This window comes from Asterias rubens, chromosome 15, assembly GCF_902459465.1.
Source record: "Asterias rubens chromosome 15, eAstRub1.3, whole genome shotgun sequence".
Taxonomy (NCBI): Eukaryota; Metazoa; Echinodermata; class Asteroidea; order Forcipulatida; family Asteriidae; genus Asterias; species Asterias rubens.
The window spans coordinates 13,499,802-13,630,722 of record NC_047076.1 but is presented as its reverse complement, the minus strand read 5'-3'; the positions used below and the strand labels follow the sequence as shown (position 1 = coordinate 13,630,722).

At 39.9% G+C, this 130,921-nt stretch overlaps 3 protein-coding genes across 3 annotated transcripts; 1 reads left to right on the top strand and 2 right to left on the bottom strand.

Moving 5' to 3' along the window:
- Positions 1-17,977: 17,977 nt before the first annotated feature.
- Positions 17,978-75,985, bottom strand: LOC117300293 (dynein heavy chain domain-containing protein 1-like). The gene is made up of 47 exons (XM_033784028.1): positions 75,729-75,985; positions 75,211-75,376; positions 73,787-73,858; positions 71,359-71,591; positions 70,213-70,357; positions 69,432-69,621; positions 69,216-69,314; positions 67,795-68,005; positions 66,693-67,003; positions 66,059-66,257; positions 52,432-52,575; positions 51,675-51,784; positions 50,237-50,320; positions 48,296-48,386; positions 47,506-47,589; positions 45,968-46,021; positions 45,181-45,431; positions 44,633-44,711; positions 44,071-44,213; positions 43,223-43,490; positions 42,418-42,588; positions 41,493-41,653; positions 40,490-40,693; positions 39,585-39,755; positions 38,500-38,595; positions 37,314-37,459; positions 36,276-36,549; positions 35,946-36,068; positions 34,725-35,006; positions 34,332-34,406; positions 33,481-33,640; positions 32,360-32,590; positions 31,303-31,465; positions 30,303-30,709; positions 29,748-29,932; positions 28,482-29,045; positions 27,566-27,667; positions 27,006-27,104; positions 26,467-26,638; positions 25,261-25,478; positions 23,967-24,159; positions 23,403-23,539; positions 22,699-22,796; positions 21,953-22,145; positions 20,747-20,949; positions 19,660-20,200; positions 17,978-19,182 (listed from the first exon to the last, which is right to left on the bottom strand). Exons 1-47 carry the CDS (start codon positions 75,790-75,792, stop codon positions 18,820-18,822), a joined length of 8,730 nt encoding a protein of 2,909 aa, XP_033639919.1. The 5' UTR covers positions 75,793-75,985; the 3' UTR covers positions 17,978-18,819.
- LOC117299808 (E3 ubiquitin-protein ligase TRIM71-like) lies at positions 53,536-62,519 on the top strand. The gene is made up of 2 exons (XM_033783331.1): positions 53,536-54,006; positions 58,510-62,519. Exon 2 carries the CDS (start codon positions 58,572-58,574, stop codon positions 61,077-61,079), a length of 2,508 nt encoding a protein of 835 aa, XP_033639222.1. The 5' UTR covers positions 53,536-54,006; positions 58,510-58,571; the 3' UTR covers positions 61,080-62,519.
- A 558-nt stretch (positions 75,986-76,543) lies between the features above and the next one.
- LOC117300292 (dynein heavy chain domain-containing protein 1-like) lies at positions 76,544-114,197 on the bottom strand. The gene is made up of 44 exons (XM_033784027.1): positions 114,154-114,197; positions 113,672-113,750; positions 112,576-112,677; positions 111,331-111,480; positions 110,742-110,897; positions 110,132-110,248; positions 109,506-109,655; positions 108,444-108,616; positions 107,603-107,761; positions 107,431-107,514; positions 106,569-106,661; positions 105,565-105,645; positions 104,526-104,689; positions 103,537-103,741; positions 102,855-103,132; positions 101,427-101,583; positions 100,070-100,244; positions 99,317-99,535; positions 98,436-98,558; positions 97,294-97,455; positions 96,499-96,600; positions 95,712-95,909; positions 94,815-94,985; positions 92,571-92,811; positions 91,886-92,043; positions 90,702-90,836; positions 90,484-90,579; positions 89,376-89,507; positions 88,484-88,724; positions 87,991-88,164; positions 86,925-87,153; positions 85,171-85,319; positions 84,832-84,960; positions 84,369-84,631; positions 83,319-83,451; positions 82,220-82,431; positions 81,630-81,810; positions 80,369-80,547; positions 80,008-80,145; positions 79,390-79,549; positions 78,581-78,858; positions 77,572-77,748; positions 76,923-77,102; positions 76,544-76,585 (listed from the first exon to the last, which is right to left on the bottom strand). Exons 1-44 carry the CDS (start codon positions 114,195-114,197, stop codon positions 76,544-76,546), a joined length of 6,969 nt encoding a protein of 2,322 aa, XP_033639918.1.
- Between the last annotated feature and the right edge of the window lie 16,724 nt (positions 114,198-130,921).

Genomic DNA, 130,921 nt, shown 5'->3' with positions numbered 1-130,921 from the left:
GTGGTTCGACTGCAGGACTTGCAGTTACAAGGTTGTTGGTTCGAATCCTACCAAGCTTACTGTGGTTCAGTGGTTAGACTGCACCACTTGCAATCAAAAGGTTGTGGGTTTGAATCCTACCCAGCTAACTGTGGTACAGTGGTTCGACTGCAGGACTTGCAGTTACAAGGTTGTTGGTTCGAATCCTACCAAGCTTACTGTGGTTCAGTGGTTAGACTGCACCACTTGCAATCAAAAGGTTGTGGGTTCGAATCCTACCCAGCTAACTGTGGTACAGTGGTTGGACTGCAGGACTTGCAATCACAAGGTTCTGGGTTTGAATCCTACCAATCAAACTGTGATCAAGTGGTTAGACTGCAGGACTTGCATCCACAAGGTTGTGGGTTCAAATCCTACCAAGCTAACTGGTTCAGTGGTTAGGCTGTAGGACTTGCAATCACAAGGTTCTGGGTTCGAATCCTATAAAGCTAACTGTGGTCCAGTGGTAAGACTGCAGGACTTACAATCACAAGGTTGTGGGTTCGAATCCTACCAAGCTAATGGTGGTCCAGTGGTTAGACTGCAGGACTTGCAATCAGAATGTTGTTGGTTCGAAATCTAGCAGCTAACTGCTAATTTTACAATGACAATTTTGTGATGGTTCAGTGGTTAGACTACAGGACTTGCAGTGACAAGGTTGTGAGTTCAAATGCTACCAAGCTAACCGCTATTTTAAAAATGACAAGCGTCTAGTTACTGAACCACAAGTTCTTGATTTACAATTCATAATCGTGGGCGTCCGGGCTGGAATTTTAGGAGGGGTCATGGAGATCACTGGGCTGACTACCCATGTCATATTAACTGCTCATCCATTAAGTTGTATGAGCCAAGTAATTCAAAGGCCACACTTGGAAATTCTTTTAAAGAGCTTTCCTAATGTTCAATACAAATTATGCAAAACGTAAAAGACTATTTTACTTAAAACTTCAATATGGGCAACGGTGTCAAAGCAAATTTAATGTCAAAATTCCAAGACAAAAACAACACAGAATCCTGGGTCATTATTCCTTGAATATAAAACCTTATACAATTGCAATATAACTGTATATACAATTACGATATTACCTTTATACGATTGCGATATAACCTTTTACATTTGCGATATAACCTTATATGATTGTGATATAATCTTGAACTATTGCAATATTTCCCTGATACAATTGCGATATAAATTTATACAATTTGCGATATAACCTTATAGAACCGTGGTTCAGCATTATACAATTCCTTTGAAGGCACTGGACACAATTGGTAATTACTCAAAACAATTGTTATCATTAAAAACTTACTTGGTAACGAGCAATGGAGAGCTGGAGATAGTATAAAACTGGAGAGCTGGAGATTTCTCACTAAAATATTTGAATTTGATTTCGAGACCTCAGAATTAGAATTTGAGGTCTCGAAATCAAGCATCTGAAAGCACACAACTTGTGCAACAAGGGCGTTTTTGCTTTCATTGTTCTCTAATTGCAAATTTGACGACCAACTGAGCTCAAATTTTTACAAGTTTGTTATGTTATGCATATTTTGAGATACATCAAGAGTGAATACTGGTCTTTGACAATTACCAAACATGTCCAGTGTCTTTAAATCAACATCATACAATTGCAGGTTTAATTGCAGAGGACACTATTGGTAATTGTCAAGGACTAGCCTTCATTCACAGTTGGTGTATCTCAACATATGCATAAAATAACAAACCTGTGAAAATTTGAGCTCAAACGGTCATCGAAGAAAAAAAAAACACCCTTGTCACACGAAGTTGTGTGCGTTCAGATGGTTGATTTCGAGACCTCAAGTTCTAAATCTGAGGTCTCGAAATCAAATTTGTGGAAAATTACTTCTTTCTCGAAAACTATGGCACTTCAGAGGGAGTCGTTTCTCACAATGTTTTATACTATCAACCTAAATATAATTATTTTGAGTAATTACCAATAGTGTCCACTGCCTTTAACTATTGTGATTTAACCTTATACATTTCTGATCAAGCCAAATGTGTTATATTGTACTATTCCAATAAACAAAATTACAAAACATTGATAAAAAATGCTTGACTTATGCCTTGTGATTTTATTTATTTGTATTATTTGACCACATTTTTGAAGTTCGATTTGTATGCATTAAAATGAAGCTGGTTTCTTCAGTGATGGCATGTACCTTTCATTTCTTTCTAAGATTGAGATTTGATGTTGACCAATCTATATCTAAAACCATTCCTCAAGTTGAAAATATTATTTATAAAAGTTATTCCTCAAGTTAAAAACACATCAGAGTGAGAGGTACCTATCGCATTATTTTAGAGAATAAAAACAACTCTTTGTGTTTTCTTAAATTTATGGCCCAAAATTTGATAAACTGTAGGACATCTACCCCTTGTTTTGTTTGTATTTTTTTAGTTTTTTTTTATTGATGTATTTATTTTGAGGCACAAGGCTCATCTCTTTAAACTTTTTCAGTTAACAAAAACGGTTTACCCTACAAAAAATGGATGTTCAAAGCCTTGCATTTTTTGTTACAAAAATTCAAATGGTAAGCCTTGCGTTTTAGTAAAATTCTTGCAATTTTCTAACACAACAACGTGCATAAGATGGCCATATTTTTTTAATTTTTTTTTGGGGGGGGGGTGGTTGAAGTGTACCGAAGGCTTCTAAAGTTAGATTATTTGGTGGCGCAAATTTGAGTGAGATATTTTCAACAACGAAATAAGGTCACTTTTTAATAATCTACCTACAAGTTATTTATTCCTACATTAATAATAAGCTGAGAAACGAACAAAAAATAGACCTCATATAGGCCTATTACCTTTAGTTCTTTCAACTTTGCGCTAAATCATTTCAAGTTAAACAAACGTAAGGCTACTTGGTTTAATAACCACAATTAGTTATAGTGTAAGCGTTTATTCATCACTTTTAATATGATTCAAGCCTTCGATTCTCGCATTTCGAATCATTCCGCGAGATCTTGCGGGAGCCAGTTTGCCCCCTTTGTTCTTGGACAGGCACCGGTGATTGGAACCAGCTAAAGCAACCGACAGGTACCCGATTTCCACGGTACGCGAAATAAACATCAACAGAGTAGTAGAGGTCTGGGTACTTGACGGCTTGATGCCGTGACGCGATATTCAAAATGGCCACCAGCCATGCTTTATTTTATCAACACCATGGGATATACTTAGGATGATTTGATGTGATTTAATGTCTATATGGGTAAGCTTTATCATGTAGTTTATTCAAGTTCATAATGTAGAATAGGATGAAGGCCTCGTGGAAGGCGTGTAACCACCTAGTTTGTCATAAAACGGGCAATTCTTGTCGCAATTTTATTCCACCTTCATGCTCAATATAAACAACGGCAATCCGGAAGTAGCTGTAACGTTAGAGCATAGGTCATTGCATTGTCATTGCCAATTTGCCGTCAATCAGATACTGGATGAAGAATTCCTCCATGATCTGATGAAACAATCGACTTTTCTGTGTGGTTCTTATAGATTATCTACTTCAATTCGTGTCGGCCACTCCTACGTGTTTCTATGTCAGTTTTTGTTTTCCTTTACATGTTATGTATCACTGAGCTGTCGTAAACTGTTTACCAACCAAAATGACCGGTGCTCTGACATTCGGAGTTGTAGGCCTACCATCCAAAAGAATTGATACATCATGTTTAAGCCTTTGCAGAGTGCCTTTCTGATATCAAGTTGTAAATCTAAAACTGGTTTGCCACCTATACTGCCAAATGATAATGTAAATTTTTAAAGTCTGAACATGGTCTGAATAAAACTGGCGGGTTTTTTATTTTTATTTTTTTAATCGTCTGAAATTTCATCCAGATGTGAAATGAAGGACGAGGTGCACAGAAAAACCTTGGTCTGAGTCGTAGGCAACTTTTTGAGATATTGTCTAGTTTTCGATGCCCCCAAATCAAGATTAAAATTAATATTAATTTGAGGCCCTTCCAATTGTTCCAGCAATCTGTAATCTGTAGAGCGTCTTTTGCACATAAAGAACTTTCTTTGGTTAAATTTTGAGGCAAATCTGAGAGAAATTTTTTTGAGGGTGAAAAAACGTCAAGTTTTACCCCATGCCGTTTTCTCAAAAATCGGCCGTTTTTCAAAATCGCCTGAAAACTTGGGTTTAGTCGTCTACCGTAGTAACTTTTTGATGTAATTGTTTTTATTGCCTGATTTTCGATATAACAATGTCTGAAATAATTATTGTATCAAACTCAATAAAACCAATTGTACCATCACGGCGAGTACCCACCAAGAACACTGGTGGAAATTCAAAGAAGTTATATTCCCGCCGTCATGTTGATCCCAGCTAGCTTACTAAAGACTCAGCCACCCAACCCCAGTGTACCCCGCTACCCTTTCCACAGCGACCGACAATCCCCAATTCCCATCGAAATGCCAGACCAACTTCCCCTGTGAACTAATTTTCTATACCTACATCGTGTGCCTTCGACTCAAATAATTATTTTGTAAGGCCCCTATTATGCCTATGTTTCCTTGTAAACCAATGCGCCATACTTACAGCGTGTGCCTTCCATCTACTCACCAATTTTTTAAATCACAACCAAAGAGTCCCCTGTCTACCCGTCAGTAAAGCGTATGCCTTCCACTCTCAAATTATTTACCTAGTCCAAAGCAAGGATTTCCCTATGCCATTGTACCATGCGTACCATTTCCCCATTAATTAAACTATTGTCTATCTTTATGCCTACAGCGTGTGCCTTCAACTCGTCGAATACTTTTTAAGTCCGAACACAAGAGTCCCCTATCTACTACCAATACCCGTCAGTAAAAGCGTATTATGCCTTCCACTCGCAAATTATTTACCAAGTCCAAAGCAAGGATTTCCCTATGCCATAGTACCATGCGTACCCCTTTTCCCATTTTAAACTATACAGTGTGTAGATTTTAACTCAAATATGTTTTAAGTCCGAACCAATGAGTTTCCCATGCCTATGTAACCAGCCCACAACTTGTGCATTTCACTCGAAATTACTAAGTATAAAGCACTGATTTTACTATGCCATAGCATCATGTGGAAAGTGTTCCCCTCGCAAATTATATACCAAGTATAAAGTATAATATACTAAGTATAAAGCATTGATATTCCCATACCATAGTATCCTATGAAAAGTATTCAACTCGCAAATTATACACTAAGTATAAAGCATTGATATTCCCATACCATAGTATCCTATGATGAGTATTCAATTATATACTAAGTATAAAGCACTGAAATCCCATGCCATAGCTTTCTGTGTAAAGTATGAACCGAAGGTTTATCAGGTCTAAAATGCGAATGATTTTTGGGGGGACCCAAGTGGGTGTCGTAGGTGGGTGTCGGCTTCCGTAGCGAAGGGTCCCCGGTTCGAACCCCGGTGGTGGCAGCGCGGTTGCCGTCCGAGAAGCCTCGACCCACCAGACAGTGGCACACACCGCGCAGTGGCACTCACCGCTAGCACTCGCTTAGAAAAGAAACTTAAAACTTAAAACTTAAAACGAACCTATGCTCTTTTTTATATAAGTTTAAAAAAAATTAAAAATAAAACATTTTTAAAACGTCTCCAACTTTTCAGAAGCTGGCTTCGATCCCGGGACCCTCCGGTCCAGAGACCAGAGCCCTTCCACTGGGCCACTGCTCCTTCTTACTATTATGCGTTCGAGTTTTATTTTAAACCTTCGTATGACAAACTTTTAATTAAAACGTAGTAAAAGAACACCCGGGAATCGAACTCCGCACCATTGGGTGTAGAGTCCGGAGCCCTTCCATTGAGCCACGTCTCCTCTTACTTTTATGGCGTTCGAGTTTAATTTTAAACCTTGGTATGAACAACTTTAAATCAAAACGTAGTAAAAGAACACCCGGGAATCGAACTCCGTACCATTGGGTGTAGAGCCCGGAGCCCTTCCATTAGGCCACTACTACTCTTACTTCATTTGCGTTCGAGTTTAATGTTATACCCTAGAATGAACAACTTTAAATCAAAACGTAGTAAAAGAACACACGGGAATCGAACCCCGTACGATTGGGTGTAGAGCCCGGAGCCCTTCCATTAGGCCACTACTACTCTTACTTCATTTGCGTTCGAGTTTAATGTTATACCCTAGAATGAACAACTTTAAATCAAAACGTAGTAAAAGAACACACGGGAATCGAACCCCGTACCATTGGGTATAGAGCCCGGAGCCCTTCCATTGGGCCACTACTCATCTTACTTCATTTGCGTTCGAGTTTAATGTTATACCTTAGAATGAACAACTTTAAATCAAAACGTATTATAGCTTATGCCTTCCACTCACAAATTATTTATTAAGTGTAAAGCAAGGATTTCCCTATGCCATAGGATACCGCGCAAACCAATGTTCTCAAGCATACTAAAAGAACACAGATCGGGAATCGAACCCCGTACCATTGGGTGTAGAGCCCGGAGCCCTTCCATTAGGCCACTACTACTCTTACTTCATTTGCGTTCGAGTTTAATGTTATACCCTAGAATGAACAATTTTTATTTTAAATCAAAACGTATTATAGCTTATGCCTTCCACTCACAAATTATTTATTAAGTGTAAAGCAAGGATTTCCCTATGCCATAGGGTACCGCGCTAACCAATGTTCTCAAGCATACTAAAAGAACACAGATCGGGAATCGAACTCCGTACCATTGGGTGTAGAGCCCGGAGCCCTTCCATTGGGCCACTACTACTCTTACTTCATTTGCGTTCGAGTTTAATGTTATACCCTAGAATGAACAATTTTAAATCAAAACGTATTATAGCTTATGCCTTCCACTCGCAAATTATTTATTAAGTGTAAAGCAAGGTTTTCTCTATGCCATAGGGTACCGCGCAAACCAATGTTCTCAAGCGTAGAAAAAGAACACAGATCGGGAATCGAACCCCGTACCATCGGGTGTAGAGCCCGGAACCCTTCCATTAGGCCACTACTATTCTAACTTCATTTGCGTTCGAGTTAAATGTTATACCCTAGAATGAACAATTTTAAATCAAAACGTATTATAGCTTATGCCTTCCACTCGCAAATTATTTATTAAGTGTAAAGCAAGGATTTCCCTATGCCATAGGGTACCGCGCTAACCAATGTTCTCAAGCATACTAAAAGAACACAGATCGGGAATCGAACTCCGTACCATTGGGTGTAGAGCCCGGAGCCCTTCCATTGGGCCACTACTACTCTTACTTCATTTGCGTTCGAGTTTAATGTTATACCCTAGAATGAACAATTTTAAATCAAAACGTATTATAGCTTATGCCTTCCACTCGCAAATTATTTATTAAGTGTAAAGCAAGGTTTTCTCTATGCCATAGGGTACCGCGCAAACCAATGTTCTCAAGCGTAGAAAAAGAACACAGATCGGGAATCGAACCCCGTACCATCGGGTGTAGAGCCCGGAGCCCTTCCATTAGGCCACTACTATTCTTACTTCATTTGCGTTCGAGTTAAATGTTATACCCTAGAATGAACAATTTTAAATCAAAACGTATTATAGCTTATGCCTTCCACTCGCAAATTATTTATTAAGTGTAAAGCAAGGATTTCCCTATGCCATAGGGTACCGCGCTAACCAATGTTCTCAAGCATACTAAAAGAACACAGATCGGGAATCGAACTCCGTACCATTGGGTGTAGAGCCCGGAGCCCTTCCATTGGGCCACTACTACTCTTACTTCATTTGCGTTCGAGTTTAATGTTATACCCTAGAATGAACAATTTTAAATCAAAACGTATTATAGCTTATGCCTTCCACTCGCAAATTATTTAATAAGTGTAAAGCAAGGTTTTCTCTATGCCATAGGGTACCGCGCAAACCAATGTTCTCAAGCGTAGAAAAAGAACACAGATCGGGAATCGAACCCCGTACCATCGGGTGTAGAGCCCGGAGCCCTTCCATTAGGCCACTACTATTCTTACTTCATTTGCGTTCGAGTTAAATGTTATACCCTAGAATGAACAATTTTAAATCAAAACGTATTATAGCTTATGCCTTCCACTCGCAAATTATTTATTAAGTGTAAAGCAAGGTTTTCTCTATGCCATAGGGTACCGCGCAAACCAATGTTCTCAAGCGTAGAAAAAGAACACAGATCGGGAATCGAACCCCGTACCATCGGGTGTAGAGCCCGGAGCCCTTCCATTAGGCCACTACTATTCTTACTTCATTTGCGTTCGAGTTAAATGTTATACCCTAGAATGAACAATTTTAAATCAAAACGTATTATAGCTTATGCCTTCCACTCGCAAATTATTTATTAAGTGTAAAGCAAGGATTTCCCTATGCCATAGGGTACCGCGCAAACCAATGTTCTCAAGCGTAGAAAAAGAACACAGACCGGGGTTCGAACCCTGTACCATTGGGTGTAGAGCCCGGAGCCCTTCCATTGGGCCACTACTACTCTTACTTCATTTGCGTTCGAGTTTAATTTTATACCCTAGAGTGAACAACTTTCTATCAAAACATATTGTAACTTATGCCTTCCACTCGCATTCATTATTGATTAGGGGTTGAGCAAGGATTTCCCTATGCCGTAGGGTACCGCGTAAACCAATGTTCTTCAACGCAGAAAAAGAACACACACCGGGGTTCGAACCCAGCACCTTTGGCTTCAGAGTCCAGAGCCCTACCACTGTGCCACTGTCCTTCTTTATAACAAAAGGTTCGAGTTTAAAGATAAACCTTAGAATGAATTCAACTTTAAATCAAAACGTAATAGCGGGTGCCTTCCACTCGCATGTTATTTATTAGGTATAAAGCAAGGATTTCCCTATGCCATAGGGTTCCGCTTAAACCAATGTTCTTACGCGTAGAAAAAGACACACGCCGTGGCTCGAACTCAGTACCTTTGCGCTCAGAATCCGGAGCTCTACCACTGGGCCACCGCTCTTCTTATGAACAATGGGTTCGAGTTTAATTATAAACCTTAGAGTGGACAACTTTAAATCAAAACGTATATAGCGAGTGCCTTCAACTCGCGTGTTTTACAAGGATTTCCCGATGCCATAGTACCCCAGGTAATGTAAAGATTGGGACTGGGTACAACAGAGTTGATGCATGCACAAATTCGACGGTGTTTGAGATAAATAAAATGCACGGGACTAAAACGGGTCTATCTAACTGAGAAAATATCAGCGATTGAAAAAGTCTCTAGAAGCCGGGCAAATCGGGCGAATGGGGGGGGGGGGGCATATTCAAACAGGGGGCGTAACAATGTGACCAACAAAACCATTTATTATTATATGTAATAAATATTTGATAGTCTAAGGAAATTGAACTCTAAATAAGACACGGGACGGAGTATTCTTTATGTTTTAATTCAATATTTGTTTAATGTTTGAGTTTCTACATTTCACATTATGACTGCTCTTTAAATCAATATAAAAATAATTCAGACAATAATTGACATACACATTCAAATTTATTTTAAGCAGCAATTTTTTATTTATTTTTATTTATTTAAATAATTAAAATCATTAAACTTAAAATTTAAACGTCAAGTGTTTGTGCATCGTAAAAGAATTTTGTTTTTCTCCAAAGGCGATCAGAGAATACTGACCGAAACGTCAATTGAAACCAACGGTTATTTTCAGAACCACCCCAGAGATGATAGTCATTGCATGGTGTTACCGCAAATCTGTCCATATCGTATTTCCACCATGCAAAGTTTTAAATCCATGGTACAACATCAAAGCATTGCCATAGATAGGCTGTACAATTGTATGCAGTGAATAATTAGATTGGAACAATTTTACGACCTCACCACCAATTTCTGGCCGTTTTGTTTTAATCTCCGAATAATCAACGGGAAAACAGCAACCTACAGGCCTACTAATTATAACAGAGAATTATATTGAGCAATAACACACCATACCCATACCAGCTAACGTAGTGTAGACCTATAGCTAATAGAAACAAACAAATCACAAACATTGCTTTTACCATGGGTTTGAACGACTTTATATTGAATCAGAATAAACGAGTACACATTAGTCTTGCCTGAACAGTTCCCTGAAGATTAAAACTACATCAAAAAGGCTCTAAATATCGTCCACGGAGACAGCCAGAGTCAACTGCATGGTTGGAGATCATTTTGAATACATGTGTACGCGGTAAATTACTGGGTACGAAGCATGGGTTATAAGACCAAATATAGGGTACCCGACTATTCGTGTTCTTGTCGCAATGTCGCTTACTTGTTGATATAGCAGTGCCTCCAAAAAGAGAGGTTAAAATGAATATTTGAGATCCATCCTATTGTTCCAGCAACCTGTAACTTGGAGACTGTCTTTTACACATGACGAACTTCCTTTGGTTAAATTTTGAGGCAATTCGGAGAGAAAATTTGTCCGAGGCTGAAAAAACGTCAAGCTTACCCCCTTGTCGTTTTTTCAAAAATCGGCCGAAATTTGTGTCTTCCAAATCGCCTGAAATTTCATACCTAGATGTAATAGAGGGCGAGGAGCAGGAAAATCTTGGTTTTAGTCGTCTACGATGGCTACTTTTTGAGATAATGCCTCATTTTGGATAGTACGACGGTTTAAAATCCAGATTAAAATGAATATTTGAGACCCATCCTATTGTTCCAGCAACCTGTAACTTGGAGACTGTCTTTTACACATGACGAACTTCCTTTGGTTAAATTTTGAGGCAATTCGGAGAGAAAATTTTTCCGAGGCTGAAAAAACGTCAAGCTTACCCCCTTGTCGTTTTTTCAAAAATCGGCCGAAATTTGTGTCTTCCAAATCGCCTGAAATTTCATACCTAGGTGTAATAGAGGGCGAGGAGCAAGAAAATCTTGGTTTTAGTCGTCTACGATGGCTACTTTTTGAGATAATGCCTCATTTCGGATAGTACGACGGTTTAAAATCCAGATTAAAATGAATATTTGAGACCCATCCTATTGTTCCAGCAACCTGTAACTTGGAGACTGTCTTTTACACATGACGAACTTCCTTTGGTTAAATTTTGAGGCAATTCGGAGAGAAAATTTTTCCGAGGCTGAAAAAACGTCAAGCTTACCCCCTTGTCGTTTTTTCAAAAATCGGCCGAAATTTGTGTCTTCCAAATCGCCCGAAATTTCATACCTAGGTGTAATAGAGGGCGAGGAGCAGGAAAATCTTGGTTTTAGTCGTCTACGATGGCTACTTTTTGAGATAATGCCTCATTTCGGATAGTACGACGGTTTAAAATCCAGATTAAAATGAATATTTGAGACCCATCCTATTGTTCCAGCAACCTGTAACTTGGAGACTGTCTTTTACACATGACGAACTTCCTTTGGTTAAATTTTGAGGCAATTCGGAGAGAAAATTTTTCCGAGGCTGAAAAAACGTCAAGCTTACCCCCTTGTCGTTTTTTCAAAAATCGGCCGAAATTTGTGTCTTCCAAATCGCCTGAAATTTCATACCTAGGTGTAATAGAGGGCGAGGAGCAGGAAAATCTTGGTTTTAGTCGTCTACGATGGCTACTTTTTGAGATAATGCCTCATTTCGGATAGTACGACGGTTTAAAATCCAGATTAAAATGAATATTTGAGACCCATCCTATTGTTCCAGCAACCTGTAACTTGGAGACTGTCTTTTACACATGACGAACTTCCTTTGGTTAAATTTTGAGGCAATTCGGAGAGAAAATTTTTCCGAGGCTGAAAAAACGTCAAGCTTACCCCCTTGTCGTTTTTTCAAAAATCGGCCGAAATTTGTGTCTTCCAAATCGCCTGAAATTTCATACCTAGGTGTAATAGAGGGCGAGGAGCAGGAAAATCTTGGTTTTAGTCGTCTACGATGGCTACTTTTTGAGATAATGCCTCATTTCGGATAGTACGACGGTTTAAAATCCAGATTAAAATGAATATTTGAGACCCATCCTATTGTTCCAGCAACCTGTAACTTGGAGACTGTCTTTTACACATGACGAACTTCCTTTGGTTAAATTTTGAGGCAATTCGGAGAGAAAATTTTTCCGAGGCTGAAAAAACGTCAAGCTTACCCCCTTGTCGTTTTTTCAAAAATCGGCCGAAATTTGTGTCTTCCAAATCGCCTGAAATTTCATACCTAGATGTAATAGAGGGCGAGGAGCAGGAAAATCTTGGTTTTAGTCGTCTACGATGGCTACTTTTTGAGATAATGCCTCATTTCGGATAGTACGACGGTTTAAAATCCAGATTAAAATGAATATTTGAGACCCATCCTATTGTTCCAGCAACCTGTAACTTGGAGACTGTCTTTTACACATGACGAACTTCCTTTGGTTAAATTTTGAGGCAATTCGGAGAGAAAATTTTTCCGAGGCTGAAAAAACGTCAAGCTTACCCCCTTGTCGTTTTTTCAAAAATCGGCCGAAATTTGTGTCTTCCAAATCGCCTGAAATTTCATACCTAGATGTAATAGAGGGCGAGGAGCAGGAAAATCTTGGTTTTAGTCGTCTACGATGGCTACTTTTTGAGATAATGCCTCATTTCGGATAGTACGACGGTTTAAAATCCAGATTAAAATGAATATTTGAGACCCATCCTATTGTTCCAGCAACCTGTAACTTGGAGACTGTCTTTTACACATGACGAACTTCCTTTGGTTAAATTTTGAGGCAATTCGGAGAGAAAATTTTTCCGAGGCTGAAAAAACGTCAAGCTTACCCCCTTGTCGTTTTTTCAAAAATCGGCCGAAATTTGTGTCTTCCAAATCGCCTGAAATTTCATACCTAGATGTAATAGAGGGCGAGGAGCAGGAAAATCTTGGTTTTAGTCGTCTACGATGGCTACTTTTTGAGATAATGCCTCATTTCGGATAGTACGACGGTTTAAAATCCAGATTAAAATGAATATTTGAGACCCATCCTATTGTTCCAGCAACCTGTAACTTGGAGACTGTCTTTTACACATGACGAACTTCCTTTGGTTAAATTTTGAGGCAATTCGGAGAGAAAATTTTTCCGAGGCTGAAAAAACGTCAAGCTTACCCCCTTGTCGTTTTTTCAAAAATCGGCCGAAATTTGTGTCTTCCAAATCGTCTGAAATTTCATACCTAGATGTAATAGAGGGCGAGGAGCAGGAAAATCTTGGTTTTAGTCGTCTACGATGGCTACTTTTTGAGATAATGCCTCATTTCGGATAGTACGACGGTTTAAAATCAAGGTTAAAATGAATATTTGAGACCCATCCTATTGTTCCAGCAACCTGTAACTTGGAGACTGTCTTTTACACATGACGAACTTCCTTTGGTTAAATTTTGAGGCAATTCGGAGAGAAAATTTTTCCGAGGCTGAAAAAACGTCAAGCTTACCCCTTGTCGTTTTTTCAAAAATCGGCCGAAATTTGTGTCTTCCAAATCGCCTGAAATTTCATACCTAGGTGTAATAGAGGGCGAGGAGCAGGAAAATCTTGGTTTTAGTCGTCTACGATGGCTACTTTTTGAGATAATGCCTCATTTCGGATAGTACGACGGTTTAAAATCCAGATTAAAATGAATATTTGAGACCCATCCTATTGTTCCAGCAACCTGTAACTTGGAGACTGTCTTTTACACATGACGAACTTCCTTTGGTTAAATTTTGAGGCAATTCGGAGAGAAAATTTTTCCGAGGCTGAAAAAACGTCAAGCTTACCCCCTTGTCGTTTTTTCAAAAATCGGCCGAAATTTGTGTCTTCCAAATCGCCTGAAATTTCATACCTAGATGTAATAGAGGGCGAGGAGCAGGAAAATCTTGGTTTTAGTCGTCTACGATGGCTACTTTTTGAGATAATGCCTCATTTCGGATAGTACGACGGTTTAAAATCAAGGTTAAAATGAATATTTGAGACCCATCCTATTGTTCCAGCAACCTGTAACTTGGAGACTGTCTTTTACACATGACGAACTTCCTTTGGTTAAATTTTGAGGCAATTCGGAGAGAAAATTTTTCCGAGGCTGAAAAAACGTCAAGCTTACCACCCCCTTGTCGTTTTTTTCAAAAATCGGCCGAAATTTGTGTCTTCCAAATCGCCTGAAATTTCATACCTAGGTGTAATAGAGGGCGAGGAGCAGGAAAATCTTGGTTTTAGTCGTCTTCGATGGCTACTTTTTGAGATAATGCCTCATTTCGGATAGTACGACGGTTTAAAATCCAGATTAAAATGAATATTTGAGACCCATCCTATTGTTCCAGCAACCTATAACTTGGAGACTGTCTTTTACACATGACGAACTTCCTTTGGTTAAATTTTGAGGCAATTCGGAGAGAAAATTTTTCCGAGGCTGAAAAAACGTCAAGCTATACCCCTTGTAGTTTTTTCAAAAATCGGCCGAAATTTGTGTCTTCCAAATCGTCTGAAATTTCATACCTAGATGTAATAGAGGGCGAGGAGCAGGAAAATCTTGGTTTTAGTCGTCTACGATGGCTACTTTTTGAGATAATGCCTCATTTCGGATAGTACGACGGTTTAAAATCAAGGTTAAAATGAGTGTTTGAAACCCATCCTATTGTTCCAGCAACCTGTAACTTGGAGACTGTCTTTTACTCTACCACCTGGCCAAATAATCCAACCTAGTTTGGGTATGACCTACCCCAAATTCATTCCCGTGACAAGCAGTAAAATCAAGTCTATATAATGTACGGGTACAAGATTCGAACCGGGTGTATCAGCTCTCGGTAGAACACGCATTGGAACTATCCTGTGCACCTAGGTGCCTGTTGGTGTGTCTGGGGGGGGGGGGGGATTTTTATACTACTTATAATAATTCACTGCGTCCACTCAAGCAAAAAAGAAAAGAAACATACACCCAGTAGAGTTGAACCAGGGTCTCGTGGCTCCCAGTCCCATACGTAGTTAGTGTAGCTACGGCGCCACCTATCATGCTATGAGATTTAGTACAATTAATTAAATGAACCCAATTAACCACACCATTAAAGACGTAATTTTTGCTTTATTTATTTGACCTCGGAAGTTTTTTCTTCTGGACAATTATGTGTATGCAAATTATCTTTCTTTTTATAAACTGAAAAAAAAGACGTCCAGCTGCATTCTCATAAAAAATTTGCTTAAAATTGAAGAAAGGCAAGGGGTAAGTCCAGCATTTTCATCACTGAAATCATTTTAAAAAACGACTAAAATGCTTGACTTCTGATGATGAAAAATGTTTGTTCCTTAAATTTTACACTTGGGTCTTTTTTGATGAAAATGCTGGAATCACGACCTGTTTTGTTTTGTTTTTAATGTGATTTTGTTTAATTTCGGGCCCGAAATGGATAAAAATCCTGGACTTACTACCCCTTGTGATGTTTTCCAATATTGAGGGTGCACAGTTTTGAAGTTTGATTTTACGTTAAAGGCTTTGCACAACAATAATGAAAGAGAAAACACGAAACACAGATTCAACCTTATTCCATTGCAACTTAATTTCGTACAGTTGCTATTAAAACTACGAGGCATTTAAATAACTACACGCAATATTTTGCAAATATTGGATGCATTAATAATAATAATAATAATTGTATTGTATTGTATCAAATTGTGTTCCTTAAACGGAACAAACCTCATTCCCTACGGGAAGGGTTACAACAATAACAAAACTTAAACTTATTATACAACACAGAAGAAGAGCTCTCGAGAGGTCAGCAAGAACAAATTTTAAATTATGTTTGGGTTTCGAAACACAATTAATAATGGTTTTCTTTTGAGAACTCACAAGGAATTTTTTTTTCTTGTCAGATAAGATACTAAAACCTGTGTAACTTTGACCCATGGTATCATACAATATCTTTCCGAATACAGTAAACATTTGGCAAAACAAATGAAATGAATTTGGATTTCAACATCCTCCAAGCAGTGAATACATACGATCCTTAAATTCTACACCTGTATATCTCCCAACCTCAACTTGTAATTTATGTGCTTAGCACCTAAACCTTGCTAAGCAGTGACGATATTGAGGATTGTGTACAAATAACTTAGGTATGGCTATATGTCGACGTTCTTTTTAAACGTCCTATATGTATATATATTTGGTTTGCGGTAACACCATGTGTGTATCTACTGCCAGGTAGAGTTTGTTCTTAGAGAACTGTCTTGCTTTATTCTACTACCGCAGAGTAGATGTTCGGGTATTCGGGAGACTTCTAAGTTCTGAAAAGAACTGTCCTGCTTATTAACTATTACCTGGGCGGATGGTGAAGAAATAGGCTGGGACTACTACTTTAGCTTAGGCCTATTCGATCGTAATTAACTATACTACCGCGGAGTAAGTTCTTGGGTTGGTCTCAACGTTTCGACTAGCTTGCTCTAATCATTGTCAGGAGTCTGAACAAACTCTACCTGGCAAGTAGATACACACATGGTGTTACCGCAAACCAAATATACATGTACATTGATACCTCACCATGCAATGCCTCAAATCCTATGACCTTTATGTACTAAGTTTATTTCTTTTGGTAATCTCTAAAAGCAGTTGCAAATAAATACATAACATAATTCTTTGGGTACTTTTTGTAACACTAAACACAATGTTTACAGATTTGCATTAAACTTACACCGTTTGAAGATAATGATAGTAGAAAGCTTACCTTTAAAAGTTACTTGCTGAGGTTTGTGAGAAATGAGTAAAACAATGTCCTGAACAAACGTTTTTACATGCTAAAATAATTTTCGAAGAGTCAAAGATTATTTCCATGACATTGTTTTACTCATTTCTCAAAAAGTACAGCTTCACAGCAAGTCATGTTTTCAGGGAAGCTTTCTACCATCATTATCTTCAATTTGAGTAAGTTTAATGTAAATCTGTGGACATTGTGTTTTTTGTCCTACAAAAGTACCCAGACCCTTTAAATTCATCAACATAATAATAATACTTGGTTCTTATATAGCGCTTTGTATCACACCCTTAAGGGTCGAAACAAAGCGCTCAGTATTTTCCCTGCAAGGTATGTGGGGCCAGGTTTTTGAAGTATGGTATTGTTATCTTATAGCACCATGTAAATTGTTTTACAAGGTGCTGTGGTGCAATATGCTTCCGATTAAACCAGGAACACCGCGGCGTACCCCTACTCTTCTGATATACGCACTTAGTTCTTTACTGTGCATTACACAACACACAGGAGCACACTCCGGTTCGAGCATCGATTAGAGGATCAGCGCAGAAGATAAGTACACATGGCATAGTCTTTAATAGACATTCAAGTCTGTTTGTGAGAAAACAAAATCATCAAATGAATACTTTAGAAAATGACTGTTTCTTTTTGTCGAACCATGGAGGAAGAAAATGGTCGAACAAATGCTTTAAAGACCACTCTCGATCAGTAAACTCTTTTACCAGGTGCTCCAAATTATGCAAAAGCAATTTTATGAATCCCATACATATTACAGTAATGACCTAATAGTTCTCAGCAGATTACACAAGTTTTTTTGGGGGTGAAATATCATTGTTAGTAACAAAAACACATCTTGCAAAGTCCTTGAAAACTTAGACTGGTGACAATGAGCAGAGAGTGTGAGCAAATATTTCATATAAGAAAACAATGCCCTACAGCAATGTCTTGTTGGCTAGATGCCAAAATCTGGATTAAGGACGAGACTTCCAAAACTCCTGTTTTGTAGCAGAGGCTTAAAGACACTGGACACTATTGGTAACTGTCAAAGACCAGTCTTCTCAATGGGTGTATCTCAACATATGCATGAAATAACAAACTTGTGACAATTTGAGCTCAATTGGTCGTTGCGAGAGAACTATGAAAGTTGCGAGATAACTATGAAAGAAAAAAACACTCGTGTAACAGGAAGTTGTGTGCTTTCAGATGCTTGATTTCGAGACTTCAAAATCTAATTCCGAGGTCTTGAAATTCTTGGAAAAATTACTTCTTTCTCGAAAACAACGTCAATTCAGAGGGAGCCGTTTCTCACAATGTTAAGTTATACTATCAACCTCTCCCCATTACTCGTTACCAAGTAAGATTTTGTGCTAATAATTTTTTTGGAGTAATTACCAAGTGTCCACTGCCTTTCAAGAAACAAAAACAATGAATTTAGGAGTTTAGGTTTGAGAGTAAAGCAAACAATAAATCATCTGCACAGTGTCTTACCTTACTTCTTGAAATTTTTTGATAAAAAATTGTACATTTCAAATTGAATAATATATAAAGGTAACTGAAACATAAGCTTTTATGGCATAGAATTAGTGGATGAAATATTACTACATCAAAATGGACGGATTTTAAGCAATTAATTTTATCTTTATCACACGCAAAGTTATAACATGTCATTTATACAGATCGGTAAATATCTCAGCTAAAAAAGATCAATTATTAAATCACACAAAATGAAAAAAATATCAACCATTAACATCAACAAACCAATTCTCAATCATTTCACAAACTTCAATCTAACTCGATATTTTCAAACAAAACCATGACAAAAAGTGTTATAAAATCTTGTATTATTTACAAACCCTTGGAAATGTCACATTATACATAAAATATACATACATTTAAACGCTGGTGAATATATTAAACATGTAGAAAATGCACACCCAAATTTTTTTTCCCATGTTCTTTTTCTAAGAACTTCAAAGAGAACAAATTTGCAAATTTTCAATGAACCAAATCACTTCAAAGAAAATTGCAGTTTAGGCATAATATCGGTGGATGGAATACAAGTGCCCCAAAATGGACGGAAGTTTAAACAATTCATTTAATCTTATCAAAAGCAATGTTATAAAAGAAAATTCATTTATACAGAAATTCACTTCACAGGAAAGTCACTTTGGAATGTTATTGCAGAAAATATTTACAGTTTCATGGGGGTGTAACAAACACCCTCTTTTGAGCCCAGACACTGGACTCTAGCTTCGAAGGCAAATCTACAAAGGTCAATAGGTCACTACCTCTCAACGTCGTGACCTTTGACCCTTGCATATACATTGGACATCTATAACAACTCTGTGGTTTATCTTGACTGAGGATCGAGTCCACGACTGGTTTGAACCAGGTTAAGGGCAGAGGTGAAGGGTCATCGATGATCGTTTGGGAGGGGTCAGGTATATGAGGGAGGGATAGGAGCTGACGTGTAGGATCCCACGCTGCGTTATGAAGAAGGAGACCGTTGATGTAAACACCAATATCTGGGGGCGTTGTTGGTGGGCCTGGCAGATCCATAACCTATTACAAGTAAACAAAAAAATAATAATAAACAATAATAGTAAATAACAGGAGAAAACAGTAGTAACATTAGAAATACACAATAAAAGTAAACACAACCAAAACAGACATACATGTAAACAATATAAGTAAACAATAAAAGTACACAATAAAAGTATACAATAAAGGAAATCTAAAAAGTAAACATGAAAAGTAAACAATAAAGTTAACAATAGAAGAAAACAAAGAAAAGTACAAAAATGAAAGTCAACAACAAAAGAACATAATACAAGTACACAACAAAGTACACAATAAAAGTCAACAGTAAAAGACCACAATCAAAGTATCAAAATAATACTACACATTTTGCACAATTATGTGCAGAGTATCGTTCAGCATTAAGGCCTTCTTAAAATCAACCTAAATTAAAATGTTACAATTATTTTAAATATACATCTAAGGTAGCAAATTTTTTGAAAGGAGTAATTGCTAACTTACATGTGTCTCCATTTGTAGTCGATGTACTTCAACATATTCCTTCCGAGCATGCTCCTGTAACACACTCCTTAAAAACATCTTAGGATTTGAAAACACAGCTAGATCAAATCCAACGACACTGTCCCCCTCTCGGACGTATCTCTGTAACAAATCACCTCTTGCTTTTAATCTCTCGATCCACGACAACACCCCGGTGCATTCTGGGTGTCCAGAAGGCAACCATGACTGGGGTAAGATATCTTGACTAATAGCCAATAAGGCGTCTTCTATTAGAGGTGGTAGGGAGATGCTGCCTTGGGCCGACTGCAGGAGTAAGCCAACATCTGATTGGACGGATTGGATTGTCTGATTTAAAATGGATATCTCAGAGCTAAGGAATGTTTCTAAGTAGCTGAGGCTTTCGGATGAGGGTTGCTCAAAATGTTGGATGGCTTCAAGCCTGTGCTGGACAGAGTACAGAAGAGGGACCGTCCATTGCATCGGAGATACAACGTTTACTGTGTAGCCTTTCTCGAGCTTCTGAAGGGCAGTTGATAAATATCTGCAGAGAGTTTTGAAAAAAGGAGGTTAAAGAAAAATGAATACAGCAGGAATTGGAACAATGAATTGTAAAACCAAAAAGTAGGGAAGTCTGAGTAAAACATGACAGACATAAAACTTTGTAATAATGAAACAAAAGGTAAAGCAGTCCTGAAATTTCATCTTTGAGAGGGCAAGGCCATTTAAACAAAGCAGACATTATTGGTAATTACTCAAAATAGTTATTAGCATAATACCTGACTTGGTAATAAGTAATGGGGAGAGGTTGATATTCAAAAATATTGTGAGAAACAGCTCCCTCTGAAGTGAGGTAGTTTTCGATTAGCTTTTGCTGTGGTGCCCTGTGCAAAGTTCCAGTACCAAAAGAAATGTTCCTCATTACCTGAAGGAAAAGTTGCTGTGCCCTTTCATTAGCGAAGTTCAAAGCCTGATTCCGTATGCTCCGATTGTTGTTTCATGCTCCGATTGTTGTTTCATAGCCCCTCATCGAACCCCCACCCCAACCCTCCCCCCCCCCAAAAAAAAAATACCCAAAACTCAAACCAACCTTCCCTCTCTTGTCTCCATTAGTCTAGGGGTACCACTCATCAATCCCAGCTGGGTAGGTTGTACTTCATCTTTCATTGTATCAAACACACGTTGTAGTCTCCTAGTGTACCCGCTACTAACTCTACTGCGTCTCCCCTGGCTCTGACTAACTGGTTGTAGAGAGGCTAGCAGCGAAGACACACCCATGGAGGAGGGCATTTGCTACATGACAAAAAAATTATTCTGTTAGAATTGTAGTTAAAACGATTTCATGGGACTGTTAAACAAAGTAAGAGACACTGGGTAAAACAACTTCCATGCATGAATAACGCCCCTGTGGGCTTGACTTCAGCCCTTTTCACATTGTATTACAAATTCCCGTGGAATACAGCCGTGTGGAGGCCCAGTGCCTTTTTTTACTCCAATTTCCCCAGCGCACTTTTACACTGTGTCCCTATTTCACGAAGCTCCGGTTGCACGCTTGAAGAATACCCCATAATTATAATAATAAGGGCGTCCCAAAGCGCTTCACATTATTACCCCTGGTCACTGGGCCTTAAATCACTCCTTAAACCATCTCAGCTCCCTGGTGGGGAGTATGCAACCTGTGCAACATTAATAAGCACTACCCGGCTAGATCAATCCCAAGAACCATCTCTGCCCTCACAGGTACCTACATGCTTTGACTGCATACCTCTACTCCAGAGCAGGGGTGGCTATTCCATGGGGTAAGTACATTTGCCGAGGCAGGCAGAGGCCAGACTTGGGGTAAAGCGATCATAGCATGAATTGGCTGGCCGTTATTCCCTGGTGGCAACCGCAGGAAATTGTATTTTTTTACTGCTCTTTTCACGCTCGAAGGGCATCTCAAAGCGGTTCCAACAATATTACCTCTGGTCACTGGGCCATTTAATTCATTCCTAAACATCTCAGCTCCCTGGGGAGAATACAGCCTGTGCAACAAATGCGCTACTCAGTTAATTCAATCACAAGAACCATCTCTGCCCTCACAGGTACCCATTTACCCCTGGGCGGAGAGAAGCAATTATAGTTAAGTGTCTTGCTCAGGGACACAAGTCTTATGACCGGGATTCGAACCCACAAACTGCTGAACAGAAACACAAGAGCTTGAGTTTGGTGCTATTATCCACTCGGCCATGACACCCCACGCTTAACAAAAGGGCTTTACAATTAAAAATTACTAAATCTAGATCAAGGTTTATACCTGAACATCTTGCCAGTTGACGATTAGACTATCGACGATTGCTTGGACGACCTCTAGATCCTCCATGTCCAAAACACATCCTCCATATACCACACTACCTAAGACGTCTTGAAGATTATTCAAACCACTGTAGATATCTAGAGGTTGAAGCGCCCTCAACATGTCTAAAGATGTGATCAGCTCGTTGTGTGACCTAAACAGAAATGGAAGACACAATAGGGTTACTTATGTAAAGCTGATTTGAACATTACAATTTATCACACATGCGCGACTGGAATACGGAAAAAAATATAGCCCTTCGGCGAGTTGGATATGGGACGCAGATGTGTTTTAACGAATTTATCTTCCAGTCTCACGTGCAACGCGCAAAGTTTAAGATTTCAGAACGTTATTTCGCGACGAACAGCTTGCACGCGCAAAATTTAGAATGCGATTTTTGCACTGACCATATGCGGACCGTGACGCATTGACACTCACAATACGCAGTGCAATAAAAACAAAACTGGGAGTAGGTTATAGGTTTTTATACCACCCTCCAGTGAGAGCTTCTAATTGGTGGATTAGCAACTACTCGAACCCACACTCGGTGCTTTTTTCCCCCTCAGCCATGACATAAAGTTGATGCTTTATAGAAGAAGGTGGTTACTGGTCAAAAGTATGTGTGATGTTTGCTGTTAGTGGCTGGTTCTCTGCTTACAAATGTGATGTTTGTTTGTTGTTTTTTATGAGGTTAACTATTTACTTACCAAAAATAATTTTGACTGAATCCAATACGTGTGAATCTTCGTCTCTGAGACAACACGGTGTGTAGCAACGAGATGCAGAACACCATCTCATTGGTCATCTATCAACCAATCAGAATCAACAACAAAAATAAATCATAATTTATTAAGAATGACATACCGAATACAAAATACATCAAGGTTGATTTGAATCAACAAGTAAAAGAGAAAATTCAATCACATAGATTTCAAAAGGATTTTTTTTAAAGAGAAGTAAATTATAGGACTTGAGGCATTGCATGGTGAGGTATCAATGTATATTTGGTATTTACTTGCCAGGTAGAGTTTGTTCTTAGAGAACTGTCTTGGGTTATTCTACTGCCGCGGAGTAGATAATCGGGGGTTCGGGAGACTTCTCAGTTCTGAAAAGAACTGTCCTGCTTTTAACTATTACCAGGGCGGATGGTTAATTTCTTTACTTCATTGGATAAATAGATTTAATAGATTAACTAAAAAGTTACGAGAACTCTATTTAGCCTTCGAGAAAAACTTTGCTAAGGTTGAAAACGTCAGGCCAAAGACTTTTTTTTTTCTCCCTTTATACCATAGGTCCTTTTTTTTGTTGATAAGCAGTTTGCAACAACTAATTATATTTTCTCAGAACTCCAATATAGGAAGAGTTATCAAGGAAAGTATTCAGTAAACTTTTACGAGTCTGTTGAGCATACCTTTGCAGTTGCAGATGAGACAAGATGCTTGCTTGACTCCATGGCTTTCATTCCATCATTGAAGGAATGGCGGAGGGACTCTTTGAAGTTTACTGTTGCTTCGCAAGATACCTTGATGCCATATTGTAAAAGTAAACCTAGATACACCAAAACATTACAAGATTAGTCTATATGGGATTTGAGGAATTGCATGGTTAGGTATTAAAAAGAGAACAGAAGAGTAGTGACTTGTTCGTAAACTGCCGTTTAAAACTGGCACGGTCGTGGCCGTGCGATAAAGGCCTGAGCCGAAGGAAACAATTCTTTTATTCAATAGATGTTAAGTTTGCATCGGGATAAAGAACATTACTTTTCTTTTTACCCCTATACACCGATGTGTGTTTTTACTGTAGACTCAGTACTTGTCCTGAGTCCTGTCCAAAAACCACAGGACTATTACTCAGGTGGGATTCGAACCCACAACCTTTGCAACTCTATAGAGCAGTGTCTTACCAACTAGACCACCGAGATTGCCCGGTAGATAGTGTTTTGTACCTCTATTGTTTTGGAGAAGCTTAAACTGACCTGGTATTCTGTTTGGACTGTCCGCCCTCGTGATTAGGAACAGCCTGAAGTCTTCATGTATTTCACCCACTGGATTGGGAACAGCCTGAGATTCACTTTCTTCTCTGGATGATTGCCTGCTGGTCTTACTAGACAGTTTGGTCTGGGGTCTTGACTCCGAAGGCCTTATCTGCTTATTAGCCAAAACCATTTTCTGTAAAAAAAAAGTGAAGTGAGAAAATTAGAGCTTTGACAAATGTTTATTATCTTCAATTTTGTTTTAGTGTAAGTTTGCTCCAAACACAGCTTAAAGCCATTCTTGGCGGGCTACAAGGAGAGAAATTCTTACATGTTAAAATAACTCAGGGGAGCTGACGGTAAGAGTTGATATTCCTCTTAAAACAGTCTAGATTGTAGGATGGAGGGAAACATGCACCAGGCAAGAAGTTCTAAAGAGATGCAGTATAGACCAATCCGACAAAACAAAATTGGTAGCGCCCTCTATTGAAAAAATTAACAACTGCGGTGTATTTTTGTGCAAAATCAAGGCATTGAAGACACCGCAGCAAATGGCGCGCGCATTCAACACTTGCGCACCCGGTGCACGCCCGGATTGGTGTATAATAATAATGGAATAAAGCTGTTGGAATGGCTCTTTGTTCCAGCAAAGCAAGAGTGTATGGGTGAAAACAAGAGAGCCTAGTTTCACGCTCAACCAGAAATGAAGTTTACAGCAAGATCAAAATAAGTTATTTCCTTTCTTGATGCAAATGAAGAAGTGAAATGAGTCGCGGTGTCGTGGCTGAGCGGATAAGAGCATCAGACTCAAGTTCTGGTGGTTAAGTCATCGGGAGGTGTATTCGAATCCCGGTCGTGACACTTGTGTCCTTGAGCAAGACACTTAACCATAAGCTTCTCTCCATCCAGGGGTAAATGGGTACCTGCGAGGGCAGAGATTGTGTGAATGATTAGATTGGAGCGCAGTAACTCGCAGCATCGGCTGTATACTCCCCAGGAACTGAGATGGTTTTTAAGGAATGAAATAATATGGCCCAGTGACCAACCGTCGATTTCACCAAACTCTTCCTAACTTAGGATTAATCTTAGGACTTAGGACGGGTTCAGTTCCGTATCCAAATACGTAGGACGCATTGAACTCATCCTAAGTTAGGACGGGTTACTCGTCCTAACTCGAGATAGGATTGATGCGAGCATTTCGTGAAATCGGCAAAAGGGGTAATAATGTCAGAAGCACTTTGATACCCCCTTCAGGCTATGATAAAGCACAATATAAAAATATATTATTGTTAAATACCTGGATAAACTGTAGCATATCTTTTGCCTTAAGATCCTCCAGTAGATGTACATTATCAATGATAAGCCAGTGGCCATTCCTTGAGCATTCTTCCATAGCATGTAGTACCCTAGCTAGCTGATCATCCGTCCCCATCGATACGATGTGGAGGGACGCTTCTTTACCTTGATGCTGGAGGTATTGGGTCACAATGGTTGTTGGATGCTGGAAGGCATGACCTAGACGGGGTGAAAGATGAAACAGTAACTAGGACTTTTATTAGAATAAAATTTAATGGACTTAAATCAATTTCAATTTCAACTCAACACTTATTTCCATAATGCAAACTGTAAATGTGAGCAAGTGCAATTAAAGGATTTGGGTACCTATTCAAAATGTCCATAGATTTACATTGAACTTACACAGGGTTTGAAGATAATGATAGTGGAAAGCTTCCCTTGAAATATTACTTACAGAGGTGCTGTAGTTTTTGAGAAATGAGTAAAACAATGTCATGAAAATACGTTTGTAAATGCTTAAAATAGTTTTCGTCTCATAACACAAAAATTATTTTTATGACATTGTCTTACTCTTTTCCCCAAAACTACAGCACCTCAGCATGTAATATTTTCAGGGAAGCTTTCTACTATCATTATCTTCAAACTGTGTAAGTTTAGTGTAAATCTGTGGACATTGTGTTTTTTGTCCTATAAAGTTACATAGACCTGTTAAAGAACAAAGATATAGAACGAACTCTTACAATATCAGACACAATGAAATAGAGGCAAATATTGGGTGGGATTGATAAGCTTTCCTGGGTCGACCCCGATCTGTCCCCGGTCTGTTCAAACAGCTTTGACGTCATCCCAGGGGCTCACCCGGGCCAGCCCCCAGTGCCCTGCTTGTGGAGTGGGTCACTTGGGGGCTGGCAATTGCTGTGGGTGCCAAGGGTAACTTTGAGGACTGTCCTTAGACACAAGCCTCATATCACTCCACAGATATTCAAACCAAGATGGCAAACTATTTTTGATTTGATTTAAATTTACCTATCAGGACACATTCCATCCAGGCCAAGGGCCAAATTGCAAAATCTATAATTTTTGATGAAAAACAGAATATCAACAAAGACCAAACACAAAATCATATACAGGAAAGCAAACAACAGTTTGGCACACAAAAAGATTTAAAAAGAGGAGAAATCGTTTTCAACAAATGCCCTAATTTTACCTTCACAACCTCCGTGAATGGATCCATCTTGAGTGTATGCAGCCGGGAGGATGAATACAACAGGGGTGTGATTATCACAACGAGCTAAGACAGTCTCCATACTATAGGGTGTAGGATGACTCACTTGAGACCCTAGCTGGTAGATTGTCAGATCATGGCAGATACTCGACAGCTGAGGATCCAAACAAAAACTCATCAAAGTTAATCAATAATTTCCTAATTTACTCAAGTCAGGTTTGAGTTCAGGAGTATGAGTAAGAACAGAAGTGCTGTCGTGGCCGAGCGGTTCAAAAGAGCACCGAACTCAAGCTTTGGGGTTTCTGTTCAGCAGAGTGTGGTTTGAATTCCAGTCGTGACACCTGTGCAAGACACTTAACCATAAGCTTCTCTCCACCCAGGGGTAAATGGGTACCTGCGAGGGCAGAGATGGTTCTTGTGGTTGGTTTAGCTTAGTGTGCTACATATTTGGCGGCACAGCCTGTATACTCCCCAGGGAGCTGAGATGGGGAAAGCTGATTGAATAATGATTGAATACCAACCTTGTCTGGTCTCATGATCCTCCATAGTAATGCCTTCTGCATGAATGTGAGATGAGCCAGGCTAGCTCCTGGGACTGGTGCTAATAGAACCGGGTCATGCTATTGAGAAACATATTAAGATTAATTATCAGTAAAAACCTCAAGAAATGATTATTTGGTTTGCCTAAACAACATGTGTATATCCACTTGTTAGGTAGATTATGTTCCTTTTTGGGAACTTGTCTTGCTTTATATTCTACTACCACGGAGTAGATTTTCTGAATTACAAATGTTTGAATATGCATTAGAATTGTACAGTCTATTGACCCAATTCACCTGACGTCATCATCAGAATAATCTTAGATGCGCCATTTTGGGTGGTCAATGCCACTGTGCGTTATTAAAAAAAGTGCGCATTTTAGGCAATGCGGCGTAAACCTATTGACTACCAACATGGTGAGCGTGTTATCAGTCGCCAAGTGTGACGCGCGTGCAAGGGGTCAACAGATGTGTTGACCAGAGCTCTGTCTGTAATGCAAGATTCTGATCGGAACTTTATGATTCAAGACTTGATGTCTAACCTGAAAATACTCTCTCCATTGGTTGCTGAATTTGACTAAAGATTCCTTCAGTCCTCGGAAGATTTCAAACTCCTTCTCAAGATGGCTGCATCCAATCCACATCTTTAAAAATCAAGATAAAGGAAGTTAATATTATAGAAATTTTGAATTGCCTATGGCCACCAGACTAGCTCACTGGTCTAGTGATAAGACATCTGCTTTAGCAATGAAAGGTTGTGGGTTCAATTCCCACCCGAGTGGTTTGCCTTTTTATTCACAGAAATTGGGAAAGTGTACAGTGTTGAAAGGCACTGGACACATTTGGTAATTGTCAAAGACCAGTCTTCTCACTTGGTGTATCTCAACATATGCATAAAATATAAACCTGTGAAAATTTGGGCTCATTAAAGTTGCTAAAAAAATAATTAAAGAAAAGAAAAAAAGAAAAAACACCCTTGTTGCATGGAATTCTGTGTTTTCATATGCCTGAAAAGGCTTCAGGCCTGAAGTCTTTCTCAGATTCAAATATTTTAGTGTGAAATTACATTTCTCAAAAACTCATTACTTCAGTGGGAGCCGTTTCTCACAATGTTTTATACTATCAACAGCTCTCCATTGCTTGTTGCCAAGTAAGTTTTTATGCTAACAATTATTTTGAGTAATTACCAAACAAGTCCAGTGCCTTTGTTTTGGGATTTAATTGGGGAATTTAGGCCTATAAGTTTTTGTTTTCTTGTAATGCTTTTCATTTTGCTGTTAAGCGCTTTGAGGAATGCCAATTCATATTGCGCTATATAAATACTGTTTTATTATTGTTATTATTATTATTATTATTTAAGAGGTTGTTTTCCAGCTTTTACTAATTAACTCTTCTTGTGACTTTCACATATTAAATGTATCAATCAAGATTAAGATTTCAAATCAATTTAGATCTTACCAGTGGAGTGATCCAATCAGGAATACTGACGCTTTCAGACATCATCTGATTGGTTCCCGCAGCTCCACTAGCTCCGCCTACAAAGCAAAACCACTCCTCCTCTGTCAGCTCATTGGCCGCTTTCATCTTCTCCATAGCAACCAGGAATGAGAACAGCTGTGAATGAACATGGAACATCCCAAGCGATACTTTGGAGTGGGTGTCTAACATGATAGCGTTTGTCAACTCAACGGCACGTGCTTCCGGTGATCCGATATCGGCACGGTTTTTCTTGTGGGCTATGATCGTTGCCTTAAACCACTCTATGAAGGTACGCATCGGGATGTAGTACAAAGGATGTAGGATCGGCATGCTCTTGATTACCAGGTAAAGCAGAGTACCATGCTGAGCGACGGTGTCGTACGGAGCTTGACGTTGTAGTAGCTGTTCAGCTAGTGTGTGTGTTTCGTGGAGGCTAGCTTCTGTTGTCAAGGTAACTTGTTGGTGGTGAGTGAGAGCGTCGGCCATTGTGGGCTCTTCCAAAAGACTGTGGGGGAGGTTTAGAGTCTTATGAAGGATTTCCTCCTGTGTGGACGAATAAAGATTAAAATAGTTTAGAAAAATAAGAAACAATTGATTACGATAATAATGGTCTTGGAGAATTGATTAAAATTAGAAGATCAACACTGAATTAAAGTACCTTTGAAGAATTATTTTTCAAACAAGAAAACTCAGTATTATAACCAATTTAAACATTCAATCTATTGTTGGAACAGGATTAGCTGTTGCAAACTGCTTACAACCTAACTCATAAACTAAAACAATATTTAATGGACGGGGCGCAAATTCATAGAGCTGCTAAGCACAGCAATTTGCTTAGCATGAAATTTCTTCCTTGTTAAAAACAGAATTACTAACCAAATTTCCATTAATTGCATATTGCTTGTTACTGGTAATCAGCTGTTGTTTACTGATCCTGAAAATCACATGGAAATATTTGGTTGGTAATTCTGTTTTATCAAGGAAGAATTTTCATGCTCAGCAAATTGTAGTGCTTAGCAGCTCTATTAAATTGATCGCTGTGGTTTCGACCCTAGCAGAGTCTTTCTCTTTAGCCTTCCAGAAAGACTCGGCATGGGTTGAAAAATCAGGCCATAATTATGTTTGTATTCTATTGTTTAATGCTTATGTTCATAGAACAAACTAAGGTCTCTGTAATTTCATCAAAACCCCAAAACAAAAAGTAGGGAATTAGATTCAAGATTCAATTTAATCTCCCTGACTCACGTCTGCTTGTTGCAGCATGGCTTCTTGATTGTGAATATCACCCTCTATTGACCGCCATTGTCCTTCGTACTCGCGTCGTTCTACGGCCATGATGTGCTGAAGGAGTTGGGATTTGAGTCCATCTGAGCTGATGGAGAGGTCAATGACTGATGTCGTCTCGATCAAGACTGGTACAAAACCAGAATCTGGGGACAAAAACATTTAGTTCAAACCAGTTTTATTGTTACAAAATGCATTTCAAGAATGAACAGATTGCTTTAATCAAAGATTTATCTGCCAAATTCTGCGCTAACGATCATCATTCTCTGCTTACTATGCAAGCACCGTATTTCTGTCCCAGCTGTGTATGCGAAGAATGCTACATGTAAGTAAGGCGGAGTACACACACACAGAAGCAAAAATTCTCTGCTAACCCATGGAATAAACTTGAAGTAAGTACAGAATTACCTGTTGCCGAAAGCCCTGATTCTTTGTTTACGGTAAGCATAGCCATGAAATTGGGCCTTTTTGATGCGTATAGCATGCATTTTTAAGACAAAAATGCATACAGCTTACCAGTTAGCTCCAGTGGTACCGATGTGCACAGATACAGACAGAAGCTTGGTTGGTACCCAAACTCTCGCCCACCAATCATAACCCTCCGCTCTCCTTCCGGACCAATCATCACATTCCGTTTCAGCAGCTCAGAAAACCTCTGATCAAGAGCTTTCCTCTCTATGTGTGTTATGACGATGGTCGCCCCTAGCAACATCCCCTGGATTAATCTAATCTCCAAGGAGGGATTATCCGCCGGGATGATCCAGAGGTTCTCCGCTGGTTTGAGGATGTCGGAATCATCAGGGAGCGTCTCAAGGAGGAAGGAGTCATCTTGGAATGTGTTGGAGATGCTGAGATCATCTTCTACGTCTAAGTCACGGAAGTTGAAGGAATTCTTGAGAGTGTACTGGGTGTCTCCGCCGAAGCTAGGGTAAAGAAGAAAATGAGAGGATAAACAATGGGTAATAACACTTGGCACCGATGGGTGAACATCTCGCTGACGAAAAGCAGCAGTGGATAAAAGTGAAGAAAGACTAATTTCTTTTTACACTTCCATTACTCAGTGGCGCTCAAGACACTTCAAAATCTAGTTTTTCCTGCAAGGTATGAGGACTAAGTTTTAAGTATGAGATCTGGGTGCAGTGAAGCAATATGCTGCAGATCAGACCAGCAACACCAGGGTGAACCCCTTCTCTTTTCGATAAGTGCACTGTTTTCTTTTTCATGCGTTACACAATACCTTGGACCAACAGCTTTACGTCCAATCCAAGGGACGAATCATCAAGGTTAAATGCCTTGCTTAAGGACACAGATGTCACCACTGGGATTCGAACCCACACTGTGCTGATCAGAAACACCAGAGTTTGAATCCGGTGCCATAACACAGTGGCAGAATGGATTATACAACATACAATAACAGGTTTGAAATCAAGACCGAAGGGGTGAGCATCTACCACAAGGTAGCAGTTGGGGAAAGATGGTTAGGGAAATGGTGGCAGAGGGGGGATGAGGAACCAACCTTGTGACTGTCCGAGGGGTTCCTGGGTAATCTGTTGCATTATCCCAATCATCTGTAGAGGTACCTCGACTTGTTGGTTTGGTTGTTGGTGTTTCTCTACTCAGACTGTCTTCAAACTCGTTCAGTTCGTTTATGTTGGCGATGGATAAAGCTGCTGGGGTATCTAGTCACACAAAATATAAAATCAAATCAGACAAAAATCTGGCATCAAATCAGACAAACCCAGTATGATATTAATAGTGGCCTCTTATAGAGTGCTCAGGTCCGTCAGACATGACGCTGATGGCGCCGAAATGTATACAAATACAAAAGCAAGTACAATATATCTATACAACATTGACATTAGAAATTGACTAACTTAGGCAGAGATAGTAATCAGTTAAATGAAACAGAATTACCAAGCGAACAGATTAGTTTTGAGTAATTGTTTGAAAGATCTAGCAGGGGAAGCTTGGCAAAGAAGAAGAGGTAGATTGTTCCAGAGAGATGGGCCTGCGTGGGAAAAGCTGTGGTCACCCCAAGTTTGCCTTGTTCGGGATACCTGAAGAAGCAAAGAGTGTGATGACCGTAGTCTGCGAGAGGGAGGTAGTTGGTTCAAGTCCCGCTCAAGTCAATTTTTCTTTGTTCAACCCCAAACCTTTTCAATTTTACCCAGTCAGTTTCCCCTTGTAGTTTTTATTACTGGATATTTAATATTAAAAAGTTGCATCCCTTCAAGGTGATCCCCTGGCTGCCGCTTCCCAGGTAGGATCATAAACTTGTGTGTGATCCCTGGCTACACGGCAGTTAACAGTTGTATGGCTTCTGACTGACACCCCCAAACAAAGATATTGACAAAATAGGGACACAGCCAACATAGGGCTGGATAGCTCATTGGTAGAGCACCGGTGCTTTAAGCCGGAGGTTGTTGGTTCAAGTCCTGCTCCAGTCAATTTTGTTGTTTAAACCCAAACTAATATTTTATTTACTTCAATGTTTGTAAAGATTTTCTTTAATAAATGGAAATTTGCAACGGGGATAAAGAATATTAATTTTGGTTTGGCCATGATTTTCTTACCGATTCCTTCGTCAAAAGCTAGCCCATCATGAAAGCTAATCACACCCCTATCATGTAATAGTTTGACCCAGGTCATGACCTGATCATCAGGGTCAATCAATAATGGCCATTGTCTCTGTCTACCGATGCAGCATGTACGCATGAAGAGAGCGTTATGGAAGGCTAGTCCGTCGTGTGGGATGGTGTTATTGGACTTCCAGGATGCGTGCTCTTCTGGTGAACTCAGGATCGCTGGATAAGGGAAACAAAGTAACACTGAGGTCAAACTTCCCTCATGGTTTTATAGACACCCCATAAGTCACTGTAAAATAATAATAATAACTAGTTCTTAACCAGCGCATTTTACAATAACAAATCAAAGCGCTTTACACATAGAGTTATATATAAGAACTAGAGGGCGCACGAGTGATGCTTCGTGCACAAACGCCACGGGACCGCAAGGATACACGCGCGTGCCATTCTGTACGCGCGTTGAATATGAAACACACGTTGGAGTTTGTGTTTAATAAACGCTTCGCGATACTGTTTTGTTCAACTAACAAAATGGCCGCACAAACACACGCTGTGGGATGCCATTTTTGTCAACTTAGAAAATGGTCGCCTGCGTGCATACCGGAGCGCGTATATAGGCCAGTGCACCCTCTAGTTCTTATATATAACTCTATGGCTATACACTAGTGCCCCGGGGTAAATATTCACAAAGATACATGTAGTTCTCCTAACTAATGACTAGTCCTAAGACTCTTGAGGAGTTATTACAAATTTAAGGCTACTCTTAAGTTAAGCAAGTAACATAAGACTAGTCTTAACTCTTTGTGAAATCCACTCACTCCGGGTCATTCGGCTAATAATATTCCTGTAATCTTTCGCAGCTCCCTGAGGAGTATACAACCTTGAGCTGCTGTGGCGCTAAGAAGGCTTCTTCATACACAATATCAACCTCTACCCTCGCAGGTACCCATTTATACCCCTGGGTGAAGAGAAGCAATCATAGTAAAGTATCTTGCTCGAGATTCGAACCCACACTACGATGACTTAATCACCAGAACTTAAATTCTAAACGACTGGACCATAACACCCTGCGATCGCATCAGATGAAGTCATAAAGAACAAATGAGTACCTTCATCAGTGAAGTTATCCCTGATAGCGATGGGGTAGATAGGAGATGGTTGGTCTGTATCTTGGGTCGCTCGACTTAAACGACTATTAGCCGGAGCGAAGAGAACATCGCTGGATAAGGATCCACTGCTAGCATCAAAACTTGTATCTAGTCCAGAAGTCTGTAAGAAGCAAGAATAAGAGTCACAAGTTATCCACGATGCAAATTTAAAGACACTGGACACTATTGGTACAAGTCTTCACAGTTGGTGTATCCCAACATAAGCGTTTTAATAATTATTTTGAGTAATTACCAACAGTGTCCACTGCCTTTAACATCTATTATATCGTTGCGGTACCCGCTGCCCTAACATAGGATTCAAACTGCCTCTAGCTACCGGGCAACCTCGGTAGTCTAGTTGATAAGACACTGCTCTAGAATTGCAAGGGTCGTGGGTTTGAATCCCACCCGAGTAAATATGCATGAATATAAACACACATCGGTGTATGGGTAAAAACCAAAATTAATAGTCAGAAGTTACAAAACCATAATAGAGTAGCAGAGTATACGATTTGAAATGAGACTACACCAGCTTTTTTCAGAGCCAACACTCGCACAAATGAAATTTATTACATAGTAGTGTCCCAACAAGTTTACAATTTATTTGAAAGTTAATTCTTAAAACCAAAACAATTATGAGACAATGTAGGATTGGTATAGCTTTGTAAAATGGAAATACAATTGAGTAACTTCGCATGTACATCTCAAAGTGGAGTTTGAAGCTTTGCATGTGGTGTAAAATATGATAAGAATTAACTGTAAATAGTAAACCATGTGTAATGTTTTGGTTCAATTGTCAGTATTTGACCTACCATGTCAATGTTCGTGAACTTATTGTCGTTTCCCTCTGGACTCTGACCAGGCTTGGATGATCTGGGTAACGGCGACTTTGGAAAAGGAGAAAAACAAACAAATAAAAAGGTTACTTGGGAAAAACAATAGGAAAATAATTCTCTCTGAAGGGCTTGATATAGCCCGCGGCACCCACAGCGATTGCCGCAGTGCCCTTTGCATTTGCTGTGGCGCCCTTTGCAAAGTTCCAATACAAATTACAATATTCCTTTAAGTGCTATACGGACTGCGTATTGTTATTATTATTGTTATTATTATTATTATTATTATCGCCACTACGCACAGCATACGACGGAAACACAGATTTCCGGTCAGCCTCTTACTGCTTAAGTTTAAAACCCTTCAAGCCTCACCTCTTCCATTCCATGATCCGTTGATGACGACGATCCCCTCGATCCTTCCACCTCTACAAACTTTCCACTTTCACATCTTGCCAACCAGTCTACAAGTAGCTTCTGCCTACCACTCTGACCCAGAGGGCCATGATAACAGGCACTAGCCGCGGCTAGCAGAGCATCACCAGGTGCCGTCTTAATGTTGCTGTTAGCGGTGTCTAGTTGACCCTTCCAGGTTGAGTGCTGAGTGGCCATGCTGGTCATTAAGGTGTTGGCTCGACTTATTTTACCCTCGATGGTCTGAAAATGCATGGTGGTAATGAATTATTCATCAGTTAGTGTTAGAATTTATTGGGCAATTCATGTAAATTGTAATTCTGGTAAATCAACTTTTTTTACTGGTGGTTAAGTTATCGAAGTGTGGGTTTGACTCCTGGTCTTGACACTTGTGTCCCTGAACAAAATGCAAGAAGTTATTGAATTATTCAGTTGTGGTTAGTGTTGGAATTAAATGGACAATTCTATTTAATTATGTAAACTTTAATAAGGGAATAAAAGGGTAGCTACGAGTTCTTACACGGCCGTTTAAAGCCGGCAATCAAATTGCAGTGTGTTCGGCTCGGGCCTTTAGCGCACGGCAACAACCCTGCAAGGTTTTAAACGGGCGTTTAAGAACGAGTCACTACTCTTTTATTCCCATTCATAATGCCCTTTTGTTAAAAAAAGTAAAATTAGGTTTTATTGTTTACATCTGCATTTATATAGGATTAAAACAATCAAACGGTTCCAAAAACCAAAGGTATACTTTGCCTTTAAGGCAATCTGTTTAAAGGCAGTGGACACTATTGGTAATTACTCAATATAATTATTAGCATAAAACCTTACTTGGTAACGTGTAATGGGGAGAGGTTGATAGTATAAAACATTGTGAGAAACAGCTCCCTCTGAAGTAGCGTAGTTTTCGAAAAAGAATTAATTTTCCACGAACTTGATTTTGAGACCCTCAGATTTAGAACTTGAGGTCTCGAAATCAACCATCTGAAAACACACAACTTCGTGTGACCAGGGTGTTTTTTCTTTCATTATTATCTCGCAACTTCGATGACCGATTGAGCTCAAATTTTCACAGGTTTGTTATTTTGTGCATATGTTGAGATACACCAAGTGAGAAGACTGGTCTTTGACAATTACCAATAGTGTCCACTGTCTTTAAGAATCACAAGTTGTATAGTTACTTACCCGAATGCCTTTATCCAGACTGCGCACCATACGCATTGCTTCCTTGTATTGTTTGACCCTCTCCTCAAGTTGACCTTTGACATCTTGAGCTTTGACCCTCTTATTACCAAGATGACCTTGTGCCTATGTAGAGTAAAAACAAAGCATATTAATAAGCAGGTTTGTGGTAACACCATTTTGCATACATGTACATCTACTGTGCACATTATTATTTCATCTGATCAAGGCATGCAAAAGAAAAATCACATTTTCCGTTGTGTCAGTTAGTCCTCGAGTCGGGCTACTCGAGATCTTTATTATAAATATAATATCTGATCCTGTCTGTCTCACCTCATGAAGTTTTCCCTCAGCCTCCTCCACCTGTTGTAACTTGGGTCTCATATTCCGATGGATCGTAGCGTAAGCATAGACGGCATGAACCCACAAACACAAAGATGAGGCAGCTTGGCTCGCCTTCTTTACTATCTCTGGCTTAAAGGACGGATCTTGAATGAAGAGGATGTTGAGTTTGTGATAGATGTCGTCTGCGATCGCCGTCTTGTTGTAGAACTCAAGGTCTTGGAAGAAGTTGTTGCGATTGATCAGGGATTTACCACTCGTCCAGCTTTAAGAAAAACAAAATTAAATTATTGATGTGTTATGGGAGAGCGGTTAAGAGCACCAGACTTCTGCTCAGCAGAGTCGTGACAATTGTGTCCTTAAGCAAGACCCTTTACCATTATTGCTGCATCTTTTGGATGGGACTTGAAGTGGGTGGCATGGTTGCCTCTCACCAAGGTGACCCCGGTTTCGATACCGGGCCAGGGCCATATGTGAGTTGAGTTGTGCGTTGGTTCTCTGCTGTGCCACAAGGGTTTTCCAGACCATTCGATTTCCTCCCTCGGGAACAATCAAACACTTTCGATCTTTGGCTGTGCTTCGTGGTCATATTATTAAGATGTGGCTGGCTGCCAAAGGCGCCCTTGCATGCCTGCTTCTCGAACACGTTGTAGTCGCATCCTTCGCTACCCAGCTCTTAGCTGCGAGTAGGATGATTAGCCTCCCAAATTATTATTATTATTATAAGCCAGTGGTCCTGTGTGTTGTGTAACGCATGTAAAGAACCCACTGCACTTAGCGAAAAGAGAAGGGGTTCGCCCCGGTGTTCCTGGTTTGATAAACCATTGTGGTATGGTGCTATGTAAATAAATTTGTCTCGAAAAAGAAGCCATTATTATTATTAAGCTGGTATAACTATCTCTGATTCAAATTGACAATGGGTGATATTAAATGTTCACATAGTAGGAGGGTTGACTGTGTACTGTGTAGATGAATTCACCACATGATAACATATTGCAGGCTGGAATAGTTTAATTATTTTTGACTTACTCATACGGTTCTCTGAACATCAAACAGAGAGCATTGACCACTTTAATAACAGCTTCGGGTGGTTTTTGGTAGGTTCGAATCTCATCCAAGTCAGAAGAATTCAGGCTCTTCAAGGCATGCCATGCTGCCTCATAGACTGGGTTCACCTGCATCAATTAAAGAACAGTCTCAAACAGTTACAGAAAATATTGCCAAATAATTTTCTGCTTAGCAGAAATGAGCAGGATACCAGTCACAAATTGTACATGTGACATGGTAAATTGGCTGGTAATCGTATTCTAGTAAGCAACATTTGATTGTGCTTAGCTACTTTTTGTCCTTAAGCAGTTCAATGAAATTGGGCCCCTGGATTTGTTTGCGAAGGAGAGGTATGGGACAGCCTAGATCGTTTTAAGAAGAGACAAATGTGCTTACTGTTTCCTACAGCAATAGTATACACATATTGACTGGCAATGAGGTCACTAGTGCACGTCTATTCCCCCGAGGGACTTTGAGTGACCAGAAGAGGGACCTATCTCCCGAGGCCGTTTTATAACACACCTCGGTCTTAAATGTGAAATAAGAAAAGAAAGGAAGTTTTGTATTTGATGTTCACGATTCACGTCAAGAGAGGGCACTGTAACCAGTCACTATTTTAAAAGACTAGTGCCCGGTCGAGCACTATCACTAGACTACATATTAGTTCATCCCACGTGACCGTGTTTCAGCCAACCAGAATACAGAACAAGCAAGAGGTGTGTTATAATATACAAATATTGACTATTTTGAGTGCGATGGATAAAACTATGACTCATGGGCCCACTTATATAGAGCTGCTAAGCAACACAATTTGCTTAGAATTGTTGTGCTTAGCATGAAATTTTTGCCTTCATAAAAACAGGATTACCAACCAAATTTCCATGTCCTTTTCAGAATAAGCAAACAACAGCTGAATACCTGTAACAAGCAATATGCAACAACTGGAAATTTGGTTGGTAATCCTGTTTTTATCAAGGAAGAAATTTCACGCTAAGCAAATTTTTATGCTAAGCAGCTCTATGAAATTGTGCCTTAACCTCATTTCTCGAGGTAAAGCCGAGGCGATCTGCTCCAGGGATCCGCTCAGGGAATCTAGGAATCATTGAGGGGATCGCAGTTGTAACCAAAGTACAAATAAAAGCAATGATTGTTTTATGACGCCTTATACCTTGTCTAATTCATCTTGAGTCTGCTTCTTGATGTCTTGAAGAGGTTCTTGCATCTTAGCTATTTCTTCCTCATCTTGGTTGCACATCCCTCTTGCCTGGAAGTAAAGTCATAAGAAAACCATTAAGATATATAATTTAATTTAAAAACAAAAATTTCATAAGAGATCTCCTAACATTACAAGGCCACTTCAAGGTGAGGACTACACTCAACTGATTTGGGCTAGCGACCAAAATCAACTGTCACCAGGGGCACATTGCTATCTACTCCGCCCCCTGGGGCTAAAACAGGGTTATCCCTTTACAGTCCACAAGGATGTAAGCATGTGTATCATCCACTAGGAGCCACCTACTCCTGGGGCTGAAACAGGGTTATCCCTTTACAGTCCACAAGGATGTAAGCATGTGTATCATCCACTAGGAGCCACCTACTCCTGGGGCTGAAACAGAGTTATCCCTTTACAGTCCACAAGGATGTAAGCATGTGTATCATCCACTAGGAGCCACCTACTCCTGGGGCTGAAACAGGGTTATCCCTTTACAGTCCACAAGGATGTAAGCATGTGTATCATCCACTGTATGAGCATGGCTAGTAGAGCAGAATGCACTACCTTCCCAACTTCTTACAAAGCAACTATGGTTCCTCACACTCTGCTGCTGACAACACCAGAGCCATGGGTCCGGTGAACTAGACCACTTGGCCACGACACGCCAAAAAATGACTTGAGGATTAAGGCCGAGTCACACTGCAGCGATACCGAAAACGATACAATCACGACTTAGAAAGAACACATTCTATTGGTTGAATGGGCGTGTGCGTATTCTGCGTGGAGCAATTCAACCAATAGAATGTGTTCCCGTTGCGTCGTGATCGTTATCGCTTTCGTTATCGCTGCAGTGTGACTCAGCCTTTACTGTGGACAACATTCATAACAACTGAATTTAAACAATTTTTTTTTCTTTTTTCTCTCTAAGCTACATGTAGCACTTTTGTTATTTCACACAATATGCACTCAAACAAACAAACAAACAAAAAGGGGACAAACTTACAAAAAGGGGACAAAAACAGGCCATTCTAACAACTTACTTCTGCAAAGATTGCTTTACATTCTTCAACTTCTTGTAGACGTAACTCGGCTGTTTCTTGAGCTTGTTGACGTAGTGGTGTAAGGCGTTCCAATTCTTGTGTGTATCCATTCATGGCTTCAAATGCCTCATTTAACGTGTCTAGGGCACGTTCATACCTTAACACAGTTGCCTAAATGAAAATAATAATCAAGTTCGAAAATCTGGTCAAAATGTAACAAGGGGACAAAAGTGGTTATTTTACTTTCAGTAATTGTTTAGTAATATTTTCTGCACAAAATCATGGCTCTGCTTACTGCATAATTTTGTGGTTAAGGCTAACAGTAAGCGCAGAATTCAGCGCCCAGCAGCACCTTGACATTGGACTTTGGGCCCAATTTCATAGAGCCGCTAAGCATAAAAATTTGCATAGCATGAAATTTTTGCTTTCATAAAAACAGGATTATCAACCAAATTTCCAAGTGATTTTTCAGGATAAGCAAACAACAGCTGAATACCTGTATCAAGCAATCAACAAAGGGACATTTTGTTCGTAGTCCTGTTTTTATCAAGGAATAAATTTCACGCTAAGCAAATTTTGGTGCTAAGCACTTCTTTAAATTGGGCCCTGTAGAGCACAAAAACTTGCTAAGCACAAACAAATCTTGCAGAGCAAAAATAGCTTACAAACTACAATACCATACATTTACCATTGCCACGAATGGTACCCCACTCATTTCTTGCTTAGCAAAGAAATTTGCTCAGCAGAATTGTCTGCTTAACAGCTTTATGAAACTGGGCCATGAGTACAATATTAAGGCTCTGCTTACTGCATAATTCTGCGCTTACCGCAAATAGAACTCTGCGCTTTACAAAACGATGTAAGCACAGAGTTCCGCGGTAAGCAGACCCTGTTTGCCTTCTTACCTTCTCTTCTTTAGCGATCTTGCTAGCTAGATTCTTGAAGAGGTCAATGAACTCTAGATAGGTCAGCGGGCTAAAGAACTTGAAGTGTTTGTTACCGGCTTGAGAGACTGCTTCCATTGCAGAGCGATGGACGTACGCCATGGCATGACTGATGGCAGTCACCTGGGCGGGCATGTTGTGACTCGACCAAGGAATTCTATACGTCTGTAAGAAATCCAATCAAGAAAATACATCATTTATAAGTCTTTCCAAGACGGAAATTGTGGCCAGCTCATGGCCGACCACAAGAGAGAAGCACAGCCAGCTTTAAGAGGGATGGAGCTTCCAATCTCTCTCAGGACAAATTGACAATACCCCCATCTTATAAGCCCAATCTTGACAGTACAAGCACAGAGCAAAAATGGATTTTGCAACCCACCCTCTCCAGGACAACAGCAATGCTTGTGTAGGAGAGTAAAACAATACAAGATGCAAGACGGCAGAAAGAAACAAATTAGTCAGACTACCTGCAGAGCTGCCAATATTTGCAATCGGGGGAGGTTTTGTCCAACAACCAGGGAGATATTTAGAATTACATTCAACATAAAAGGAAAAAACTTTCCATACTCGGGGAGATTTTCAAATTTGTTCATCACAACATGGAAAGATTGCTTTGAGTTACTGAGTAAACTGTTTGAAACCTCCAGACCAAAGCGGCTCTTTTCAGAGCCAACACAGAAGAGATTTACACATGTTGTACCCGCAAGTTTACTATTTGTTTATAGTTTCTTCCTTTGGAAAGATTGGTTTATTTTCAGGGAACTCTCTGCAGAATCAGGGAGAGTGGGCAGCTCTTTTTCATCTTGCAATCAGGGAAATTTTATATTTAGAATTACATTCAACATAATAGAGACAAAGTTTACATAATCAGGAAGATCTTCAAATTAGTTCATCAGAACATGGAAAGATTTGTTTGTTTTCAGGGAACTTTCTGCAGAATCAGGGAGAATTGATAACAACTTACCTTTCTAGTGTAAGTGTCCATCGTTGGTACTCTCAGCCATTGCTCTGCTACATTAACCAGTACCTCATGACTCCATGGCCGGTAGATATCCACACAGCAACAGTTAGTCAGCATTGCAGGGTACCGGCTAAGCCACTTATGAAGAGAACTCACGCTACCGCCTAAAAGGTCAAAGGTCAAATGAGGTCAAGATACAAAGGTCAAATGAAGTCAATCATTGGGTTTGTCGTTTAGCTTCCCTGTGTCGACCCCGCAGTGCTCACTCGGGTGAGCCCCTGACAAGAGCTAATTGAACGATCATACTCGCCCTCTCGTGGTGACAGCATGCACCTCAGATCACCCCCAAGTGACCCACTCCACAAACAGGGCACTGGGGGCTGACCTGGGTGAGCCCCGTTGAAGCTATTCGACTGAACCGGGGCAGACCGGGGTCGAACTAGGGAAGCTAAACGAACGCACCCTATATGATACATTGACTACGTTTCGATCCAGTGCAAGGAAAGGATTTGAACCTGACTATGATGAAGTCGTTGCTCAAATAATTTTAGCAAATGTTGCCTAACTATAGGTTTATATGACAGAAAGCGACTGTTTTGATGGTATACTGACAACGACAATAGACAGAGAAGTATACTCTGTCTTACTCTGTCTTTTGTTGAACTCTCCAGCTCTTTTCAGAACCACCGATAACTCAAAAGAGATTTATCTACATGGTGTCTTTTTTGCCTATTATCATTCCACCAAGTAAACCTTCAAACATTATCTATAACCAATTTTGAGATGTGCCTCTCTTTTTTTTGTTTAAAAAGTTTATAAAAGTTTCACGCTTGCAATCACCACTAGCCAATGACCGAAACAGTTATTTGTTACAGCCGCCAAAACGCACCCCTGGTTAAACATGTTAAATAGTTTATTGATACCTTACCTTGACAATCGATGCAGACGACAACATGAAGATTAAGCATGACCTTCCGATAGAATCTCTCTAACGCCATCTCAAGACGTTGATTCCTAAGACCTGTCGCCTTTGCTCCTGGTAACATCTGAGAGGAGATGTTGTCAAGTTCTTCTTGAGTGTACAGATCTGGGCAGGATCCTTGAGGAAGATTGTAAGATTGCAGAAAAGAAGGGGTTACTACAAAACACAATTTGATATAGTGTTAATCTGGAGGTCGTTGATTAAAATCCTGCTCCAGAAATGTTTTCTTTGTTCAAACCCAAACTATTGTTTAAGAGAGTCACTGCTGACAAAAAAGATAGGATTTAACTTTAAGAGGAGGTTCGCTAAAATAAAATAAAAAAATTGGTAACCCCTTCATTAAAAGCATCAGTATCTTCATTATAAGAGAAGAGAAGGAGTTTTTCATATCTTCAGAAAACAAAAGCCCTTTTGAACCAGGAAGATGTACAATTTCTAAACTTGGACTAAAGTGTGAAACTTCTCATCCCTGTGGATCCGGTTTAAATAACACACAGCAAAGAATGGGTGGAGCACCAGTCACAACAATGTAAACTTTAAGGAGTTTTGCCTGGTAACCAGTTTCTGCTTAACATTATTTTTCTGTGCTTAGCAAGATTTTGTGCTTATAGGTTTTAGGAAATTGGGACTTGGTCTCAGCCTTGTTGCGCTTTCAAATCTATAGACTTTAAGACTTTCCAGTGAAATTGCCCTTTACAAAATGACAACTGTGTTGCTCTCTCCAAGATGAAATTCCACACCTAAGCATTACCTTCAGACATAAGAGCACAAACGTCTTGCAGCGCTTGGTCTCCGTACTCTCCTCTAACCACTAGTACGACCGGCTTCCCCATCAAACCAGCCACCTGGCTAGCCTTCTTTATCTTCTCTCTTAGGGTAGCACGATTGGTCGCTGTGATATGAGAGGCTGTTGCATCGAAGAACTTACAGCGAGCGGTGAAGGCTGCGACACGAGCTAGAGGAGAGCGCGCCATACCGTAGGTTAGACCGATCAGAAGGGCGTTGGCACCAGGGATGGCCTGGAGGAGAAGGGTGTTGGAGGGATTAACAAATGAACAAACAAACAAGGGCCAATTTGCATAGGGCTGCTTTAGTAAGCAGAACATGTTGCTGAATGATTTTGTGCTGAGCATAAATCAGCGGGATACCAGTCAAAGAGCGATCATGAGGAATTACTTTTTGGCCGAGACAATATTTTGGTATTAGCTGGCCTCAAAACAACCAATGGCAACCACAGCAATTTCTGTGCTGCCCTGTGCTTTTGCTATGGTGCCCTTTATATTCCTGTACAAATTTACATTTTCCTCAATTGCCCCTTACCAGAGGGACATTTTATGCCCCTTCAAGAGGGAAAGTCAAGGCCTTGGTAAGCACGATTTTGTTGAGCTTAGCTACTATTGTGCTTAGCAGCTTTATAAAATTTGGCCATGGTTCAGGATTAGAAATGATTAGCACAATAATAATAATGCAGTTTCCCATTAGGCCTGCTGCTACTTTTTATAGAGTTCCCAAAGTCTCCCATCAGAAACAACTATAAGTCAAATGAAATATAATGTGGAAGTATCCATCGTAAGGGACAGAAGAGGAATGACTACTCACAAAGACTCTTGCTAGTCTAGTTATATGCCTCATAGCTTCCTTGAAGAAGACAAGCTCCATCTTTTCCGATGATCCATTGTTATATTGCATTAAACATCGCTGTAAACCTTCAAAGAGTTGGGTCTCGTTGCATTCAGCATAACCTAATACAGTCAACAAAATACAAAGGATAAATATATATACATTTGGTTTGCAGTAACACCATGTGTTTATCTACTAGGGAGATTATGTTCTTTTGAGAACTTGTCTTGCTGTATATTCTACTACTGCGGAGTAGATTTTCGGAGTTCTGGAGACTTCTCAGTTCTAAAAAGAACTGTCCTGCTTGATAACTATTCTCTTGGTGGAAGGTAGAAAATCGGCCGGGACTTCTTCTTTCACTTTCACTTTTCATTATTAACTTCTCCTTAATAATTTCTCCTTACTAACTTTTTAAACAAAAATGGTTGACAGATATTTGACTTGATCTGTTTAACTTCTCATTTTAGGTAATTAATTTGCAAAAGTCATGATTTTAAAAGTTTTGATTTTAAAAATGTTTTAAAAATAAGCCATAGATTACCTCGTTCATTTTCTTTGTTGCCAGATACAATGTACTTAGCAAAGACGATATCACTCAAGCTTTCTCCTAGCAGACGTACCTGTCCAATAGAAGCGGAAATCAATCAATTATCAAACATAACACCTGTCCTAGGAAAAGTAAACATAGCAATGCTCTGAAGAACAATGGGGTGTTGTTTTACCAGGTGCCCTGTGCCCAGTTTTTATGAAGTCCGACATGCAAGTAAAACAAAAATCTAAATACAGAATAGTATTGCTCAGTAGAATCGGGTCACCAGCTCAATTTACAATAAGTTTGCATTGTTGTGGCTGGTGCCCGACTCATTTCTTGCTTGCGAAGAAATTTGTCAAGCGGTATTAACAGCTTTATGAAATTTGGCCCAGTACTTTTGCTGTACACAAAGTGTACATTTTTCTCATAGAAGTGCCCCTTAATATATGAAAAATGCTGTGCCCCTTCAAGGGCAAAGTTCAAGACCTGCCCTTTCATATAATCTTAAATTTCTTTAATAATTTGATTCCTTTTAGACATACAGAAATTGAACAAACCTGGTCCATGTTAAGCAAAGGGCCACGATATCGTTCCACCTTGGATTCATTGACGGTCCCAAGCTGGAATGTCACCCCTCTCCTTCGTCCCTCTGTACCAAGCCTTGTCTCCCCCTCCCTACCACGTTTGGATTGTCCATCCTTCAATGCCGGTGTGAGTGTCTTTGGGATGCTAGATTTACGTGGAGGGTAGGGCTGGTGGGTTGTGATAGTCGGAGGGGTAGGCTGTCTCACTTTGGATTCATCGATGACTGAAATTTGAAGGTTAATAGAAAGTGTAATCTTCTGTCAAATTGAAGACAGTCATTCTCAGCATATACGGGGCGTGTAGTGGGTAAGTGCTAGTAAGAGCACCCGACTAAGCACATGGGTTTCTGATCAGCAGAGTGTGGGTTCAAGTCCCGGTCTTAGCACTTGTGTCCTTGAGGAAGACACTTCACCATAACTGCTCTGACCTTAAAATGTGACATTGCATCGTAAGTCCAGCGTTGGTAGTACACGTAAAAGAACCCATAACACTTATCGTAGAAGAGTAGTGGTCATTCCCAGTGTTTCGGGTTCACATTGCAAGCACCCTTGTGTTAACGATGCGCGTGTGTTAATGTATTTATCTTCAAGCAAACTTGACACGTGACATAGAACACACAAGACGCAGGTAGTGATATTAGCCATGCAATATAGGTTTATATCACCATTCCATTCTGCAAATCTGAAGCGCCTTGAGTACCTTTTTTGTAGATACGTGCACTATATAAGACTTTGATACTATTACTAACTATGTACACACCTGATGGTTGCTTCCCTGACTCCACTAGGATACTCTGCTCCGTCAATGTACTCCCTATGATGATAGCCAAAATTAAAGAATGTAAGTAAGACAGGATTGAGAAGTTAAACAGAACAGAAAACGTCAGATTTTGTCCATCAATCAGGAATTTTTTAGAATAAACCGATCCATTAAGCTCCGCCCCATTGCGTATTGACCAATCACAACCCATTGCACAACCAAAAGTCCAACACTATAAAGTCCGACATGTGTGCGCATATGGTTGGCGCGCGCGGCAGAGTTGTGCAGAATGGCATTGGAGAGGCTTACGTGTTCTTACTCACACGTGCGCCGTGGGCGGGGCCTAATGGATCGGTGTATTAGGCCGAATCTGAATTGGTGGCATCGGCTACGGCTACGGCTACGACTGTTGCTAAGGGTGTTGCTAAGGACGTCCTATACCTCATCACACGATGATGCGGAAATCTAGCCGTAGCCGTAGCTGTAGCCGCCAATGGGAGACGGCTTTACATTCAACATGCTAGGGAAAAAGTACCAATAAGGAAGACTTTAAAATTTGTTCATTTAGAACATGGAAGGACAATTTGAAGTAAGATTTGAAACTTTGCATGGAGGAAATACGATATGGAAAGGTTTACGATAACACCATGTAATGACTATCTCTAATGAGTAAGATTTGAAACTTTGCATGGAGGAAATACGATATGGAAAGGTTTACGATAACACCATGTAATGACTATCTCTAATGAGTAGGATTTGAAACTTTGCATGGAGGAAATACGATATGGAAAGGTTTACGATAACACCATGTAATGACTATCTCTAATGAGTAGGATTTGAAACTTTGCATGGAGGAAATACGATATGGAAAGGTTTACGATAACACCATGTAATGACTATCTCTAATGGGTTGGGGGGTGGTTATGAAAAGAACCAATGGTTTCAACTTTTAACTTGAAGGACAATTTGTTTTCAGGGAACTTTCTGTAGAATTAAAGAGAGTTGGCAGCCTTGGTATAAATGAGACCTCAGACACATGACAAACAGATAAACAAATATGCCAAGTATGAACAGACAAACAGAGCCCACATGCATGGCTCTGCTCACCGCCGAATTCTGCACTTACGACCACCAGTCTCTGTTTACTGTGCAAGCGCTGAATTTCTGCGCTAGCTCTGTACGCGAAGACTGCCTAGTAACTTGGATTATACACACGGGCACAAGCTAACCCTTGAAATACGCTTGATGTAAGCACCTGCTTCTATAACCACTGAGTCTTTGCTACAGTAAACAAAGCCTGTACGCACAAAAACCTGCTAAGCACAGACAAATATTGCTTAACAGAAACTGGTTACCATAAAAAAGTCCATAAAGTTTACATTGTTGTGACTGGTGCTCTACCCATTTTTTGCTTAGCATAGAAATTTGCTAAGCAGTTTTTTTCTGCTTAACAGCTATGAAAATGGGCCCAGGTTAGAAGATAAAGTCTGAGAGAGTAAACATGAAGGGATCACATCAACGTGCTGACCACACCCTACCTGCTGATGAATGGGTTGAGGGCGTCGGTGATGCCACGCCCATCTCGGACTGCTCATCCCCATCTTCAGTCAATGCTGTGCTGCCTAGTGGTGTATAGGTGTTGGTGAATGAAGAGTGCATTGAAAACAGTGAAAAGCAATCGAAATAACACATCAAACCTTTAAAGATTGCCAATAATCCCATGAAGAAACAATGGTATCGGAATCACACACAAGTCAAATCTATACAGCGGTCGATTTCACAAAGAGTTAGGACTAGTCCTAACTTGGGACTAGTCGTAGGAGATATTAAAATTTAAAGCTATTATACACTTTCGGAGCAGAAGAAAAAAACAAAAATTCACAGATTTACAAATAACTTACAGGGTTTACAGAAGGGTAATGGTAAAAGACTTATCTTGAAATATTGTTCTATGAAATGCTTTACTTTTTGAGAAAACATTGAAACAATGATCAATGATGATTGATGACATGGGAGACTTTGGAACGCTAGGTGGCAGCAGACTTACCAGGTAAATTTCCATTGTTTATGTGGCTCTGAGCATGCGCACATTGCCGAGAACAATGGCTTTACCTGGTAAGTCTGCTGCCACTTAGCGTCCAATAAGTCCCGAATGAAAAAGATCTATATCTTCAAACCCACACTCTAATCACATAAAATCAAAATGCACTAAAAATCAAAATGTACAAACAAAACAATTTGTACTAACAAAACAAAATATTCTAATAAAACAAAATGTACTAACAAAACTGTCACACTATAAACAAAAAAAAATTGCATTGACCTTACCTCTTTCTGCTGAAGATAGACCGGAGAATACTCCATTAGTGGGTGGAGTTTGGCCCGCCTCCTCCCCTTCATCAGAAACTAAACTTGAGGTCTGTCGAGGATAAAACAAACAAAATGGATCAATAAACAATAAACATGCTTGTAGGTCTCTGCAATAAATATAGCGTTCTTGAAATTTTTGATTGGAGAATTTTTTACATTAACTTTGGCACCTAAATATACCTTATTTTTTCAAAAATTGTTTTTGTTTATTTATTTATTAATTCTGGTTGATCAATACAATATCCAAGAACCCCATGGAGAGAAGACAGGGAAGGAAGTTTCAGTTTAAGATGTGGGAGGAAACCCCACAGAATTATTTGAGGGAAAACACACGCAGTCAGGTAGCGACTAGCAACCCAATCCACATAGTGCACCCGGTAGGATTCGAAACCGGGGTGCTAGAAGTGAAAGACGAGGAAAGATACCACTACGCAAACCTAACCTTACCTTCCATACTGTTCATCAATAAAAAATAAATATAAATGTTTCACAGAAGACCTTAACAATGCTTGAATAAAGCAAAAAGAGCCACACATGTATTAAAAGCAAGCATGGATGAACGAATAGCACAGCAAACATTTGAGTCGCAAGAAATTAAAGAAAAATTTGATATTTAGCGGCCTAGAAGAAAAACTACAAAGAATTCAACTGAAACCTAGATAAGAGAGAAAAGACAGACGGCGAAAAAGAAGAGCTTGAAATTCTACTACATTTCATCCAGAAAACACATCCAGAAAAAGCTTTGAAAAGAATGATTGTAAAGAAAATTTGATGTGAGCTTAAAACCAATGATATTAGTGAGTCAAATAATAATATGAGGATTTATCTACTGACAATTGCTAGACAACTATCGCCATTACAGCTTTGCTTTGCTGATGGAACAACTGCACAATGAAATTTGGGAATTGTGGATGGGTGGGACGATGGGTTTAGGGAAATCATTGCACAATGCAGTTACTTTATTTGCTTTAATGGTTGGGTAGGATGAAGGTTTTGTGGGAGGTGAGGGAAGGGGGGGGCATAGCACCAAACTCTAGCTTTTGATTAAAGGAACACCTTGCCTTGGATCGGTCGAGTTGGTCTATGAAAAGCGTTTGAAGCCGTTTGTTATGAAATGCAAATGAATAGATAGATCATTAAAAAGTAGAATATAATGATCCACACAAACATGCCTCGAAATTGCAAGGTTTTCCTTTTATGTCGGGAAGAATAATAAGATGGCCGACCAAGTTAGTTTGCGATGTAAAAGGAAAACCGTGCAAATTCAAGTGATACTTGTATGGATCATTGTATTCTACTTTTACAACATCTTTCTACCCAATGCATTTCATAACAAACAGTTTCAAACCATTTTCAAAGACCAACTCGTACGAAGGCAACGTGTTCATTTAAAGGCAGTGGGACACTATTGATAATTGTCAAAGACCAGCCTTCACAATTGGTGTATCTCAACATATGCATAAAATAACAAACCTGTGAAAATTTGAGCTCAATCGGTCATCGAAGTTGCGAGATAATAACGAAAGAAAAATAACCCTTGCCACACGAAGTTGTGTGCGTTTAGATTGTTGATTTTGAGACCTCAAGTTCTAAATCTGAGGGCTCGAAATCAAATTTGTGAAAAATTACTTCTTTCTCGAAAACTATGGCACTTCAGAGGGAGCCGTTTCTCACAATGTTTTATACAATAAACCGCTCCCCATTACTTGTCACCAAGTAAGGTTTATGCCAATAATTATTTTGAGTAATTACCAATAGTGTCCACTGCCTTTAAGAGCACACCACATAAAGCTATCCATCCTTACGGGTCACCATAACGCTTGGGATGATTTGGTTACATTAAAAACAATGGGAGCTCATTCAGCGGCAAACTTTTTCTAATTTGTTTAATTAACTCACAAAGCTACAAGGGGTCGGAGGCAGAGAACTGAATGCCGGAGAAGGAGTAAACAGAGGAGAGGAACTTCCAGGGCTGTCAATAAACTGGGATTTAGTCATAAATAAGAAGGAAAATCAGTACAAATCAAAGAAACAGTTATTTGATAAAAGTGTTTTCAGATCTGAAAGTAAATTTTATTAATTTAGATAAGGGAGTTGTTTCAAAAGAACAGAGGGGCATGCAAACTCTTCAAGGACACAATGAAATGGTTATTCAAAAGAATCTTAAAGTAAGGAGGAAAATCAATAAAAATCAAAGAAATAATGTGATAACAAAAGTGGTTTCAGATCTTAAAGTGACTGTTATATTGAATGAGATAAGGGAATTGTAATGAAAGAACACTTGCCAACACTAGAGGAACACAATGAATCAATAATTTGGAAGAGATCGTAAACAGTTATCATAAACAGCAACTACACGCATCGAGTATCATGCAAATTAAAAGTATAAGAATAGGTAAGGAAATAGAATAAAGATAATGCGCAGGTTTATTACAACAAACGTATCAATGCGCTTTACATTAACACACTGCCCTGGCCATTGGGCCAATAACATTCCTGTACTCAGCTCCCAGGGGGGGGGGGGGGGTATAAAGCCCCGGGCTGCCGTGACGCACCAGTGGCTTTTTCACACACAATATCGACCCTCCATCCTCACAGTTACCCATTTTTACCCATGGGTGAAGAGAAGCAATTATAGTAAAGCATCTTGCTCAAGGACACAAGTGTCAAGACCCGGAATCGAACCCACACTCCGATGACTTAGCCACCACTACTGGAATTCAAAACTGCTCGGCCATGACCCCCCCCCCTCCCATTGAATGCTCCCGAGATGAGACAACATTATACAATTGTTACACGCTGTGATGGGCTCCATGGCGATTTGTACACTCGAGGGGGTGAATGGCACCCGAGGCGAAGCCGAGGGTGCCATTCACACCGAGGGTGCCATTTCCCCTCGAGGGTGTACAAAACCCATGGACCCCAGTCACAGCGTGCAACAATTGTTTTGTTATACCTTTGTATAATAATGTTATTCCTCTTCTCTGATGTCATCTTCAAACATTATTACGACGGACTATTCATTGTTTAATAAGCAGACGAACAAGAAACAATTCCCAATGCCGCGGTTGTCTCGTACACAGCGCTGGAAATTGACCAATGCCGGGAACGATCAAGGTGATGTACACCGGTGTACATCACTTTTCATGTTACCCGGCCCGTCGAGCCATGTTACATGCGTTTTTGTTGCGCGTCACATGATTGGTTCTCGACCAATCAAACTTCACAGTTTCTTACCAAGGTATAACAATTTAAAATGTTTGACAATTGAATGTGGGATACATGTGTTAAAATAAAACGGATTTTTATGTGTTTATAAGGATTAATATCCTCTTACCGGAAAGCAATCTGAGACGTTGACTGGTGTAACGACTCGTTGTTTCTCCTCTCCAGTGCAGAAACATTTCTCAACAATGTCTTCAAGCTGTTTACTAAACCATGACTCATCTTGAAAGACAAACAAACAATATGTAAACAAATAAATATACAATGTATAAATTTTGGTTTGCGGTAACACCATGTGTGTATCTATTTGCCGGGTAGTTTATGTTTTTTTGAGAACTTGTCTTCCTCGATATTCTACTATCCAAAGGAGTTTTTTCAGAATTTGAAAAAAACAAATAAAAATCCATTACGAAAAATAGTTGATCAACATAAACGGAAGAAGTTGAAATACTTGTACATGGATAAAATTATAGTAAAAAAACAATACTCAATATTTACAATAAAAAGGTTATTGGTAACAAGCAATGGAGAGCTGTTGATAGTATAAAACATTGTGAGATACGGCTCCCTCTGAAGTTGCATAGTTTTCGTGAAAGAAGTCAAAATATTTGAATTTGATTTTGAGATCTCAGAATTAGATTCTGAGGTCCCGAAATCAAGCATCTGAAATCACATAACTTCTTGTAACAAGGGTGTTTTTTCTTCCATTACCATCTCGCAACTTCAACGACCAATTGAGTTCAAATCTTCACAGGTTTGTTATTTTGTGCATGTTGAGATACACCAAAAGAGAAGACTGGTCTTTGATAGTTAGCAAAGGTGACCAGAGTCTTATAAAGAAATTTCAAGTTGAAAGTAAGTTCCTTTACCTTTCTTGGAAACGATCCTATCACAGTAGGTCCTCGTAGCTTCATGACACCATAGTCTAACTACAGTCCTCATCATGGGCGGGGCAGTGACCACACCCTGACTATCACCACCCTTCACCCTACCCCGACTGCGACCACGCCCTCCTAAAGAACACACAATCAAACAAATGATTATTATTAAGTATGGGTGATTAAAACATGGAAGGATGAAAGAAAAATGTAAACAAACAGACTAATTCCAAAATAAACACATCTTATATAACAAACTTTGCACATTTACAAACCTAAGTTTTTGGCCGAGCCATCTCATATATTATAGCCCACTGAATTAAAGTTGTGGTGGCTTAGTAATCACAATGTGGGTTCGAACCTCAGCCCGGCACTTGGTCCTTGACCAAGACACATAACTATTGTTCCTTGGCGTTTATCTAACTGGCCTTTGCTAAGTAATGAAGTTGAAGTAGAAAGTGCATGCATTGAACAATCCTACAGCTTTTCGGTACATTTCAGTGACGACAAATACAACTTTCAGTTACGACAAATACAACTTTCAAATAAAATATTCAAGATAAAATGTTTGCCTTTTTCTTCCTTCATGCATGGAGCCGCAGGAAAGTGCTTTTATTAAATTAAATACAAAGTTGTTTGACCTCTCACCAAAAGAATAAATTGTAAAATCAAAAAGGCAAAGTTCTGCATTCTGACTGATTCTGACAACAAATTCCAGTACTTAATAAATATTTACAATATCTGGGATCAATCAATTGAACATTACCATGGCAACCTGTATAATCAATAAAGTGACAACAAATTCATACATCATGATGCACCTCCAAGCACTGACACAAATGCACAACAAGTTCAAAATGATCTTTGAACTCTACTGCTTTGCTGGAGCGCTGCTAGTAAATAACTCATGTATATTCATGAGAATAGACTTGATCCTAATCCTTGAGTGTTCTTCTTTAACCCTTAAATATTTGAAAATATTATTTGTGTTTGTGAATAACACTTTCACTGACGAGCAAAAGCCATACAAAACCATTCCCAAAACTCTAAACAATTTAAGTTCCTCGAACCAACCCAAGCCAAAACAAGGTGAGAGGACTCACACAAGTCTACTACCTCACCAGGAGTATGAGATGACTAACTCAAGTCTACTTCGTCACCAGAACTAGGAGCTGACTTACACAAGTCTACTGATTACTATTGGTTATGCTTGAGTGGCAACCACAGGATTTCAATACAAGTCCCTCGCTCGCTATGCAATCAACATCACAATTCAGCTTTGGTTAGCTGGGACTACTATAGTACGACTAGAGACAGACCAGAGTGTGCAGTCCTGTAACAGATTCCAAACTAACTATGGTTTCTTAGATTTGTTCCTTTCTTAACTCTTATAGTGTCTTGCTCTTCACAAGGTCTTTGTATGGTTGAAGGATAAATCAGTCACAATGGTGTCACAGAGGCAAGATTCTAATGTTACATGTACTTAAAGACTCGTATCATGTAAAGTAAAAGACCACCTCACAACTTGTTGGCATACTACTACGACAGCGTACGACTAGACTACAGGTAATATTTTAATAGTTGTATAATTAAATGGAAAAGTTTCCGTATGGCGCCACCACTTTTTCATTCGAAATAAAATAATATAGTATCTAATTTACCTGATTGATATATCCCTTTTTGTAAAAATGAGTGAAAAAGTGGTGGCGCCATACGGAAAGTTATCCAATTAAATTGCTGGCATTGGTGTAGTGACTGTAAAATGACACAAATGTGAGGACATGTGGATGTAGTATTAGGGGAGAAGTAGTAGTCAAGATATTTGGGTATAAAATGCTCGGTCATGATCGTAACATTTCATGGGGTTAGAAATAACGACCAATGCCATACTTACATCCTACATCCTACCTCATGTATCATGCATCAAAACAATGTCTGAACCGACTGGCACTTTTCCATCAACACTCAAATTGTTAAATAATTTACCCAGATATGTTTTTGTAGCATCTTCTAACCTCCATGGTTTTTGATCAAATTTGATGATTAAGGTAGTGGTTGGATTCAGCAACTTTTCCTATTTGTGGGTACATGTAGAGCGTGTATTGTATACTCTCTAGTCTCTTTTGCTATACAGAGGGGATCAAAGGTACACATACATTGTAAAAGGCCTACTTAAAGACACTGGACACTGTTGGTAATTGTCAAATAAAGACCAGTATTCTCACTTGGTGTATCTCAACATATATGCATAAAATAACAACTGTGAAAATTTTGACTCAATTGGTCGTCGAAGTTGCGAGATAAAAATGCAAGAAAAAAACACCCTTGTCGCACGCTGTGCGCTTTTAGATGCCTTGAACATGAGACTTCAGCTGAGGTCTTGAACTAAATTAAAATATTGAAGTGAGAAATTACTTCTTTCTCAAAACCTTTGTTACTTCAGAGGGAGCCTTTTCTCACAATGTTTATACTACCAACAGCTCCCCATTGCTCGTTAACAAGTAAGTTTTTGCGCTAACAATTATTTTGTGTAGTTACCAATAGTGTCCAGTGCCTTTACATACATCATCTTACTTACTAGGGCCCAATTTCATAGAGCTGCTTAAGCACAGAATTTTGCTTAAGCAAAAAAATCCCTGCTTAGTAAAATCAAATTGCTGGGCTAGACTCGACCCAGTTGTTATGCTAAATAAACCGCAGCTAAATACCAGTCACAAGCAATGTATATGCCATGAAATTTTTGCCACTAACATGTGTAAAATAAGCGAGCTATTTTCGTGCTTAAGCAAATTTATTGCTTAAGCAGCTTTATGAAATTGGCCCCAGTACAGTATCACTGGTGATCCTCGTATCACTTCGTGTGATTAATTTCCCAATGACATTTTGTTTTGTTTTCTACTCAGTTTTCTTCTAAAGAATTACCATTGAGTGTACTGTGTGTTTTTTTAGATTAAATTTTTAAGACTTCATAATACAGGCCTATTAAAGATGAGTAGATTAAAATTTTATTACGTTGTGACAACAGGCTACTGTGAGTTTTTGTCTGTCTGTTTGTCTGTCTTAATGATTTTCCCATCAAGGGAACTCAGCAATTTCCCACAAGGGGATATAAACGCCAAGCTGGCAACAACCAATCTCTCTCATACAAACATTGGTTTCACGTCTATGATTATGAATTGCACAAATCAAAATTTTTTGATATACATGTACAGTACATGTAGGCCCTAGGCGACAACACTATTCTAGTCATTGTGAAATCAGTGGTTAGCTTGGTAGGATTCAAACCCACAACCTTGTGATTGCAAGTCCTGCAGTCGAACCACTGAACCACAGTTAGCCTAGTAGGATTCAAACCCACAACCTTGTGATTGCAAGTCCTGCAGTCGAACCACTGGACCACAGTTAGCTTGGTAGGATTCGAACCTGCAACCTTGTGATTGCAAGTCCTGCAGTCTAACCACTGAAACACAGTGAGCTTGGTAGGATTCAAACCCACAACCTTGTGATTGCAAGTTCTGCAGTCTAACCACTGGACCACAGTGAAGTTTGGGGGATTCGAACCCACAACCTAGTGATTGCAAGTTATGCACAAATGGACCACAATCACCTCTATTTCGTTACTTGACAAGATCCATAAATTAAGACACAAGTGCTAAGGAACAATTCTAGTCAATTGTCTCGTTCAAGGACACAAGTGCAGGGACCAAGATTCCAAAATAAACGCCAAGGAAAATTTATAGTTTTAACTATAAATTTGTGTTGCTTAAAGCCATTATACACTTTCGGTACAGAAAAAAAGATAAAAGTTCACAGATTTACAAATAACTTACAGGGTTTACAGAAGGTAATGGTAAAAGAATTATCTTGAAATATTATTTCATGAAATGCTTTACTTTTTGAGAAAATATTAAAACAATATCAATTCTCGATAGCGAGAATTACGGATTTATTTAAAACACATGTCATGACTAGGCGAAACGTGGGGAAACAAGGGTGGGTTTTCCCGTAATTTTCTCCCGACTCCGATAACCGATTGAGCCTATTAAATTTTCACAGGTTTGTTATTTTATATATAAGTTGTGGTATAGGAAGTGTATGCTTTGTACAATATTGTTTACAGAAAGTGTCCAATGGCTTTAAAAGCACAACTGGCAGGACCAAGGTCCGAACCCACACAAACACCAAGGAACAATACATCATAATAATATTAATAATAAACATTTCTATGGTGCTCTACAAAGAACACAGCGCCTGACAGGAAAAACAAAATAACATTTAAGTAGAAAAAATAGCAAAATAAAACTAATAGTTTCTCTCATGACTAATTATCTAATTAGGTGTCTTGCTCAGACAGTGATTCAAACCCACATTAAATCCATGCCTATTTAAACCATCACAACTTGAATTTGGTGCTGTAGACCGCTCGGCCTCGACGCGCTATACTAGCCGTGAGGTCATCCATTATTTTGGCTGGTACTCCTAATTAACATAATACTGTTTGAGAGACCGGTGAAGGTACATGTAGTTGGTTGGTGAAACAGATGGTAGTGTTTACTAGTGTTAGAAATATCACATCGCCTGTTGAAGAGTGGGGTGATTTATAGATGTGGGCTTTTGTTGTTGGGTCGTGAAAGGATCAATAATTACAATGAATTTTCAACACCTTGTTTTAGAAGTCCAGGACAGAAATCATGGTTGAATGCTAAGGAATGATTGGTAATGATTTGAAAATGGAACGTTGCTGGTGGCAATCCTATTTAGGATTTATTCTATAGACCCTTTAGTAGGCTCATCAAGTAAGATTGGAAACTTTGCATGGTGAAAATACGATGATTGCGGTAACACCATGTAGTGATAATCTTTGAGTGAGTTGGGGTTTCGATCAGTATGCTCTGATCGTCTTCTGGATACAGCTTTCTCCAGAAGATGATCGGAGCATGAAACCAAGAGTTCAAACCAACGGTTCTTTTCAGAACCAACTTAACTCATTGAGAGATTATCATTACATGGTGTTACTGCAAACCTTTCTGAAAGGCTACATCTAGGTTGATCAAAATATTTATGATTTTAACCAGGGACCCAGGTGTCAACATGTCTGAACTTAAAGGGATGGGCCCAATTTCATAAAGCCTGTAAGCACAAACATTTGCTTAGCATGAAATTTCACACATCGGTGTATGGGTAAAAAACACAATTAATATTCTTTATTCATTATGCAAATTTAACCTCTCTCATATGAAGTTACTTCCTTAATAAAAACAGGATTACCAACCAAATTTCCTTGTGATTTTCAGGATAAGCAAACAACAGCTGAATACCAGTATCAAGCAATATGCAACCAATGGAAATTTGGTTGGTAATTTTTGTTTTTATCAAGGAATAAATTTCATGCTAAGCAAACAGTACAGGCTTTATGCAGGTGTATATCTTTGGTAATGACTCTGAGAAAACTCTCTGCATGAAACGTCTCTCAGATTGTGTATTCTAATTTCTGATTATTTTGTGTAAACATAACTGCTCCAGATTTTTGCAGACATCTCAAAATCTGAAATATTTGTGACAAAGGTGTAATGCACTTTTGTTTATGGACATGGAAATGTTTTTTTATGATGAAGGCGTCACATGATTAAATAGAGTTTAAATAAAATGAAGGCACCGCGTGATTAAATACAGTCAAATGAAAAGATTTCTAAAATGAAATTTATTAATAAAGGTGGCAGTATCACAATCTCGTTCTTGCATAATATGCATACAATGCAAATATACAAACTGTTTTGTGTTTATACATGTATTGTGTCGTGCTGTGAAAAAACTCAGTGGTTGATTTACTAGAATTATTCCTCACTCTCACAAAAATAATTAAGGCTCAATATCCAAATGATGCAGTATGCCCGATCCCATGTTAGTATAAAATGCAGTAGAATCAAACATGTACTAAAATACAGTTGGCCATTGATACAATATAGATTGGGGATAGTTGGGGTGATTAAACAATCACCTTCTTTTGATCAACTCTAAAATATTGGACAACTCATTAAACTCAGTATTTTCTTTCTCTTTTCTAATCAGAATATGGAGCCAAGTTGTTGATCTACTCTTCATTAAATGATCACCAGTAACATCTAACAGCCATGGAGAATGGTTTTACGTCAGCCGCTGCCCTGCACAGCACGAGGCAACAGTTCCAACAGAAGTACTTGACATGTAGCCAGTGTCGACAGGTCTATGACGATCAGACTAGAGTTCCCAAGTATCTACCATGCCTACATACTATCTGCATTCACTGCCTGGCGTCATTCGTCAACGGGAAGCCAGAGTTCCCTTGCCCACTCTGCAAAGCTCCAACCGGAATCCCTCTCAGTGGAATGTCTGCCTTCCCGACCAACTTCAACGTCAAGAAGCTCCGAGAGTTCCTGGCGATAGATGAGATCCCAGAGAGTCGTGTCGGGTCGGCGTTTATCTGCGAAGGGTGTGATAAACATGAGAGGGCACTAGTCTGCTGCGCAAACTGTGTGCGGTATTTGTGTCGAGAGTGCGTCATTGCTCATCAGTATGCTAATGGGTTCCAAGATCATCACGTCAATGTTCTCGGTGATCTGAATGACGAGGAAGAAGCCCAGCTTCAGAGACGGAGACTCTTCTGTACGATCCACAGTCGACAAGCCTTGACGCTCTTCTGTGAGAAATGCAAAGTCGCTGTGTGTCAGGTCTGCTCAAATCTGGCACATATTGACGACGGGCATCGCTTGGTGGATCTCGGGTCAGTGATTGACGATCAGAGACGTGAGCTCGGACATCTGATGGGGAAGTGCCTGATGCAGCAGAAGCCTCTGGAGATGCTTCTTGGCAATATCATCACCGAGCAGGGGAAACTCAACGTCAACGCTAAGACAGTAGAGGAAGACATCCATGCTTACTTCTTGGAGCGACATAAAGATCTGGAGAAACGAGAGCAGGAGTTGATCAAGACGGCTCGTGCTGTTCACTCCAAAATGGCGCTGAGTATCAAGAATCAGAAAGAAGCCGCTGAGACAACCCTAGCAGCCATCATGGCTACCGGGGAGTTCACCGAAACAGCCATCTTACATCGGAATCCAGTAGAGACGGCGAGAGCATGGCAGAAACTCAAACCAACCCTCTCGAAGATCAACGATAGAGTCTTCTACTCCAAGCCTGTCGCTAACAGCCTGATTGAGTTCCGTCATCAACACAATGCCTCACAGATGCATTTCCAGCTTAGCGTACGAGATCTTGGCAAGATCTACACCAATGATATCGCTCCATTCCAGACTGATGTCAAAGTGTTCCCAGCTTTCGTTGACCAGGAATGTAAGATTGGACTGAACACAATCAACCTTGATGGAGAAAAGAGTACACAGGGCGGGGCACTCGTCCAGGCAACGCTAAAATCGCCGGCGGGTGATCCGATGACATGTGACCTTCAAGATAACATGGACGGGACTTACCACATCTTGTTCTCACCTAGCATTGCGGGTGACCATGAAATGCTGGTATGCGTGTCGAAGGAACCGGTGCATAACGACCCAATGAAGATCTCAGTTCTTGACTTCCATACCGACATTGAGCCCGGTATAGTGGGTACCGAGTGCCTAATCCGTCTCCATGCTACCGACAGCACTGGTAACGCACAACCGCTTCCCGAGGATATGAACATTGACATCTGCCTGAAAGATCCGATGTCTTACGAGACGGAAACCGAAGAGACATTTACGTCGGAAGGATCTTACGTGATCAAGTTCCTTCCAAGAATGGTCGGAGATCACTTTCTGAACATCTCACTCGACGGGACGCCTCTTAGAGGTTCATCACTCGTTGTCAGCGTTCATAAGATCATCGAGTGTACCTCAAAGGATGAGGAGATACTCCTTGAAGACGTGTCTGGCATCGCTGTTTGCTCCAAGGGGAACATCTTCCTTGCAGACACCTTCAAGAATCAGGAGGTCGTCAAGCTTGATGGAGACGGGATGTTCCTCGAGACCTTCAGCGTGTCTTATAAGAATTACGCACTTCTGACTATCGACATGGAGGACAAACTCACGATGTTCTTCCTCAATCGTAAATGCGTCTCCACCTACGCCACAGACGGGAAGTTCATCCGCCGCTTCCAAGCCAACGATGTAAAGAATGTGACGAGTGTCGCTGTGAACGCTCGTGGTGATACGCTTCTCCTTGATTGCTTGGAATGCTGCGTCTTCATGTATGATGAGAAGGGGTTCTTCATCCAGCGGATCGGGAACCAAGGTTGCGGGAGAGGAGAACTGAACTTCCCCATCAGTATGTGTGTGGATAAGTTCAGTAACATCTACGTCAGTGACAAAGGGAACCAGTGTGTCGTACGGGTGAATCCAGATGGGAAGTACTTAAAGCAGTTTGGGGACAGAGACAGTTTGCTTCATCCAGGCTCCGTAGTCATCACCTTAGATGGTTACCTCCTGGTTCACGATGAAAGACTTGCGCAAGTTGTTCACGTCTTCAGCCCGCGTACCAATGAGATCATACGATTGGTTGAAGTACATGGAATCGTTGGCTTTCAGGAGGCAATGGCGATTACTTCAGACGGTTGTTTTGTTAAAGTGGATCACAAAGGGAACTGTCTGAGGAAATATAGCTACAAGTGAAGAGATAAGTCTATGCTTAGTTGCAGTGTACACTCACGCCCGTGTTTATTTCATAGGAAAGCGAATGCAAAGTGAATTTTGGTGAAGCAATAATTGGTACATGTTGTTTTTCTAATGGGGAAGTTTTAAGACGCTAGGTGGCAGCAGACTTAACAGGTAAATCCATTGTTTTCTGTAATGTCCATTGTTCTCGGTAACCATGGACATTTACCTGGTAAGTCTGCTGCCACCTAACCTTTCAAAGTCTCCCACTGTGATGCAAGAAATCAGTTCACTTTCTCTTTCGCTTTACTGTGAGGTATGAACCAAGCTTAACAGTCGTCTGAAACCAAAATGACATGGCTGTACAGTATGTAAAGTCATGATGTAAATTTATGTTTCAGTTCTGTGCATGACGCCTTAAAATGTTGATGAAAATGTCAAATGAGACTTGTTAACAAAAGAAAGCTTTCAGAGTTTGGCAACAGTTTGTAACATTTAAATGAAGTTAGTTGTGTCAGGTTTAAGTTCCAGTGAATGGTTTCCTTTGTACCGCAGAGTGAATTTGCTAGGAAAGTATACCAGTCGCTACTCAAGAAAATAATCATTTGCTATAATTTGTACTCAATATCAATATTCAGTGTGCATAAAAACAAGTTCAGTCATAACGCAAAATTGCAGACAAAATCATTCCTTGAGTCTCTTGAAGTGTAGAGAGAATTATTCTTCTTTAAATTTGAAGTTAATTTGATTTAGAAACTGGTCACAAAATACCAGTTGAAACATTTTTGAGCAGAAGTGTAAAAAAAAGGGTGAAACAAAAATTTGTATAAACGAAAACAAAAACAAGATAAAAACCACAAAAACAAACAAGAAATACCCCCCCCCCCCCCCCGCAATCTCTTTAAAGTCAGTATCGATAAGGTTTTGCATCCACCCATGTGCATGTAGTTGATTTTCACTTTTGGTCACTTTATATTTCATTTTGTAAACTACAGCTCTTTCATGCGTGAATATTAATAAAAACTCAAACAGCTAAAAACCACAACATGTACACATGTGTATTGGTACCAGCAGGTAAAATAAAATCTGCATCACGAGTAGCTAGCTCATCTTTCTGCATGGGTTTGTATCGTTAACGATCTGTATAGATTCACAGAGACATATTTGAAGTTAATACTGCGTGACGGTCTGAGAGATTTGTACAAAACAAAAAAGGTCTGTTAATGTTAATAACTGTACTGGGGCCAATTTCATTGCGCTGCTTAACGGAAAATTTTTGTGCTTAGTGTAGCAGAAAAAATGTATTTAGCATATAAGCAGATTTCATGGGTCAGCAAGAAGGGTGGCACGGTTGGCTTGTGCATAAAACGCTCGCCTCTCATCAAGGTGACCCTGGTTCGATTCCCGGCCGGGGCCATATGTGAGTTGAGTTGTGCGTTGGTGCCACAAGGGTTTTCCAGACCATCCGGTTTTCCTCCCTCGGGAAAAATCAAACACTTTCGATCTTGGCTGTGCTCCGTGGTCATAATGGGTTGATTTGGCTGGCAGCCAGAGGCGCCCTTGCATGCCTGCTTCTCGAACATGTTGTAGCCGCGTCCTTCGCAATTCAGCTCTAAGCTGCGAGTAAGGATGATTAGCCCCCCAAATTATTATTATATTATTATAAGATTGGTCGCCAGCTTGCAAGTTCACCATGGATGCATTGTTACGTCATTCATTTTCATACAGTAAGCACAGCAAGGTTAGCATGCCCTTTTGCGTGCTTACGGTTAGCAGGCTATATATGGAAACTCGCGCAGTAAGCATGAAACCGACCGTTAAGCAGCTTTATGAAATTACATGAAGGCCCTGGCTTCAATTCAAATTATGATAAAAACTGTGTGCTGCAAATGACCGAAATGTACGATATAAATCTTTATCCAGATTCATTGACATTTTAAAGAGCAATTATGTTCGGTTGTAACATTATAATTTAATGTGTTGAAGACTTTCAATTACCGTGCTTTAAATATTGAATAAAATATTTAAATAATTGATTAGTGAGACTATTTAAAGGATAAATGTTATTTTGGGATAGTTTGTAAATTATGTGTTTTGTTTGCCAGATGTGGCGGCTGGATTCCAATCAATAGTGATTTAAATATATTGTAAATATCTGGACTAAATATCAATTGTAGTTTGAGTGTCAAATTTATAAGGAACAAGAATTGGTTAAAGGAACTGGACACTATTGGTAATTACTCAAAATAATTGTTTGCAAAAAAACTTAGTTGGTAACAAGCAATGGAGAACTGGTGATAGTATAAAACACTGTGAGAAACGGCTCTCCTCTGAAGTGACATAGTTTTTGAGAAAGAAGTAATTTCTCACTGAAACATTTGAGTTGAATACGAGGCCTCAGCCAAGGTCTCGTAATTCAAGGCATCTGAAAGCACACCACTCATGCGACATGTTTTTTTTTCTACCATTATTCTCTCGCAATTTTGACGACCAATTGAGTTAAAATTTTCACCGGATTGTTATTTTGTGCATATGTTGAGATACACTTAGTGAGAAAACTAGACTTTGACAATTACCAAAGGTGTCCATAGCTTTAATGACAATTGTGTTTTTGCTGTGTATGTACATGTAACTGAGAGAAATATAATTTCACTTTATTTATTTAACAGACTTATTTTTGTATAAATTTATCAGAGAGACTGTTTAACTTGTGAAGGTTTGGTTTATAAAAGCGACGGTTGGACAACTATTATTTTTCTGAATATTTATATATTTACGTCTTCCTTTTGAGCAAACAGATGTCATAATTTATTTAACTCAACTAATTTTGACTTTAATTTATAGATGAGAATTATAAACCTAACAAATTTAATGGAACTAAAACTGAGGGTATAAAAGTCTCCAAACAAATTAAGTTTCAATTAACATTGATTGTATACAAATGTCTGCTGCTGTGTAACTGACAGTCCTTATAAACTATTTGGGGTTTTTCCCTTTCACCAAGGTGTGTAACAGTGTGCTCCCATAACAGTGTGCTCCCATAACAGTGGTCCACTTTGTAAATAATGGTTAAATCTTAAAGGAACACGTTGACTTGGATCGGTTGAGTTGGTCTTTGAAAAGCGTATGTAACCGTTTCTCGACTTCGTCTTGGTAAAATTATCAAGAACCAGGCCTCGGCGTGTTTAAACCACTAGTTGAAAACCTCTTCACCACACAATGATTCCCTTATTTAAGGCCCAGTGACCAGGGGTAATAATGTTGGAAGCGCTGTGATAAAGCGCTATTGAAAAATGGATTATTATTATTATAATTTATAACTAGGTGAGAATTTATAATTTTACATGTATGTAAAGCCGCATAGGCCTGTTTTGGTCATGAGAACACAACTCCTTTAAGTGAAGGGTTAAAGGGGAAGACAAAATATAATGAAGAAATGTTATTATTATTATTATTGCGATATGGAGTGAATTTTGTGCGTTGGATTGGACAGCAATATTGCAATTGTAAAATGATGAAAACAGTCACTAATTGTTCTTGCTGACAAATCTTCAAAGATAAATGTACAATGTTGTTATTTTCCCAAGCTTGATCAAAATCTATGTTAGAGGTAAAATAAGAAGAAAGTGTATAGGAGGGTCTTGATAAACTAATGCTAATAATATAATAATAAAGTCAAAGTCTAGCGCATATATCTACCAACAAGGTACTCAAGGCGCTTAGTATGTACATTTTTACAGAAAGGTTATTGCAGTGATGAATTCTGAGGCCCAATTATGTAGCAACTTAAAAGGGTTTACAGGGTGCTACGGCGCATTCAGCAGCCACAGCCAGGAACACTGGGGCGAACCCCATTTTTCGATAAGTGCACTGGGTTCTTTTACATTTGTTACACAACACATGGGACCAATGCCTTTACGTCCCATCCGAAGGACGAGGCAATGGTTAATAGGGGATTCGAACCCTGATTAAAAACACCAGAGTTTGAATTTGTTGCTCTTAACCGCTCGGCCCCGACATTTTATGGTATTCAGTAATAATTCATTTGAACCCTGGTAACAATGGATTAAGTTAACTGAGATGAGAATATTCAATTTTAAAATAATTCCTTCTATCAAATACTTGAAATAGCTCTATAATCATCAAAAATCTCTCAAATTTCATCATCAATATGGACAATAAATGGAAAATTAATTATAAATGATGACGGTTTGTAGTTTCATTATATGGATATTTGTCTATTCGGTCTTCTCAACAACAGATTTAGAATTTCTGAATAATATATCGCTCACTCTCCTGTTTGTGGACCAAAAGAATGGAACACTCTCCCTAACATTATCAAGGATGGGAACACTATTCACTGTTACAAGAAACTTCTAAAATGATTTCTTGTCCAACAAGTGTATCATAATTAACGTCACCCAACTGTCTTGAGCGCCTTTAAACAACTTTGGTTGATTTTGGCGCTATGATATAAATTCCATCTGATTAATTGATTGATTGAACCTAACTCTATGTGAATGCACTAACGATCAATTCACTAACTGTGCAAGCGCCGAATTTCTGCGCTAGCTGTGTAAGCGAAGATTTGTAGGAGGCCTAATGTGGAGTATGCACACACACACAGGCAAAATTTACAACACAAGCAAAATATTAACCCATGAAATACACCTGCTTCCGTAAATGCTGATTCTTTGCTTATGGTAAGCAAAGCCATGAGATTGGGCCCTTGTTGTAATGAAGTATGAACAAATAGTATAAAGCCCGGTTCATACTTCCTGCTAATGCGAATGCAACGCAAATTTAAAGTCACAACTCTGTTTTCGCAGCAATATTCGCACAAGAGTTGAGCAGAGCAGAGCTCAACTGCTGCGAATTATTTATTGCGATTATGTGACGTCAAGATTTGTATCACTATCGCATTCACAGGAAGTATGAACCGGGCTTAAATCACGATTTTAGATAATCGACATGGAAATTAAAGAAGGGAGTCTTACCTGCAGCTTGTGGGCGTCCTCCTCCCCCTCTCCTAGCTCCGTGTCTCGGTCGACCCCGGGAGTGCGGAGATAAGAGATATAACCCCTGGATGACTCGATTGATGTCATGATGAGAGAAGACGTAGTGAGGAGTGATCGGAGTTGGAGATAGCTTGGAATGAATGGCTGCGTGAAGATCTAGAGTCGCTGTGAGGAGAGCCTGGAGGAAAAAAACATCATCATAAGCTGAAGGAGTTTATAATAACAATAATCATATATGTATGATTTAAGGCACTGCACGACCAGGTATCAGTATAAATATTTGCTTTGCAGTAACACCATGTGTGTATCTACTTGCCAGGTACAGTTTGTTCTTGAGAGAACTGTCTTGCTTTATTCTACTACCACAGAGTAGATGTATGGGGGTTCAGGAGACTTCTCAGTTCTAAAAAGAACTGTCCTGCTTATTAACTACTACCTGGGCGAAAGGTACAGAAAATTGGCTGGGACTACTGCTTTACCTTATAGGATCGTTACTAACTGCACTCCCACGGAGTCAGGCCTGCAGGAAGTCAAGGCTTGGTGGCTTTTTGGAAACATGTGATGTCAAAGGTCACATCGTCTAAATTCTGAAATGATTTAAAGGTTTACTAACCTGAGCCAACTCATAATGATGAGCCAAGGAATACGCAGGAAACTCCTCCAACCATCCCTGGAGATTCGGCCGATGGACATCATCCATCTCATCTCGACCCAGAGGGAATAACGACAATACACAGAACAGCCTGGTCAGTCGAGGTGACAGAGGGTAGCTGGCTGTTCCACTACCTACACCTGATACACCGGGGGGGGTACAGGCAGCGATGAAATTAGCACCCTCTAGTGACCGGAAGAAGAGACGCTTTCTGTCGTAGACGCCACCGTGGACGAGAAGTTGACGCAGGACATCAGTGCAAGGTTGGGTACCTGGGTTAGTAATAAAAAAAAGTTATAAAAAAAGGAATAGCTGTGAAATGTTCCAGGTAATTTTTCATTTCTTTTCATTTATTCTGGTTGTGAAGCCAAGAACGCTCAGAAAAGTGAACTTAATCGCTGCACTAGCCAAGAACCCAATGGACCCAGTTTTAGATGCAGGAGGAAACCCCATAGAATTATTCCAGGAAAAACCCACAAAGTCAGAGAGGGACTGAAAACCCAATCTTAATAGTGCCCCCGGTGCGATTCGAACTGTTGTCCTTAAGTTGGAAGGCGAGCTGACCACCCGACAATGTTGTGCTTGCTGCTTCAAAGGCTCATAAGGGTTTGCGAGCACTACCGGGGCCAATAGACCCATCCATTAAGCTTCGCCCCATTGCGTATTGACCAATCACAACCCATTGCTCGAACAAAAGTCCGACACTATAAAGTCCGACATGCGTGCTCATATGCTTGGCGCGCGCGACAGAGTTGTGCAGAATGGCATGGGAGAGGCTAATGTGTTCTTGCTCACTCGTGTGCTGTGGGCGGAGCCTAATGGATCGGTGTATTTCAAAGAGCTATGCTTACCATAATAAGGTTACCAGCCAAACTACCATGCCACACGTATAATTTGTGACTGGTATCCTGCTCAGTTCTGCTTAGCAGAACACTTTTAAGCAATATTATTTGCTAAAGCAGCTCTATGAAATTGGGCCAAGAGTAAATGAGAGATGGTGCATTAAGGATCTCCACGAACTTCAACGAATTATCTAGGATTGGGATTAAGTAATTAATTCTACCTGTTTTACTATCAACTGAAGCACAATTAAGATCATCAATGAAGAACAGATGACTGGAACTTGACTTCTGTTGCTGACTTCCCGTAGCAACAGCTGCCATGGCAACACTACGTGGACGGAGCTTACTAACAATAGCATCTTCAAATGATTGACAGCTGAGTCCAGGAGACATGTTTGTCTTGAGGAAGTAGTGCTTGGGATGAACCATGTTCTGAAAAAGGGAAACAAAAATCTTGACAATTAATCAACTTCCTACATCATGATAAAGATTGAATCTTCTTGAAGTATAAATGATTATATTCTGCAGTTCTTAAACCACTTAATCAGACACCGAGCCGTTGAATTCACCAAAACTTAGGATTAATCTTAGGACTTGGGACGAGCTAATTTCCGTATCCATAGACGTTAGGGTGCATTGAACCCATCCTAAGCTAGGACGAGTTACTCGTCCTAACTCGAGCGTTTTGTGAAATCTGCTGCAGGGTGTCAACAAAGTGCTCAGTATTTTATCTGCAAGGTATGCTGAGCTATGTTCGATTTATAAGACCCATTTATTTACATTGGATGGTAATCCTGTTTTTATCAAGGGAGAAATTTCATGCCAAGCAAATTTTTTTGCTTAGCAGCGCTATGAAATTGGGCCCGAACTCGAACTCACACTCTGCTGATCTGAAAAAAAACCAGAGCAGTGACCAGAGTCCAGTGCAGTTAACCATGACCCCCACATTTTGAGTGTGACTAAATACAAATGACCGGGGGCCAGTTTCATAAAGCTGTTAAGCAGAAAATATTGCTTGACAAATTTCTTCGCTAAGCAAAAATATGGGTTAGTCTCCAGTCACAACAATGAATATTTAATGTAATTTTGGCTGATAACCTATTTCTGTTAAGCATTACTTGTCTGTGCTTAGCAAGTTTATGTGCTTACAGGCTTTATGATACTGAGGCTCAGAGTGCATCAAACCAATTGCCACCCAACTTGTTGTAAGCACAGAAGGCTGATAAAGGAAACAGTTTAAGTGTGGAAGTGTCGTGGCAAAGCGGTTAAGAGCACCAAATTCAAACTCTGGTGTTTCTGATCAGCAGAGTGTGGGTTCTCCAGCCGTGACACTTGTGTCCTTAAGCAAGACACTTAACCATTGCTTGGTCCTTCGGATGGGACGTAAAGCCATTGGTCCCAAAAAGAACCCAGTGCATGCACTTATCGAAAAGAGAAGGGGTCCGCTCCGGTGTTCGTGGCTGTGGCTGCTGTATGCGCCATAGAATCTTGTAAACCATTACATGGTGAGCTGAGAATTAGGTCTCATAATTTCAAAATCCTCTTCCCACTCGATCCCCTTGCAGAAAAAATAATTGGCGCTTTGTATCCTTTGGAAAAGGCTCGTTATAAATAAGGTTATTATTGTTAATTTATTATTTACCTGAATCAGCGCCGATTTGCCTACACCAGACGGTCCAGTTAGCAGCACTGGGCAGTTAGAACTCAACAAAAGATCCATTAAACCAAAGTATCGCTCAATCTGTAAAATAATAACAACATTGAATAACATCTAGAAAACCTATGTTTTTATTTTATTAATTCAGGCCGGCCTAGAATTTCATCTTTGAGGGGGCAAGGCCATGAACTCTGAACACACCTCTGGAATAATGGTATAGCCCGATGGCAGTGTCTTGGCCCGATCTTGTGATTTGTCGCCCCATGGAACGAGAACGGCGTGATATGGATCAATCTTGTAGTCATAAACACTGCCCTCTGATGGTAGGTTGATATCGAAACTCGCTCTGGATAAGGTTTCACGAGCAAAGCGACTGAAGGCATCAACGAATCTGAAGAAAAAAAGCGGGAAAACTTTTAAAACAAAAATAATACTTTTATGAAAGATATGTGTGTGAGAGCGGGCTTGGAACATCTACCTTGTATTGTACCCATACACTGATGTGTGATAGGCAATGTATACTCAGTACTTAACAAGTCCTGTAAATAAAAAAATCCACAGGCAAATTACTTGAGTGGGGTTCGAACAAAAGACCTGTGCATTGCTAGAGCTGATGTCTTACCACTAGACCACTGAGCTAGGTAGCTGGAGACAGTTTCAATCTTTCTTTAAAGCAGTGGGTAGCGCAATGAATGGTATATATTATTTACACAAACAATATTCTTTAACTCATTGCAAATTTAACGTCTATTAAATCAGGGGCAAGAGCCATTTCTCCTGAAGACCATCACAGTATACTGATCGAAACGTTGAGTTGTCAGCCACCCGTTCTTTTCAGAACCAACACTACTCAAAAGAGATTTTCTCGTGGTATTACCAAAGTTTCAAACCCTACAAAAAATAAATCTGAATTCAGATAACATTCTGAAATGTTCTCATCCCAGTAAAATCGTTGACAAAGCTTTACAAAGACGAAGCATACCTTGAGTGAAGATGGCCACCAAACCCCCAGATGAAGCTGAAAGCAAACATTGAGAGAAGCCTAGTGGTAGGGTAAGCTTGTCCTGGTAGGTCACGGGTACCTGCCTCTGGTGGGTTGGTCATCGGTGATGGTGTAGGCCTACCATCTGAACAAAAATAAATTCAATTAATGTAAAAAAAAAAAAACCTCACTATATTTTTTACTTACTCCTCAGATTTGTTGATGTCAACATTTTTATTTTTATCTGAAACAGGGGCTGAAACAGGGCTACCCCCTTCACAGTCCGTAAGGATGTAGGCATGGGTATCATCCACTAGGAGCCACCTACTCCTGGGGCTAAAACAGGGTTACCCCCTTCACAGTCTGTAAGGACGTAGGCATGGGTATCATCCACTAGGAGCCACCTACTCCTGGGGCTGAAACAGGGTTACCCCCTTCACAGTCCATAAGGACGTAGGCATGGGTATCATCCACTAGGAGCCACCTACTCCTGGGGCTGAAACAGGGTTACCCCCTTCACAGTCCATAAGGACGTAGGCATGGGTATCATCCACTAGGAGCCACCTACTCCTGGGGCTGAAACAGGGTTACCCCCTTCACAGTCCATAAGGACGTAGGCATGGGTATCATCCACTAGGAGCCACCTACTCCTGGGGCTGAAACAGGGTTACCCCCTTCACAGTCCATAAGGACGTAGGCATGGGTATCATCCACTAGGAGCCACCTACTCCTAGGGCTCAAACAGGGTTACCCCCTTCACAGTCCATAAGGACGTAGGCATGGGTATCATCAACTAGGAGCCACCTACTCCTAGGGCTGAAACAGGGTTACCCCCTTCAAAGTCCGTAAGGACGTAGGCATGGGTATCATCCACTAGGAGCCACCTACTCCTTGGGCTCAAACAGGGTTACCCCTTCACAGTCCGTAAGGATGTAGGCATGGGTATTATCCACTAGGAGCCTGGCTGGTAGACCAGAATGTACTTCCCGACTGTTTACGAAGTAATCATGGTTAAGTGCCTTGCTCAAGGGCACAAGTGTCACGACTGGGAAGTGAACCCACACTCTGCTGCTAACAACACCAGAGCTTGGGTCCAGTGAACTAGACTGCTCAGCCACAAAACGCCACAAATTAAATTAAACTTACCAGCAGCGGGGCTGTCTGTTTCTGATCCTTCCACCTCATGGACTAGAAACTTGTCACACAGCGCCGAGAGGATGCGAAGGAACGACGACACTTCTTGGATCCCATCAACGATGCGGTAGTTTGAACTGATGGACGCAGGGAGGTCCGCTGAGAGGATGGGTTGACATTTGTGATTAAGGAAATCAATTGTTGAGCTGAAGGTGTCTTCTATCAGGGCAGTTAGCATCTGAAGGCTATAGGGGAAAAAACAATGATAATAATAGCGAACATTCATATTGCAAAATACCTATGACAAAAGTACAAACAGTACTAAGGGAATAAATTGTAAACAATTGGGTTTTTAACTTGGATTTAAACAAATTAAGTGAAGATGATTGTTCAATACAAGGCGGGAGATTATTTCATAGAGCTGGCTGCTGAAGCACAAAATTTGCTTAAGCCAAAAAAAATCCTTGCTTAGTAAAATCAGATTACTGGCCAAGACTCCACTCAATTGTTATGCCAAGTAAACAAAAGCTAAATACCAGTCACAAGCTCTATGAAATTGAGCCCAGTAAATCAATAACTTAGTATTTGGGATTATTGCTTTTTCATTTGGTTATTCATTTGTTTATTTATCTGATGTTGTTGAAGGTCACTTTCACCAAACATAACTACAGAACTTTTTGTATACTTTAAAACGTAATACGTAAAATAATTTCAAATTAAAAATTTCAGGATGAAGTTTTAACAGGGGTAAGACCATAAACAATCAAAGGTAAAAAAAAAAAAAAAAAAAGCAAAACAACTATTAAACATTTATGGTATGTTTCAATACAGCAAGTTTATGATATGAAATATTTATGTTAAGTTATTGTGGATAAAACAAACATTATGAAACTGCACAAACACAAAAAATTAAATGACATTTAGATTTAACAAAATGATGAACACATCAGAATGGAAGAGAAGTCTAGACCAGCAAACAGATGAGCAAGTACACTGAAGTATATACCAACAGTCAAGGAACCAGACAAGATGAATACAGCATGCTACTGTCTAACTTGGCTACATGTACAATGTTGCTAAGCAGTAATATCATGCTAAGCAAGTAATAGCATAACTCAGACTATCAGCCACAGCGTGTTGTAGACTATGCAAACCTCAAATGTATTCGTACATTGAAACCAGTTGAAGTGCGTGAGTATGTTCCCTTCACGTGTTGAAGCAATGTGTTTAGGACCAAAGTGTTCACAAACGATCAGAGCATACTGATCGAAACGTTGAGTTGTCAACCACCGGTTCCTTTCAGAACTAAGTAACACAACTCAAAGAGATTTTCACAGGGTGTTACTGCAAACCTTACCTTACAAAGTGGTCTGACAATAATTCAATACACACAAGATTTGCACAGTCTATTCAGTATAGGTTGGCATTGATGATGTCTAATTCACTCTTTGTGGATGAAATCTTGACTTTTTAGCGTTTGATGCTTTTTATTTCGTAGAGCAAATGTATTTCATGAAACAATGGTAGCTACTGGAAGGTGGGAAGGAGGTTGTGGAATTGGAGAAAAGAATGCCATGGGTCAATAGCTTTTTTCACACTACTCTATACCCCTGGGAATAACGGCTGGCCTTTTCACACTGTCATTGCTTTACCCTCGGTTTGTTCAACGGAATAGCTACCCCTGCTATGGGCCCAATTTCATCAAGCTGCTAAGCACAAAAATTTGCTTAGCATGAAATTTCCTCCATGATGAAAACAGGATTACCAACCAAATTTCCATTAGTTGCATATTGCATGTTACTGGTATTCAGCTGTTGTTTGCTTATCCTGAAAATCACGTGGAAATTTGGTTGGTTACCCTGTTTTTATCAAGGAAGAAATTTCATGCTAAGCACATTTTTGTGCTTAGCAGCTCTATGAAATTGGGCCCTGGAGTAGGGGTAAGCAGTAAAACCCCCATGGCTATTCTTGAAATGTGCAACTGGAGCAACCGAGCTCCGTTGTAACCGAAGGGTAAAACAACTCCCAGGCCCCCCTTGGCTTTATTCCACAGGTAAAAGAGTCACAGTGAAAAGGGCTGGGTAGGAACAGCTAGTGGAGTAACCAGACATTTCCATTTGGGGGGTAGGGGGTCAAACAGGGTCAAAGACATCATTTTTTGTTTGTTTTTTGGGGGGAAGGGGTTCGCCATTTAATGAAGCAAACCATTCATTTGTGAGATCTTTTCGGTCTCATTTGGGGGAAGGGGCAAGAGTGCGCAATGGTTCTGAGCAAGGGTGGAGGGGGGGGGGGGGGTGCTCCATCCCCTTTCCCTAATCTGGTTACACCACTGGGTAGGAAGTATCAGGATTAGATGATGGATTGATGCTGCTTTTGTAGCCTTTAACATAAAGCGTTTTTGTGACGATGTATATTTGTTTGAGTTTATATTATAACCCACCAGTTCTTGTTAATATCCCAGTGTGATTTATTACATAGCCAAGGCTCGTGTGACCGGTTCACGTTAGTATCACTGGAGAAACACATAAGTAATTCAACAAACACACAATCAATACAACAACGAATCACAAGAATAAATAGTCATAAAGTATAAGTAGTTTTGTAAGTCTTGTATAATGACCAGGGCCCAAATTCATGGCTCTGCTTACCGCCGAATTCTGCGCTTACGATCACGATTCCCCGCTTCCGTGCGGGTGCCATTTTCTGAGCTAGTCTTGTAAGCCTAGAATGCCTAGTAACGTGGAGTACGCATGCGCAGAAGCCAAAATTCGCTGCTAACCCGTGAAATACGCTTGCCGTAAGCACAGAATTCCCTGCTTCAGTAAGCGCCGATTCTGTGCTTACAGTAAGCAGAGCCATGAAATTTGGCCCTGCTTTGTCACAAGTAACTGCTTAAATTTGAAAAGGATAGCTCAGTTGGTAGAACACCGGAAGTCATTGGATCAACTTTACGTCCTATCCGAAGGATGAAGCAATGGTTAAGGTTGGATTCAAACATGATCTAATAATGATTAACCTGTACAAGAGTTAAAACAGTCAAAAACACACGAAAGAAGTTTTCACACAAACATGATCTGTGTCTGGTGTTTGGAGCCACATATTCACAGCAATTGATTCACATTTGTTTGAAGTAAAGCCTGGTTCATACTTCCTGCGAATGCGAAGCGAATTTGACGTGAATTTGGCGTCACAACTCTCCTTTCGCACCGATATTCAAAAGTGAGTTGAGCAGAGTTGAACTGCTGAAAATTATTTGTTGCGAATTTGTGACGTCAACATTCGTATCGCATTCGCATTCGCAGGAAGTATGAACTGGGCTTCAAACAGTCACACTAAAAAATCGACAAAACTGTCTCAAAAGCAAAAAGAATTTTTCACCCGCACATATATGTGTAACTGTTTGGAGCAACATATTCACAGCAATGAATTCACATTTGAACTCTAGTAAAAGTCACATCTGGAAGTATACAAAACTGTTTCAAAAGCGAAAAGATGTTTTCACCAAAACATGATCCGTTTAAGCGTTTGGAACAACATATTCAAACTAACGGTTTCACAATTGAACTCTAGTATTAAAAAGTCACATACGAAAGTATACAAAACTCTCACAAGCAAAAGAAGTTTTCACCAAAACATGATCTATGTAAAGATGTTTGAAGCAACATATTCACGCTCAAACTCGAGGGGTACATTTTCCCAGTCGTGACCAGTATCTGGCAAGTTCAACCAAAGCAGTTATTGGTTAAGACTGCAAATACGCACCCCTAGTAAAGGTCACACTCAAAATCAACAAAAATGTCTCAAAAAAACAAGTTATTCAAATGGTAAAACGGAACGGAAACAAATTATAATTTTGATTTGTACCTGATGTTGGGAACCTCCCAATGCGACTTGGCGCTACTCAGCCACGACTCCGTCAATGATTTCCAGTAGACAACCTCTCCACCGCAATGAACGATCGCACATCTTGATATCAAGGCTGGAGAAGCCGTCGATAGATCGGACGTCTCAAAGAGGATCGAACAAGAATCTTGGAAGAAATCAGAATAAATATTTAATGGTTAAAAACATCTCAAAAGCAAGGCCCAATTTCATAGAGCTGCTTAAGTACTTAAAGTAGCTAAGCACTATTCCATTTTTTGCTTAGCAGAAATTTTTATAAGCAACAGAGTCCAGCCTTCTCCTGAAGATGATCAGAGCATACTGATCGTAATATTGAGTTGTCAACCACTGGTTCTTCTCAGGACCCACACTATTCAAAGAGATTTCCACATGGTGTTACCGCAAACCTCTCTTAGTTATACTTCCACCATGCAAAGTTTCAAATCCTTCTTACTTTGGGTCCACAGCAAAGGGTCAAAGTTTAAAGTTCATAAACTTACCGGCCATCGGTATCTGCTCTCCTTGATCCAAGTTCATCATCTTACAATCCGTCTTGAGTAGCATCCCAACGCTCTCCGTCCATGCAGGGTTAAGAAACCCGTCCAGTATTAACCATCTTTGGATAACGCTCGGAGGATTCAGTAACGCTTTGTTCTTCTTCTCTGTTTGCTCAGAGAGGAGGACTTTAGCAGCCGAGGCCGAAATCGAAGCATCTCGAAGAAGACGGGTGAAGATGCCGTCACGCCAAGAGTGGCTTGACTCGTCGTACTTTCCCAAGAGCTGTCAGAAAAGAAAATATGTTAATTTCTTTTTATTCTTGAAGATCTGTAGGTTGATGTTTGCAAAATTCTGCTTAAAATATATCCATAGGCAGCTTCCCCTGACACAATTTAAAGAATTCTGTTACTTTAAAGGAACACGTTGCCTTAGATCGGTCGAGTTGGTCTTTGAAAAGCGTTCTGCAACCGTTTGTAATCAAATGCATATGGTTAGAAAGATGATTTAAAAGTAGAATACAATGATCCACACAAATTTGCCTCGAAATTGCATGGTTTGCCGTTTACTTTATGAACTAACATGATCGGCCATTTATGGCAGTCCAATAAATTTGACTCCCAAAGGCCGACCGTGTTAGTCGACAAGGTAAAAGGAAAACCGTGCAATTTCGAGTAATACTTGAATACGTGTGGATCATCATATTCTACTTTTAAAATATCTTTCTAATCATATGCATTTTATAACAAATGGTTACAAACGCTTTTCAAAGACCAACTCAACCCATCCAAGACAACGTATTCCTTTAATAAAACGCTTGTCAAACAAATTTTGGCTGCTTCCAAGTTTCTGAAAGCTGATCCTGTACAGACATAAAGTGAAATGGGATCGCTGTAGTGAGATCCTTTCCATTGCTGGTTGGCACGGGCAGTAGAATATTAGCAAAACATTCAATCATGTTAACAAATATTTTAACCAAATTTCAGTTGAATAAAATACCTCAGATGATTGGTTGCTTTTTTGTTATATAGCACTTTTCATACCCGAAGGGGTGCATGCTGGTCTAGCTAGTACCCAAATTTGATAGTTAGCTGGACCAGCATGCACCTCATTCCACGTCTATTGTGCGTGTACCGAGTATTTGCGATAAGGTCTATTATAATCCAATGGTTTTCAAAACAGCGCCCTCTAGTGCTCACCTCTTGTACTGATAAAGAGTCAGGGAAGATGACGTCCGTGTTGACCTCTGGATACACAACATCTTCGACTCCTTGAGTAGCTGCATTGATCCAAGATAAACTCATCTTACCCACTGTTCCTGCGGTACGTCTTATCTTCTCCAGGGTGTGGGAACGACGAAGTTCAACTTCACTTGAGGACTGCGTCAAACAAAAACATTTCTTAAGACATAAGTAGGATTTCAAACTTTGCTTGGTGGGAGTATAAATAGGGGAGGTTTACAGTAGCGCCATGTGAAAATCTCTTTTGAGTAATATGGTTCTGAAAACAACCGGTGGTTGACAACTCAAAGTTTCGATCAGTATGCTCTTCCTCCTGAAGACAATCAGAGCATGCAAATCGAAACGTGGAGTCGTCAATTACAGGTTCTTTTCAGAACTGACACTACTAAAAAGAGAATGACACATGGTATTACCACAAACCTCACCAAATTCTAAAGACGTGTCACAACATAAAATATTATTGCGTTGAAAATCTAGTAACTTCAAAAGCTCCTGAACGATGAAAGATTATCCCTTGATATTTAAAAAAATCTGCATTGCTAGAAATGTTTAAACTTTTTTCATGACATTCTGACTGAGTATGTGACTTTCACTGTCGACTACTCACCGTGATTGATATTTTCTTCGCTGGGATACTCCGTTCTTCTTCCTTGGTAGGTGGGGTCGTGTGGAGAGTATTCAAGACTCGAGATAAAGTCTCCCGACAGACTGTCTTGCCACTACCAGCTGGTCCGACGAGGATCACGCCTTGTTTCTCCTTCAAGCTATCATAAAGCTCCAGTACCTGGGGAAGTTAAACAATCATAAGATTTGGCAGGTGGAAGTGAAAGTAGTCCCCTTGGTGGTTGGAGCTCTTGGTACCAATCCCAAAGCACTGGGGAAACATCTTGATGAAATGAGGATGAGGGTAGATCTGTTACAGAAGGTGGCTTTTTGGGGAACAGCAAGGATCCTGAGAAAGACCCTTGAGATCTAAGGCTACAGGACGTAGCTCGACTCAAGGAGGTATTAGCACAAAGGATACAGCCTTGGTAAGGCACTTTCCTGTTTACCATTCAAAGGTGCAATAGAAGTTAATTAAAAGTATTTTTAAATTGTTGGGAAAGCAAGAATGAACAAGTGTGTTTTAAGTTTCTGCTGGATGAGAGTGATGTTGTGCATTTGTCCGAGGTCTTCAGGAAGTGAATTATAACGTCTTGGATCACTCATGTAACAAGAGTTAGAATGATTCCACAAATGTTTCGTCTTTTAAACCTGACACCATCTTCTGTTTGACCTCTTGCACGTATGTCAAAAGTGCTCACTTTGCATAACAACAATTATTGTAAGAAAATAGCATAGCTTTTGCAATAGTTGTTGTTACCAACCATCATGTAGATATGCAAAAATTAGTTACCGGCCAAACGGTTCAATCCCAGCAAAAACTTTCTCGAAGGCTCAAGAGAAATGCTCTGCTAGGGTAATTAACTATTTTTTACAACGATCATTGTGATGATGACATCAGGTGAATAGACCAATCCATCAAGCAGAATGCCATTGGAGAGGTTCACATGTTCCTGCTCACACGTGCGCCGTGGGCGGAGCCTAATAGGTTGGTCTATTGGTTCCATACATACCTTGCTAACATGTTGAGGTGTCGCCTGTAGTTTATCAGCAACAAACTGGCACTGAATCGAGTCGACTAACACTGGATCATGCTCTTGACTCGTGGTACCTGGACGTCCCATCCCACCCCAGGGAAACACGCTACGTAAAAGGTTCCTAACAATACGAGCATCATCTGGGATAGGCAGGGCTGGGAGGAGGGCGGACTGGATCGCAAAGACGATTGCAATTTCCTCACGGTGTTCTTCGTCTTGCTCAAGAGTAGGGACATCGGAGTCCATCAGGGTACCTTGAAACAAAGAATTACAGTTATACAAATATTTTGGTATTGCTTCGAGAAATTTCGAAATAAACTTGGAAAGTATAAAGCCAAAGATGGTTTAAATCATCTCGGTTTATAGGGTCAGTTTACACTAAAAACTTTTATTTCTAGCCTAACCCAATAAGCCGCAGTATTCAACATGTCACGGTTTTGTTTTTTGATTTCCTTTTATTTGCTTATTAGGAAACATTCCATCACAACTAAGGGCCAAATTGCAAATCAAACTTCACCACTTTGCAGCAGAATGACAGTACTCAAAATATTTATCAGCATAAAACCCTTCTTGGTAACGAGTAATGGGGAGCTGTTGATAGTATAAAACATTGTGAGAAACTGCTCCCTCTGAAGTAACGTAGATTACAAGCCAAACTACAATGTCACATGTATAATTTGTGATTGTATCTTGTTCATTTCTGCTTAGCAGACAATTGTTAAGCAATTTTTTCTGCTTAAGCAGCTTTATGAAATCGGGCACTGGTTGTGATACATGTATCTTACTTTCTGAGCCTGTTTCTGAATTGAGTACGCTGCTGTTACGAGTCGCTGATCGCCCTGGGAGCTGGTACACTTGCTTCTTAGCGTAGAGCTTGATAGTTGCGATCTTAATCACTGACTGGAGTGTACGTAAACCAAATGTACACTCTCGACTCTTGGGGAACTGTGTAGGAAAGGTGAAGAGAAATAGATTGAATATATAATTATAACAGGTTCTTATACCGCGCTTTACCACACACCCCTAGGGGCGTATCAAAGCATTCAGTTTTTTTTCCTGCAAGGTTTGTGAAGCTACATTTTTAAAGTATGAGACCTACACTCCTTTTTACGTAGCATTAATGTTATGGTTTACCAGGTGCTGTGGCGCAATTTGCTGCCAATCAAACCAGGAACACCGGGGCGAACCCCTTCTATTTAAGATAAGTGCACTCGAAGGACGCAGCAACAAGTGTCTTGCTTAAGGACACAAGTGTCATGACTGGTACTCTTATCCACTCGGCCAATAAACTAACACTAATACAAGTCATTTACAGAAATAACCTTTAAGAGAATAACTATATTTAAAACCAAATGATCAAAAAACAAATTAGGGAATCAGTAATTAGAATGAATGGAACTCACTTGTGTTTGAAACAGGTCAGCAAAAGTGCATAACTTGGATGCTAGTGCATCAGCCCCGACAAAACCCCGCCAATAGAGGGAGCTCTGTAGGATGATGCGCAAGTCTGGCTTGATCATAGACATGGGACGCATCAACGACTGCAAAGGAACAAGAACAAAACTGTTAGTGATGTTTGAAGCTTTGCGTGGTGTGAAAAATACAAAGTAACTACAACAAGTATTGAACATGGGAAGGCATACACAGATGTGGAGACTTTTAAACTACAAGAATTTTCTTTAAAACGGGAACAATAGCAAGTCCAACAACTGTACATTTTGAGAGACTTCTTTGGAAATCTTCGAAATATTTTGAGAAACTCACCCTTATCGAGTCTGGGATCTTCTGAGTGATAGAGCTTGATGTATTGAGTGTTGCAAAGCAACCAAAGTTACTACTCGCTGTCATGAGGGTATTGTTTAGCATGACATGACCCAAGAAGGTTGGTTTGTAGGTCCATGGCATAGGAAGAGGTGCTGGGTCCTTGGCTTGAGGTGGTGGTCCTAGATAAACAAGGGCCAAGAAAGATTAATTCAGAATAATGACAAGTGTTAATGAAGTATTCTCTTAAAAGTATGAAAACATTCATTTCCATGAGGAAGACAAAACTAATAAGATGTATAATAGATGTTAAATTTGCATCGGGGATAAAGAATATTAATTTTGGTTTTTACCCATACACCGATGTGTTAGCACTGTATACTCAGTACTGCCTCTAGCTACCGGGCAACCTCGGTAGTCTAATTGGTAAGACACTGCACAAGAATTGCAAGGGTCGTGGGTTCGAATCCCACCCAAGTAACATGCCTGTAATAAGATGTACTTATCAAATCTGCACGATTACTTCTTGCGGAAACAAAAATTTTTTGTGTGAGATATCGCCTTACATCACAGAGCTGGATGGCCACTTTAAGGTGAGGGGTACATTTAACTGATGTGGGCTATCGACCCAAATCAACTGTCAACAGGGGCCAGTTACCACATACTCCTAGGGCTGAAACAGGGTTACCCCTTCACAGTCCATATGGATGTAGGCATGGGTACCATCCACTAGGAGCCACCTACTCCTAGGGCTGAAACAGGGCTACCCCCTTCACAGTCCGTAAGGATGCAGGCATGGGTATCATCCACTAGGAGCCACCTACTCCTGGGGCTGAAACAGGGCTACCCGCTTCAAAGTCCGTAAGGATGTAGGCATGGGTATCATCCACTAGAAGCCTGGCTGGTAAAGCACAATACACTAACTTCACAACTTTTTACAAGCAATTTATGGTGAAGTGTCTTGCTCAAGTGCACAAGTGTAATGACTGGATATCGAACCCACACACTCTACTGCCGACAACATCAGAACTTGGGTCCGGTGACAAACGTGTTCAGGGGTGGATTTCACAAAGAGTTAAGACTTGTCTTATCTTGAGTTAGGACGAGTTACTCGTCCTAACTTAAGACTAGCCATACGTTTTTAATATCTCCTAGGACTAGTCCTAACTCTTTGTGAAATCGACCCCAGTGCCTTTAAGGGCAAGCTCTGAAATGAGGAGGTAGGTTTCGCGGGGAACAATTTACAGTTTGGTTTCTGACTTACCCTTTGCGTATAAATCTGGGAGTAGAGGAACAGATCGACTGGGGTGCATGTAGTGATCCTTGAGGTGTACCTCGTACCCATTACTGATTGAATGTCGCCTCTGAGGTATGCTGTGAATGGTATGAGGTTCAGGCTTCACTTTGACCTCCGGAGCAGGATAACTGGCTGATGGCTTGGGCTCCTTAATAAGAAACAAAACATAATAATAACAGTAATAATCGTTTCTTATGTAGCACTTTATCACTCCCTTAGGGTCTATCAAAGTGCTCAGTGTTTTGTCCTGCAAGATATGTGACGGGCTCTGCAAAAATGAGTCACAAGGGGGAAAATTGACTTATTGGGTTTTATACATAGCTGAAAAGAGCATATACAACAAGCTTCATTTTGACATACATGTACCTTACACACTTGTATGATGTTTGGTTCAAAAGTTATGACCTTTTAAAAAATAGATTATGTTGCCTCGGGTGCCATTTCCCCCCTCGAGTGTACAAAACGCCATGGACCCCGTCACAGCGTGCCAAAAATTGTACACTGGTGCTTTACAGTTTAACTATTCTAATCTTTGGACGGTAGTCAGGGAACTGTACCTTTCTATGATAATGAGAAACACGACGTCTTGTTGGTTCTGAGTGCTCCTCTGGGCAAGATGAATGTAGAGTAGCAAGAGAGTTTCTTCGTTGCCGTTGAGGATGAGGATTGGAGGAGCCTCTTGTTCTGTATTGATTACTAAACGGAGATTGGAGGATCCGTAGAGCAGTGCAGAGATGAGCCAACTGCTGACCAAACACCGACATTAAACCTGAACATCAAAAAAAAAAAAAGTCAATCAATTATGAACGAGACTATTAATAATATAATCTGTTTTAAAAGCCATTATACACTTTCGGAACTGGAAAAAAAAAAAGTTCACAGATTTACAAATAACTTACAGGGTTTACAGAAGGTAATGGTAAAAGACATCTCTTGAAGTATTATTCCACGAAATACTTTAGTTTTTGAGAAAACATTAAACCAATTATCAATTCTCGACATCGAGAACTATGGATTTATAGTAAACACATGTCATGACACGGCGAAACGTGCGAAAACATCGGTGGGTTTTCCCGTTATTTTCTCCCGACTCTGATGACCGATTGAGCCTAAATTTTCAAATTTTCACAGGTTTGTTATTTTTTATATCAGGTGTGATACACGAAGTGTGGGCCTTGGACAATACTGTTTATTTAAAGTGTCCACTGGCTTTAACCCTCCCACAAATGCGTACTTGGTGCTTTCCCGAGTTCTGCGAAAAAATGGCAAATCACTTGTGTGGGTATCAAACCCAAGACCTTTGCATTGCTACAGCAGATGTCTTACCACTAGACCACCGAGTGTAGCCCGGTGGCTAGAGGCAGTTCGAATCCTATGTGTTAGCAGCGGGCACCGCAATGATTAAATAGAAATTATTTTTGCATAGGAGATAAAGAATATAAATATAAATTATATATATTTTTTATTATTATTATAACCAAGATGTATTGATGATCAGCAAGATCAATTAGTTATTGAAGAAGATACTTCATGTGGAAACAATTACCAAAAATAATGATAAATAAATGTGTTGGAACCAACGTTTCAAATCACTAGACAAAGAAACAAACTACACTGTACAATGGAAACAAAATATATTGATAATCGATAAGTTACCTTCAGTCATGCAGTTCAAGTTATTGAACATCACCCAGCTCCCACTTTGCACCATACCACTCAGTAGTCTGCTCAGTATACTCATGTTGGTTGCCTCGGCACAGTTAAAGGTCACCAAGTGACGACCCATGACCTTTGACACAAACAGAGAACAAACAACCATAAGAATCACAATTGGAAACAACTTCATACAATAATCAAGTTTGTTAGTTTTAGTTTGTGGTATAGAAGTTTTTGTCACACTCATCAGTCTCCTGACAATGACTAGAGCAAGCTAGTTGAAAGGTCGAATTTAAGAACTGACTCCGCGGTAGGGCAGTTTATAACCAGAAGTCCCCTCCATCTACTAAGCAAAAGTAGTAGTCCCAGCTGATTTCCTATCTTCCGCCCAGGTAGCAGCTCATAAGCAGGACAGTTCTTTTCAGAACTGAGAAGTCTCGCGAATTCCAAAAGTCTACTACATGATAGTAGAGAAGTCTCCAAAATTAAAAAAATCTACTCCGCAGTAGAATAATAGAAAGACAAGTTTTCAAAGAGAACATAGTCTACCCAGCAAGAAGATATACACATGGTTTTACCGCAAACGAAACATACTTTTTTGGTTTCGTTGATGATAAAGAAATTGTTTAAAGGCAGTGGACACTATTGGTAATAACTAAATAATTATTAGCATAAAAACCTACTTGGTACCAAACAATGGAGAGCTGTTGATAGTACAAAACATTGTGAGAAACAGCTCCCTCCGAAGTAACGTACAGTACATGTAGTTTTTGAAAAAAAAGAAGTAATTTTCCATGAATTTGATTTCGAGACCTCAAAAATAGATTTCGAGGTCCCGAAATCAACCATCTAAACGCACACAACTTTGTGTGACAAGGGTTCTTTTTTCTTTCATTATTATCTCGCAACTTCGATGACCAATTGAGTTCAAATTTTCACAGGTTTGTTATTTCATGCATGTGTTGAGATACACCAAGTGAGAAGACTGGTCTTTGACTCTTACCAATAGTGTCCATTGTCTTTAAGACAAAAACAAAGACCAGTTCCTACCTTGGCTAAATCTCTGATTGTCTCAGCTTTTCCCGTCTGCTCTGGGCCCTCTACTGTCCCGCATTGGAAACTCCTTAATGCTGTCGTCATGGCAACCTGACACCTATCAGTCAATGGTGTAGCAACCATTGGTGTATCAGGACCTTGATATTCATAATTATATGCAAATGAAGCTCCTAGCTGATGGAGTGTACAGGGCCCAAAGATCCTCCCTGTAGTGGATGTGTACTGGTAGGGTCTGGGTGTCGGTGGAAGATCAAGCACTACAAAAAGAAAGAAAATACAGGAATTGAAAAGGGTTATGAATCATAGCTTTACAGTTTTCCAGATTGTTAGTTTTCCAGATTGTAGCTAGTATACCCCACAGGTACCTATTCAAATCTGTATACACCACCAACATATTGTAGCTACATTGATATACCCCACATGGACCTACTGTACCCACAGGCTTGCCATTACTTACCATTAATGGGATCTTGTTCTGGATCCACATCAGGTTGTACTTGTAGCATCATCCTTGCTTCCATTGTATAGTGTAGTATCTTAGCCCAATCAAAACTACTCAAGGATGGCTCAGGAAGGGACAACAAATCTGTGCAAAGTAAACATTTCCAGAATTAGAAATATTATAAATAAATAATAATAACTCTTACATAGCGCATTTTAAAATAACCGTATCAACGTCTCTTCAAACCATTTCGTCTCTTCAAACATTCTGGTTGCTAAGGGAGTTTCCTATTCCAATGAAATAGTTATCTTCCCTCTGCATGAAATGACAAACATGTCTAGCACCCTGACTTACTATTGAGAATATCCCTGTGATGAAGCCCCTGGTTGATGAGACATCCAAGAAGTATCTGCAGTCTGGTTCTCGTCTCTGATGCTAGATATCGGCTGCAGTTATCTCTTAAGATGGAGACGTATTGATCAAGGCGGGTCTGGTGACGATCGCTGCAGATGGAAGACATTCAATCAAGATCTGTTATCTCAAAGTATGGGCCATGCATGCCATGCCCAATATGGGAAGAGAGAGTCTCGTGGGCGAGCGGATAAGAGCACTGAATTCAAGCTCTGCTGATTCTGTTCAGCAGTGTGTGGGTTCGAATCCCGGTCGTGACACTTGTATCCCTGAGCAAGACACTTAACTATTATTGCTTCTCTCCACCCAGGGGTAAATGGGGACCTCTGAGGGCAGAGATGGTTCTTGTGATTGATTTAGCCGAGTAGCGCATTTGTTGCACAAGGCTGTATACTCCCCAGGGAGCTGAGATGGTTTAAGGAGTGAATTAAGGCCCAGTGACCAGGGGTAATAATTTGAAGCGCTTTGAGACACCCACTCGGGCGTGAAAAAGCGCTATATAAACTCAAATATTATTATTATTGTACCCCCTGGCCTTGAAATAATCCACGGCACCCACATCAATTACTGTATGCTTTTGCTGTGGTGCCCTCTGCGAGGTTCAAATACAAACTTATAATCCATGGCACCCACATCAATTGCTGTATGCTTTTGCTGTGGTGCCCTCTGCGAGGTTCAAATACAAACTTACGTTTTCCTCATAGAAATGCCTCTAACCAGAGTAAAATTAATCTGCCTCTACAAGAGCGAAGTTCAAGAGCGAAGTTCAAGGCCTGAACCCCCTTATTTCAACAAAGTATTTTCCCCTTGGACAGAGGTACTACCCCCCCCTCTAAAATCCTCTAAAGAATGCGCAGTATTTTTTACCGAGTGAGGGCGCTCTCAAACATACTTGTATCACTTCCGGGGGTATACTCATTTGTACCCAAAGCAGTTTAGACTGGAACACATTACCACCACAGACATCTAATCCATCACGGACAATAAAGGAGCCGTTATAATCTACCTCTAAAGCAACTTAAAACTACGGTGCCAAAAAAGTGAAAGACCGCCCATTAAAACTGTGCAGGTGGAATCGCTTATACCCCCCAGAAGTGATACACATACTATTAAGAGCGCCCTCATGCGATCAAAAATACAGAGCATTCCTGAGATTCCAAGCACACAAATAAAAATAAGGATTGGAATTTGGGTTTTTACTTTGGCATACACAACAAAAAAGGGGAGGGGGGCGGACACATAATCTCGCCTTCCACCTCTAGAACCCCGGTTCGAATCCCACCGGGGGCACTATGTGAATTGGGTTTTCAGTCCCTACCTGACTGTGTGGGTTTTTTTTCTCTGGAATAATTCTCTTGGGTTTTCCTCCCACATCTAAAACCGATACTTCCTTCCTCGTCTTCTCTTCCATGGGGTTCTTGGCTAGTACAGTGATTTAAGTTCGCTTTTCTGAGAGTCCTTTGCTTCACAAACAGGGCTCAATTTCAAAGAGCTGCTTCAGCAGAAAGTAATGCTTAACAGTCATCTGCTAAGCAGAAATGAGCAGGATAACAGTCACAGATTGTACACTTGGAATGATAGGTAATCTTATTCTGGTAAGCGTATTTTGTTGTGTTAAGCTACTTTTTCTGCTTAAGCAGCTCTATGAAATTGGGCCAATTTAATAAACGATAAGAAGAATCTGAACTCCTTCTTACCTGATCTTCTGGAGTTTATCTTTACTTCCATCCTTCAGACCTCTCCTAACATCCTTAGCCCATATAATGGCTTCAGTGATGACGACACATTGCGTTGGGAACCGCAGCAACCAGTGCTGATAACTCTTCTTCACTGCGTCCTTCAACTGACTCTCCTCCTTCACACTAGAGGGCGCTGTGGTCTCTAGAAGAGCCAACTCAGAAAGGATCTTATCAGGGGCTGAGCGATCTATGAACAAACAAAACAGAGAATTAGGCAAGGTTTGCGATAGCACTAGTATAAATCTCTTTTGAGTAGTGTTGGTTCTTAAAACAATCGGTGGTTGATAACTTAAGGTTTCAATCAGTATAATATAATATAATATAATAATAATAGTAGCTTCTTGTAAAGTGCGCACATTTGTCACTCAGTGGCATTCAAGGCGCTACAACATACAGTATTTCCATCAACGTTTGAATTATGGGACAACGTTTGAATTATGAGACCTTAACCTTTTACACTGACCATGTCATGGTTTACAAGGTGCTGTGGCGCAATATGCTGCCAATCGAACCAGGAACACCGGGGCGACTCCCCTTCTCTTTACGATAAGTGCACTGGGTTCTTTTATGTGCATTAAGCAACACACTGGACCAAAGGCTTCAAGTCCCATCCGAAGGACGAAGCATCATCGTTAAGTGTCTTGGTTAAGGACCCAGCCCTCGATTTAACCAAACTCTTCCTAACTTAAGACTAGTCTTAGGACTTAGGACGAGTCCCAACCCTGCACTGTAGCATGCAAACCTTAAGATTAATCCTAAGTTAGGACGAGTTACTCGTCCTAACTCGAGATAGGATCAATCCTAGCGTTTCGTGAAATCAACGGCAGGTTTCATGACTCTCAAACCCAGACTCTGCTGAACACCAGAGCTTGAGTCCGGTGCTCTTAATCGCTACGCCACGACACCCCAGTATGCTCTCTGATCGTCTTCAGGAGAACGAGTCCACATTGTGCAATGTAGAAATACTTTTCAACAAATAAACGTTTGGATTTTTTGTTTGGATTAAAAAGGATTGTGATCTCACCTGATCCAAGCCTAGTCTCCAAACAAGCCGTTAACTGTGACCCAAGTGAGTTCCTCATGATAGTCTCCAATCCAGAAATCCATTGAGGGGGTTCAACTTTGGGATTGAGAGGCGACGTCATTGGAACATGCTCTCCCAGGCTGCCTTCTATAGCAACCACTCGAAGTCTGTTGGCTGAAAAGGAAACCAGACGAGAAATTACTCTGGCTGTTCAACAGCATCTATATATATTGCGGTTAAACACCATGTGTATATCTATTTGCCAGGTAGAGTTTGTTCTTTAGAGAACCGTCATGCTTTACATTCAAATACCGCCGAGTAGATTTTTCAGATTGTTCGGGAGACTTAAAAGAACTGTTCTGCTTTTGGACTACTATCTGGGCGAAAAGTAGAAAATTGGCTGGGACTACTACTTTAGCTTATAGGATCGTTAAAACTATACTACAGCAAAGTCGGTTCTTAACTGGTCTCATTGTTCGACTAGCTTGCTTACCATGAAGCTGTAAATCAAACGATGTCTGCATCATCCCAGTTTCTTCTTTAGACGCAGGAGGAAGATCAAACTGAAGGTCGTGGATTCCAGGGAAGATTTGCCGTACTAGAGGAACCCAACGACGTTTATCTCGAGTCATACAGAGCATGTCGATGAGCTCCTCATCGCTAAGGAAGTAGAGACGAGGGCAAGACATGCGGATCTTGTTGAGTAGAGACTGAAGATCCATCAAGATTTCCTCCTGTGAGTAGAAAAGATACCATGATGAATGTCATCTTACAATGAAGCAGATGTATAATAATAATAATACCGCATTTATAAAGCGCACTTTCCTGTAAACCATTCAAAAGTTGCCAGTCTAGATACATGTAACTGGGGGAGTCAGAAGGAATTAATGTGAAGATCGCAGATTTCTGGTTGTTTTGTACTCCTGAACTAAGCTTTGAAGATAAACAGGGTCAAAACCATGAAGTCAAAACCAAATTTGTTAAATCAATTCTAGCCCGTATTGGTAGCCAATGTAAACCCTTGAGAATGGGTGTAATGGATTCCCCAGTGCGAGCTCTGGGACCAATTTCATAGCGATGCTTACAGTATGCAAAGTTTTGTGCTTACTTTAGCAGAAAATTTTGCCAAGGTGCAAGCGTATTTCACAGGTTAGCAGAACAATTAGGCGGCCGTCTTGCAGGTTCACCATGGATGCATTGTTACGTCATTCATTTTCATACAGTAAGCATCGGAAGGTTATCACGCCTTTTTGTGTGCTTACGGTTAGCAGCGCTATGAAAGGGAAATCACACAGTAAGCACAAAATTGGCCGCTAAGCAGCGCTATGAAATTGGCCCCTGGTGACAAGTCTGGCGGCTGAGTTTTGTATACGCTGCGACCTTACCTGGGTACTGATCAATGATAGCAGAAGTTCTCGGAGTACATCACCCTGTATCTCGCGATAACCCTTCTGACCTTTACGCTTCTCAAGAACTGACATGACTTTAGGGTCAGTTACAACGGCTTTCATGATACCCTAGAGACAAGAACACATTGATATTAGATCATCACATAAACTGCAGCATAATAGTACACAGTTCTTATAAAGCCCTCTATTAAAGCCACTAGACACATTTGGTAATTGTCAAAGACCAGTCTTCTCACAAGGTGTATCTCAACATATGCATAAAATAACAAACCTGTGAAAATTTGAACTCAATTGGTCGTTGAAGTTACCAGAGAATAATGGAAGACAAAACACCCTTGTCACACGATAATAAGTGCTTTCAGATGCTTGATTTCTAGACCTCAAAATCTAATTCTGAGGTCTCTAAACAAAATTTGTGGAAAATTACTTCTTTCTCGATAACTATGTTCCTTCAGAGGGAGCCCTTTCTCACAATGTTTTATACTATCCACAGCTCTCCATTGCTTGTTACCAAGTTAGGTTTTATGCTAACAACTATTTTGAGTAATTACCAATAGTGTTTAGTGCCTTTAAGGCATGGGATGGTCATCTCAAAGCGCTCATTATTTTTAGATAATAATATTACTAGTGTATATTTGGTTTGCGGTAACACCATGTGTTTATCTACTTGCCGGTGAGGGTTTGTTCTTTAGAGAACTTTCTTGCTTAGAATTTCTACTACCGCGGAATATTACTAGTGGATGCTTACATGTATAACACTCATATATATCACCAAGTGTCAAGGCCATTCAACATTCAGTATTTTCCTGCAAGGTTTGTAGAGCTTTGTTTTTGAAGAACATGTATGAGACCTTTTTCCTTTACATAAAGGTGCGGTGGTGCAATATGCAGCCAATCAACCAAGGAACACAGGGGCGAATCCCTTCTCTTTTTGTTAAGTGCACTGGGTTCTTTTACGTGCAATACTCAACACACAGGATCTACGGCTTTACGTCCCATCCGAAGGACCCAACATTAATGGTAAGTGCCTCGCGACCGGGACTTGAACCCGGGTCGTTGAGATCCATCTCTCACATATACCTACCTGATATTTGAGGTCCGCATCATCGAACTTGGAAGCAAGATCTTGAAATTCTTCTCTCAACTCCTGATCCCCAAATACTCGTCCCAAATACAGCCACTAAGAAAGAGTAAAGCATAATCAAAGTCATTAATTTCCAAAACGAGTATAGTTTAAACAAACCCTTTTTCACAAATATTCAGCCAACTTTCAAGATTTCTGAGTTATGTTTAACCTCTGACCTTAGTCTGGCATGCAGTCCATAAATCCAGTATCTCTTCCACTTGTTTGAGGGTTGAGCACCAGACCTCTGCTTCTGTACGTAGATCAGCAAGGTGTGGTGATACCAGCATGCATTGCAGAGTCACTAGATTATCCTAACAAAAAACAGGTGAAATAGAAAACACGTTCAGTTTGGATAAAACCTTCTTTAGTTGTCAAATCCTTAATGGCACTAGTCACCTTTGGTACTTGTCAAAGACCAGTCATTCAGTGTATCCTAATATATGCATAAAGTAGCAAATCTGTGAAATTTTGGCTCAATTTATTGGTCATCAAAAATGCATGAAAATCATGCTTTTAGAATTGCATGCTTTCAGATGCCTGAGAAAGGCTTCAGGACTGAAGTCTTTCTCAGATTCAAATATTTTAGTGAAAAATTACCTCTTTCTCAAAAACTATATACTTCAGAGGGAGCCATTTCTCACAATGTTTTATACTATCAACAGCTCTCCATTGGTCGTTACCAAGTAAGTTATAATGCCAATGTATACTTTGAGTAGTTACCAAATGTGTCCAGGGGTCGATTTCACAAAGAGTTAGGACTAGTCCTAAGTTAGGACTAGTAATCTAGTGTCATCCTAAGACTAGTTTTAACTCTTTGTGACATCCATCCCGGTGCCTTGAAACATGTTCTATCTAGACACTTCTCCAAGTTATCGACGGCCCCCCATCTATCCCTGGCGTCATTTCATCTCTTTTAGCACTATACACTAGAACCCCGAAGGGCCTCGTGGTCGACCACCGAACTCAAGCTCTAGGGCTTCTGTTCAGCAGCGTGTGGGTTTTGAATCCCGGTCGTGACACTTGTGTCCCTGAGCAAGACACTTAACTATTATTGCTTCTCTCCACCCAGGGGTAAATGGGTACCTGTGAGGGCACAGTTGGTTATTGTGATCGATAAGCTTAGTGCGCTATACTTGGCAGCACAGGCTGTATACTCCCCAGGGAGCTGAGATGGTTTAAGGAATGAGTTAACACCCAGTGACCAGGGGTAATAATGTTGGAAGTGCTTTGAGACGCCCTTTGGGCGTGAAAAAGCGCTATAACAAAACACAATATTATATTATTATTATTATCTTCTTTTAGCCCTACACAGAAGAACCCAGAATTGTTGCTCAGGAGTAGGTTTAGTAAAGTGACCTACCTCCAGCATGTATTTAAGCTCTGCCTCTCCTATCAGAATAAACATATCAGGGAGTGTTGTAATAACTGGCATGGTTGCAGCTAATGGTCTGGTAGCTGCCTCTCTAGTGTTTCCTTTAGGCCCTCGCTTGGTTTTAGAGCTACTACTGGGAAGTACAGCTACAAGAAAACCAAATCACCAGAAATAAAGTTAAATTGGGCAAAAAATTAAAGTTAAATTGAATATGAAACCATACAATATAACTGCCAATGACCATAACTATCTTCTGTTTGACAATTGGAATATGCTTAGCAAGTTCACTAATTGAATATACTTGGCAAGTTTGGATATAAATTTATCCAGATTAACAAATATTATCAATGTTGCTCATACCTTTCTTCTCTATGACAACTGGAATATGCTTAGCAAGTTTACAAATGGAATCTGCTTATCAAGCTAGAATATAAATTTATCCAAGTGAACAAATATTATCAGTATCGTTCATACCTTTCTCCTCTTTGACAACTGGAATGTGCTTAGCAAGTTTATAAATGGAATATGCTTAGCAAGTTTGGATCTAAATTTTACCAATTGACATTGCTCATAACTTTTTTTCTTAGACAACGTGAATGTGCTTAGCAAGTTTATAAATGGAATATGCTTAGCAAGTTTGGATTTAAATTTTACTAGAAGATGTTGCTCATACCTTTCTTCTCTTTGACAACTGGAATATGCTTAGCGAGTTTAAACTCTTTATCTTCCCAGAGTCTCCTTAGCTTAATCAGTGATTGTTCCAGAGCAAACTCAGCAGCTGCTCCGTTACATATTGTATTAATCTGTAAGCTGTGTTCACTCAGATCAAAGGACAGCAGTTCCTGAACGGTGTAAGCGTGAGACGACTCGTAGACCTGGCCTAGACTTAGGAACAAGGCTTTCCAATGACGTGGCTGTACAGAAAAAGACACAAAATATCAATGAAGGGCAGGTAAGACTTATACAGGTCTAATAGAAGTTTGAAGGTCACTTAAATTATATCACTACAATTTAAGGGTATTTGCTTTTCTTTATTTAATCATGAGATATCACCAAACTCACAAGGCCCGACAGCCACTTCAAGGTGAGAATTGATTTGGGCTATCGACCCAAATCAACTGCCACCAGGGATACATTGCCACCTACTGATGGGGCTGAAACAGGGTTACCCCCTTCACAGTCCGTAAGGATGCAGGCAAGGGTATCATCCACTAGGAGCCACCTACTCCTGGGGCTGGAACAGGGATACCCCCTTCACAGTCCGTAAGGATGCAGGCATGGGTATCATCCACTAGGAGCCACCTACTCCTGGGGCTGAAACAGGGATACCCCCTTCACAGTCCGTAAGGATGCAGGCAAGGGTATCATCCACTAGGAGCCACCTACTCCTGGGGCTGGAACAGGGATACCCCCTTCACAGTCCGTAAGGATGCAGGCAAGGGTATCATCCACTAGGAGCCACCTACTCCTGGGGAAAAAACAGGGATACCCCTTCACAGTCCGTAAGGATGCAGGCATGGGTATCATCCACCAGGAGCCACCTACTCCTGGGGCTGAAACAGGGTTACCCCCTTCACAGTCCGTAAGGATGTAGGCAAGGGTATCATCCACTAGGAGCCACCTACTCCTGGGGCTGGAACAGGGATACCCCCTTCACAGTCCGTAAGGATGCAGGCATGGGTATCATCCACTAGGAGCCACCTACTCCTGGGGCTGAAACAGGGATACCCCCTTCACAGTCCGTAAGGATGCAGGCAAGGGTATCATCCACTAGGAGCCACCTACTCCTGGGGCTGGAACAGGGATACCCCCTTCACAGTCCGTAAGGATGCAGGCAAGGGTATCATCCACTAGGAGCCACCTACTCCTGGGGAAAAAACAGGGATACCCCTTCACAGTCCGTAAGGATGCAGGCATGGGTATCATCCACCAGGAGCCACCTACTCCTGGGACTGAAACAGGGATACCCCCTTCACAGTCCGTAAGGATGCAGGCAAGGGTATCATCCACTAGGAGCCACCTACCCCTGGGGAAAAAACAGGGATACCCCTTCACAGTCCGTAAGGATGCAGGCATGGGTATCATCCACTAGGAGCCACCTACTCCTGGGGCTGAAACAGGGATACCCCCTTCACAGTCCGTAAGGATGCAGGCAAGGGTATCATCCACTAGGAGCCACCTACTCCTGGGGAAAAAACAGGGATACCCCTTCACAGTCCGTAAGGATGCAGGCATGGGTATCATTCACTAAAAGCCACCTACTCCTGGGGCTGAAACAGGGTTACCCCCTTCACAGTCCGTAAGGATGTAGGCAAGGGTATCATCCACTAGGAGCCACCTACTCCTGGGGCTGAAACAGGGTTACCCCCTTCACAGTCCGTAAGGATGTAGGCATGGGTATCATCCACTAGGAGCCACCTACTCCTTGGGCTGAAACAGGGTTACCCCCTTCACAGTCCGTAAGGATGCAGGCATGGGTATCATCCACTAGGAGCCACCTACTCCTAGGGCTGAAACAGGGTTACCCCCTTCACAGTCCGTAAGGATGCAGGCATGGGTATCATCCACCAGGAGCCACCTACTCCTGGGGCTCAAACAGGGCTACCCCCTTCACAGTCTGTAAGGATGTAGGCATGGGTATCATCCACTCGGAGCCTGGCTTGTAGAGCAGAAGGCACTACCTTCACAAATTTTCAAAGCAATTATGGTTAAGTGCCTTGCCCAAGGGCATGAGTGACATGACCGAGATCCGAACCCACACTCTGCTGCTGACAACACAAGAGCTTTGGGTTCGGTGACCCAGACCGCTTGGCCAGAACACACCACAAATGATGCAATTAGGAGTGGGTTTATGACAATTTCAATCATCATGTATGAAACTCAATAATAAGATGAATTTTCTTGAGGATATTTGTACCTTGAGTGAATTACTGGATAGTTTCTTGAGTAGAGGAAGATCTTGTTTGAAGTCCGATAAGAAACGATACCAATAAGATAAGACTTGATCCCCGAGAGGAAGTTGTTGCTTCAACTGGCCGGCCGCTTGCTGCCACTCGGTCACTTTATCTAAAGCTTTGGTCACATTCATCTACAAGATATTGAGAATAATGTTATTATTGATAGAGATGCACTGGGAAAGGTTTGGTAAACAAACCAGTGATGTTTTCAATTTGTAAACAACTAAAGTTTTCACTTGATTAAAAAACAAGCAATGTTTTACTGGGCAGTTAAAGGGTAGTTAAAGGACTTGGGTACTTTTTCAAAATGTCCATAGATTTACATTAAACTTACAGGGTTTGAAGATAATGATAGTGGAAAGCTTCCCTTCAAATATTACTTACTGAGGTGCTGTAATTTTTGAGAAATGAGTAAAGCAATGTCATGAAAATATGTTTGTAAATGATTAACCTAATTTTCGCCTCATGAGACGAAAATTATTTTCATGACACTGTTTTACTCATATCCCAAAAACTACAGCACCTCAGCACGTAATATTTTCAGGGAAGCTTTCTACTATGATTATCTTCAAACTGTGTAAGTTTAGTGTCAATCTGTGGACAAAGACCCTTTAAAAAATTGTTGGCAAATGCACAGAAAATTTGTTGATAAACCTTAGATGTTGTGGCAGGATTTATTGGTTCTGTCAAGCATTGGCTTAAAGATTTGGCTTTTCACGCAATGATGGGTTAAGAAGAATCACATGATTTAAAATTTGAATCATATTAACTTAAATTAATCTCATTTTATAAAAGCATCCTTTTGTTGTCAGTGAACAAACACTACTTCCAGACCCATCTCAAATATAAATGTTTACCTTTCGGAAGAGTTGTTGCTTCCAGTCTTTGATGTTATACGTGGATACATCCAGATAACTCCACAGCGTTAATCTTATCTTCATATGAGACAACATTGTAGTAAGCTGAGACGTCTCAAAGGTCTGGCCCATAATCTTCTGTCTGTAATTACTGCATTGAATCATACGAGTCTGGACCTTCTGGAATTCTTCAATCAACTGATGGGAAAATATATTCAAATATTATAATAAAATAATTTCAAGTGGTGTCCTTGGTGACGGCTGGAATGGCCTTGGTGTGATTTCTTTACAAAAATGGTAAGGTGGCTCCATAGAGTCATATATAAGAACTAGAGGGCGCACCAGGCGGCCATTTTCTAAGTTGAACAAACAGGCATTGCTTAGTGTGTGTTTGTGCGGCCATTTTGTAAGTTGACAAAACAGCATTGCATCAGCGTTCAATAAACACACACTCTAACGTATTCTTCATATTCAACGCGCGTGCAGAATGGCGCGCGTGTCCCGTCGCGTCGCGTTTGTGCAAGAAGCATCACCAGTGCGCCCTCTAGTTCTTAAATATAACTCTATGGATGGCTCACTTTGATGTGATACTGGTAGGGAGCCGTATTGAATAATCCATTCTTTGCTATGAAAGGCGCCATTTTGTAGGGCAAACCGTATTCGCCTCTAAATGCGTACACCGATGAAGCACGCAGCACGCAATATTCACTGAGTGACAGACATGTGTGTTATATAAGAAGCCACAATTATAAGTCATGAAATTGGGCCAATTTGGTCTGATACTTACAGCTTTCAGTGATGTTAGAAGACGAGTAGGGTTCTTAGCTGGATCTAGGTAATCACCGCTGGTTGCCGTGGTAGAGATTCGTAAAGCTTCGGCATTCAATTTCTAAATAACAAAAACCATACATCAAAATATATCTGCTGAGAGTTTTCTTCAACATAAAAACCAAAGTAGTAAAGTCTGTTCAGAGCCAACATTAATGGCTCACTAGACTGGTGTTTATATCTGGTTTCCTTGGCACTAAACGACTGAGAATATTTATATTCCCCCTGGACAGAATGCCAGTCCATCGCAGGTTACTCCCCAGCTCTCACTGGTACCCATTTGTTCTCCTGGGTGGAGTGAAGCAATTATGATAGAGTGCCTTGCTCAAGGACACAAGTGTCGCGCCGAACCAGGATTTGAACCAACATTCTGTAAATTACAGAACTTGAGTCCACCACCCTAGCCAACTTGGCCATAACCACCCCAAACTATATGTGACGGTCATGAACTGCCCACAGTCTATTTTTTATTTAACTTCACTCTCTTACCTAATACCTCCAAATAGCGCCCTCCAACGATATCATTTTCGCGGGCTTTCAGTTCATAAGATCCTTAGACGAAGATCTCATCACATCGTATTTATCTTCGTCAACAGATTCATGAGTGTAAATAAAATACTGGAAAGCTAACAAATGAACAGCCGTGTCCATCTTGAATACAGTCAGAGGGGTCACATATATAAAGCAAACTGGGTAAGTTTATGGGTAAACCCCTGTCCTCCAAAACGATAACCCATCGATAAGAACTACTCACCTCATGTGAGTCTTCAAGGTAACTCATCTGAATCGGAGTTTGAGTATTCACAAACTCAGCAGCATCTTGAAGCTGGAGTAAGAACGCTTCCCAACTCTGCCAAACTTTCTCCTCGCACTTCTCTTCATCGATGGACAAAGAGCGATAGCTCAGTCTGATCACCTAGAATGAATTAGATTAGATTAGATTAGATTTTTTTTATTCGCCATGCTTAGCATGAAAATCACTTTCTCGATTTGCACATTAAAATACAGTTATTAAAAATAGCACACAACATACATGAACCGTAGACATTAAAACAGCAACAATATAATAAAAATATCACATTGCACAAAATAAATTGTTTTTGAAATACATCGGAATTAAAGTATACATAAAAACAGAAACTAAACTAAGGTGACTTGGAAAGGAAAGGGGGGTGAAAAAGGAGAGAAGGAAGGGCGGATGAGGGGTGGGAAGACAATACATGGGAACGAGGGAGAGGACATAGGAGACATGGATTGGGAAGTACGAAGCAAGTTATCTAATAAAATTGTTGTTAAAATAAGAAATTGCACTGGGTAAGAAGGAGAGACGATGACGATTAGTGTCGGATTTGATTTGAGAATCAAAAACAAGAATACACTGCTGAAGGATTCTGATTATTATATAATGGTTCGTTCACCTAGAATAAACCAAAGCACTAGGAACTAATTTCATAGAGCTGCTTAAGCCCCTAAAGTAGCTAAGCATAACAAAATTGCTTACCAGAATAAGGTTGTCAGTCAAACTACTATGACCCATTTTCACAGAGCTGTTAAGCAGAAAATACTGTTTGACACATTTATTTGCTAAGCAAAAATAGGGGCACCAGTCTCAACTTTGTATACCTAACTGTAGTTTTATCTGGTAACTTGTTTCTGCTAAGCAATATTTTCGGTTCTTAGCAAGTTTTTTGTGCTTACAGGCTCTATGAAATTTGGCACTGAGGTTTACTTTTAAAGGATTTTGATTAATTCCTAATGGTTCAATCACCTTGAATCAATCAATCAAAGGACAATATGATACAGTATCTGATGGATTTTGATGGATTTTCATTGAGGTTCTAGATAACTTTGTAGGAAGCTTAAAGGTTTGAATTTCTTAACAGATTAACGTCTTACCTCAAAGAGTGACTTGACATATTCAACTTCTTTCTGCAATTCGGGCATCTTGACTTTATATGTGCTGTACTGCTGGGCGTAGTTAGCAAAGACTGCAATGTCTGTGTCTTTATTCTTCATGCCCTACAAATCAAAAACAAGAGGAAAATATCGATTAATTATCAGGGCCCAATTTCATAGCGCTGCTAAGCACAAAGATTTGCTTAGCACTAAATTTCTTCCTTGATAAAAACAGGGTTATCAACCAAATTTTCTTTTGTTGCATGTTTCTTCGTACTGGTATTCAGCTGTGGTGTGCTTGTCTTGAAAATCACGTGGAAATTTGGTTGGCATTCCTGTTTTTATCACGGGATAAATGTCATGCTAAGCAAATTTTTGTGCTTAGCAGCGCTATGAAATTGGGCCCTGGTCTTGAACTTCACTCTTGTAGGGGCACAGCGCTTTCCCTCTTGAGCCTAAATTTTCACAGGTTTGTTATTTTATATATAAGTTGTGATACACAAAGTTTGGGCCTTGGATAATACTGTTTACCGAAAGGGTCCAACGGCTTTAAGGACACAAATTTCACGGCTGGGGATTTCCATTGTTGATGGAATCTACTACCACAATACCGGTTTCCCGCTTTCACAACTCACAAATCCAGCTCATACGGTTCACCACTCTCCCCTAACTACCCCCCGACCCAGTTGTAATCCTGGGCCCAATTTATAGCTCTGCTTAACGGTAAGCGAATTTGCGTGCTTACTGTAGCAGAACTATTTACTTAAGCCTTAGCATATTTCACAGGTTAGCAGACAAATTTGACAGCCATATTGCGTGTTTAAAGACTATTATAATAAAGATTTTTAGAGAGAAAAAGAACAAATTGAAGTTTTTCTGACCTCTACTACCATCTTGACTTCAGAGATGAAAGCAAGAGAGAATTTCTGTCCTTCGCTCGCTGCAAAGTTCAGCAAATCCTTAAAGGCGGAGTTCAAGGCTGGAACCAGATCTTCTTGTATTGCATTACAGTCAACTTGGAAGAGTCCGTTACTAGTCGGGAATGAGCGGTCGACATTACGGACTTTCTCAGTCCAGTCTCTTATCTGCCCAAGCTTTGTCTACAAGAAAATAAACACAAATAAAAACAGTTTTCTAATAAAACTACTCCAAAAACAAACTTCCAATGAAATGTTTAAATGTTAAAATTTCTCTCTAAATGGGCGTCACAAACTCAAACCACAGGTTCAAATCCTGTTCGTGACACTTGTGTCCTTGAGCAAGATGCTTTACTATAATTGCTTCTCTTCACCCAGGGGTACAAATGGGTAAGTGTGAGGATGGAGGGTCGATATTGTGTGTGAAAAAGTCTTGAGAGCGCTAAGGTTGCCTCGGTTGTATACTCCCCAGGGAGCTGAGAAAGATTAAAGGAATGTTATTGGCCCAATGACCAAAGAGTTAGGGGATATTAAAAACTTAAGGGTAGTCCCACGTTAGGACGAGTTACGTTAGGACGAGTAACTCTTCCTAACTCGAGATAAGACTAGTCTTTGTGAAATAGACACAGGGCACTAATGTAAAGCGTATTGATACGGTTATTGTAAAATGTGCTATATAAGAACTAGTTATTATAACTTATAAGACCATTGGCTTACCTCGATGGTGTAGGCCTGAGCACGTTTCCATGCTTGAACGGACTCAGGTTTCCAACTCAAGATGAATTCTCGTATCTCACTCAACCATGAATGCTCATTACAGAAATCATTGATATCTTGTATTGCTGATTCCAACAACGATTGGTAGTTGGCCATCGCTGCCAAAACCTTAACACTGTCAAAGAAAATAATAGTAATAATAATAATAACCGTATTTATAACGCACCTTTTACCAAAGGATACAAAGCGCAAGGTATTATTACTGCAAGGAGTGGGGCGAATTTTGAGATATAAGACCTAATCCTTAAGCACCATGTAATGGTCTACAAGGTGCTGTGGCAGAATATGCTGCCAATCCAGCCAGGAACACCGGGGCGAACCCCTTCTCTTTTCGATAAGTGCACTGGGTTCTTTTACATGTGTTTTACACAACACTTGGGTCCAACGGCTTTACGTCCCATCCTAAGGACGAAGCAATGGTGACGTGTCTTGCTTAAGTGTCACGGCTGGGTATTCGAACCCACACTCTGCTGATCAGAAACACCAGAGTTTGAATTTGGTGCTCTTAACCGCTCGGCCATGACACTCCCAACTCAAATTCAATCGATGAAAAATGAGTCAAAAAAGGGAATTTGTTCATGGAAGTCCTCCAATAACTTTATTTCATTCTCAAATGAAAATGACTCTGCTGCAGTTCATACAGAGAAGCCTAATGCTATACCATTAACAATAAACTTATCAGAATCATAAACCTGGGTCTTAAAGGAACACGTTGCCTTGGATCTGTCGAGTTGGTCTTTGAAAATAAAATGTTACAAAATGCATATGGGTAGAAAGATGTTGTAAAAGTAGAATACAATAATCTACACAAATATGCCTCGAAATTGTGTGGTTTTCTTTTTACCTTGTTGACTAACACGATCGGCCATTTATGGTAGTCAATGATGGAGTAAAATTTTTGACTCCCATAAATGGCCGATCGTGTTAGTTCGGGACATAAATGGAAAACTGTGCAATTTTGAGTGATACTTGTGCGGATCATTATATTCTACTTTTAAAACATCTTTCTAACCATATGCATTTCATAACAAACGGTTTCAAACGCTTTTTATAGACCAACTCGTCCAATCCAAGGCAACGTGCTCCTTTAAAGTGTGGTTATTGTTCTTCTACTAAAATTAAACTGTTTTTCATGCGTATGAGCCCTAGAACCACAGCAACTGCTATAGGCGCTGTGGATATTTTGACGCTGTTACTCAGTTTTAAACTTGTTCTGTTAATACAGACAGAAAATTAATTCACAATGTCAATGCTTCAAATTTTCTAGCACGACAAAAAATAAAACAAAATGACTTACTCATTCTCCAGTGTGTTGATTAGGTTGTTCTGGTTGAGCGGACTGTATTGACCCATCATACCTTGACCTTTGACCTGTAGGTCAACCTGGAACCCAGTCTTCAATACAAGGTCAGGGGTCGCGACCCCTAGATGGTCTGATGATTTGGTTCTTTCCACTGAAATGAAGAAGTTATTAAACACTCTTGAACAATGTGGAACAATGGTAGATTATAATCGAGTTGGTGTGTCACGGCCGAGCAGATAATGTTTTATACTATCAACAGCTCTCCTTTGGTCGTTACCAAGTAAGTTATAATGCTAATGTATATTTTGAGTATTTACCAACTGTGTCCAGGGGTCAATTTCACAAAGAGTTAGGACTAGTTCTAAGTAAGGACTAGTGGACTAGTGTCATCCTAAGACTAGTCTTAACTCTTTGTGACATCCATCCCGGTGCCTTGAAACATGTTCCTTCTAGACTCTTCTCCAAGTTATCGACGGGCCCCCGACTATCCCTGGCGTCATTTCATCTCTTTTAGCCCTACACACTAGAACCCAGAAGGGAGTCGTGGCCGAGTGGATAAGAGCACCAGACTCAAGCTTTGGTGTTTCTGATCAGCAGAGTGTGGGTGTTTGAGTCCCAGTCATGACACTTGTGATTTCCAGACCTCAAGTTTAGAATTTGAGGTCTCGAAATCAAGCATATAAAAGCTTACAACTTTGTGTGACAAGTTTTTGTTTTCTTCTTTCATAATTATCTCGCAACTCTGACGACCAATCGAGCTCATATTTTCACAGCTTAGTTATTTTATGCATATGTTGATATACACCAAGTGAGAAGACTGGTCTTTGACAATTACCAATAGTGTCCAGTGTCTTTAAAGGAATAGGTCTCATATTTCAAACACAGCCCCACTACCAAGCAAGAAAATACTGAACATTAAAGCGCCTTAAGCATCACTAAGTGAGGGCTATGCACCCAAGCTACACAAGAAGCCACTATTAATAATGAAGCATTTATTAAAACATTCCTCAAGTGAAACTCCTTTAAAGCCATCGCACACTTTCGGTAAACAGTATTGTCCAAAGGCCCACACTTCGTGTACCACAACTTATATATAAAATAACAAACCTGTGAAAATTTAGGCTCAATCGGTCATCAGAGTCGGGAGAAGATCACGGGAAAACCTACCCTTGTTTCTGCACGTTTCACCGTGTCATGACATGTGTTTAAAATAAATTTGTAATTCTCGCTATCGAGAATTTATATTGTTTCAATGTTTTCTCAAAAAGTAAAGCATTTCATGGAATAATATTCAAGATAAGTCTTTCACCATTACCTTCTGTAAACCCTGTAAATTATTTGTAAATCTGTGAACTTTTAATTTTGTTTCTGTACCGAAAGTGTATAATGGCTTTAGATTTTAAATCAACATAAAGTGGGTACCTCTTTCTGACATGACTGGTGCACTAAGCGTCGTTCCTCCCTCTGTATTACTCTCCTCAGCATTAAAGTCTGTCTCATCCATACTACCATAGTCACTAGCACCATCAGGAGAGTCCGATCCTAGACTAGATGAGTCTTCATCCAGAGGGGGTAAGTCAACCTCTGAGGTTGCATCTGTCTGAGTAGTCATTTTGGATTTGATGGTGACGGCTGAACGACGGGTTGCGGTGGATTTCTGGGTGACTGACAGGGCTGGGTTCGATTCGGCACGCTGTGATCTAATAAATAAAATTATTTCCTTTAAAAAAATGTTGAGTTTTATGCATAAAAAGAAAAGTAAAACACACCGAGTTTAGGTTGGTTTTAGCAATCTAGGTTTATTAAAATTGAACTTGTAGCCAATGGCTGAATTGCATCAATCGATACAGTAAGATATTTAAAAATAAACATTAGGCAATGCACAACAGACAAATTGCAACTTGCGTCATCGGCCGCCATCCTTGATGAATGTGTACGCATGAAAAGCCATCGCGTACACACTTGCAATTGAAATTCCATTGTTACATATTAATGATAAAAAAAAAAAAAAAAAAAAAAAAAAAAAAAAATGAGGTCGGGGGAATTGAACGGTCGGGCGGGGATGATCAACAATTTTTTATTTTATGTGGCCTTAGTGCGTTACCTTTCTTGGTTGCTTGTAGCTCTTGGTGAGAGGGCAACTCTTGGTGACAGGGTTGTTAGGGGAGGTTTATTGTCCCCACCTACCCATCCACTAGCTACGGACTCCATAGGGTGAGACATATTACTGATTAATGATGGAATCTCGTGAAGAATGGCCGACAGACTGTCAGTGAATGTCTCTCTTGATGGGTACAGGATCAGGGAATCTGAAAGCAAAGTTTCTTTTGTTAAATTTCCAAATTGTAAAAGTACTTTTGAAAACTTCTCATGTTTGTGTTTGTGAGAGAAGAGTTGCCTGGGCTCAATCTCATAAAACCTGTAAGCACAAAAACTTGGTAAGCACAGAATAGTATTGCTTAGCAGAAACAGGTTACCAGCCAAAATTACAATCATTGTTGTGACTGGTGCCCAACTAAATGTTTGTTTAGCAAATAATTTTGTCAAGCAGTATTTTGTGCTTAACAGCTTTATGAAACTGGGCACTGTTAGCATAAATTGCTCAGAAATTGCTGAATTTTCAGAGAATTTTTCTGCTCACCAGTTTTTTTAAGCCTTAATTTCTACTGGCCGTAAGCACAAAATGATAATTTAACCCTTTCTTGCACAGTATATACTGTTAGCAGGAAAATGTGTTTAAAGGAACACGTTGCCTTGGATCGGACGAGTTGATCAATAAAAAGCGTTTGTAACCGTTTTTTTTTATAAAATGCATGGTTGGAAAGATGTTTTAAAAGTAGAATACAATGACCAACACAAGTTTGCCTCGAAATTGCGTGGTTTTCCTTTAACTGCGCAAACTAACACGTGTTAGTCGACGAGGTAAAAGGAAAACTGTGCAATTTCGAAGCATGTTTGTGTGTATCATTGTATTTTACTTTTTCAACATCTTTCTAACTATATGCATTTTATAAAAAAGTTACAAACGCTTTTCAAAGACCCACTCGACCGATCCAAGGCAACGTGTTCCTTTAAGCTCGATTGGAAACTTACTGTTATCATTGAAGATCAGCTTAGCAGCAAACAGCGCATCTCTCTTAGCGTTAGATCCAGCTGCCATTGTATTATTCACAAACTGACAAATGTTGGTTCTAGCTAGACTCAGGAGATGACATAGGAGAATCTTGTCTACTAGCTGGACAAAATTACCCAAACACCTACAGGAGAGAAATAGCAAATCGTTAATAATAATTATAACAAATGGTTTGTAATGCGAACATATCCACTGGGTGTTCAAGGTGCAGTAAAACAAGAACAAAACGAAAGAAAAAACAGACACAACAAAATTAGTCCTTGTAAACCTGTGACATAAGATAAGTTTTGAGAAGAGATTTGAATTGTGTGATACAAAGACAAGATCTAAGATTCAGTGGTAGAGAGTTCAAGATGCTTGGCGCAGCTGAAGAAAAAAACCCTGTCACCCCAGAGTTTCAAGACTTCGGTTCAATGAAGAGAAGCGTAAAAGTTGATCGAAGGTTCCTTGACGAAGTGTGAACTTGAAGTAAGTCAGAAATATAGCGGGGAGCCTTGCCAGTAAAGGCAGTGGACACTATTGGTAATTGTCAAAGACTAGCCTTAACAGTTGGTGTATCTCAACATATGCATAAAATAACTAACCTGTGAAAATTTGAGCTCAATCGGTCATCAAAGTTGCGAGATAATAATGAAAGAAGAAAACACCCTTGTCACACGCAGTTGTGTGCGTTTAGATGGTTGATTTCGAGACCTCAAGTTCTAAACTCGAGGTCTCAAAATCAAATTCGTGGAAAATTACTTCTATCTCGAAAACTATGTCACTTCAGAGGTAGCCGTTTCTCACAATGTTTTATACTGCCAACCTCTCCCCATTACTCTTTACCAAGTGAGGTTTAATGCTAATAATTATTTTGAGTAATTACCAATAGTGTCCACTGCCTTTAAGTGGCCATTAGACTGAAATCCTTGCGACAATGGTCTGTGACAGTACATTTTATGATTAATGAGGGACTCGAGATGAGAAACAAAAGAAAGAATAATCTTGAGTGATCCTTACCTCGTTTCTTCTTGAGCTTTCCTCAAGTTCTTCTCTCGCTGTTCTTTCTTCTGTCTCTGGATAAACAGAGATTCCTTGGAACTGAAAAGAGAAACCTTTGACTTTATCTTCTCGTATCAAATAATTAGTATGGACCCCTTGTCTTTGGGGGCATGGTTGGCTAGTGCGTAAAGAGCTCGCCTCTCACCAAGGAGCGAAGGACGCGGCTACAACGTGTTCGAGAAGCAGGCATGCAAGGGCGCCTGCCAGCCACATCAACCCATTATGACCACGGAGCACAGCCAGAGATCGAAAGGGTTTGATTTTTCCCAAGGGAGGAAAACCGGATAGTCTGGAAAACCCTCGTGGCACAGCAGAGAACCAAGGCACAACTCAACTCACATATGGCCCTGGCCGGGTATCGAACCAGGCTATTCAGTGGTAAGGATTATTAGCTTATTTTTTGATGTCACAAGACCCAATCAGCGCCCTCCTTGAGGCCATTTTCTCATATGAAATGTTTTAATATAGACCCCCAGGCTGGTCCCCTGTCTCACTGGATAAATTGTAAGGACATAAGCTTTCCATATCTGTATTAAAGGTGTTTGTATGTGAAAGGTGATTATGGACAGGGATTGACGAATGGTCAGTGACAGATGTCTGGTGTAATTCATAAGCCTAAAGAGTGTTGTTGTCAAGATGTTTAGGCTCTCTAACCGTATTGAATATGACGTCACTATTCAAAAACCTGCCCTACAACATGGCGTCTGTGAGCATGTGCGTGTGCATGCGTGTGCCAAAGAAATCACATCGGATATGCTGCGAGCTGCGTGCTTATTGATGTACGCATTAAGATGTGTATACGATTTGCAACAAAATGGTTTTTCAATAGGGTCTATAGATTCCTTTGCAAATGACGTCAAAAGGTCCAAATCATTAGCTGAAAAGTGTGCCTAGACATGTTCCTTGATAAGTTCCATTAAAAAAAGTCTAACTAAGAAAATATTTTCCAAGGAGTAACTTACAAGAGTGCTTTATCTTTCTTGGCCTGAGCTTCACAGAACTGTAGTTTGCTGAAGGAATCCTCGCAGGTTCTCTCCATTATCAGCTTACAGTAACTACAAAATAAATAATTGTTATCAACCATTGTCCTTCATTAATAAAACAAAACAAAACACTGTGACTATTTGAGTCAGCCTAGAGTGTCCAGAACTTCAGTGCCATTTACTGATCCAATCAATATTCCATTTAATATTTGAATTGTTTTTCCAATAGAATATTAGTTTGTAAAGTTTACCAGGAGTTAGGAAATGAAAATAACCTGTCAATTTTTTGGTGACTGCTCTGTATTCCGACACCCCTATGTTCCGACAAACCCCTTGGGATTTACCTGTTAGGATTAGGGTTCAGAGTAAGAAACACACTATGGGTATCATGGCCGGGCGGTTAAGAGCACCGAACTCAAGCTCTGGTGTTTCTGTTCAACAGAGTGTGGGTTTGAATCCCGGTTGTGACACTTGTGTCCTTGAGCACGACACCTTACTATTATTCCTTCTCTCCACCCAGGGGTAAATGGGTACCTGTAAGGGCAGAGATGGTTCTTGTGGTTGTAGCTTAGAGCGCAACTTATTTGGTGGAACAGGCTGTAGACTCCCCAGGGAGCTGAGATGGTTTAAGGAATGAAATCGCTCAGTGATCAGGGTAATAATGTTGGAAGCGCTTTGAGTCATGGTGTATAAAGCTCTATATAAAAACCAAATATTATTATTATAAGGGGAGTCGGAATATAGGGGTGTTGAAACAACATGTTTCGGAACATTGAGAAATTATGATATCTAGGAATTATGATTTTTAAGAATCTGGGTTTTCATTCGGTTCTCTACTTACCTGAAGAATTTCTCTAAGATTCCTTCTCCTGCCCGCTGCTTTATCTTAGCAGTGTGTTCAAACTCAGCGAGGGTGAAACAACGACTACAATCAGAAAATAAATAATACATCTACATTATTCAGCCACGACACCTCCACAAGTTCCCTTTAAAAGAAAGAATATAAATCTTACTCTTGATCTAATGGAATAAATCTGACTGTGGATAATTCCTGAAGAAGCTTAGAGACTTGAAGAAGTCCAGCTCCAAATAGCGGTACAGCTTGGAGAAGGTTCTTCTTTATATGATGACGAATGGCACAGAACTCCTGTAGCTTCTTGTTTGAAAGCCACCTGCAAAAACAAAGAAAGGAATTTGTTTGATTTGAAATAGACCCCTTGGATCTAAACAGTGCCCTCACTGAGGTCAATGAAGACCCGTCTTTAGCTGAGAGTTGTGCGTTGTGGGTATGTTTTTATTGTTTGACCACAGTGATGGCAGTCCATGCAAGTAAAAAATAACATAAAAATAGTGGCTTTTTGCATAGCGCTTATGTCAGTCACTCAGTTTCTACAGGCGCTTCACCATTCAGTTTTGTTCTAAAAGGTATTGTGGAGCTTGATGTACGAGACCAATGTGTAATGTCTTTCAAGGTGCTGTGCGCAATATGCTGCCAATCAAACCGGGAACACCGGGGTGAACCCCTTCTCTTTCGATAAATGTACTGGGTTCTTTTTGTGCATACACAACACAGGGGACCAATGGCTCCCATCCCATCCTCAGGACGCAGCAACAAAGTGTCTTGCTTAAGGACACAAGTGTCAAGACCGAGACTCAAACCCATACTCTGCTGATAAGAAACACCAGAGCTTGAGTCCAATGCTCTTATCGGCACATCCAGAACTTGCAGTGGGTTCAAGTGGTCTATAAAAGTTTTGCTTAAAAATAAATTGGGTTTATCCGAGTAGAACTCAGCGTGCTTTGAAGAACTTTTATAGCAATGAAAAAGAGAGGGTCGAGAAAGGAAGTGTTTACCTCTTGAATGTCTTCCTGATGAGGAAGTGTTTAAAGAATGGCATCTTAGTCAATGTACTCCATATCACTGCTTCACGATGCCATTCATACAGCGGCATACTGTCCGATGTTTGACCTTTGACCTTGTGCATGATGCCAAAACAGGAAACAATCCAGTGCTCGTTGGGGTTGGCCTGGGTAACAAGATAAACATTACAGTCAGTAATGAAGCAGACAGAGGTAGACGAGATTGAATACACATTTCATTTCTGGAACATAGCTCAAAGCACTTTACAAACAAAATATAATGGGTGCGTTCGATTAGCTTTCCCTTCTTGTGGAACGAGTCACTTGGGGCTGGCATGAGGTGCATTACATCACCAACGAGAGGTCGAGTGATCGTTCGAAAACTAAGATAAGCATCCAATAACAATATACAAGTGTTATCTACAAAATAATTTAACAATTAAGTATTACAAAAAAGATTGAGCAAACAGGTAGGATTGGAGAAGTATTTTGAAGAGGTCCGGGTTTATCTGAGAACGGAGGGTAGCAGGAAGAGAGCTAATATGTATTTGGTTTGCAATAACCCCATGTGTGTATCTACTTGCCAGGTAGAGTTTGTTCTAAGAGAACTGTCCTGCTTTATTCTACTACCGCAGAGTAGATTGTTCGGATGTTCAGGAGACTTCTCAGTTCTGGAAAGAACTTTTTAGCTATAACCCGGGCGGAAGGTATAGAAAAATAGGCTGGGACAACTACTTTAGCTTATAGGATCGTAATTAACTGCACTACCGCGGAGTCAGTTCTTGAATTGGTCTCAACATTTCGACTAGCTTGCTCTAGTCATCGTCAGGAAGAGAGTTCCAAAGGGTGGGCACGCTGAAGGCAAAGGTTCTTTTACCATAGGTTTTTGTTCTGTATGAGGAGAGGTTAGGTAAAGGATCTGAGTCGGAGTGTATGGTGTAACCAGTTCGGAACTGTAATGAGGGGAGAGACCATGGATAGCTTTGAAAGTGAGGAGCTAGACTTTGTAGTGAATGCCTGTGTTGACAGGTGCCAGTGATTGTCTGTGTAGCTTACCTTGTGTTTAGGGACAGCGATCAGGTCGTATGGACGGAAGTGACGATTAGGCGTCTTGTTCAGATACACAAACTTAGCTTTGCCAAGATGACGACCCTTACCGAATAGTTCCACTGCTTCCTTGCCTGTCATTGCTTCGGGTGGTGGAAGCTGGTGATGAAACGGAAAAATATCAGATGAAATCAAATGTATTTATAAAAACAATTCAAGTGAACTATTTTAAGTGGGCATTCAGGTAGTAGTTCCTTGCCTCCCCTTACTCCTCTTGGGCCCGGGTTTGAATCCCATCGGGGTCACTATGTGGATTGGGATTTCAGTCCCTACCTGGGCCCAATTTCATGGCTCTGCTAACCACCGAATTCTGCGCTTACGATTCCCCGCTTACGTGCAAGCGCCGAATTTCTGCGCTAGCCTAGAATGACTAGTAACGTGGAGTACGCAAGCGCAGACGCCAAAATTCGCCGCTAACCCGTGAAATAGGCTTGCCGTATGCACAGAATTCCCTGATTCCGTAAGCGCCGATTTTGTGCTTACGGTAAGCAGAGCCATGAAATTGGGCCCTGATTGTGTGGGTTTCCCTTGAAAAATTCTAAGAACTTACACTACTCAAAAGTTTTTTTACTAACCGGTTCTTCCTCTTCGCTAACGGCATAGTCTTCCTTAAATAGGGCAGAATCTACGGTCCAGGAGGGGGCAGTTTCTTGGGGCGTCGAAGACTGGTTTAGTATTGACTCCGATGAGGCCTGCCAAAAGAAGAAGAAAACTTATGAAAATTATATTGGGTACTGAGTGAATTAAACCATAGATACAAGGAAATTATTAGGGCCCAATGACTAAAAATCTGTAAAGCAGGAAATTCTGCTCAGCAAATTTCTTGGCTTAGCAAGAAATGACCGGGCACCAGTCAGCCAGTCACAGCATTGGGAACTGTATGGTATTCTGGCTGGTAATTTATTTTTGCTAAGCAAATGTTTTTTCCTCAAATGTTTTTGAGCTTACAGGCTTTATATCTCGGTACACTGTCAAATGAGACAAGTGTAAGTAAATATTTCACCTTTGTTGAGACAAATACTTGAATCTGTAAGAAAAATGAGTTGCGTTTCAAAGATTCAGGGTCCAATTCCACAAAGATTAAAATATTGTGACATCACACTTAGCAATTAAGAGTGATTTGCAGTAAAGATCAATCTTATCTCTTTGTATAATCAGGCTTTGGACTTTGAATACCAACGTTACCTTTTCTTGTAGATCCAGATTAAGCGCAGCCGCAGTTAATCCTAATCCTTCACTCCAGACAGCTTCTCGTTTGGTTGTTTCCATGACGACGGCTGGTAATGCTTCCCTTAAATCATTGAAGCATAAAGGCTTTGGCTTGAAAGGAGCCACTTCTCCCTGGATGAGAAACAAAAAAAAGACAAAGGTCCTTAATTTGGGGAATGAATAACTCAAAGAGACAAACTGCTTATAACAATAACATGTTCTGTTTGATCACAAGCGCGAGTGGAATATGGAAAAATGTAGCGCTTCTGCATTCCATAACCAATGAGGTCGAATAACATCACTGCATTCAAACACCATTTAAAGATCTGCCAATTAAAGTACAGCGATAATGGTCACGTGTCTTGCCTAAGGATACAAGTGTCATGACCAGGACTTGAACCCACACTATGCTGATCAGAAATGCCAAAGTTTGAGTCCGGCTCTCTTAATCATGCCTTGAGATGAGGATTGTGAAGGGAGAACAAGCAAAAAGCCTGGGTTTATGCTCAAGTTTGGGGAAATAAAAGACTGAAATGAAACAGCCAATGAGGATTTTGATACTTACGGGTCTCAACAGAGTGTATGGATGCCTGCCGTTGGGTAACAGCATAGGGTCGTTTGGGTTACCATCAGAGCTTGGGAGGGGCACTGCCGGCGGGGTAGGGGTGCGGAAATTACGGTTGTCTCCTCCTGATGTTGTAAGGAGTTGAATGTACTGGGTTTGGGAAGAGAAAAATTGTACACAAATTTAGTTGGTTTGCTACCTTTCTTATGGTCGCAGTGGTGAATTTTTTTAACAGCAGTTCGTGAAGGCCAAACAGAGAACTGTTACATCTTGTCTGGAAAACTTGTGATGGATTATCTTAGGAGAGGGTTAACTATCCTGAACCTCGACGTCACACTTCAAGGCTTGTGAATGACACCAGAGACCAGCATCCAGCCGGCGTGTATATTCACCTTTGACCCACATTCATTTCACATAGAGATATGCAGTCAAATTCGAATGCTGACATGACAGCAGTGTACTGTTTGGGCATCTATGGAAAGCTCATGTCACTGCACGTTATCAATGATCCAATGGAATCACTGTATCTTTGTTGCACTGACCTGTTTTTATCCTTGCGGATAAAGACAGGGTTAATGAGAATTACAATAAAGAAATGGGCGACTTTGGAACGCTAGGTGGCAGCAGACTTGGCAGTTAAGAAACGTAGTTTTGAGCATGTGCACATCACAGTATGTCTGCTGCCACCTAGCTAAAATAGAGTAATTTAATGGATGAATGGATAAGGGAAAACAATAAAGACATCTTTAGGATTTGAGGCATTGCATGGTGAGGTATCAATATATATTTGGTTTGCGGTAACACACATGTGTGATATTAACTGTACTATCGCGGAGTCAATTCTTTAATTGGTCTCAACGTTTCCACTAGCTTGCTCTAGTCATCGTCATCTTCTCTTAACTCTTCAGTCTCCTGATGATGACTAGAGCAAGCTAGTCGAAACGTTGAGACCAATTCAAGAACTGACTCCGCGGTAGTACAGAATCACAATCCTATTAACCAAAGTAGTAGTCCCAGCCTATTTCTATACCATCCGCCCAGGTATTAGTTAACAAGCAGGACAGTTCTTTTCAGAACTGAGAAGTCTCCCGAACACCCGAACAATCTACTCCGCGGTAGTAGAATTAAGCAAGACAGTTTTCTAAGAACAAACTCTACCTGGCAAGTAGATACACACATGGTATTACCGCAAACCAAATATATAAGTAAAGACATCATTAGGAAGAAGGAAGAATGGCTTATTACCTTAGGGAAGACTCTTGATAAACTCTCCATGATGTCAATATTGGAGAGCAACTTTGCTTTCTGTTGAGCGTGGAAGTAGATTCGATCAACATAGTGGACAATCTAGGAAGAAGGAGACAAACTTAGAATAAAGACTTCTTAATAAGACTCTCAAAGATAATAATATCAAAGTCTTATATAGCGCACGAATCTACCAACAAGGTACTCACAGCGCTGTATACAGAAAGTTTTTGAAGTGATGAATTCTGAGACACTATTTATGTAGCACGGTTTACATGGTGCTTCAGCGCATTCAGCAGCCACAGCCAGGAACACCGGGGCGAACCCCTTCTCTTTTCGATAAGTGCATGGGTTCTTTTACGTGCATTACACAACACACAGGACCAATGGCTTTATGTCCCATCCCAAGGCAAAGCAATGGTTAAGTGTCTTGCTTAAGGCAGAAGTGCCACGACTAGGATTCGAACCCACACTCTGCTGATCAGAAACACCAGAGTTTGAATTCGGTGCTCTTAACCGCTCGGCACAGTTACAACCAAGACAGGGCCAGTCAGGTTGGCTCGGGGGTTTCTGTCCATGCCTTTAAACTCTCCTTGAATCCTGTTCGAGCCTGGACCGGAGCCTTGCATGTGGATTGGGTTTTTGTTCAAACCCAATCTGACAGCGTGGGTTTTCCCTGTCAGGGTTTTCCTCCAACGTCTAAAACTAAAATCACAACACCACAACATTCAAGACAAACTTAAAATCTCACATAATCAAACAAGCATACTCACACAATCCTGATGTCCTAATTTGTCTTTCCCTCCTCAAGCGCTATGAGTGCCTTCTTTATGCAATACTGGCGCTATACTAAGTGTTCTTCTTCTTATTATTATTTTTATTAAAATGTCTTCATTGTCTTCTCTACAAAAAGTTGGTGTGATGTTTCAATATGGATGCTTTGGTGACAACATAATTCCGATTCAGAGGACAACTAGTGCTGAGCAAGTTTTTCCCCATTTGCTATTCATAGTCATTTGAATAGACTTTCTATTTACAGCTGGATCAAGATTTTAGGATGAAGTCTGACAAACTGAAGACAGTTTTTTTTTCTTACCTCTTGTCTATCTTCAATCAGATGAGTATAAGGCACACTGAGATCTAAGATGTCTTGAAGAAACTGCCAATGAGCGAGACTGCATCAGAGAAAATCAAAATGATAGAACTTGGTTAAGAACACATTTCATGGCTCTGCTTACCGCGATTCCCCGCTTACATGCAAGCGCCAAATTTCTGCACAAGCCTTGTAAGCGTAGAATGCCTAGTAACGTGGAGAAATATACGGAACCCGTGAAATATGCTTGACGTAGGCACAGAATTCCCTGCTTCCGTAAGCGCCGATTCTGTGTTTACGGTAAGCAGAGCCATGAAATCGGGCACTGAACACGAATCAGTGCTCGACATTGGGGTAGTATTCTGCAGGTCTTGTAGCTCAAAATGTTTGCTGGACCAGAATTTGGTTATACAAGACCAGAATTTTCATAAAAAAGAGATTTCTACAGAGTTTTAACGTTGAAGTTGTTTTATTTAAACAAGCACCAAGAAGAGAAGATTATCGCATTTTGTGCTGTGGGTGAGTACATTTTGATTCTAAATAAAATTGTATAATCAGACTCAAAGTCAACTTTGAACATCATTTCTTTCTTATAACAGTGACGTATTACTATTCAACTGAAAAAAAAAAAAAAAAAGACTGCCGGAATGTTCATGTCATGAATGAAATCACTGGTCTTCGTCTTGAACACCCAGGAGGGTGGATATGTGTGCATTTTTAGTCTTTATTATTATTTATTATTATTATTGCTGTCCATTGTCAAATTTGAGCCCTGTGATCGAAGAAAAGCAAGTTTGTCATCGTATTTAGATTTTTTATATTACCTCTGATTCTGTAGTGTCGCGATGAAGACCTCTCTCATCATTCTCATTAATTCAAAAACATCTTCCTCCAGGATCTCAAACCCCGCCTCTCCTCGTAACCCCTTATCCAAGCGCCCTCTAGTGTCAGCGGCCCATAGTGATGCGTATTGCTGGATCTCTGCAAGACTTTGGGTGTCAATTGTCGATGAGGCTTTAGTGTTGCGGGGTGTCTGTGGGCCATCGTTGGAGGTCTGACTTTTTTGGGAAGGCGTTGAAGGGGAGAGCAATTCCTCCATGGAAGAAAACTTGTTATTTGTGCAACAAAAGTTGCATCAATAATTCAACGTCCAAGCTGCAGACAGAAATACAAACATTTAAATAAAATAGAATTTCTGATTGAAAACTGCTTAGCAACCAAGAGACCAATGGTGGTAATGCAAACAATAGTTTTTTTTGAGTATACAACCACTATACAACCAAGTGCCTTTAAAGACACTGGACACTATTGGTAATTGTCAAAGACCAGTTTTCTCACTTGGTGTATCTCAACATATGCATAAAATAACAAACCTGTGAAAATTGGAGCTCAATCGGTCATCGAAGTTGCGAGATAATAATGAAAGTAAAAGCACGCTTGTCACACGAAGTAAAGTGCTTTCAGATGCTTGATTTCAAGACCTCAAAATCTAATTCTGAGGTCTCAAAATCAAATTCATGGAAAATTACTTCATTCTCGAAAATTGTGTCACTTCAGAGGGAGCCGTTTCTCACAATGTTGTATACTAGTATTACCTCTCCCCATAACTCGTTACCAATTAAGGTTTTATGCTAATATTTTAATAATTATTTTGAGTAATTACAAATAGTGTCCACTGCCTTTACGAAAGACTCCGATATGAGGATTGAAACATCAGGCCATTTATATAATACTATACTTCTCAACTTGTGTAAATATAATTTTTTTAAAGCTGAACTAAACAATTCTGCGATTGTTTTACTGATTGGTTGTTTTGCTTGTTCAAGTTAGGGCCCCCCTACTTGTTAATAAGTTATTTTTAGAACAATATAGTTAATGTTTAATCTTTGGGAAAAGTTTCCGTATGGCGCCACCACTTTTTTATTCGATATGAAATAATATAGTATCTAATTTACCTCAATGAGATATCCTTTTTTGTAAAAATTAGTGAAAAAGTGGTGGCGCCATACGGAATGTTATCCAATCTTTGTTCTATGTAATTAACCTTCGACCTTAAAAACTCGTTTGAGAAAGGCTCCTCTGCTACTTACTAACTAGGTCCAGGTCATGCCGGTGTAGTACTCGTACTACTACTTACTAGTTAGTAGCTAAAATTGCTAATTTATTTGGGCCAGACTTTAAATTGATCACAACAAAAGGGCATGCACGGCAGCAGGCACCACAGCAATAACCACACGAATCAAGTCGAGTAACTAATGCACTGGACTGCACACAAACTGCACCATTTTTGTGCACCACTACCGCTACGGCCCTGGGTTTGCGTGTGTGTGGTGGTGTGTGTTGTTGATCATCAGTTGTCGTCGTCGGCGACCCGATCGTTTGGAAAGATGTTCCTCAATTCAAATACTTCATTAATCGCAGACAAACATTGTAAACCAGATTTTGTATAAATATTTCCATCAAACCACAGCCAAGTTCAAGGGTATAAAACGATCAGAAACTCACCAGTCAGCATGAAAATCAATTAAATACTTCACGTCAAGTTAAAAGCTTTCGTGTTGCCAGGTCGCCATTTTTCTTTTTCAGAAATAAATAAACCACCAAATTGGACAGCGCCCTCTTTGACGAAATATTTGAAGTGGAATAACTTTTTCGCTGGTAAATAACAATCTACTCTAATACGTTGTGACAAACAGGGGACCAGCACATCAATTAATACGTTTGGTGAAAACTCACTAGATCTAGATGGTTTTGAGAGCAAAGTTATTATTAGTTTGTTTGTTTACAAATTAATAATGTACGATCAAAAGTTTCAAAATAACGGTTTCCAAACAAAGAACTCGTCTTTCGAGAAAACTTTTCATATTCGATATAAGATCACTGCTGGTGCAAAAAGGGAAATAGTTTACACTTTTTGTATTAAACCCCCCCCCCCTTGGCTCGCTATGTTTGAATGTAAACAAAGTAATTCATGTCACACTGTATGTGGATTACCATAAGTTCTCAATTCTGCCCAGGGTTCAAGGAAGGTGGAGTTTGTATGTTTCGATCCGGTAGTTCAATCTTTGTTTGTAATTGAGGTAGGTTTCTGCTAGACACGCTATTGTCTAACTAGTATAACAGATTTAATCTCAAACTTTTAAGATAAAACAATCTCATCCAAATGGTATTGCTGGTTCCTATTTCATGCTTAATAACAAACAAAAAAGGCTATGCACAACCAAATTATGCTTAACAGAATCATGTTTTGTTTTTAACCATACATCGACGAGTGTTCGCACTGTATACTCATCACTTTCATGAAATCTGTGAACAATATTAACCACATGCATATTAACCGGGTGGGATGCGAACCCACGACCTTTGCGATTCTAAAGCAGCGTTGTTAAATCATATTTTTGTGACTGATATTTTTGCTTATAATATTTACTTAGCAGCATGGTGTTAAGCATACTCTACTTAAGCAGCTCCATGAAACTGGGCCCAAGGCACAACCGAGCTGCTTAAAAGTAGCTAAGTACAACATTTTATGCTTACCAGAATAAGATTATCAACCAAAAACACAATCTCACACCTTCTATCTGTGGGTGGTATCCTACTTTAATTTTACTAAGCAGAAATTGTCTAAGCAGTATTTTCTACTAAAGATTGGGCCCTGATCAAATTGGACAACTCGCTTTAGAAAACGGAAAATAAAAAAAATAATGCGTTTTCACTTTTCAATCGCTCAACAAGAAGTCCGAAAATTAATGGTGAAACAATTGGTTTGCTGTCGGGGTCCAATGGACAAAGCTATCCTGACCACTGTAATATTATATAGAACCTACGGTTTAATAGCGGTTTTTCAGCTATAAAATTCGACACGCAATATTGGAAACGTTGTGGAATGTCCGAGTACGGCTGAGCTAGTTGGGTGGTTGTCCACGCCGTGCTCGCGGAGCGTTCCCGGGTCGCTGCCGTCACTCAGCACTCTAGTTTAATTGCCGTTGTCTATGAACTTTTTCTCGCACGGGTTATTTCGTGGTCTTCCAAAAGACTCTTGAAGGAGCTGAACTTTGGTGAAACCGGTCAACTGGTGTAAATTGCGTGCTATATAGATCACTAGAGTCAGATAAATGAATGCTTTTGTCATTAATTGTATCTTTGCTTGAGTGGTTTGCAATGAAATGTTATATTAGACGGGGTATAGATAGTTAACAATCAATCACAATTAAATAATATGTCGTGGTAATGAACGTTGACTAAAAGATGATTTGTATTTTGTGAGGTAGCTTCATTTCTTCAAAGAGGTCAAGGTTTCGTTATTGTACTTTATGATTTAGAATAAATAGCCATACACAGTAATTAGTTAGTGTCTTATGTTAATTACCAAAGATTAATTCCTGAACAGCATGTGCCATGTCATAATATCAGCTTAGCTGGAGAAAACGTCTTACATTATAAACCTTTTGCTTCATCTATGCATTTATACCATAGGTCCTTAGTTGGTAAGCAGTTTGCAACAACTTATTCTATTTTCTCATGTTTAACCTCAAAGGCACTGGACACCTTTGGTAATATTGTCAAAGATTCTCACTTGGTGTATCTCAAATGCATAACAAAATGTGAAAATTTGAACTCAATTGGTCGTCGAAATTGCGAGAGAATAATAGAAGAAAAACGCCATTGTCACAAAAGGTGTGTGCTTTCAGATGCCTTGAATTCGATACCTCAGCTGAGGTCTCGAAATCAATTAAAATATTTCAGTGAGAAATTACTTTTTTTCTCAAAAACTACGTTACTCTATAGAGAGAGTCGTTTCTCACAATGTTTTATTCTATCAACAGCTCTCCATTGCTCGCTACCGTGTAATGTTTTGTACTAACAATTGTAATTACCAGTAGTGTCCACTGCCTTTAAAGATTAATTCTCAACACCTAGAATTGCTCATTGACAATAAAGAAAACAAGACCAACAAGCTCTAGTGACTATGAAATATTTTAAACGCATACCGCCTGCTCATAATATTCCCGATTTCGAAGAAAATGAAATGAACATTTTAGAAGTCATAAACCAAAATATTTTTATATTCGTAGAATTATATACTCAGTCAAGGCTGGACTATTGATCAAAATCATTTCATGACGATCCAGGGACCTGGTAATAGACTGTAGGAAGTATTAGTGTGGCCACATGGTAATATTGTGTTGTTTGTTGTGCCTTGATTGTACTTGATTTTGGCAAATAGATTTAGATTTTGTGTTTGGAATAATAATATTGAAAACCAATGGCATGCAAAACAATAGTTCATTGTGTATTCAACGTAAAGACGGCTACACGATGCTCCCTGCAAGCATGCAGGGCCAAGTTTCATGAGCACAAAAAGTAGCTAAGCACACCAAAATTGTGCTTACCAGAATAAGGTTACCATGCAGTCAAACGGCAGTGTCAGCATGTACACTTTGTGACTGGTATCCTGCTCATGTCTGCTTAGCAAAGTTCTTAAGCAATACGAGTAGCTAAGCACACAATGCTTATCAAAATAAGGTTCTTAGTTTAAACACAATGTGGCATGTACAATATGTCATACTGCTCATTTATGCTAAGCAGAACATTCACAGGCAATAAAATTATTGTCTGCTTAAGCAGCTCTATGAAATTGGCACACATTCCTGTGGACATTTTCAGCTTAAAATTCGGCTTAGCAGGTTTAACATTTTCAGTATAATTTACTGCAGAAACAAGATTTTTCATATGGTTTTTGTTTTTTGGATTTGACTTAGATTATCTGTCAAGACCCAGATTTTAGTTTCCCACGTTATTATTCAGTCATGCAGGCGCCTTATGGAGGAAATGGTTCGATAACGCATCCGTGTAGATCGATACCAACCATAGACTGTAGTCTCCGTCCCAAGTCGGATATTTACAAATTCTATGAATCGGACTCACGTTCAACGCGTGGTTTTATGTTAAACCCCTATTCACATATCAACTTAACATTGGTCCCTTCATTGATTTAAGCATGATTGGAAAAAGTAGAAAGTGACAAGATTTTACAACGGAACTAAAAAAAAAGATGTCTGTTCACGGTACATTGTGAACCATGCTAATAGCAAGAGACAGAGACCCCTGATAATTGCTCTCGTGTGAAAGGGGCTTAAAGTGAACCCATTAAATTGTTACATAAGGAGGTGTAACCATCTTAAAGATGTTACAGTTTAAGTTTTTTTTTTAAGTCGGATAAAGTAGAAATGCCGCCCAAACTCCAGAGATGTGAAACAAATTGTGGTAAGCGTTTTGAATCCGAGACTAGCATCATACCACAGTGTACTTTCTGTGGTTTGACAGCTTTTGATGGCTTTCCTACCAATGTCCTGTATTAGTGGTCTTTCCTGGGTAACGAAGTGGAAGAGATACCACGTTCCAATAACAACCAGTGTCAAATCTTTCCGTTGCAAAACATTGTTGGGGTTTTCACCTCAGAATAAAATGACTGTGCGATGAAAAGGTCGGTCTAGGAGTGGAATTCTGCAAAAACATTGCACGTTCCACCGGAGTTGTATTTTGTTTTATTTTTAAAACAATGGTTAAGTTTCTTGCTTTAAGGCTGGGGATTCGAACCCACACTCTGCTGTTAAAGCCCAAAGTCATCTTCACCCCTCGGTTGTAAAACGTGAAGCACAAAAAAATAGTGCTTAATAGAAACAGGTTACCAGCCAAAGTTACATATAGTTAACATTGTTGTGATTGGTGTCCCACTCAATTTTTGCTTATAGTAGAGAAATGCTCCTGACTCATTTCGGTTCGGTCATACGGAAGCTCCGATTAATTTAATTTCATTTCATTTATTAATTTTGGTTGTGAAGCCAAATAATCTCAGAAAAGCGATCTCAATAACTGTACTAGCCAAGAACCCCATGGATAGAAGACAGGCAAGGAAGTATCAGTTTAAGATGTAGGAGGAAAACCCTAGAGATATATTCCAGGGAAAACCCACACAGTCAGGTAGGGACTGAAAACCCAATCCGCATAATCCGGTGGGATTCGAACCGGGGTTCCAGCGGTAGAAGACAAGGCAAGGTACCACTACGCCAACCCGACTGTACAATCCAAACAATTCTCAAACCAAAATTGATTTGTAGTATAGACAACGCATCCTTTAAAGACACTGGACTCCTTTGGTAATCGTCAAAGACCAGTCTTCTCACTCGGTGTAGCTCATCAAAATGCACAAAATAACAATCCTGTGAAAAATTGAACTCAATCGGTCGTCGAAGTTGCGAGATAATAATGAAAGAAAAAAAACACCCTTGTCACACTAAGTTGTGTGCTTTCAGATGCTTGATTTGAGACCTCAAAATCTAATTCTGAGGTCTCGAAATCAAATTCGTGGAAAATTACTTTATTATCTCGAAAACGAGGGAACCGTTTCTCACAATGTTTTATATACTATCAACAGCTCCCCATTACTCGTTACCAAGTGAGGTTTTATGCTAATAATTATTTGGAAGTTTTACCAATAGTGTCCACTGCCTTTAAAATATACTGAGTAAGCTGTATAACATCCGATCATCAAATGACTTTGGCAGCTCCGTTCTTTCATCATCTGGAAAAATACAATTCTACACATCTGAACCATTAATATCCGATAATGATAGAAGTATTATGATATTGGTCTTTGTTCTTCGTCTGTGAAAATAATGCCGGTAAGTCTTGACTTCCGGGGGTCCGGGGAGTGACGGGAATACCATATGTCTTATGCACAAGACAGATGGAAAGATGGACGTGTACTTTCACCCAGCATATGTACACGGGTATGAGGTTGAATCTTTTTGGGGTTGAACTTCAGTGTCAATAAGAGATCCTCACTCAGAATTTCAAAAGAATTTTCATTATTTGAAAATGCTATATCTAATCCACAACACCAGCAAATGCAGAAACCAAGATCCAGTTTATCTTTAACTTCCAGGACAATACTAAGTGCGACACTTGGGAGTAAGTTTAACGATTTGCGAGATTATTTATCCTTCGCCGCGACCTGTTTTGTGACCCGTATCTGTCTCCCAACTTCCCCACCAGATAGAGGGATAGAGGCTAGCGGAAACACGGAACCCATTTCAACTCCCTCAAGATCCCTTCTCTGAAAATTGATCTGTCATATTAAATCATTGATAAAACACTAAATCTGTCATCTTAATAGTTATATATCCCAGATGCACCATTTGTCTGTCTAAGAGAATGAGTTGGGGTTTTTGAATGGTGTGATAAAGGCGATCTGGGTGTTTGAGGGCGTGCTGTTGTGTTATAGATTGATTTGTCCTGTAAATCATGAATTTATTTTATTACATATGACTTTTCCTACTGTGGTCACTTTGTGCATGAAATGTCAATGATAAAGAAATCAATTGACAGAAATAAATGTGTATCATCAAAACTACTGCAATTCGCAGGCAGTGGTTAAAGACACTTGACACTAATGGTAATTGTCAAAGACCAGTCTTCTCACTTTGTGTATCTCAACATATGCAAACAATAATGAACCTGTGAAAATTTGAACTCAATTGGTCATCACAGTTGCGAGATATGGAAGAAACAACACCCTTGTCGCACAAGCTGTGTGCTTTCAGATGCTTTAATTCGAGACTTCAGCTGAGGTCTCGAAATCAATTATATTTTAGTGAGAAATTAACTTCTTTCTCAAAAACTACGTTACTTCAGAGGGAGCCGTTTCTCACAATGTTTTATACTACCAACAGCTCTCATCGCTCGTTACAAAGTAAGTTTTTATGATATTAATTATTTTGAGTAATTACCAATAGTGTCCAGTGCCTTAAAATCCAAGGTTTATTGTTGTAAAAATGAAATTAGCTGTTGCAAACTGCTTACCAACCACAAGCGTGGTATCAATAAAAACAAAAAGTTAATGGCATGACGCTTCGACTTCAGAGTCTTTTTCTTTAGCATTCAAAAAAGACTGCTAGGGTCGAAACGTCAGACCATTAACTATTTTGCGTTTTTGTTTTCTTCTAATTTATAGTTTATATAAGAAATGCGACAAAACCCGTCATTTCGCACACGTCCTTCGATGACTTCCTTTGACCGTCAATTTTTTCATCATGAACTTGAAATATACTTTTTTAGGAGTTGGCATTATGAAAGGAATAAAGACAGAAAAAGACAAGGCCGTTTCGAACCACGTGAGGTAATTTGGCTTTGTTTCAATCCGAAACAATAACACAACAAACATCAGTCGAGTATAGAAATAGTTCGCCAAGACCTAGTTCAGTAGAATGGTTCACGGTCATTCAAGCAAGTTTCCTTTTGGAGGTTTAGTTTACGGAAATAATTCCTTTTATAACCAAACCACAACTGTTTCATAATTGTGCATGTGACTTTGCACTATTATTATTAATTGCAACCTACATGAAACACACATACAATAGCGTTAAATTGTTAGCAAATGATCAAACACAACAAACCATTTTCTATTTGTTTAAAGGGTATGGGTACTTTTAAACAAGCCACGAACATTATTTTAGCATGTAAAACGTATTTTCGTGACATTGTTTTACTCATTTCTCAAAAACTACATCACCTCAGCAAGTAATATATTAAGGTAAGCTTCCTTGATATGGTTATAAATCTGTACCTGACTGTGTGGGTTTTCCCTGTAATAAATCTCTCTGTTTTTCCTCTCACATCTTAAACTAAAACTTCTTTCCTGCATAGTGTGTAAGATTCTGAGAGTCCTTATCTTCACACCAAAACAAATGAAATTAAATGACAAATTATTCAAATTTATGCGCATAATTAGACTCCTCGAGTGCCACTGCCCTATCAAAGTACCACAGCTGTCTAGTCTGGCACCTGTTGGTCTTTACTTCTGCAATTTGATTGGTCCACAAGGACAACACTTGACAAATCCACCTGTCTACTTTGTCATTTAAGTACCAGTCTTAATATAGTCAGGTGGCTAGGGGTCATAGGTCATGACCCAGTCTAATACTCCCAAATGAGTTGGTGAAAGTGTGTGATTTAATACATGCTATCTTGGTGGAGTTTTGAATTGTGAAGAGGGTTTGTTGGTGAAAATGTTGACAGGACTTCGGTGAAGTTGCCAATAACTATCAGTAGTCTTGGTGCAAGACGTTGTTGTTTCTTTATCAACTTTCGCGATTCCCCACTCCGCACCCTATGGTTTTAAGGTTTTACTAATCCAGCAATAACGTCTTAAAGCAAGACTATCAAAGAGCTGTACAGACGGGCTGCAAGTGCTGTTATGATCTGAACAAGTAAATGAGTCAAAAACGACGGCAAATGGTCTGAAAGGGCTTCAGAGAGAAGCACTGCCAGCTTTAAGATCCAAGGAGCTTCCAATCGCTCTCAGGACAAATTGACAATATCGCCTTCTTATAAGCACAAATTATTGACAGAACAAGCACACAGCCTGGAATTTGGAACCTCTCCATGACAGCAGCAATGCTTCGTAGGAGAGTACAACAATGCAAGATGCAAGATGTGGCTATTTTTTTTTTAAAGAACTGTATAAATATTGTATCGGTGTCTACTGACGCCAGAGTCACACCTGTGGAAATTTATCAGACTTCAACTTTAACATGAAAGAACAAGCTACATCGCCTCCATTGTAATAAGACCCAACCTTCATCCACAGGTAAAAAATGACGACACTAAGTCAAAGTGATACATAAATCCAATGATTTACCATTAATGTAATTGAAACCAACAATTGGGCAATCGTATTCAATCTTTAGTGAATAATACTTCTTGTTTGGAGTACGGCATTCTTAGAGTCCCCGACCGTGAGCTCGTAAAGTTTCACGCCGCGTGTAGGCGCTGGAACCCCGGGGCTATAGTGTCCGGATTCCCGCTGAGTTAAAAGCCAAGTCCGTGGTTTCCGTGAATGAGGTTTTTATTTCTCCTGATGCTTTGATCATCAAAATATCCATCAACACTTTTATAAAATAATAATAATATCGATTTTTTTACAATCAGAGGGGGCCGTTGTTCACTTTGTGCAAAGTTTCTTTGTCTGAGAGTTCCTTTAAGCTGCCGTGGTGGTGGTGGGGGGGGGGGGGGGGGGCGGTTACCTTCTTGAGCGGCTTCTTAGAGGTCAAGAGGGGTCAAGTCAAGTCATCAGTCCTTGTTCACTCCACTTGAAAGGTACTGCAAGTGTTATACAGGCCCTTCATAGGTGAAACCCACATGGTATATTTCTTCAGAAATGGCCAGGAGGCTGTCATCATTGTATATAGACTATGTAGGCTTAGACATAATATCATAAATATAGGCCAAGTATTACATATCTCAACAAAAATCAGGACTTCTAAAACTTACTTAACGAGCAGCTCTGCAGATGTTTAAAGGCACTGGAAACTATTGGTAATTACTCAAAATAATTATTAGCATAAAACCTTACGTGGTAAAGAGCAATGGGGAGAGGTTGAACGAATAACATTTTTGCGAAACGGCTCCCTCTTAAGTGACGTAGTTTTCGAGAAAGAAGTAATTTTCCACGAATTTGATTTCGAGACCTCAGATTTAGAGTTTGAGGGTTCGAAATCAATCATCTGAAAGCACACAACTTCGTGTGATGAGGGTGTAGTTATCTCGCAACTTCGACGACCAATTGAGCTCAAATTTTCACAGCTTTGTTATTTATGCATATGTTGAGATACACCAAGTGAGAAGACTGGTCTTTGACAATTACCAATAGTGTCCAGTGTCTTTAATAGTACAAACTTTTTAAAGAAAGGATCCCCTTTATAGTTTGGAAAATGTGTCACCACAAAATAGCGGAGTCTGAGAAACTGACTCTTTGTTTTGTATGGCTTGTCTTAGATGCTCAAATTAATTTATAGTTCGCAATTGTTACAAAAAGGGGTTTTATAAAACAGGAAGATCACCACAAGATGTAAGAACCGTTTTCTTAAAGGGTGTCCATACGTTTGGTAATCACTCTTAAAATTAACGGCAATACTAAACTTCGGGTTAAGCCTACAGCAGCTTTCGGTAGTATAAAGTACTTTAATAGAGGAAAAGTACTCTTCGAAGAAATGAGGTTATGTAAAAATGTATGCCCCCAAATTTGAAGATGAGCAGCATTACCGCAGATTGTGTATTCTTATAGGGATTATTCTTCCCGCATTGATATTTTTGCATGCAATAGTTGTATAGTATGCATTTACGTCTACATTTATATAGGATTAAAATAATCGAACGGTTCCTAAAACCAAGGGTATGAACTTCGCCTTTAAAACTTCACTCTTCAGCAGTAAATAATGTTAACGAAAATTTATTTGCTAAGCAAAAGGTTTATTAGCAGGGAGCTTGTCACAAGCAATGCATAATGCATGGTATGTTTGCTGCTTACCTATTTTTTTTTTTTTTTTTACTAAAGCGTGATTTCTCTGGTTTTGTTTGTGCCTGCCTTGCAGTTTAGAAAATTAGACCTAGGCCTATATTGATGGTAAGAACATTAACAAAACGAGGAAGGTACATACGATCAACCAGGTGGAAAATTGAAGAAACATTTACAAAATAATTAAATAAATATGTAACAATTTCATGGATATATAAAGACATCTGTGACTAATATTGGAAACAACGGAGGTTATTACAGCAGTGGGTATGAGGTAGTAATTGATTTATGACCATTTCCGATGTGTACTTAGCGTGTTTCCTGGTCTGGGGTATTAAGGTCACGGTCCCTGGGAACGAGGTGGTCAATTAAACAGCCTAAGTGCCCAGACAAATCTGTGGACAAATATGATAATAAAACCTTTGGCTTTTTTTGGTATGTTTTTGGGCGATAAGAAGTGTTCTATGGTAGGGATTTGACTTGCATCAAGAATGTGGCTGCTTGTGTTTTGTAATGATATCAATACAAACTTTGCTAGGGTCGAAACGTCGCCCGTCAGACCAATAACCAATTTTCAAAGTATGCTTCTTTAAAGGGTCTATATAACTTTTTTAGGACAAACAACACAATGTCCACGGATTTACACTAAACTTACACAGTTTGAAAATAATGATAGTAGAAAGCTTCCCTGAAAATATTACGTGCTGAGGTGCTGTAGTTTTTGGGAAATGAGTAAAACAATGTCATGAACATAATTTTCGTCTAATGAGACGAAAATTATTTTAATCATTTTCAAATGTATTTTCATGACATTGTTTTACTCATTTCTCAAAAACTACAGCACCTCAGTAGGTAATATTTGAAGGGAAGCTTTCCACTATCATTATCTTCAAACCCTGTAAGTTCAATGTAAATCTATGGACATTTTGAAAAGGTAACCAAAACCTTTAAATATGTAGCTTTGCTTGATTTCCTTCAAGGTGATCAATTAAACTGCGGTGAATAAAGGACAGATTAAACGACCTCATTGTCAAGAAAAATCTGTGGAAAAAAATGATAATAAAACCTTTGTATTTTTTGGTATGTGTTTTGGGGCGATAAGAATTAGTAGGATTTGAAAACTTTGCATGGTGGAAATATACGATAAAGGTTTGAGCAACACCATGTAAGTAATGATAATCTTTAAATGAGTTGGGATGGTTCTGGAATTGGTTTAGACTCGACGTTTCGATCAGTATGTTCTTACAAGAATTGTTCTATGTTTAAATGGATTCCATTTTTCTGTTTTTGGTTGGAACTGTTGTGTACACCTATAAGCATAAAGCTTTTAAACTGAGCCTTACTTGCAAAAATGAGGGGAGGGTCAGGTTAATTTAGAATGGTGGACACCAAGTTGCAATGAACAGGGCCCAATTTCATCTGCTAATCACAAACATTTGCTAAGCATGAAATTTCTGTCTCGATAAAAACAGGATTACCAACCATATTTCCACATGATTTTCAGGATGAGCAAACAACAGCTGAATACCAGTACAAAGCAATATGCAACAAATGGAAATTTGGTTGGTAATCTTGTTTTTATCAATTTAAAGATGAAATTTCATGCTAAGCAAATTTGTGTGCTTAGCAGCTCTATGAAATTGGGCCCTGATCTGTAAAGAACAATACGTAAGCCCGTATACACATATTCAAATGGCTAAATCAAACTTTCAAAGGCATTTGCACGTAACATTTCTTGCAAGATATTAAAAAAAGCTTGGATTGATAATGATATGACGACATTTACTGGCGAGTTCTTCTTGGAGGAAATTAGTGGCGAGTTTTTTTTTTTAAATCATAAGAGATGAGACAGATCGAAGTCTAGCGAGAGAAAACAATTTGTTTTAAATTATGAACAAAACATCAGTACAGCAATAAACTTGGTTGCATGAAAACAATGAATAAAGTTAATAAATAAAGCCAAACTCTCAAACAAGGCCATGGTACCCACTAACCAACCAACTACAAATTCCACGCTAAATCCCGCAGACCAGCCGTTTTAATTTGTACCGCTGTTGAGCGTGTTGCCGTCAGTCCTCGCCTACCGTGCAGATTGAGTGATTTACGGCAGGCTTGAGCAGCTCGCCTCGCTAGTGATAATTAGTTTGGAGACAGCATGCTGACGGGGCCTATGGCTATAATGATGATGAAGTTGTAAACAACACGTTGGGTTGGGGATCGAGTTACGTTTCAATTGAGTTAAATAATATTGTATTGTCATTCTATCTATGCAAACATTTGTTTCGAATTAACAAACAATAGTTTGATGAGTCTTATCATAGAATGGTCGTATTAACATGTTTATGTTATAACTTTAAAGGCGCTGGACACTATTGGTGATTACTCAAAATAATTGTTAGCATAAAAACATTCTTGGTAACGAGCGATGGGGAGCTGTTGATAGTATAAAACATTGTGAGAAACGGCTTTATCTGCTGAAGTAACGCAGTTTTTGAGGAAGATGTAGTTTCACTCCTAACTGTAGAATGAACATTGATAGCTGCTTCTTGTAAAATTAACATACAAACCTGTGAAAATTTGAGCTCAATCGGTCATCGAACTTGCGAGATAATAATGAAAGAAAAAAACCTTGTCACACGAAGTTGTGTGCGTTTAGATGGTTGATTTCGAGACCTCAAGTTCTAAACTTGAGGTCTCGAAATCAAATTCGTGGAAAATTACTTCTCTCTCGAAAACTATGGCACTTTAGAGGGAGCCGTTTCTCACAATGTTTTATACCATCAACCTCTCCCCATTACTCGTCACCAAGAAAGGTGTTATGCTAATAATTATTTTGAGTAATTACCAATAGTGTCCACTGCCTTTAATGAATTGTTCTAAATATTGTTTTGATAGTAAAGTCTTAATTGAAAATTCAAAACAACTTCTCCACATGCTTTGAGTGTGAATAAACCAACTGTAAATCATCATTGTCTAATAAAAGTCTGAAAAATTACTGAATATTAAACTCCAACTAGTTCATCCATACTCACACAACGTACGAAGCCCAAAATTTAATTTCATGGTTGGAAAGCAGTTTCATAGATCGTAAAGGTACTTGACACTATTGGTAACAACTCAAAATAATTATTAACATAAAACCTTAGTTGGTGACGAGTAATGGAGAGCTGTTGCTAGTATAAAACATTGTGAGAAACGGCTCCCTCTGAAGTAACTTACTAACATTTTACGAGAAAGAAGTAAGTTTCCACGAATTTGATTTCGAGACCTCAGATTTAGAATTTGAGGTCTCGAAATCAAGCATCTGAAAGCACACAACTTCGTGTGACAAGGGTGTTTTTTCCCCTTTCATTATTATCTCGCAACTTTGACAACCAATTAAGCTCAAATTTTGTTATTTTATGCATATGTTGAGATACACCGAGGGAGAAGACTGGTCTTCGACAATTACCGATAGTGTCCAGCCGTCGATTTCACAAAACTCTTCCTAACTTTAGACTAATCTTAGGACTTAAGACGGGTCCCAACCCTAAAGTGTAGCATGCAGACCTTAAGATTAATCCTAAGTTAAGACGAATTACTCGCCCTAACTTGAGATAAGACGAGTCCCAACTCTTTGTGAAATCGACGGGTGTCTTTAAGCAGCCGAACTTAGTTAAACAAAAAACAGCGGGTAGGCCTTCCAAAGAACATGGCATTGCTTTTTGCGAAGCAAATTTATGAAATGAAAAAAAAAAAAAGAAGATTTTTTCGAACTGTTGACTAAGACATCAAAACAAATTACTGAAAGTTGAGTAAACATTTGTATTGAGTACGAGCCACATGCCGCGAAATCTATAATCAAATCTATCATCAGCTCGTCATAGACTGGCGGTCGCCCCCATAAAGAAACCGCTCTAAGTAGGTCGAGTTGGTCAGTTTTACGAGACGACCACAAATCCTTCGGAAATCACCCCCGGTGAAATGAGGAGATTAACCGGCGGCCTAACCACCAAACCGCCACAAGGTTACACCGGGCTTTACAGGGCCCAATTTCATTGAGCTGCTCAAGCACAACAACTAATTAAGCACAACAAAATTATGCTTAACGGGAATAAGGTTACTGGCCAAACTACCAAGTCACATACAATTTGTGACTAGTAATATTCAGTTCATCTTACAGCAGAAAATTGTTAAGCATTATTGCTCGCCTTAATGAAATTGGGGCCCAGGGTCACTTCTACAATGGATCAATATAAGAACACAATACTGATTCATTAACTTGATCAACCTTGTATCCATGTTCACAGTGACTCCACTATGAACGAAGTTGGGTTCGACCAGAATGGGAATTTGCTAATGATAATTAAGCTTGTGAAAATTGAATGAGCTGTTTGCAAACATGACTATCTACCAACCAAAATAGCCTACGTTATAAAAGCAAAAAATAGTTAACGGCCTGACGTTTCGACCCAAAGCAACTTCAATAATCAAATTGAGCCCAATTTTTTACAGGTTCGTTACTTTATGCATATGATGGGATATATAAGTGAGAAAATGCACTTTGACAACGACCAAAACTGTCTAGAAAGCTCTGCATTCCATGTTCACCCAAATGGATTCCAACAACTCTAGCCATGTTCGTCTTTCAACAGCACAAGGCTTTGCCCTGCCCTCCATAAAGTACGCAAGACCCTATCATGGTCGTTTGGGGTTTAGAAATTCAATGATTTGGTTTTGGTTTTCCGTGGACGTTGTGGCACCAACGTATAACCCTGAAACGGTTAGCACACATTCTGGAACCGGAATACCAAAACAGGAAATGCAGACATTAAAAAAGGGAAATATAACGCTAAATATCATCAGAAATAAAGCCATGACGTTGGTAAATATATTTAGGGGGAGAAAATAGTACG

What these genes read in the sequence shown, in the direction of transcription:
- LOC117299808 (XM_033783331.1), top strand. Translation starts at nt 58,572, where the DNA reads ATGGAGAATGGTTTTACGTCAGCCGCTGCCCTGCACAGCACGAGGCAA.
- LOC117300293 (XM_033784028.1), bottom strand. Translation starts at nt 75,792, where the DNA reads ATGCTACTCAAGACGGATTGTAAGATGATGAACTTGGATCAAGGAGAG. An exon ending in GGTGGCCATCTTCACTCAAG is followed by an intron (nt 69,622 to 70,212) that starts GTATGCTTCGTC and finishes TTTTTTCTTCAG; the next exon opens with ATTCGTTGATGCCTTCAGTC. An exon ending in CAACAAAGAAAATGAACGAG is followed by an intron (nt 44,214 to 44,632) that starts GTAATCTATGGC and finishes TGACTGTATTAG; the next exon opens with GTTATGCTGAATGCAACGAG.
- LOC117300292 (XM_033784027.1), bottom strand. Translation starts at nt 114,197, where the DNA reads ATGTACTCACCCACAGCACAAAATGCGATAATCTTCTCTTCTTG. An exon ending in AGCTTAAATACATGCTGGAG is followed by an intron (nt 90,837 to 91,885) that starts GTAGGTCACTTT and finishes GTTTTTTGTTAG; the next exon opens with GATAATCTAGTGACTCTGCA. An exon ending in ATGCGGACCTCAAATATCAG is followed by an intron (nt 89,508 to 90,483) that starts GTAGGTATATGT and finishes TCTTGTCTCTAG; the next exon opens with GGTATCATGAAAGCCGTTGT.